General features: G+C 42.6%; 4 protein-coding genes across 6 annotated transcripts in view; all 4 read right to left on the bottom strand.

Moving 5' to 3' along the window:
* Positions 1-35,557: 35,557 nt before the first annotated feature.
* LOC106594578 (perforin-1) lies at positions 35,558-60,545 on the bottom strand. Its single transcript, XM_045710432.2, has 7 exons — positions 60,380-60,545; positions 54,057-54,410; positions 53,725-53,964; positions 46,061-46,277; positions 45,055-45,363; positions 39,392-39,585; positions 35,558-37,240 (listed from the first exon to the last, which is right to left on the bottom strand). The coding sequence occupies exons 2-7, from the start codon at positions 54,401-54,403 to the stop codon at positions 36,826-36,828; spliced, it is 1,722 nt and encodes a 573-aa protein (XP_045566388.2). The 5' UTR covers positions 54,404-54,410; positions 60,380-60,545; the 3' UTR covers positions 35,558-36,825.
* A 7,562-nt stretch (positions 60,546-68,107) lies between these two features.
* LOC106594078 (perforin-1) lies at positions 68,108-92,727 on the bottom strand. Of its 2 annotated transcripts, XM_082967423.1 has the most exons (8): positions 92,592-92,727; positions 86,989-87,342; positions 86,657-86,896; positions 79,594-79,810; positions 78,770-79,078; positions 73,168-73,361; positions 69,892-70,820; positions 68,108-68,453 (listed from the first exon to the last, which is right to left on the bottom strand). In XM_082967423.1, the coding sequence occupies exons 2-7, from the start codon at positions 87,333-87,335 to the stop codon at positions 70,382-70,384; spliced, it is 1,746 nt and encodes a 581-aa protein (XP_082823549.1). In that variant the 5' UTR covers positions 87,336-87,342; positions 92,592-92,727; the 3' UTR covers positions 68,108-68,453; positions 69,892-70,381. The 2 variants fall into 2 exon arrangements, with proteins under 2 accessions (XP_082823549.1, XP_082823550.1); XM_082967424.1 differs by lacking the exons at positions 68,108-68,453; positions 73,168-73,361 and having other exon boundaries at positions 70,604-70,820.
* Positions 92,728-99,147: 6,420 nt separating this feature from the next.
* On the bottom strand, positions 99,148-123,704 carry LOC106592781 (perforin-1). 2 transcript variants are annotated; one of them, XM_082967419.1, is made up of 8 exons: positions 123,569-123,704; positions 118,027-118,380; positions 117,695-117,934; positions 110,634-110,850; positions 109,810-110,118; positions 104,208-104,401; positions 100,932-101,860; positions 99,148-99,493 (listed from the first exon to the last, which is right to left on the bottom strand). In XM_082967419.1, the coding sequence occupies exons 2-7, from the start codon at positions 118,371-118,373 to the stop codon at positions 101,422-101,424; spliced, it is 1,746 nt and encodes a 581-aa protein (XP_082823545.1). In that variant the 5' UTR covers positions 118,374-118,380; positions 123,569-123,704; the 3' UTR covers positions 99,148-99,493; positions 100,932-101,421. The 2 variants fall into 2 exon arrangements, with proteins under 2 accessions (XP_082823545.1, XP_045566386.2); XM_045710430.2 differs by lacking the exons at positions 99,148-99,493; positions 104,208-104,401 and having other exon boundaries at positions 101,644-101,860.
* Positions 123,705-135,986: 12,282 nt separating this feature from the next.
* Positions 135,987-144,179, bottom strand: part of LOC106592681 (perforin-1) — a 22,760-nt gene continuing 14,567 nt past the window's right edge. Inside the window, exons 4-5 of the mRNA XM_045710424.2 lie at positions 139,023-139,216; positions 135,987-136,893 (exon numbers count right to left, since the gene is read on the bottom strand). Of these exons, the coding sequence (XP_045566380.1) occupies positions 136,455-136,893; positions 139,023-139,216 (633 nt within the window). The 3' untranslated portion in view covers positions 135,987-136,454. The remainder of the gene's footprint in view (positions 136,894-139,022; positions 139,217-144,179) is intronic.

The raw sequence follows: 144,179 nt of genomic DNA, 5'->3' as shown, positions 1-144,179 counted from the left end.
TCAGACCAGAGGACATTTCTCCAAAAAGTATGATCTTTGTCCCCATGTGCAGTTGCAAACCGTAGTCTGGCTTTTTTATGGCGGTTTTGGATCAGTGGCTTCTTCCTTGCTGAGCAGCCTTTCAGGTTATATCGATATAGGACTCGTTGTACTGTGGATATAGATACTTTTGTACCTATTTCCTCCAGCATCTTCACAAGGTCCTTTGCTGTTGTTCTGGGATTGATTTGCACTTTTTGCACTAAAGTCCGTTCATCTCTAGGAGACAGAATGTGTCTCCTTCCTGAGTGGTATGACGGCTGCGTGGTCCCATGATATTTATCCTTGCGTACTAATGTTTGTACAGATGAATGTCATACCTTCAGACATTTGGAAATTGCTCCCAAGGGTGAACCGAACTTGTGGAGGTCTACAATTTTTTTTCTGAGGTCTTGGCTGATTTCTTTTGATTTTCCCATGATGTCAAGCGAAGAGGCACTGAGTTTGAAGGTAGGCCTTGAACTACATCCACATGTAGTGTAGTAGTTGATGTCAATTAGCCTATCATAAGCTTCTAAAGCCATGACATCATCTTCTGGAATTTTCCAAGCTGTTTAAAGGCACAGTCAACTTAGTGTATGTAACTTCTGACCAACTGGAATTGTGAAACAGTGAATTATATGTGAAATAATCTGTCTGTAAACAATTGTTGGAAAAATGAATTGCGTCATGCACAAAGTAGATGTCCTAACCGGCTTGCCAAAACTATAGTTTGTTAACAATACATTTGTGGAGTGGTTGAAAAACCAGTTTTAATGACTCCAACCTAAGTGTATGTAAACTTCTGTAGTATGTATGTTGCCTCAGAGCTCAGGACATCCTCAAAGCATCAGACCCACGATGCACCTTTGGGGAGACGAGAGTGCAGGAAGAGACAGACTGTCAAGCTTTCTGTCAGGCTTCTGTCAAGCCATTTGGTAGTAAGACAGCGTATCAGAACCTCTGGGTGTGTCAGGGTCCATGATGACAGTGTGTGCGTCCTAAATGGCACACCTATTCCCTATATAGTGTGCTACTGTTGACCAGGGCCCTATTCAAAATATAGTGCACTACTTTATACCAGAGCCCTATTCCCTATATAGGACACTACCTTTGACCAGGGTCCTATTCACTATATAGAACACTACTATAGACCAGAGCCCTATTCCCTATAAAGCCCACTACCTTTGACCAGAGCCCTATTCCCTATATAGTACACTACCTTTGACCAGAGCCCTATTCCCTATATAGTACACTACCTTTGACCAGAGCCCTATTCCCTATATAGTACACTACCTTTGACCAGAGCCCTATTCCCTATAAAGCCCACTACCTTTGACCAGAGCCCTATTCCCTATATAGTACACTACCTTTGACCAGAGCTCTATGAGTCCTATATAGCCCTGATGTACGTGCTCTCAGAGTCTGTCTGTCTGTCTGTCTGTGGACAGCTTTCACTTCTTACAGCAGATGGCTTAACTGGGCACATGTGCAGGCACCGCTGGCACTGCTGAGAGAGAGAGAGAGAGAGAGAGAGAGAGAGAGAGAGAGAGAGAGAGGAGAGAGAGAGAGAGAGACTCAGAGTTCAGGACATCCCCAAAGCATCAGACCCACAATGCACCTCTGGGGAGACGAGAGTGCAGGTGGAAACAGACTGTCAAGCTTTCTGTCAGGCTTCTGTCAAGCTTCTGTCAAGCTTCTTGATGAAAGTGTGTGCGTTCCAAATGGCATTCTATTCCCTGTATAGGATTCATATGGGCCCTGGTGAAAAGTAGTGCACTATGCAGGGAATAGGGTGCCATTTGGTAGTCAGACAGCATATCAGAACCTCTGGGTGTGTCAGGCTCCATGATGACAGTGTTTGCGTCATAAATGGCACCCTATTCCCTATATAGTACACTACCTTTGACCAGAGCACTATTCCCTATATAGCCCACTACCTTTGAACAGAGCCCTATTCCCTATAAAGCCAACTACCTTTGACCAGAGCTCTATGAGTCCTATATAGCCCACTACCTTTGACCAGAGCTCTATGAGTCCTATATAGCCCACTACCTTTGACCAGAGCTCTATGAGTCCTATAAAGGGTTAATAGAGTGCCATTTGGGAATCAACCAGTGTATTAGAAATTCTAAGTCTGTCAAGCTTTTTGTTGACTGTGCCTGTGTCCCAACTGGCACCCTATTCCCTATGTACCCCGGTCAGAAGTAGTGGAATGGTTGTGTCATGACAGTGTGTCTGAGATGTCTGATGTACGTGCTCTCAGAGTCTGTCTGTCTGTCTGTGGACAGCTTTCACTTATTACAGCAGATGGCTTTGCTGGGCACATGTACAGGCACCGCTGGCACTGCTGAGAGAGAGGAAGAGAGAGGAAGAGAGAGGAAGAGAGAGGAAGAGAGAGGAAGTGAGAGGGGGAGAGAGAGAGAGAGAGAGAGAGAGAGAGAGAGAGAGAGACTCAGAGTTCAGGACATCCCCAAAGCATCAGACCCACGATGCACCTCTGGGGAGACGAGAGTGCAGGTGGAGACAGACAGACGGAAAGGAAGATAAAAAAAATGGGAGAGAAGGGGGGAGACAGAGACAAAGAATGGGGATTGAAGAGGAGAGGGGGAGGAGAGAGAGAAGAAAGGTGAGAAAGAGGAGAGGGGGAGAGAGACAATGGTAGACAGAGAGATAAAAATAGATGTGGATTCTGAGAGACAGAAAGAAAGAGGGGGGGACAGGATGAGAGAACACATTATTGTGACAGTGTTAAGGACGTTTTTGTTGTTTGACCTTTTCCAAAAAGCACCAGACCCCCCCCCCCCCCCCCCGTCCCACTCTCTCTAGGGTGAATAGGACAAATGTTTAGTATGAAGATGTGTATAGGCTTAACTGCTCGTAGATCTGTGGCTGATGGATGCCATACAGAAAGACGTATCGCTGTAGCAGTGCTGCCATCTACAGGACATACTGAGTTACTGCAGCAGTAGCAGTGCTGCCATCTGTAGGACAGACTGAGTTACTGCAGCTGCCGCAGTGCTGCCACCTATAGGACATACTGAGTTACTGCATCTGTAGCATTATGACAATGCCCCAGTGTACAAAACGAGGTCAATACAGAAGTGGTTTGTTGAGATCAGTGTGGAAGAACTTGACTGGCCTGCACAGATCACTGACCTTCACCCCATCGAACACCTTAGGGATGAAATGGAATGCCAACTGCAACATCAGTGCCCGACCTCACTAATGCTTGTGGCTGAATGGAAGCAAGTCCCCTCAGCAATGTTGTCGACATACTTTTGGTCATGCAGTGTATGTGGGTAGATGGAGTAGAGTTACTGGTTTACCAATGAACGACCGCAAGGGTTTGCATTGTGCTCATCTCAATATCTGTGGTGCTGCTCGTGGCAACATCTTAGCTAGCTAATAAGCACTCTCACCACCAATCTTCCCCTCTTGACTTTACGGTGGCTGCAGTTTGAGTTTAGAGTCGATACCACAGCAGAGTTGTCTGTACCTGACACCCAGATGACGACACGCATCTCTGCGTGCCTGGCAGATATCTCAACTTGGATGTCGGCCCACCACTTCAAGCTCAACCTCGACAAGACGGAGCTGCTCTTCCACCCGGGGAAGGCCTGCCCGTTCAAAGACCTCTCCGTTACAGTTGACAACTCCACAGGGTCGCCCTCCCAGAGTACAAAAAACCTTGGCGTGACCCTGGACAACCCACTGTCATTCTCTGCAAACATCAAAGCAGTGACCCGCTCCTGCAGGTTCATGCTCTACAACATCCGTAGAGTATGACATTACCTCAAAACAGGAAGCGGCGCATGTGCTAATCCAGGCACTTGTCTTCTCCAGTCTAGACTACTAGGGTTTCCGAGTGGCACAGCAGTCTAAAGCACTGCATCTCAGTGCAGGAGGTGGCAGTACAGTCCCTGGTTTGAATCCAGCGTCATCCAGGTTTGGCTGGAGTAGGCTGTCATTGTAAATAATAATTTGTTCTTAACTGACTTACCTAGTTAAATAAAGGTTCAATTAAAAAAATACTGCAACTCGCTGTTGGCTGGGCTGTCCACTTGTGCAATCAAACCCTTGCAACTTATCCAGAATTCTGCAGCCCGCCTGGTTTTCAACCTTCCCAAGTTCTCTCATGTCACACCGCTCCTCCACACACTCCACTGGCTTCCAGTCGAAGCTCGTATCCACTACAAGACTATGGTGCTTACGTACGACGAACTGACCATCCCTACCTTCAGGCTATCCTCAAACCCTACTCCCCAACCCGAGCACTCCGTTCTGCCACCTCAGGTCTCTTGGCCCTCCCACCTCTACAGAGCTCCTGCCCATCTTCCAAAAACATCTGAAACCCTACCTCTTCAAACAGTATCTTAAATAATCCTCCTCCTCACCTCGACCCCTCCCCCACCAAATAAATTATAATAACCAGCACAGGCACTTGACCGCCCCCCAGCCATTCTAGCTCTGACTCTACTGATGGCTACGTTATTGAAAAAAAAAGTTGTTTCTATACCTATGATGTGGTTGTCGCACCTATCTATCTTAAGATGAATGCACTAACTGTAAGTCACTCGGGATAAAAGCGTCTGTTAAATGACTAAAATGATAAAAGTAACTCTCTTGTTCAACCCACCCAATGAACACCAGAAATGTCTATAAGCTGTCAAAATGTAGATGTGTAATCACTTCGACACTGGAAACAATGGCTAACTCTAGTTAGCGATAGCCAAAGATACGTCGTTTACAATGAGAAAATGAAAGACAGTGGGCAAAACGAACAAGGTGGTGAGCAGAGCCAAGCACAAGCTAGCGAGATCCTATTGTCACGTTTTAGCCTGCATTTGTATATTTCCGTTAGGGAATGCCTACTCTGTGAAGTGTGCGTGTGCAATAACTACATTATCTCTTGCAAAACAACGCAATGTTTAGAAACTTTGGCAAACGGTCAAGTCTCCAAAACTTAGTGCACTCTGTTCGTGACATATTGTAGTGTTGGGAGCAGAAAACTGTATTGAGATTGAATGTTTCATCGATGAGAATTTGTAGAATGTCGGCCATATTTGGTGACTTCTACACTATCGGGTTTCCCCTATCCATTTGTGCTGTTGCCATGACAATGAAAAGCACTACTGCTATGAATAGTGATTATCACATCACTTCCGTCTGTAACTGGACTCCATCTAGCCACAACCTTTATGTAACCTGTGGAGAGAATCCCCAACAGATGAACCAATACATTAAAGATCTAATGAACAATATACATCAAGGACACATCAACATTATAAGTTTAATTATTTAGTTCAAACTCTTTGGAATCTCTGGCACATCAGAATAGAATAGCCATGATGTACATGATGTATATAAACAAGAAAACATCACCTTCACTCTCTCCCGGACCTTCTTGTCGGGTAGGAGCAGCTGCAGAGGCCTCAGAGAATAGGAGATGACGTCAGGGTGGTCCATCAGGGTGCACATCCAACTATGGAAGCCTGAGTCACTATGGTTGAGTGACAGCTCCCCCAGCCAACCAGAGCCTCCCACCACCTTGGTGTGGTGGCTGAGGAAACGAGAGTTGTCGGAGGTCCCAGATTCACAGTTGTCTAAAACTTTGACATAGTCTTGGTGTGAAGCAGGAACCAAAGCGACGGATCGGACAATGAGTTGACAGACAGAATGTTCTGGTGCTCTCCTCTACTAGAGGCTTTTATTTACAATATTAGCAGATGCAGGACTAATTGGCCAATAAAGGTTGTAAAGAAAGTAACAAACAGGACGATGACAAAGACTTGAATAAATCAAACATATTCTCAGTATAGACTATTCCGGCAACAAAACTCAGGTTTAACTCTACTGTAGCCAACCTGTTACCTACCCAGCCTGCTCTCCTCCAGGTATAACTCTACCCTAGCCAACCTGTTACCTGCCCAGCCTGCTCTCCTCCAGGTATAACTACTGTAGCCAACCTGTTACCTACCCAGCCTGCTCTCCTCCAGGTATAACTCTACTGTAGCCAACCTGTTACCTGCCCAGCCTGCTCTCCCCCAGGTATAACTCTACCCTAGCCAACCTGTTACCTGCCCAGCCTGCTCTCCTCCAGGAATAACTCTATCCTAGCCAACCTGTTACCTGCCCAGCCTGCTCTCCTCCAGGTATAACTCTACTGTAGCCAACCTGTTACCTGCCCAGCCTGCTCTCCTCCAGGTATAACTCTACTATAGCCAACCTGTTACCTGCCCAGCCTGCTGTCCTCCATGTATAACTCTACTGTAGCCAACCTGTTACCTGCCCAGCCTGCTCTCCTCCAGGTATAACTCTACTGTAGCCAACCTGTTACCTGCCCAGCCTGCTCTCTCTTGGTTTCAGGATTCTTGACTATACCTTGAAGAGATACATTCAAGTATTTCGTCATCCAATAATTAGCTTGTGTCATTGTTTTCAAGTCATGGACATGTGCTCCAAGACACTTGGCCACTACAATAGACTTTTGTTTTCCCCAGGCCCATCTCAAGACCCCCAGCTGGTGTGTTTATGGACATATTCAATCAATCCTTATCCCAGTCTGCTGTTCCCACATGCTTCAAGAGGGCCACCATTGTTCCTGTTCCCAAGAAAGCTAAGGTAACTGAGCTAAATGACCACCGCCCTGTAGCACTCACTTCCATCATCATGAAGTGCTTTGAGAGACTAGTCAAGGACCATATCACCTCCACCCTACCTGACACCCTAGACTCACTCCAATTTGCTTACCGACCCAATAGGTCCACAGACGACGCAACCGCCATCACACTGCACACTGCCCTAACCCATCTGGATAAGAGGAATACCTATGTAAGAATGCTGTTCATCGATTACAGCTCAGCATTTAACACCATAGTACCCTCCAAAATCGTCATTAAGCTCGAGACCCTGGGTCTCGACCCCGCCCTGTGCAACTGGGTCCTGGACTTCCTGACGGGCTGCCCCCAGGTGGTGAAGGTAGGTAACAACATCTCCACCCCGCTGATCCTCAACACTGGGTCCCCACAAGGGTGCGTTCTCAGTCCTCTCCTGTACTCCCTGTTCACCCACGACTGCGTGGCCATGCACGCCTCCAACTCAATCATCAAGTTTGCAGACGACACCACAGTGGTAGGCTTGATTACCAACAACGACGAGACGGCCTACAGGGAGGAGGTGAGGGCCCTCGGAGTGTGGTGTCAGGAAAATAACCTCACACTCAATGTCAACAAAACAAAGGAGATGATCCTGGACTTCAGGAAACAGCAGAGGGAGCAGCCCCCTATCTACATTGACGGGACAGTTGTGGAGAGGGTGGAGAGTTTTAAGTTCCTCGGCGTACACATCACAGACAAACTGAAGTGGTCCACCCACACAGACAGCGTGGTGAAGAAATTTGGCTTGTCACCAAAAACACTCACTAACTTTTACAGATGCACAATCGAGAGCATCCTGTCGGGCTGTATCACCGCCTGGTACGGCAGCTGCTCCGCCCATAACCGGAAGGCTCTCCGAGGGGAGTGAGGTCTGCACAACGCATCACCGGGTGCAAACTACCTGCCCTCCAGGACACCTACACCACCCGATGTCACAGGAAGGCCAAAAAGATCATCATGGACAACGACCACCCGAGCCACTGCCTGTTCACCCCGCTAACATCCAGAAGGCGAGGTCAGTACAGGTACATCAAAGCTGGGACCGAGAGACTGAAAAATGGCTTTTATCTCAAGGCCATCAGACTGTTAAACAGCCATCACTAACATTGAGTGGCTGCTGCCAACATACTGACTCAACTCCAGCCACTTTAATAATGAAAAAATTGATGTAATCAATTTATCACTAGCCACTTTATTACCCTTCATTACTCATCTCATATGTATATACTGTACGCTAATACCATCTACTGCATCTTGCCGTCTTGATGTAATTCAATGTATCACTAGCCACTTTAAACAATGCCACTTTATATCATGTTTTCCTACCCCACATTAGTCATCTCATATGTATATACTGTACTCTATACCATCTACTGCATCTTGCCTATGCCGTTCGGCCATCACTCATTTATATATTTTTATGTACATATTCGTATTCATTCCTTAACACTTGTGTGTATAAAGTAGTTGTTGTGAACTGTTAGGTTATATTACTTGTTAGATATTACTGCATGGTCGGAACTAGAAGCACAAGCATTTCGCTACACTTGCATTAACACCTGTTAACCATGTGTATGTGACAAATACATTTGATTTTTGATTTGATTTGATTTGACACGCATGATTCCAACTTAAAGGAGGGGAAGGGAGAAGTGGTGTACAGAGCCATATACTTATAGAGTTTGGTCATTGAGTTTTCAACCAAAAATACTATGATGCATTGACATGACATGGTATAATTCCATATGGCAGCCATGTTAGCTAACAATTACTACATGAGCAATATTAATAGCAGTTCATGGAATTTTCAGAATTTCAAACAATGCTTTAACTGAACGTCTCAAAATAGAATTTGAATAAATGGAATACAGCAGGAACATGGGGTCCTTTCTAAAAGTTGGCCATATACAATGCATTCAGAAAGTATTCAGACTCCTTGACTTTTTCAAATTGTTTATGTTACAGACTTATTCTAAATGTATTAAATAATTTTTTCACATACATTATCAAGCATTTCACACACATTATCCAGATACTGACTGTTAGCACTTGGTGGTCTATAGCAGCTTCCCACAAGAATGGGCTTTAGGTGAGGCAGATGAACCTGTAGCCGTATTACTTCAACAGTACTTAACATGAGATCGTCTCTAAGCTTTACAAGAATGTGGTTCTGAATATAGACCACAACACCGCCTCCGCTGGCATTTCTGTCTTTTCGGTAGATGTTATTTATTTATTTATTTTATTTATTTATTTCACCTTTATTTAACCAGGTAGGCAAGTTGAGAACAAGTTCTCATTTACAATTGCGACCTGGCCAAGATAAAGCAAAGCAGTTCGACAACATACAAAAACACAGAGTTACACATGGAGTAAAACAACATACAATCAATGATACAGTAGAAAAATAAGTCTATATACAATGTGAGCAAATTATGTGAGATAAGGGAGGTAAAGGCAAAAAGGCCATGGTGGCAAAGTAAATAAAGTATAGCAATTAAAACACTGGAATGGTATATTTGTAATTTGAAGAAAGTTCAAAGTAAAAATAGAAATAATATGGTGCAAAGGAGCAAAATAATAAATAAAATAAATAAATACAGTAGGGGAAGAGGTAGTAGTTTGGGCTAAATTATAGATGGGCTATGTACAGGTGCAGTGATCTGGGAGCTGCTCTGATAGCTGGTGCTTAAAGCTAGTGAGGGAGATAAGTGTTTCCAGTTTCAGAGATTTTTGTAGTTCGTTCCAGTCATTGGCAGCAGAGAACTGGAAGGAGAGACGACCAAAGGAGGAGTTGGCTTTAGGGGTGACCAGAGAGATATACCTGCTGGAGCACGTGCTACAGGTGGGTGCTGCTATGGTGACCAGTGAGCGGAGATAAGGGGGGACTTTACCTAGCAGGGTCTTGTAGATGACCTGGAGCCAATGTGTTTGGCGACGATTGTGAAGCGAAGGCCAGCCAACGAGAGCGTACAGGTCGCAGTGGTGGGTAGTATATGGGGCTTTGGTGACAAAACGGATGGCACAGTGATAGACTGCATCCAGCTTGTTGAGTAGGGTATTGGAGGCTATTTTGTAAATGACATCGCCGAAGTCGAGGATTGGTAGGATGGTCAGTTTACAGTCTGTGATAGACTGTATCCAGCTTGTTGAGTAGGGTATTGGAGGCTATTTTGTAAATGACATCGCCGAAGTCGAGGATTGGTAGGATGGAGAGTTTACAGTCTAACCAGACACCTAGGTATTTGTAGTTGTCCACAAATTCTAAGTCAGAACCGTCCAGAGAAGTGATGCTGGACAGGCGGGCAGGTGCAGGCAGCGATCGGTTGAAGAGCATGCATTTAGTTTTACTTGTATTTAGGAGCAGTTGGAGACCAGGGAAGGAGAGTTGTATGGCATTGAAGCTCGTCTGGAGGGTTGTTAACACAGTGTCCTTAGAACCATGTATTGCTACCACTGTATCATCCAAGGTTTTATCTAAGTGAGTTTCAGAGATAGTCAGAATATGAATGTCATCTGTTACAAGCAAGTTATTGACTTCATGGACCTTGTTTCTTAAGCTACATATGTTAATATGGGCTATTTTTTTTGCATTTTTCTGGGTTGCTTGATTGTTTTTAATGCTTTACAGGGAAGCTTATCAGAGGTAGACTTACTCATGTTATTTATATTTGAGCTGATAGTGCAGGGTGAGCTGCATAAAGTGGTCTTCCTACTATTGCACACCGCCTCAGTGCTAACAGTGTAACTCTGGTCTATAGGCTCATGATTACTGCTTACAATAACTGTAGGATACATAGATGTATTTGATGCAATTAGGGATACATAAATTAAATTACTTACACTGTGTTTGCCAATGCCCCTAAGATCATGTATATTTGATACAGCATTATGACGACTCATTGTCACAATGGTAGGGATTAACTGAGCTGGTCTTGGATCATTTATCAGTCATTGTTTCAACTCAGCCTTGAATTGCGTGGACAGACTCCAGGAGCCAAGATGATTTGGATGGACTCCCTCATTCCTGTAGAGTATCTTCTGTTTCCAGAAGGTGTCAAAGTTATCAATAAAAGTGACTCCAGCAGAGCTACAATAGTCTTTTAGCCAGATGTGTAATGCCAGCAGTCTGCTGAATCTTTCACACCCGCGGCCCAATGATGGTACTGGACCTGAAATTATTGGCCGTTTTTCGGAGTCTTTTAATGCTAAAATCAGTTATTTAAAATCCATTTTCAAATGTTCCGAGCTAGCCCTCCTGATGTTGTTTGACCCCACACGGACTACGACAGTGTCAGCTCCCGGCATCTGTGGTAGAACAGTCAGAAGCAGCCTTGTTATGTCCTGTAATCATTACTGGGAAACAATGAAGTACCTTACTGTAATAGATTTATATTAAATAGGGCAAAAATTGCTTTTTAACAAAAACCTTCTCAAGCAAGAATTTTGCTATGACTGTCTGGGAGTTGTCTGAGTGGAGAGGGGAAAACTGTTATTGGCAGAGAGGTTAGGAACTCTCTTTGATATTGGTTTATTAACCAATTTACCGCATGGTGATGTCACCATGGAAATTCGAATCTCCCACCCATGCAAACCTGTTGATTAGAAGCTCCTGTGTACATCGTATTTTCAACTAGAAACTAACAAATTTTTTCACACTTTTACAGTGTTAGTTTCATCAGCTGTTGTACAATATGATACAAAACACAGGACAATTACATTTTGACTACACCGGGCCTTTACACTAAATAAACCTAGAAATATATTTCACACCCATTGCAAAACAAAAATAAAGGACATATCAACTGATATTGTCATGGCCCAGTAACTTTATAACAAGCTCTCACAGACACACTGCAGAATCCGACGTTTGAAACAACGTAACGGGACAGTTGTAAATCATTCACTCGTTATGTCAAGATCGCAGATTTTAGAGAAACAACAAATGTCGGTACATAGAAGTGTCTGATATCGGCTGAAAGCTTACATTCTTGTTAATATAACTGCGCTGTCCAATTTACAGTAGCTATTACTGCAAAAAAATGACATGCTATTGTTTGAGGAGAGCTCCTAACAACAAAACAGTTTTTTCACCACTATAGGTTTCATAAATTCCCCTCTGAAGGTGAAATGTGTACTTACATTCTGAAATCTTGCTCTGATTTATCATCCAAAGGGTCCCAGAGATAACATGAAGTGTCGTTTTGTTAGATAAAATCCTTTTTCATGTTGTAAAAAAGTCCATATAGCATGCACGCTCGATGTTGTATTTCCACTCGTTCAATTTACAAAGAATCTGTGAAAATCTAACCCTAAACGATGTTTCTCAATGAGTCAAATCACGTTAGTATGTATTCCTCAGAGATCCTAGAAGGTAACAAGACTTCACTATTTCATTAGGGGTGTAGTATATCCTATAGGACACCATATTTGGTCAGAGAGCAACGACTTCATGGTACACAGATGACGAAGGGCGACCATCTCTTGAATGACTATATCTTTGTCAAATAAGCACCAATTGGGGTCAAACAAAGCTAGCTAGATAGCCAATGAGCTGGGCTTTACGGGAGTGACCGGAAACCATGTAAATGTCATAAAATGTAGCTTCTAACCTTGTACAACAGCATGCCTTTGCATTTTGGACAAATATTACAAGGATATTCAGAGTTATGAAGTTTTGAAAACTGGTTGTTTTGCAAATGTTGAACTTCTAAAATGGCTACTAATACTTGGAAAGCTAAATCAAAGTCCAAGTATACAGATTTGACGATATTCCTGCAGAAAAATGGAATATAAATGTGAATGTCTCCTTCACGATTTGCCCAAATGTACATTGGGACTTCATACTAAAAGTCTTGAGGATCAGTCATACTCCAAGTTATCCATCTGAAACTTTGCACATACACTGCTGCCATCTTGTGGACACTATCGGAGATACAACCAGAGTGATGGCTATAACAGAGACATTTCTCTTGCATTTCAAAGATGGTGGTAAAAAAACACTGGTTGGTTATTTCTTTGTATTTTCTTCTACCAGATCTAATGTGTTATATTCTCCTACATTTAATTCACATTTCCACAAACTTCAAAGTGTTTCCTATCAAATGGTACCAAGAATATGGCCATTTTAAATATGCCCATTTTAAATATTTATTGGAGGATTTATATTTTTGTATTGCTTGTAACTGTTTCGGGTAATGCAAGTTCTTGTGCTGTTAGGGGAATAACCTATGTGTAAATGTAATCTGTTGCTGTATTTTTTTGTGTTATCTGTGATCGTTTTGTTTGTCTTGTGTAGTTTTTTAATCATTGTACCTAAACTGTATGTGTAAACATGTATACGCAGGGCCCAGCTGTAAAAGAGACCTTGGTCTCAGTCTGTGTTTCTTGTTGAAATAAAGGTATAATAATAGTAATAATAGTAATAATATCCTTGCTTCAGGGCCTGAGCTACAGGCCGTTAGATTTGGGTATGTAATTTAGGCAAAAATTTAAAAAAAGGGGCCATCCCTTTTTAAACGTCACATTGAAGGTTAAGTTTAGGGTTAAATGAGATTGTTCAATATTTTACAACTTGATGTTATCAACTTGATGATTCATCCTGAAAATCGTCTATGGGCCAAGAGAAACTGTAATCCGTGACTACATTTTATTTTGACAACCTTTAGAAACGTCAGCTAACTTTAGCCATCACTAGCTAAAAATCTATGGAAGTGATGGGGACATGTGAGCATGTTTTAAAAAAATGATGTCCAAATGCCCTGAAATCAACTTTATGGGTTGATGCTACTTTAATCTTGATTTGGCCATTTAAAAAAAACATGCTCACATGCCGCCATCAGTTCCAGTGATTTTTAGCTAGTGTTGGCTAAAGTTTGTAATGGACAGTTTTTCCTGGTCCTTAGACTTTCAGGCTGAGGAACCATCTAACATCAAGTTGTAAAATAGTGAATGACTCCTTTAAGGTTTGGGATGGGGTTAAAACAAGAACAAAGGGTGCATAGCACATGGATTGAACACGCAACCCTTGGAGTCAGATCTCAGGCTTACTCACATCCACCATCCTCGTCCACAACCCCCTAGGAAAACCCAAGCCTACTTGATGGTAATGGTGCTCATGGTTGCTCCTAGTGGCAGATTTTGAAGGCATCTCTTGACGTTCTGGGGACCTGGATGGACTTAATTAAAACATTTATTTAAAAAAATGTTATGGAAAATGCTTACTTGAATGTAAGCTGAATATTACTTGAATTGAAGCTTTGTTTGATTTGTCTTAATCTCATAGCAATATCTCTTAATTGAACACACAGTAACATGTGTTTTGGCTTGTGCCTTAACAGCAGCAGGTAGCCTAGTGGTTAGAGCATTTGACTTGTGACCAAAAGGTTGCAAGACCAAATCCCCGAGCTGACAAGGTAAAAATCTGCCCTTGAACAAGACAGTTAACCCACTGTTCCTAGGCTGTCATTGAAAATAAGAAATTGTTCATAACTGACTTGCCTATTAAAATAAAATTAAAATAATGCCCTGCCAAACAGTGTTCATTTTGTCAACAATAACTATGACTAAAAAAATAGTAGTCGACGACCAATTGTTATCTGACGAAAACTATTAATGAGACAATTATAACAAACGAACCAAATGTCTCTAATCTTCATTTCCATAAAATATTCTGGGCTGTTCTACCAATTGGTCTGAGGAGGTCTCAGTCACCTGCACAAACCACAATATAGCGAGAGAGAACAAGAACAAGATGTACAATGCAAGGCTATCCTTTCAGACAACAACATTTCCCACCACACCTTCTCTTATCACCCTGTGATAACTATTGCAAAATATTAAGGTGAGCATTAGATTATGGCTTAAACTATCAAAGGAGGTTCTATCAAAATACTTCTATAAAAGTACTGAAATCAACTCATAAAATGACACTTTATCCTTTCAAACCCTTCATTCTGGGTTGTACAATCTAAATGACAACTTATCCGTATTCCATAAGTCTAACACTTGTAAAACCATGGCAGTAGAGTGGTTTAATACTATGACCAACAATGTTAAGGTATATAATCAACCCAATATATTCTGTTATGTGAGAACTGATAATGTCTCACTCCCACCCATTTCAGTGGCTGGGGTGATGACTGCCCCTTGGTGTATTAGAGGATATGGAGATCACTATTTGGGTGAATTCAAATGTAATTGTACAATGAATATTAATGGATCAAATGCTTGCAATTTGAAGGTGATACAGGAGAATGGTCAGGTTGATAAGGAACCGTTTACAATTTGGTTTGACATCATAGCACAACTCTGAGAGGAGCCCCTAATGGCACCTACTGGTTGTGTGGTAAGACTGCTTACTATAACCTTCCCCTGAACTGGGGAGGTACTTGTACTGTTGGGTTTGTGGTGACAGCAATGAGAACCGTTCCAAACGATGACAAGAATCTGAAGGCTCTCTTTAGAGACTACAGACCTCCTGGAATGAGGAGAGATAAGAGGTCTCTGGCTGACATCACTCACACTCAGGCACCTGCCTCCAGGTTCTTTGACGGGTTTTTCCCTGGGTATGGAGTTGCAGGTGCCCTAGACCAAATTCGTGATATCTCTAGACACATAGAGAAAACTGTCAATGGTACTCGAAATGCCCTGGAACAATAGAATGGGGGACTAAAAGAATTGGCTCAATTGACTCTTCAAAAGAGAGAGGCTCTTGACTATCTTTTGGCAGCTCAAGGGGGCACCTGTGCAATCATTGGTGATGAATGTTGTACTTTTGTCCCAGGTTGCTCTTCTAGTGTGACTGATCTTGCCGAATAAATTGCCACTGTTGCTAAAAATAATTCCCCACAACTAGAATGGACGCTTGCATCTTGGTTGGAATCCCTGTTTGGAAGTTGGGGATCTCAAATTGCCCAATGGGCTGCAGCGTGTGTTTTTTGCTTAGTCTGCATAATTGTATTATTAACATGCTGTAAGGCTATCTAACATGCTGTTAGGCTATCCTCCCTGGCTAATAAGGTCTCAGTAGCAATCATGTTTAATGCTCCTAAAGAGGATGGTGATGCTGGATGAGCTTCCCTTTCCCCCGTAGATATAGACAATGAGTAATAACTGAAGGTTGTTTTTGTTTGACTAGTTTATAAGGTTTAAATTTGAGTTAATCATCTATATTAACCTGTTAGGGCTAGGGGGCAGCATTGACACGGCTGGATAAAAAACATACCCGATTTAATCTGGTTACCACTCCTACTCAGTAACTAGAATATGCATATACTTATTACATATGGATAGAAAACACCCTAAATTTTCTAAAACTGTTTGAATGGTGTCTGTGAGTATAACAGAACTCAAATGGCAGGTCAAAACCTGAGAGATTCCTTTACAGGAAGTGGCCTGTCTGACCATTTCTGGAACTTCTTTGCCATCTCTATCATTTACTAAGGATCTCTGCTCTAACGTGACACTTCCCACGTCATCCATAGGCTCTCAGAGCCCGGGAAAAAAGAGAATGTCGTCATTCCAGCCCCAGGCTGAAACACATTATCGCCTTTCTCAAGTGGCCCATCAAGAGACACTAGCTTATGCGCGTGACCCCGACCGCCCCCGCCTTTGGGATTTTTTCCTCTGTTTGCCGAAAAGGAGATTCCCTGTCGGAATATTATCGCTTTTCTACGAGAAAAATGACGTAAAAATTGATTTTAAACAGCGGTTGACATGCTTCGACGTACGGCAATGGAATACTTTGAATTTTATTGTCAGGAATTGCGCCAAGCGCGCGACACTTCTTTACTATTTCGGATAGTGTCTGGAACGCACGAACAAAACGCCGCTATTCGGATATAACGATGGATTATTTTGGACCAAACCAACATTTGTTATTGAAGTAGACGTCCTGGGTGTGCATTCTGACGAAGACAACAAAAGGTAATGACATTTTTATAATAGTAAATATGATTATGGTGAGTGCTAAACTTGCCGGGTGTCTAAATAGCGAGCCCGTGATGCCTGGGCTATGTACTTAGAATATTGCAAAATGTGCTTTCACCAAAAAGCTATTTTAAAATCGGACATATCGAGTGCATAGAGGAGGTCTGTATCTATAATTCTTAAAATAATTGTTATGCTTTTTGTGAACGTTTATCGTGAGTAATTTAGTAAAATGTTAGCGAATTCCCCGTAAGTTTGCGGGGGGTATGCTAGTTCTGAACGTCACATGCTAATGTAAAAAGCTGGTTTTTGATATAAATATGAACTTGATTGAACAAAACATGCATGTATTGTATAACATAATGTCCTAGGGTTGTCATCTGATGAAGATCATCAAAGGTGAGTGCTGCATTTAGCTGTCTTCTGGGTTTTGGTGACATTATATGCTGGCTTGAAAAATGGGTGTCTGATTATTTCTGGCTTGGTACTCTGCTGACATAATCTAATGTTTTGCTTTCGTTGTAAAGCCTTTTTGAAATCGGACAGTGTGGTTAGATTAACGAGAGTCTTATCTTTAAATGGCTGTAAAATAGTCATATGTTTGAGAAATTGAAGTAATAGGATTTTGAAGATTTTGAAAATCGCGCCACAGGCTGGCAGTGGCTGTTACGTAGGTGGGACGAATTCGTCCCGCCGGTCCCATAGAGGTTTTAACACCATTGTGGTAAGGGCTATGGAAACAATGGTTAAACATTGAGCTGCAAATCCCTTCTGTATATGTGTGGATTTTATGATAGATTCACTTCCGTTGATAGAAGTATAACCTTGACTGTAGATTTTAGCTTTATTATGATGATTGTATTTCCATAAATGAACTTGTGTAATGAAGCATGTGTGTAACTGTATGAAGCGAAGGTCTTCATTTAACCTCTATGGGCTAGGTCCCGCAAGCGTCCCACCCGTGGTGCACTCCATCAACAGCAGGTGCATTTCAAGAGCGGCAATTTGAATCCAAATAAATGTCAAAATTCAAATTTTTCAAACATACAACTATTTTACACCCTTTGAAAGATAAACATCTCCTTAATCTAACCACGTTTTACGATTTCAAAAAGGTTTTACGGCGAAAGCATAAATTTAGAGTATGTTAGGACAGTACATTTACAAGAGTTGTGTGTAATGTTTTGTCAATTCAAAGACAGGGTCACCAAAACCATAAAACCAGCTAAAATGATGCACTAACCTTTTACAATCTCCATCAGATGACACTCCTAGGACATTATGTTAGACAATGCATGCATTTTTAGTTCTATCAAGTTCATATTTATATCCAAAAACAGCGTTTTACTATGGCATTGATGTTGAGGAAATCGTTTCCCTCCAATAACCGGCAGTCAAGTCAGCACCACAAATTAAATAATTAAAATTAGAAAACATTGGTAAAATATGATATTGTCATTTAAAGAATTATAGATTTACATCTCTTGAACGCAATCAACTTGCCAGATTTAAAAATAACCTTACTGGGAAATCACACTTTGCAATAATCTGAGCACTGCGCCCAGAAAAATACGCGTTGCGATACAGACCAGCCGTCATGTTGGGGAGATCTAAAATCGAAAATACTATGTAAATAATCCATTACCTTTGATTCTCTTCATCAGATGTCACTTCCAGGTATCACAGGTCCATAACGAATGTAGTTTTGTTCAAAAAAGCTCATCATTTATGTCCAAAAATCTCCGTCTTGTTAGCACATGATCTAAGCCAGCCGGACTTCTCGTCATGAACGAGGGGAAAAAATATATTTACGTTCGTTCAAACATGTCAAACGTTGTATAGCATAAATCATTAGGGCCTTTTTTAACCAGAACATGAATAATATTCAAGGTGGACGAATGCATTCTCTTTTATAACGTATTGGAACGAGGGTACCCAACATGAACTCGCGCGCCAGGTGTCTAATGGGCCATCATCGTTCCATGGCTCTTGTTCGGTCAGATCTCCCTCCAGAAGACTCAAAACACTTTGTAAAGGCTGGTGACATCTAGTGGAAGCAATAGGAAGTGCCAAAATATTCCTCAGCCCCTGTGTTTTTCAATGGCATAGGTTTAAAGGTAATACAACACATCAGGTATCCACTTCCTGTCAGAAAATGTCTCAGGGTTTTGCCTGCCAAATGAGTTCTGTTATACTCACAGACACCATTCAAACAGTTTTAGAAACTTTAGAGTGTTTTCTATCCATATATAATAAGTATATGCATATTCTAGTTACTGGGTAGGATTAGTAACCAGATTAAATCGGGTACATTTTTTTATCCAGCCGTGCAAATACTGCCCCCTAGCCCTAACAGGTTAAAAGGTATTTTTCCTGCCAATGCTATAGTAAAGTTCACCCCTATCGGGACTCCTACAACGGGGAAGCCTGTCCCTACCTTCACCGGAATCAACCCACACACCCAACAGTCCTTTCCTTTGGATGTCAGATTGGCAACCATTTGTGCTCTAGATAAGAACAAATTGTCCTCATGGTTGTGAGGGCCCAGCAGGGCTCTCCTTCTACGGTGACCATCTGCTTCTGGGCCACTACTCCAGGCCTGTGTTGGCCCCTTTGGCTCAGGACTCATCTGACCCTCTGTCAGGTTTCCTACAAGAAGACAGCCTACTGTTCCTATTAGCATTCTTGTGCTAATGCAGAGGAACTGGCAAGGCCTCATCTTTTCCTGGATCAGGAACTCGTCTGCAGTGCGACACATGGATCCAGGTATCTCTCTCAGCAACCTTCACCGCAGTGGGGTTGGTCTGAAGAACTTGATATCAACGGGGGTCCTTCCAACTCTTTCTCCTGAAGTCTTTGACCACCACGGAATCACCTGGGTTCAAACAGTGCTCAGCTCCACCTGCTAGGTTCGGCAAAGACACCTTCACCCGTGGGAAAAGAGTCTTAAGAACACTGTTAAGGGGGACACAATTCTCTAAAATGTCTTCCTCTATTCCTTGCAGGGACAACCTGTTCTGGGGAAAAGGTGTATTAGTCATTAGTCTAACGGGGTGTCTCTCAAGTCCAACCTAGGGCTACAGTCAACGTCAATGGCTAGGTCACAGTCATGGTCTTCACCGGCATCTGCTGTAGGGAGAAGTGTTGAAGGGTTAAGAATTGTACATTGTTTCAGAGTAACATGGGACATTGTCAACAATATGTTGTGATAGTCTAGGAGTCTCGCAGGTGTCAAATGAGATGTTTTTTGCCTGTGTAAGGTATTGTTAAAGGAGACATTGCCACAATATCAGAACATGCCAAAACAGCCTCAGTAGTAGCCACTACAAATCTCAAACAGGAAAACATTCCACCTGATCACAGTATCCAGTCTTTTCGAATAATAACCAACATTTCTATATTCCATAATACTGTGTCAAAACTGCTGACATGAAACCAACCCTCCTCTGATACAAAGGGTTTGAGCTGTTTAGTATAGTCTGGCAAGTGTCGTGGAAAATAGTCTTAAAAGATAACACTTTTACAAGAACTTGTAAATTCAATATAGACTTTAATACAGAGTAGCAAAGCCGAGCTGGTCCGTGGAAACAACTGACATCCCTAAGCCCGGCTCTGCTTTTTATACATACATTTCATATGGTAAGTCCTTTATGTAAATGAAGTAATTTCTCTTAGGTTTTCTGCCACCATTATCTTTCAACCCTATGCATAACGCCCAATTTTTAGGATAACGCCCACATCTGCTTTCGATTTATATTATAATGGTGGCTGAAACCTCCTTATGTTGATACAAAAAATACTGCATGCCTTGCATGCTCATCCTTTTCTCTGTGCCCCTTTGTCTGACTATCTTGAATGTATTTTCTGCATAACTCAAGTACAGTTGTCAGGTCGCTATGCCTCCCACCGTGGCCTGTTGCTCTATCAGAACCAGATGTCATCTTCTCCTCCTTGTCACGTCCTGACCAGTATAGAGGATTATTTGTTATTGTAGTTTGGTCAGGACGTGGCAGAGGTTAGTTAGTTTATGTATTCCGGGATTTTGGGTTTCTTTTCTATGTTTGTGTTTTTATGGGTTTTCTATCTGTTCTGTTTCTATGTTACTTAATTGGGGTATGGACTCTCAATTGTAGGCAGGTGTTTTCTAGTTGCCTTTGATTGGGAGTCCTATATATTAGGGTGTGTTTGGTCTTGTTGTTTGTGGGTAGTTGTTTTAGCACTGCTATACGTGTGTAGCCTGCTACACTGTTTCCTGTCGGTTGCTGTTTTCTTGTTTTGTTCGTGGTGTTCACATTATAATAAATTATGATGAGCACGCAATCCGTTGCATATTGGTCCACTTTGTCCGACAGCGATTTCAACATATCTTCCGACGAAGAGGAACGTGACAGAACTACCCACCTTAACCTGTTTAGGATAGGGGACAGTATTTTCACGGCCGGATAAAAAACGTACTTGATTTAATCTGGTTATTACTCCTGCCCAGAAACTAGAATATGCAAATAATTGTTTGATTTGGATAGAAAACACCCTAAAGTGTCTAAAACTGTTTGAATGGTGTCTGTGAGTATAACAGAATTCATATGGCAGGCCAAAACATGAGAAGATTCTATACAGGAAGTGCCCTCTCTGACCATTTCTTGGCCTTCTATAGCCTCTTTATTGAAAACAGAGGATCTCTGCCGTAACGTGACATTTTCTAAGGCTCCCATAGGCTCTCAGAAGGCGCCAGAATGGGGAATGATGACTCTGCAGTCCCTGGCTGAAAAACCGTAGCGCATTTGGAAAGTGGTCGATCTGAGAACAATGACATGGGTGCACGTGAATAGTCCATTTTACATTTTCAGTCTTTGAACGAAAACAACGTCTCCCGGTCGGAATATTATCGCTATTTTACGAGAAAAATCGCATAAAAATTGATTTTAAACAGCTTTTGACATGCTTCGAAGTACGGTAATGGAATATTTTGAATTTTTTTTGTCACGATACGCGCCGGCGCATCACCCTTCGGATAGTGTCTTGAACGCAAGAACAAAATGCCGCTATTTGGATATAACTATGGATTATTTGGAACCAAAACAACATTGGGTGTAAAGTAGAAGTCCTGGGAGTGCATTCTGACGAAGAACAGCAAAGGTAATCCAATTTTTCTTATAGTAAATCTGAGTTTGGTGAGTGCCAAACTTGGTGGGTGTCAAAATAGCTAGCCATGATGGCCGGGCTATCTACTCAGAATATTGCAAAATGTGCTTTCACCGAAAATCTATTTTAAAATCTGACAAAGCGATTGCATAAAGGAGTTCTGTATCTATAATTCTTAAAATAATTGTTATGTTTTTTGTGAACGTTTATCGTGAGTAATTTAGTAAATTCACTGGAAGTTTCGGTGGGTATGCTAGTTCTGAACGTCACATGCTAATGTAAAAAGCTGGTTTTTGATATAAATATGAACTTGATTGAACAAAACATGCATGTATTGTATAACATATTGTCCTAGGAGTGTCATCTGATGAAGATCATCAAAGGTTAGTGCTGCATTTAGCTGTGGTTTTGGTTTTTGTGACATTATATGCTAGCTTGAAAAATGTCTGTGTGATTATTTCTGGCTGGGTACTCTCCTGACATAATCTAATGTTTTGCTTTCTTTGTAAAGCCTTTTTGAAATCAGACAATGTGGTTAGATAAAGGAGAGTCTTGTCTTTAAAATGGTGTAAAATAGTCATATGTTTGAAAAATTGAAGTTTTGGGATTTTTGAGGAGTTTGTAATTCGCGCCACGCCCTATCATTGGATATTGGAGCGGTGTTCCGCTAGCGGAACATCTAGATGTAAGAGGTAAGAGAATGCAATCTTCCGCCTTGAATATTATTCATGTTCTGGTTAAAAAAGGCACTAATGATTTATGCTATACAACGTTTGACATGTTTGAACGAACGTAAATATTTTTTTTCCCCTCGTTCATGACGAGAAGTCCGGCTGGCATAGATCATGTGCTAACAACACAGAGCTTTTTGGACATAAATTATGAGCTTTTTTCGAACAAAACTACATTTGTTATGGACCTGGGATTCCTGGAGGTGACATCTGATGAAGAGAATCAAAGGTAATGGATTATTTACATAGTATTTTCGATTTTAGATCTCTCCAACATGGCGGTTAGTCTGTATCGCAAAGCGTATTTTTCTGGGCGCAGTGCTCAGATTATTGCAAAGTGTGATTTCCCAGTAAGGTTATTTTTAAATCTGGCAATCCGGTTGCGTTCAAGAGATGTAAATCTATAATTCTTTGAATGACAATATAATATTTTACCAATGTTTTCGAATAGTAATTATTTAATTTGTTGTGCTGCTTGACTGGCGGTTATTGGAGGGAAACGATTTCCTCAACATCAACGCCATATTAAAACGCTGTTTTTGGATATAAATATGAACTTGATAGAACAAAAATTGCATGCATTGTCTAACATAATGTCCTAGGAGTGTCATCTGATGGAGATTGTCAAAGGTTAGTGCATCATTTTAGCTGGTTTTCTGCTTTTGGTGACGCCTGTCTTTGAATTGACAAAACATTACACACAGCTATTGTCAATGTACTCTCCTAACATAATCTAACTTTATGCTTTTGCCGTAAAGCCTTTTTGAAATCGGACAACGTGGTTAGATTAAGGAGATGTTTATCTTTCAAAGGGTGTAAGATAGTTGTATGTTTGAGAAATTTGAATTATGACATTTAATTGTTTTCAAATTTGGCGCTCTTGATATTTCACCTGTTGTTGATAGGGTGTACCAGGGGTGGGACGCTTGCGTCCCACATAGCCCATAGCAGACCAAGCAGCGGAGGAAATCTGGTGAGGACCGGGGAACACGGCTGGTAAGGGAGCCCGAGAGGCAGCCCCAATATTTTTTTTGGGGGGGGGCACAAGGGTAGTTTGGCTGGGCGAGGATGGAGCCCAAGGCCAGCTCCCCGTACCCTTTTTGGGCAGAGACCTACTGGACAGGTCCCGTGCTTTGGGGTGATGGGTGCTGTGGCGAGGCCGGGTATTTTCAGGCCGGTACGTGCAGTACCAGCGCCCCGCATGTGCCAGGGGAAAGTGGGCATCCAGCCAGTAGGGGTGATGCCAGTCCCGCGCTCGAGACTGCCAGTGCGCCTTTACGGTCCAGTGTTTCCCGCTACACTCACTAGCCTTGAGGTGCATGTCTCCAGGCTGGCACGTCCAGTACCAGCCCCACGCATCAGGCTTCTAGTGCGTAAGCCCAGCCTCGCCAGTCTGGAGCCGCCAGAGCCGCCCGCCAGTCTGGAGCCGCCAGAGCCGCCTGTCAGTCTGGACCCGCCAGAGCCGCCCGCCAGTCTGAAGCCGCCAGAGCCGCCCGCCAGTCTGGAGCCGCCAGAGCCGCCCGCCAGTCTGGAGCCGCCAGAGCCGCCCGCCAGTCTGGAGCCGCCAGGGCCGCCCGCCAGCCGGGCGCAACCAGGGTCGCCCGCCAGCCGGGCGCAACCAGGGTCGCCCGCCAGCCGGGCGCAGCAGGAATCGCCCGCCAGCCGGGCGCAGTCAGGGTCGCCCACCAGTCCTCCGACGCGGCCAGGGGCGCCACCTAAGTGGGCCCCCTCCAATATAGATGGGTTGGGGAGGGGGGGTGTAGCACAGGTGCCGTCATTGACGGCAGCCACCCTCCCTTCCCTCCCTTTAGTTTAGGGGGATTTTCTGTTTGTTTTGGGGGATTACTGGGTTTTGTGTAAGGTGCATCCAGGGTCTGCACCTTTGGGGGGGGGGGGGGGGGGGGGGTACTGTCACGTCCTGACCAGTATAGAGGATTATTTGTTATTGTAGTTTGGTCAGGATGTGGCAGAGGTTAGTTAGTTTATGTATTCCGGGATTTTGGGTTTCTTTTCTATGTTTGTGTTTCTATGGGTTTTCTATCTGTTCTGTTCCTATGTTAGTTTATTGGGGTATGGACTCTCAATTGATGGCAGGTGTTTTGTAGTTGCCTTTGATTGGGAGTCCTATATATTAGGGTGTGTTTGGTCTTGTTGTTTGTGGGTAGTTGTTTTAGCACTGCTATACGTGTGTAGCCTGCTATACTGTTTCCTGTCGGTTGCTGTTTTCTTGTTTTGTTCGTGGTGTTCACATTATAATAAATTATGATGAGCACGCAATCCGTTGCATATTGGTCCACTTTGTCCGACAGCGATTTCAACATATCTTCTGACGAAGAGGAACGTGACACTCCTATAGCCAATGTATTTATGTTCTTTCTCCTTCAGCACAGCTGCTTATCTCCCACACAAGCCCAAGAAAGGGCTAGATATTAATGTTTGTTTCAATTTTATCAATGCCACCTCAGCCTCATCACTCCAGACCACAACTTCACTCGCCCCCATCTTTCCCCCATTAATACAATCCTGCAGTGGTTCAACTATCTCTGCATAGTCCTTCAACCACGGACAACAGTAAGCACACAGCCAACAAAGACATCATGTGCTGCTTGGTGACAGGTTTAGGCAAAGCTTTCATTGCCTCTAATCTGTCTTTGGAGAGGCTGTGTCCCTCAGAAGTAATTTCATGACCCAAATATTTAAAGGAGCTCCATCATAATTGTATCAAATGAAATATTATTGGTCACATACACATGGCTAGCAGATGTTAATGCGAGTGTAGTGCTTGCGCTTCTAGTTACTGCATTACAATGCAGTAATATCTAACAAGTAATAAAATTAATTCACAACAACTACCTTATACACACAAATGTAAAGGGATGAGTAAGAATATGTACATATAAATATATGGATGAGAGATGGCCGTGTGGCATAAGCAAGATGCAGTTGATGGTATAGAGCAGCATCTACATATGAGATGAGTAATGTAGGATATGTAAACATTATTAAAGTGGTGTTATTTAAAGTGACTAGTGATACCTTTTATTAAGTCCGTTTCTTAAAGTGGCCAAACTTTATGACAATTTTCTGCCCATAAAATCAACAATGCACAAGTATCCTCGTGACATATATTTTCTCACTGTGAGCAAACCAACAAATCATCAACATATTGAACCAAAATACTTCCACCAGGGGCAACAAAACCCTCAAGGTTTCGAGCCATTTCTTGGGCAAAGATGGCAGGTGATTCAACATCGCCTTGAGGTCCATGTCCATTTTATTTTACCAAGAAACGTAAACGAGAACAACTCCTGTGACTCTTCAGCCACAGGGATACTGAAGAAAGCATTCACCAAATCAATTACTGAAAAACAACAACTACCTGGAGGCAACTGGGATAAAATAAGCACCAGGGCTGCTCTAGCATGTACAGCATCATTTACAAGTCTAAGGTCTTGCACAAAACGATAATCACCAGATGGTTTTCCTAACAGATAAAATTGGTGTGTTAGAGGGCGAATTCGGAAAGGGAACCAGAGTGCTTCTTTCAACTAACACACTATTTATGGCAATGATACCCTTTTCGGCTTCTTTGCTAAGAGAGTACTAAACTTTGTGAGGTCTGTGGGTGCCTTTTGCAATAACGACAACAGGTGCAGCTCCTTTCATGCGTCCAATGTCGGTCTTTGATCGAGTATTACCTCTTCCTCTGCCTCTACCTTGGCCTCTTCCTCTGCCTCTTCCTCTGTCTCTTCCTCTTCCTCTGCCTCTACACTCTTCCTGAGTGTTGCAAGATTTTCTCCATTCTCTCCATTCTCTCCTAACCCCTAGATAACGTTAGAAATTCAAGTCTACAGAATTTTGTGTAGTTTACACAGAACTGGTTTGGGTATTAAACCACACACGCACCTCTTTCACACCGGGGCTAGTCCCCTGACAGCTCTCATTCACTCAGTACTTAATACAAATTATATCTAATATTATTCACATAAACGCCTATAGACAACGGTGCTTTTCCTGCCCTCGTCTTTAGCCTTCTCTCTCAGACTATGGTATCTTTCCATTTACTTCATTTGTAAGGTTTAATTTTAGTGGTTTCATTTTTTTATATATATATAAAGATTCATTTAAATTGACTTACTGAAAATTCAGTAGATGTGTCCCTCTATTGTTCAGTTATGATATGTCTCCTCCCGGGCAGTTCACAGTCAAGGTATGGTCTGGGCGGATACTAGTCATCTTTCCGTCAGATGAGAAATTTCCTCACGCCTTCCCATAGAATGCGGAAAATCAATCATCCTGTTTGTGATGGCAGAACTGTCATGGGAAATTACCACCAGGTAGTCAAACTTAAATGATTGTTCTTATTAATATACATCCAGAGAGGTTTCAACAAACTTAACGCACAACGTACAAGTCTGACAGGAGCTCTGAAGGGGCCATCCCTTCAGTTCTCTACCTCTACCGCCACACAAAAAAGCTACATAGGTATGGTTGCTAGGGTTGGTTCCTGCAGGTGACAGGCTGTTAGTGCACGGGCTGTTCTGCCAATTGGTCTGAGGAGGTCACAGTCACCTGCACAAAGCACAATAGAGTGAGAGAGAACAAGCACAAGATGTACAATGCAAGGCTATCTCTTCATCCAACAACATTTCCCACCACACTTCCTATATGGTTAATAATGACTTGCCATTGGTTACAATGTTGCCAGCTATGGTATATGAGGCGATAGTAGGCCTAGTTGGACAAGGCTATCTAAGTGTGCACATAATGCAAGTAAAAGGTCAACATTAATTATTTAATGAAAACAAAATGTAAACTAGACTAATTTTCTCCAGAGTTTTCGTCAACTGATTATAACTAACACTAATGAAGGATGAAATGACTAAAATGTGACTAAGATGAAGGTCTTTCGACCTTAATCTGTGGCTCAGTTGGTAGAGCATGATGTTTGCAACACCAGGGTTGTGGGTTCGATTCCCACAGGGGGCCAGTACAAAAACAAAATATTAAAAAAAGGAAAAAAAGCATAAAATGATATGTATGCATTCACTACTGTAAGTCGCTCTGGATAAGAGCATCTGCTAAATGACTAAAATGTAAAAAATCTCAAATAAATACTTACATTTGAAGTTTACATACACCTTAGCCAAATACATTTAAACTCAGTTTTTCACATTTTTTCACATTTAACCTCTTACATCTAGACGTTCAGCTAGCGGAACACCTGCTCCAATAGCCAATGATGGGCGTGGCGCGAATTACAAATTCCTCAAATATACAAAAACTTCCATTTTTCAAACATATAACTATTTTACACCATTTTAAAGACAAGACTCTCCTTTATCTAACCACACTGTCCGATTTCAAAAAGGCTTTACAACGAAAGCAAAAAATTAGATTATGTCAGCAGAGTACCCAGCCAGAAATAATCAGACACCCATTTTTCAAGCTAGCATATAATGTCACATAAATCCAAACCACAGCTAAATGCAGCACTAACCTTTGATGATCTTCATCAGATGACAACCCTAGGACATTATGTTATACAATGCATGCATGTTTTGTTCAATCAAGTTCATATTTATATCAAAAACCAGCTTTTTACATACATGTGACGTTCAGAACTAGCATACCCCCCGCAAACTTCCGGTGAATTTACTAAATTACTCACGATAAACGTTCACAAAAAACATAACAATTATTTTAAGAATTATAGATACAGAACTCCTCTATGCACTCGCTATGTCCGATTTTAAAATAGCTTTTCGGTGAAAGCACATTTTGCAATATTCTCAGTAGATAGCCCGGCATCACAGGGCTAGCTATTTAGACACCCAGCAAGTTTAGCACTCACCAAAGTCAGATTTACTATAAGACAAATGTTATTACCTTTGCTGTTCTTCGTCAGAATGCACTCCCAGGACTTCTACTTCAATAACAAATGTTGGTTTGGTCCCAAATAATCCATTGTTATATCCAAATAGCGGAGCTTTGTTCGTGCGTTCAAGACACTATCCGAATGGTAAAGAAGGGTGACGAGCACGACGCATTTCGTGACCAAAAAAATCTAAATATTCCATTACCGTACTTCGAAGCATGTCAACCGCTGTTTAAAATCAATTTTTATGCCATTTTTCTCGTAAAAAAAGCGATAATATTCCGACCGGGAATCTGCGTTTAGGTAAAAAGACGAAAGAAAATAAAGCATGGGGTCGACTCGTGCACGCGCCTAAGCCCATTGTCCTCTGATCGGCCACTTACCAAAGGCGATAATGTGTTTCAGCCAGAGGCTGCCTCGATATCATTCAGCTTTTTCCCGGGTTCTAAGAGCCTATGGGAGCCGTAGGAAGTGTCACGTTACAGCAAAGATCCTCAGTCTTCAATAAAAAGAGCCAAAATGAACAAGAACTTGTCAGACAGGTCACTTCCTGTATGGAATCTTCTCAGGTTTTTGCCTGCCATATGAGTTCTGTTATACTCACAGACACCATTCAAACAGTTTTAGAAACTTTAGGGTGTTTTCTATCCAAAGCCAATAATTAGATGCATATTCTAGTTTCTGGGCAGGAGTAATAATCAGATAAAATCGGGTACGTTTTTTATCTGGCCGTGAAAATACTGCCCCTAGCCATAACAGGTTAATCCTAGTAAAAAGTCCTTGTCTTAGGTCAGTTAGGATCAACACTTTATGTTAAGAATATGAAACGTCAGAATAATAGTAGAGAGAATGATTCATTTCAGCTTTTATTTCTTTCATCACATTCCCAGTGGGTCAGAAGTTTACATACACTCAATTAGTGTTTGGTAGCATTGCCTTTAAATTGTTTAACTTGGGTCAAATGTTTGGGGTAGCCTTCCACATGCTTCCCACAATAAGTTGGGTGAATTTTGGCCCATTCCTCCTGACATAGCTGGTGTAACTGAGTCAGGTTTGTAGGCCTCCTTGCTCGCACACGCTTTTTTAGTTCTGCCCACAAATGTTCTATAGGATTGAGGTCAGGGCTTTGTGATGGTCACTCCAATACCTTGACTTTGTTGTCATTAACCTCTCTAGGGTAGATGGCACCAAATCGTCCCACCTACGCAACAGCCAGTCTAATCCCGTGGCGCGATATTCAAATACCTTAAAAATGCTATTACTTCAATTTCTCAAACATATAACTATTTTACACCATTTTAAAGACAAGACTCTCCTTTATCTAACCACACTGTCCGATTTCAAAAAGGCTTTACAACGAAAGCAAAACATTACATTATGTCAGCAGAGTACCCAGCCAGAAATAATCAGACACCCATTTTTCAAGCTAGCATATAATGTCACAAAAACCCAGAAGACAGCTAAATGCAGCACTAACCTTTGATGATCTTCATCAGATGACAACCCTAGGACATTATGTTATACAATGCATGCATGTTTTGTTCAATCAAGTTCATATTTATATCAAAAAACAGCTTTTTTACATTAGCATGTGACGTTCAGAACTAGCATACCCCCCGCAAACCTCCGGTGAATTTACTAAATTACTCACGATAAACGTTCACAAAAAACATAACAATTATTTTAAGAATTATAGATACAGAACTCCTCTATGCACTCGATATGTCGGTGAAAGCACATTTTACAATATTCTCAGTAGATAGCCCGGCATTACGGGGGCTGAGTCACTGGCTTACTGGTGTTCTTCCATGCCGTCCCTGGGAGGGGTGCGTCACTTGAGTGGGTTGAGTCACTGACGTGGTCTTCCTGTCTGGGTTGGCGCCCCCCCTTGGGCTGTGCCGTGGCGGAGATCTTTGTGGGCTATACTCGGCCTTGTCCCGGGATGGTATGTTGGTGGTTGGAGATATCCCTCCAGTGGTGTGGAGGCTGTGCTTTGGCAAAGTGGGTGGGGTTATATCCTACCTGTTTAGCCCTGTCCGGGGGTTTCATCGGATGGGGCCACAGTGTGTCCCGACCCCTCCTGTCTCAGCCCGAGTATTTATTCTGCAGTAGTTTATGTGTCAGGGGGCTAGGGTCAGTCTGTTATATCTGGAGTATTTCTCCTGTCTTATCCGGTGTCCTGTGTGAATTTAAGTATGCTCTCTCTAATTCTCTCTCTCTTTTTCTCTCTTTTTCTCACTTTTCCTCTCTGTCTCTCTCTTTCTCTCTTTCTTTCTTTCTTTCTCTCTCGGAGGACCTGAGGCCTAGGACCATGCCTCAGGACTAACTGGCCTGATGACTCCTTGCTGTCCCCAGTCCACCTGGCCGTGCTGCTGCTACAGTTTCAACTGCTCTGCCTGCAGCTATGGAACCCTGACCTGTTCACCAGACGTGCTACCTGTCCCAGACCTGCTGTTTTCAACTCTCTAGAGACAGCAGGAGCAGTAGAGGTACTCTCAAAGATCGGCTATGAAAAGCCAACTGACATTTACTCCTGAGGTGCTGACCTGTTGCACCCTCGACAACCACTGTGATTATTATTGTTTGACCCTGCTGGTCATCTATGAACATCTTGGCCATGTACTGTTATAATCTCCACCCGGCACAGCCAGAAGAGGACTGGCCACCCCTCATAGCCTGGTTCCTCTCTAGGTTTCTTCCTAGGTTTTGGCCTTTCTAGGGAGTTTTTCCTAGCCACCGTGTTTCTACTCCTGCATTGCTTGCTGTTTGGGGTTTGAGGCTGGGTTTCTGTACAGCACTTTGTGACATCAGCTGATGTAAGAAGGGCTTTATAAATATATTTCATTGATTGATTGATTGATTGATTGGCTGATTTATTTTGATTTTCCCATGATGTCAAGCAAAGAGGCACTGAGTTTGAAGGTAGGCCTTGAAATACATCCACAGGTACAACTCCAATTGACTCAAATTATGTCAGTTAGCCTATCAGAAGCTTCTAAAGCCATGACATCATTTTCTGGAATTTTCCAAGCTGTTTAAAGGCACAGTGAACTTAGTGTATGTAAACTTCTGACTTACTGGAATTGTAATACAGTGAATTATAAGTGAAATAATATGTCTGTAAGCAATTGTTGGAAAAAATGACTTGTGTCATGCACAAAGTAGATGTCCTAACCGACTTGCCAAAACTATAGTTTGTTAACAAGAATTTTGTGGAGTGGTTGAAAAACGAGTTTTAATGACTACAACCTAAGTGTATGAAAACTTCCGACTTCAACTGTACGTCAAACAATCTCTGAAACGCGCACGAACACGGATGTGCACACACGGACTCTCTCTCTCTCACACACACCCACACACACAGACACACACACACACACACACACACACACACACACACACACACACACACACACACACACACACACACACACACACACACACCCCCCCCCCCCCCCTACACATACACACACACACACACACCGGGACACACACGCACACACAAACACAGGGCCACACACACACACACAGGGACACACACACACAGGGACACCCACACACAAACAGGGACACACACAGGGACACACACACACAAACAGGGACACACACAGGGACACACACACACACAGGGACACACACCCACACACACACATTGATATCATGATCCAAATGCCAGAAGTACAGTATGTGTGTGTGTGTTCGCCTGTGTTCATGTGTTACCTGTGCTGAACAGTCCCACATCTCCCCCATTGCGTGCAGAGTTGCAGGCACTGAACTGACAGGCCTCTCCAAACACAACAACACAAGAAAGGGGGTGGAGGGATATCATGGACAGACAGATGATGTAGATTGTGTAAAGGCTCCCTGCTCTGGATAAAGATCAACCAACCACCCAACCAAGTTAAACAAACCCACAGACACACTCTCAACCTGAGAGGGAAAAGGAGAGAAAAGGGGGGACAGATGGAGAGAGAGATAATGTTGACTGATCGTGTACAATTCCCCGCTGTTCTGGTTGCTACATCATTTACTATGTTCAGAGGTAAACTCCATATAAATGTGAATCGATTCTCGAATCAAAATGGTCTTGCTATCTCAAACGACAAGGTTTATTCCATCTAAATGTGAATCGATTCTCGAATCACGATACGGTTCTAGAAACATAAAGCCCTCTACTTTCATATCACATCAAAAATAATTTCCCAAATGCAAAATGGACACTTTCTGTAATACCACAGGAGGCTGGTGAGGGGAGGATGGGTCATAATAATGTCTGGAATGGAGAAATAGAAATGGTATCAAGCACATGGAAACCACGTGTAAGATACCACTCCATTCCTTCCTTTCCACCCATGACTATGAGGCCATCCTTCTTCCATTACAAATCAAATCAAATTTTATTGGTCACATGTGCCGAATATACCAGATGGAGACCTTACAGTGAAATGCTTACTTACAAGCCCTTAACCAATGATGCAGTTTAAAGAAAATACCTAAACAATAAAATTAAAAAAGTAAGAGGTAAGAAAACAAATAATTAAGAGCAACGGTAAATCACAATAGCGGGGCTATATACAGGGGTACCGGTACAGAGTCAATGTGGAAGCTATATACAGGAGATACCGGTACAGAGTCAATGTGGAGGCTATATACAGGGGATACCGGTACAGAGTCAATGTGGAGGCTATATACAGGAGATACCGGTTCAGAGTCAATGTGGAGGCTATATACAGGGGATACCGGTACAGAGTCAATGTGGAGGCTATATACAGGGGATACCGGTACAGAGTCAGTATGGAGGCTATATACAGGGGGTACAGGGTAGTAATGAGGCTATATACAGGGGATACCGGTATATAGCCTCACTACTGTATATAGCCTCACTATATATAGCCTCGCTACTGTTATAGCCTCGCTACTTTTATAGCCTCACTACTGTATATAGCCTCACTACTGTATATAGCCTCACTACTGTTATAGCCTCACTACTGTATATAGCCTCACTACTGTCTATAGCCTCACTACTGTATATAGCCTCGCAACCGTATATAGCCTCACTACTGTATATAGCCTCACTACTGTCTATAGCCTCACTACTGTATATAGCCTCGCAACCGTATATAGCCTCACTACTGTATATAGCCTCGCAACCGTATATAGCCTCACTACTGTATATAGCCTCGCAACCGTATATAGCCTCACTACTGTATATAGCCTCACTACTGTATATAGCCTCACTACTGTATATAGCCTCGCTACCGTATATAGCCTCGCTACTGTTACGTTTCACTGCCTTTTTTACTGTTGTTTTTATTTCTTTACTTATCTATTATTCACCTAATACCTATTTTTTACTTAAAAATTGCACTGTTGGTTAGGGCCTGTTAGTAAGTATTTCACTGTAAGGTCTACACCTGTTGTATTCGGCGCACGTGAGAAATAAACTTTGATTTGATATTTATGTATATATAAACATTCAGACAGAGGGGGATTCCATCAGAGGCAGAGAGAGGAAAGGGAGGACATCCAGGATTAGGGTCTCCCCTGTTTAAACATTTATAAAAGGGTGTGATAGCTTGCTAATGTTAGAGCAGCGTCCACATGACCTGCTGTAAGAAGAACTTCTGTTCCAGTGTTCTTTGAGTCTGTATATGCTCCACTGGGACTGCTATATGGTGTGCTAAGTTTTGCCATTTTAAATCAACCCACATTGATCAGGTCACACCTCACCACCCACATTGATCAGGTCACACTTCACCACCCATATTAACCAGGTCACACTCTACCACCCATATTGATCAGGTCACACCTCACCCCCCATATTGATCAGGTCACACCTCACCACCCATATTAATCAGGTCACACCTCACCCCCCATATTGATCAGGTCACACCTCACCACCCACATTGATCAGGTCACACTTCACCACCCATATTAACCAGGTCACACTCAACCACCCATATTGATCAGGTCACACCTCACCACCCATATTGATCAGGTCACACCTCACCACCCACATTGATCAGGTCACACCTCACCCCCCATATTGATCAGGTCACACATCACCACCCATATTGATCAGGTCACACCTCACCACCCATATTGATCAGGTCACACCTCACCACCCACATTAATCAGGTCACACCTCACCACCCATATTAACCAGGTCACACTCTACCACCCACATTGATCAGGTCACACCTCACCCCCCATGTTGATCAGGTCACACATCACCCCCCCATATTGATCAGGTCACACATCAACACCCATATTGATCAGGTCACACCTCACCACCCATATTGATCAGGTCACACCTCACCACCCATATTGATCAGGTCACACATCACCCCCCCATATTGATCAGGTCACACATCACCACCCATATTGATCAGGTCACACCTCACCACCCATATTGATCAGGTCACACCTCACCACCCATATTGATGATCAGGTCACACCTCACCACCCATATTGATCAGGTCAAACCTCACCTCACCCACACAAATGCAGCAAACATACTGTATCTCAAAGGCCATTAAAGGACGGTGCACAATGTTTAGGGGAAATGGGTCATTCAATACAAACTGTCATGCAACGTTTATTGAACTAAACACTCCCCACGTGTATCTGGAACCCACCCACAGCAAAAGCATCAGACCGACACCAAACAAAATAAAAGTCCAGAGCCAGGTTTATAAAATAAGAGTTCTCTTAATAGAGGGAGATGAACAGGTCAAATGAAGTGCCTCTTAGTAGATTCAAGCTGATGCACCAGCACTGGAACTGCTGGTGCATCTATCCTCCTTTCATCCTCCCTCTCTCTCTCTCTTCTTCCCCCTGTCTCCTTCTCTTCCTCCCTCTCTCTTCCTTCTGTTCCTCTCTCTTTCCCAACCTGTTTATCCTCCTCCCCTCTATCCTCTCTCTCTCTCTCTCTCTCTCTCTCTCTCTCTTCTTCCCCCTGTCTCCTGCTGTTCCTCCCTCTCTTCTTCCCCCTCTCTTCCTCCTGTTCCTCTCTCTTTCCCAACCTCTTTCTCCTCCCCCCTTCGTATTATGATGTGTATAGGTTAAACTGCTCCTAGATCTGTGGCTGATGTATGCCATAAAATATTATGTATCTCTAGCAGTGCTGCCATCTACAGGACAGACTGAGTTACTACAGCACAACCCTACAGTCAGAGTGTACAACACCACAACTAAAGTCCTTTGATTTATATATTTATTTAACAGGGACAATGCACATCAATGAACATTTCTGTAAAAATGCCAGATTGAGACAACTGGCTATCTGTAGTCCTTGGGCAGATATTATTTTTCACTTGCGGCATGTATATATAACAATATAAATTGCACATTATATATCAACACCGTGAGACATGAAGCATGTCCTTTATATATAAGCTAAAGTGTAAAGGCCCTAAAACGGATCCTTGTGGGACCCCATTATACAGTTGCCAGACAATTAGACTTTCTGGTTGATTATAACACTGTATTCTGTCAGATACACTAATCCATCCATTTTAAAGCATTGGGGGAGAAATTGAACTTTGCTAGTTTAGAGAGTAGTATTCTGTGATTTACACTATCAAGTGCTTTTAGCAAATATATAAAACACAGCTCCTACCACTTCCACTTTGGCAAATTTTTATTTAACCTTCTCCAAAAAATAACGTCTCTGAAGCCGAATTGCATGGGTTATAATGAGTAATCACTAGTATTCAAGTGATCAGTCAATTGCTCAGCAACTATCCTCTCTGCAGCCTTTGAAACAACTGATGAAATACTTCTAGGTCTATAATTATTGACCTTAAAACAATCTCCAGACTTGAACATGGTGGTAACAGCAGCTGACTTCCCTTGGGAAGATACCTTGGTTCATGGATAGATTCATCTGATGTGTTATTGGTGATGTTGAAATATCTTTATGTGTTTTAAAGAACACATTATCAAAACCATAGACATATTTGGCTTTAGAGGTTTTCAAACTTTCACCTCCAGTAGTTGGAATCATATCAAACATTTTGAGTGAGTCTTCGCATTGCGTGTTAAATAACTCGCTCACTGTCAACTATTGCCCCACATCTAGTACAGACTGAATAAAGAAATTGTCAAAAGCAGTGGCTATAGAGTAGCTCTATCAATCAGTTTTCTATAACACATAAAATATTTTAATCGTTTGACAGGCACCATGTAAATATAAGGTACAATGTAATTTGTTTAGGTCACAGACAAGCTTAGGTGTGAATAATCATTATATAGTCATCTGAATCCTATATACTCCCTGATTACACAGGACAGATAAAGAGTTGATTGATTGAAAGATTGAGGGGAGAAAGATGCACTGAGTACAACCTAGGGGATAACATATTCCAATGATTCCCCTTGTTTTCAATGTGGTTCCTGGTGAGCTGTACAGGCAACAGTCCCACTGCCTGTAATGAATTTACTACAGTGCGTTGTGAGGGGTACATTACACAGAGATGTAAAAGAACCACAGGTATAGGACTGCTGAACTCTGGACAGAAAAGGTAGAAAAGAGATGCACACTCTTACTGTAGAGTAGATTATAGGGTACTGTGGGGGTGGAAGGTTTGTATTTTTCACACTTGTCCTCGGTCAGGTGAGGGTCACAGGTGAGGGTGTACAGGAAATTAAAGCCCCCCCCGCTGTTGTTACACCAGCGTTCGTGTGTCCCCTGCTCGAGGTCGAAGGTACAGTCACTCAGGTTGTCATCTTTATCCACAGGATCGTAATCCCAGACCACGACATTTAGACTCAGGTCTTTGTCAAAGGGACCCATGTCAAAGGTAGCATTCCAGACAGGATTATTGGATGGAATCACATCGGTCTTATGGGACTTGGAACCGTAGGTGACCACAGCGTACCTGTAGCAGGTGGAGAAACAGGAAGTTGGAAACAAACTGGAAAGATTCAAATACTATGACATGCCACAAGAGGAGGATCAAACTCCATGGAGTGCCTAGTCTATACTGGTTTTAGTTTATGTTCCTTTCAATTAAGACTAAAGACAACCAGGTGAGGGGATTTCCTTACTAATTAGTGACCTTAATTTATCAATCAAATACAAGGGAGGAGCAAAAACCCACACACACTCAGCCCTCTGTGGAATGAGAGAGGAGGGCCTACTTCAGTTGGCACATATTGCTTGGGTGCATCCCAAATTGATCCCTATTCCCTACATAGTGTAGAAATCTTTTGAGTTCAATATAGAAGCCTTTACACAGAGGATTCTACATGAAACCAAAAAGGGTTCTACCTGGAACCAAAAAGGGTTCTCCTATGGGGTCAGCAGAGTAACCCTTTTGGAACCCTTTCTTCTAAGAGTGTAGTGCACTCTATAGAGAATAAAAGGCTTGTAACGGAAAATTATTACGCTTGTTTGAGCATCAAGAATAGTAAAGTTTGCTTTTTATCTTACATTTTCAGAGTGGTTAAACCCAAACCTTTGAGCAAAATATGTTGAAAATACATATTCTTTGTTCAAAATTCATATTTTTGGTTGTGCTCATTGGGAAGGGGTTCCAGATAGCTAACTGCACGTTCTGCTCGGTGCTCCAGCCTCCAGCACCTCTGTTGAAAAAGTTAGCTCCACCCAACCTTTCAAAAGCCATTCAAATTAATTCCGCCCCATGAGCAGATCTGCCTCGAAAACACTTTTGAGAAAGAAAAACCCAGATGTTCAACCGCCTAATACTGCCATGAACGCCTCACAAGGCAGAGTTGACAAACCAGACAGGGTTTGGGGTTTAGCAAGTCAATGGGAGAAGTGAAAGAAATCATCTTTAAGTTGTTAATTTTCTCGAACTCTAAAGGCAAAACCTAGATGTGAGACAATGTTCACGAGCCAAAAGTGGTCTCAGTTTTTTCTGTACTAAGTCATCAAATTGAGTTCTACGTCATCAAATTGTGTACTACGTCATCAAATTGTGTATTATGTCATCAAATTGTGTACTACGTCATCCATTTTGTATGATATGTTACGAATCCAATTGTACTACATTTTGCACATTTGTTGTACTTAAGGTCCTGGAGTGCATCTTTAAGTAGCTGAAACTGTCATTACTACAAACGTTACTTTCACCCAAAAACACGTTATATCAAAGGAGTAACTTTGATTTGACGGCCTGCACATTTACATTTTGGCGCAACGTGACCGTTAGAACTGATGACGTATTTCTGCGCAACAACTATGGTAACTAACGTCGCCATGACATCACCTGCAAGCATGGTCATGAGGCAGAACTGAGCAATTTCCACTAGATAGGCCTAAATTGGCTATATTGTAAAAATAGTTTTTTGATGTTAATTTACGGTTAGGGCTAGGCGTTAGGTTTAGCAGTTAGGGTTAGATTTGATGACTTTGTGGCGGTGGCAGCTAGTGACCAGTCTGCAGGGCTGTCTCCAGAACAAGATGAATGAACAAAAATTATAACCTGCATCAGGGATTTATATTGAAAACGCTGTTATAGGCCTCATTATTTAAATGATTTTTGTAAACGGCAATAAACTTTTTGCTCGATAGATGGGTTAAAAAACGGTGTTTACCACTACACCTCTGCAGAGAACTGAACAGTTTACCTGTGTTAAGCCTCGACTACACCTCTGCAGAGAACTGAACAGTTTACCTGTGTTAAGCCTCGACTACACCTCTGCAGAGAACTGAACAGTTTACCTGTGTTAAGCCTCGACTACACCTTTGCAGAGAACTGAACAGTTTACCTGTGTTAAGCCTCGACTACACCTCTGCAGAGAACTGAACAGTTTACCTGTGTCAAGCCTCGACTACACCTCTGCAGAGAACTGAACAGTTTACCTGTGTCAAGCCTCGACTACACCTTTGCAGAGAACTGAACAGTTTACCTGTGTCAAGCCTCGACTACACCTCTGCAGAGAACTGAACAGTTTACCTGTGTCAAGCCTCGACTATACCTCTGCAGAGAACTGAACAGTTTACCTGTGTTAAGCCTCGACTACACCTTTGCAGAGAACTGAAATTGTGCAGTAACATAACATACGCTTCAGTGTCTCCCGCTATCCATTGGTAGTCTCCCCACAGTCCCCAGGCTCTGACCACCGTCACCACCAGTCTTCCCTGTGAGACCTTCCTGAGGCAGCAGTTTGAGTCCCGTCTAGAGTAAGGATCCCCACAGGACAGTTCCCCGGTGCTCTTCGGGAGGGCATTCTCCTTCAGGTAATCCTGGACAGCCTCCTTTGTATTTTGAACCAAATGTTAGCATATTAATTGATATATAACATATAACCTAAGATCCCGATTTTAGGTTTTATTTATGCATCCTGTGACAAAAATATTCAATAAACAAACCCACCTGAGTTAACAGAACTATATAACAAACAATGTTCATCAGGTTATGTCAAACGTCTGTGTTTTCTTCTCCAAAGTTCAAACTCTTTGGAGTCTCTAGCCGATAACAATAGAAATTGATAGAATATAATAGCCTTGATATGTATCATGTATATGTACAAATCTTAACCTACCATGTTAGCTAGGTAGGTAAATTAGGCTAACCAGATATCATAAACCCTGTTTATACCTGGTTCTAACGTGTGTGCTTTGTCCTGGTCTTGTCCATATTCAAGTGCCCACATATTTAGAAAGATGCGTTGTGATCTGATTGTGATCTTCCTGACATCCTCTGGAGGTAGTCAGACACTCATTGTGCGTGGCAAGCTTACAAGTACAGACGAATCGTGACATCGAAATATGTACATCATTTGCATAAAAGGAAAGACCAGGATATCTGGTCACAATTCTTGTCAAGTGCTTCATTCTATAGCTAGAAGACTCCTGATATCTCCAGGAGGGAGAAGTAGAATTCTTTCCCTTATTAATCTGTTGTTGACTGGTACTGTCTTTTTCCTAGCAAGGGCCATCTAGCTAGGGCCATGCCTGTCTTCCCAATAGCCTACTTGGTGTGTGAACTGCTGACTGCTCATAACTTGCAGATAGTTGTTGACACATCAACCAGGATTAAGTGGGAGGCCAACTTGCGACTTGTTTTGGTAATCAGTGGCTGTATTGGAGGGGACTGGTTTCTCCTCTCCTTGGCATTCACCAATTAGTACTTCAGTCTCCCATGGTTTCTCAGCGGCAGCTGTAAGCGGTGAATGTGTCAGTGGTGGTCTCGTCGTTAAAACGAAGACTCGCCAAAATGAAGACGGTTCTGACAAATTGTTCTGCAGAGTTCTTCGAGGAAGGAAACAGAGGAAGGCTCTCTCACTTAAAATGGCACCGAAGGGGATGGCTGCCGTTTTACGGGCTCCTAAACAACTGTGCTATTTTTTTTTTTTTTTGCATTGTTTGTAACTCATTTTGTATATAACATTGCATCTACCATCTCTTATGACCAAAAAGAGCTTCTGGACATCAGAACAGCGATTACTCACCCCGAACTGGACAACGATATTATATTAAATGAGTCCGACGCTAAGGATATATTGCTTTGTCAAGAACAAACCCAAATTCTAGTCATCCGCGTGAAGAAAAGACGGAGAAAAACGGGGAGGAGTGCGGGGTGCATTATGAGAATTCGCCGGTGAGTAGGTAAACCACCACTACCCTTCGTATTATTGGCCAACGTACAAACATTGGAAAATAAACTAGACGATCTACGATTAAGACTATCCTACCATTAAAAACTGCAATATCTTATGTTTCACCAAGACGTGACTGAACGACGACATGGATAATATAAAGCTGGCTCAGTTTTTCGTGCATCAGCAGGACAGAGCAGCTACGTCTGGTAAGAGGAGGGGTGGGGTTGTGTGTCTATTTGTGAATAACTGCTGGTGCTATATGTTTAATGTTAAAGATGTCCAGGGTATTGCTCGCTTGAGGTAGAATACCTCATGATAAGCTGTAGACCAAACTATCTACCAAAAGAGTTCTCATCTATATTATTCGTAGCCGTCTATTTACCATCACAAACCGATGCTGGCACTAAGACTGCACTCAATGAGCTGTATAAGGCCATAAGCATACAAGAAAATGCTCATTCAGATGCGGCGCTCCTAGTGGCCGGGGACTTTAATGCTGGCAAACTAAAATCTGTTTTACCTCATTTCTACCAGCATGTCACATGTGCAACCAGAGGAAAAAAAACTCTAGACCACCTTTACTCCACACACAAAGATGCATACAAAGCTCTCCCTCGCCCTCCATTTGGCAAATCTGACAATAATTCTATCCTCCTGATTCCTGCTTACAAGCAAAAACTAAAGCAGGAAGTACCAGTGACTCGCTCAATACGGAAGTGGTCAGATGACACAGACGCTATGCTACAGGATTGTTTTGCTAGCACAGACTGGAATATGTTCCATGATTCATCCAATGGCATTGAGGATTATACCACCTCAGTCACCGGTTTCATCAATAAGTACATCGACAACGTCGTCCCCACAATGACCACGTATTTCAACCAGAATCCATGGATTACAGACAACATCCGCACCGAGATAAAGGCTAAAGCTGCCGCATTCAAGTCGCGGGACCCTGATCCGGACACTTGTAAGAAATCCCGCTATGCCCTCAGACAAACCATCCAACAGGCAAAGTGTCAATACAGAACTAAGATTCAGTCCTACTACGCCGGCTCTGATGCTCGTCTGATGTGGCAGGGCTTGCAAACTATTACAGACTACAAATGGGAACCCATCCACGAGCTGCCCAATGAACAAGCCTAACAGACACGCAAAATTCCTTTTATGCTTGCTTCGAGGGAAGCAACACTGAAGCATGCATGCTAGCACCAGCTGTTCGACTGTGTCATCACGCTGTGTGAACACACTCTCTCAACATTCACAAAGCCTCAGGGCCAGATGGATTACCAGGATGTGTACTCAAAGCATGCACACACCAACTGGCACATGTCTTCATTGGCATTTTCAACCTCACCCTGACTGAGACTGTAATACCTACATGTTTCAAACACCATACGGCCAGGTCTCAGGGCTACCACTGTTGTGTCATCGGCAAACTTAATGACGGTGTTGGTGTCGTGCCTGGACGTGCAGTCATGAGTGAACAGGGAGTACAGGAAGGGACTGAACACGCACCCCTGAGGGGCCCCCGTGTTGAGGTTCAATGTGGCGGATGTGTTGTTAGCTATCCTTACCACCTGGAGCCATTATGTCAGGAAGTCCAGGATCCAGTTGCAGAGGGAGGGGTTTAGTCCCAGGGTCCTTAGCTTATTGATGAGCTTTGAGGGCACAATGGTGCAATGATGAGCTGTAGTCAATGAATAGCATTCTCACATGTGTTCCTTTTGTTCAGGTGGGAAAGGGCCGTGTTGAGTGCAATAGAGATTGCATCATCTGTGGATCTGTTAGGGTGGTATGCAAATTGGAGTTGGTCTAGGGTTTCTGGGACAGTGGTGTTGATGTGAGCCATGACCAGCCTTTCAAAGCACTTCATGGCTACATACATGACTGCTACGGGTTGGTTGTCATTTAGGCAGGTTACCTTAGTGTTCTTGGGCACAAGGACTATGGTGGTCTGCTTAAAACATGTTGGTATTACAGACTCAGACAGGGAGAGGTTGAAAATGTCAGTGAAGACACTTGCCAGTTGGCAAGCGCACGCTCACAGTACACGTCCTGGTAATCCGTCTGGCCCTGCAGCCTTGTGAATGTTGACCTGTTTAAAGGTCTTACTCACATTGGCTGCGGAGAGCGTGATCACACAGTCTTCCGGAACAGCTGTTGCTCTCATGCATGTTTCAGTGTTATTTGCCAAGAAGCGAGCATAGAAGTAGTTTAGCTCATCTGGTAGACTCGTGTCACTGGGCAGCTCTCAGCTGTGCTTCCCTTTGTAGTCTGTAATGGTTTGCAAGCCCTACCACATCCGAGTAGCGTCAGCGCCGGTGTTGTACAATTATATCTTAGTCCTGTATTGATGCTTTGCCTGTTTGGTTTGTCGGATGGCACTGCGAGATTTGTTATAAGCTTCCGGGTTAGAGTTCTGCTCCTTGAAAGCAACAGCTCTAGCCTTTAGCTCAGTGCGGATGTTGCCTGTAATCCATGGCTTCTGGTTGGGGTATGTAGTACGATCACTGTGGGGACGACGTCATCGATGCACTTATTGATGAAGCCAGTGACTGATGTGGTGTACTCCTAAATACCATCGGATGAATCCCGGAACATATTCCAGTCTGTGCTAGCAAAACAGTACTGTAGATTAGCACCTGCTTCATCTGACCACTTTTTTATTGATCGAGTCACTGGTGCTTACTGCTTTCATTTTTGCTTGTAAGCAGGAATCAGGAGGATAGAATTGTGGTCAGATTTGCCAAATGGAGGGTGTGGGAGAGCTTTGTATGTGCTTTCTCTGTGTGTGGAGTAAAGGTGGTCTAGAGTTTTTTTCCCCTCTGGTTGCATATTTAATATGCTGATATCAATTTGGTAAGACGGGTTGAAGTTTTCCTACATTAAAGTCCCTGGCTACTAGGAGCGCCTCCTATGGGTTTGCATATGGCGGAATACAGCTCATTCAGTGCGCCTTAATGACAGCATCAGTCTGTGGTGGTATATAGACAGCTAAGAAAAATACAGATGAAAACTCTCTAGGTCGATAGTGTGGTCTACAGCTTATCATGAGATACTCTACCTCAGGCTAGCAAAACCTTGATACTTCCTTAGATATCGTGCACCAGCTGTTATTTACAAAAAATATAGCCCGCCGCCCTTTGTCTTACCAGATGCCGCTGTTCTATCCTGTCGATACAGCGTATAGCCTTCCAGCTGTATTTTGATAATGTAGTCATTCAGCCACAACTCCGTGAAGCATAAGATATTACAGTTCTGAATGTCCCGTTGGTAGTTTAATCTTCCGCGTAGGTTGTCTATTTTATTTTCCAAAGATTGCACGCTTGCTTTGCAGAATGGAAGGAAATGGGGGGTTTATTCGTCGCCTACGAATTCTCAGAAGGCAGCCTGCCCTCTGGCACCTTTTCCTCCGCCTTCTCTTCACACAAATGACGGGGATCTGGGACTGTTCCCGGGAGAGCAGTATATCATCCACGTCGGGATCATTGGACTCGTTAAAGGGAAAAAAAGGATTCTGTCAGTCCGTGATGAGTAATCGCAGTTCTGATGCTCAGAGGTTATTTTCGGTCATAAGAGACGGTAGCAGCAACATTATGTACAAAATAAGTTAAAGAATAAGTTAAAAACATCGCAAAGAAACGAACAAAAACACACAATTGGTTAGGAATACGTAAATCGTCAGCCTTCTTCTCCGGCGCCATCTTAGATCGGTGGGTATCGTTACTCATTGTGTATTTATGCCTCAACCACCAGGGGCCCCATTGATTTTGTTGAGTCACAGGTATGAGTTGAACACACATAAGACATGGCAAGATGCTTAGAATTGCAGGAAATTAGCTTGAAAAGTGCAAAATGTTCTCTCCACCAACAACAGGGGTGTGAGCAGTTTGGGGTTGCATGCCTGGGGGTTTGTTACTAAGCCGATAAAGGACAGATGTCCAGCCAGACCTTTGCCACCTAGAAAAATGTGTGTGTCTGGTACCTTATTATTTCACCCACCTGTGTCCCAGGTGTAAGTCAGGCCCTGATTTGAGGGCAAGAAATAAAAAAAGCTGTGGAACTGGCTTCAAGGTCCAGATATGAATTTGAGGAAAATATATCAACAACCAAAGGCTACCTTCACTCCTTGCTGGACAACTGTGTTGGGTATAAGCAGGTGCAGAGGACTCAGATAATAGTAGATGATGTCCGGGATGTTCTTCAAGGTTCTCATCCAACTATGGAACCCCACTGAGTCATTACGGTTGAGTGACAGCTCCCCCAGCCAACCGGAGCCTCCCACCACCTTGGTGTGGTGGCTGAGGAAGCTAGAGCTGTCGGAGGTCTTCGAGTCATGGTTTTCCAGAACTTTGGAGCAACTTTGGACAGTAGAGGAAACTGATAACCCAAGGCTCACCTTAAAACCTGCGGACAAGCAGGATTCCACCTGAGAGAAGGGAAAGATGGTATACAGACACATATATTCAGAGAGTTTGGTCTTTAACGTTTCTTCCATAAAAGACTGTGATGCATTTACTACATGGGAAATATTAGTCAATGGAATTTTCTGAATGTAACTGAAGGTCTAGAAATACATTTCTAATCTAGTGCACCTGATTCTAATAATTTGCTGGTTGATGAGCTGAATCAGGTTAGTTTCAACTGGGGTTGGAGCGAAAACCTACAGGAGGGTGCTCTCCAGGAACAGGGTTGGAGAGCCCTGGTCTAGATAGATGTAAACCTACAGGAGGGTGCTCTCCAGGAACAGGGTTGGAGAGCCCTGGTCTAGATAGATGTAAACCTACACGAGGGTGCTCTCCAGGAACAGGGTTGTAGAGCCCTGGTCTAGATAGATGTAAACCTACAGGAGGGTGCTCTCCAGGAACAGGGTTGGAGAGCCCTGATCTAGATAGACGTAAACCTACAGGAGGGTGCTCTCCAGGAACAGGGTTGGAGAGCCCTGGTCTAGATAGATGTAAACTTACAGGATGTTAGCTCTCCAGGAACAGTGTTAAAGAGCCCTGCTCAAACATTATACGTCTCTGGTTCTACGTAATGATTACAGATTGCTGTTTGAATTCCTGTAATTTCCTTTAATGGAAAATGTCCTCTATTACAACAGGCATTGAGACTAAGTAAGTCACCTTGTTTGTAGAGAAACTCTTAAGTGAAGCCTGACAGGTCTGTATTGCTGTGGTCATCGTCAGCCGGCCTCCCAGGTCAACCTGGCGGATGTAGTGAGTCCCATAGGTGTCTATGAGCCGGCGGTACTGGGCCTTGGAGGTCTCAGAGAATGAGCCCAGACGATCAATGTCCTTACGGAACTCTTCGCTGAGAACAGGGCTGTCTGACACGCGATAACTGGAACACAGGAATTTGCATATCAGATGTGAATTAAAATACGACACAGAGACGACCTTGATCTACAATTGGTTAACCCTTTCTCAGCCTATAGCATACAGAAGCAATGGTCCTTTAAACATTTTGGTGGGTGTCGCGGTAACACCAGGTCACATACAAAAAATCCACTTAAACTTGAATGTGTTACAAATCGGAACTCAAAAGATCAGAATCCATGTGCTTTTTTGTTGTTTTTGCTGTTCACACATTGGGGAAAAGATCAGATATGCCAATACATCGGAACTGAGGTGACTGTGTGAACAAAGCCTTTATGAAATGAAGACTCTTATGGAAAATTCACATGATTTCACATGGGAAAATTCCACATTTTGCGCAACTGTTTTTTTCAGATACAATTACACATGTGAAATCATGTGAAACCGTGTGTTTTTGGAACACTTCAATGTGGATTTTTACACGTGAGCACATAACCTTTCACATGTGGATTCACATTTTCATGAGATGCCCTGTTAGTCACTATGAAACACACATAGATCTTTTAACATAGTGTTTTCAACTTACATACAGTGCATTCGGAAAGTATTCAGACCCCTTGACTTTTTCCACATTTTGTTACATTACAACCTTATTCTAAAATTGATAAAATTGTTTTAAACACAATAGCCCATAATGACAAGGCAAAAACTGGTTTTTAGACATGTTTGCAAATGTATACAAAAAAACTGAAATATTACATTTGCATATATATTCAGACCCTTTACTCAATACTTTGTTGAATCACCTTTGGCAGTGATTACAGCCTCGAGGCTTCTTGGGTATGACGCTACAAGCTTGGAACACCTGTATTTGGGGAGTTTCTCCCATTCTTCTCTGCAGATCTTCTCAAGCTCCGTCAGGTTGGATGGGGAGTGTTGCTGCACAGCTATATTCAGGTCTTGCCAAAGATGTTTGATCGGGTTCAAGTCTGGGCTCTGGCTGGGCCACTCAAGGGCATTTAGAGACTTTTCCTGAAGCCACTCCTCAGTTGTCTTGGCTTTGTGCTTAGGGTCGTAGTCCTGTTGGAAGGTTAACCGTTGCCCAGTCTGAGGTCCTGAGTGCACAAGAGCAGGTTTTTATCAAGGATCGCTCTGTACTTTGCTCCGTTCATCTTTCCCTCGATCCTGACCAGTCTCCAAGTCCCTGCCGCTGAAAAACATCCCCACAGCATGATGCTGCCACCACCATGCTTCACCGTAGGGATGGTGCCAGGTTTCCTCCAGACAAGACACTTGTCATTCAGGCCAAAGAGTTCAATCTTGATTTCATCAGACCAGAGAATCTTGTTTCTCATGGTCTGAGAAACCTTAGGTTCCTTTTGTCAAACTCCAAACGGGCTGTCATGTGCCTTTTACTGTAGAGTGGCTTCGGTCTGGCCACTACCATAAAGGCCTGATTGGTGGAGTGCTGCAGAGATGGTTGTCCTTCTGGAAGTATCTTCCATCTCCGCAGAGGACCTCTGGAGCTCTGTCAGAGTGACCATCGGGTTCTTGATCACCTCCCTGACCAAGGCTCTTCTCCCTCGATAATCAGTTTAGCCAGGTGGCCACCTATAGGAAGAGTCTCGATGGTTCCAAACTTCTTCCATTTAAGAATGATGGAGGCCACTGTGTTCTTGGGGACCTTCAATGCTGCAGGAATTTTTTTGTTCCCTCCCCCAGATCTATGCCTCGACACAATCCTGTCTCAGAGCTCTACGGACAATTCGTTCAACATCATGGCTTAGTTTTTGCTCTGACATACACTGTCAACTGTGGGACCTTATATAGACAGGTGTGTGCCTTTACAAATCATGTCCAATCAATTGCATTTACCACAGGTGGACTCCAATCAAGTTGTAGAAACATCTCAAGGATGATCAATGGAAACAGGATGCACCTGAGCTCACTTTAGAGTATCATAGCAAAGGGTCTGAATACTTATGTAATTAAGGTCTTTATTTAATTGTTGATTTTATTTGCAAAAATATTGTAAAATCATGTTTTCACTTTGTCATTATGAGGTATTTTGTTTAAATAATTGAATCCAATTCAGCATAAGGATGTAACGTAAAAAAATATGGAAAAAGTCAAGGGGTCTGAATACTTTCCGAATGCACTGTATTTGACACACTTTGACCTCATTGTGCATGTTTATTTATATAGTAATTCTTATTTAGCATGTCCTCACCTGGGATTTGAACTCACAACCTCTTGGTTCACGGCATTATGATCTTCCTACTGATTTTACCAGTATTCCTACACTTCAAAGTACATCTCAGCTTTGTTAAAAAATACACTCAAGAAAAACTATTATATTCAACATATAAAATTCAAATAAAATAAAATGATTGGTCACATACACATGGTTAGCAGATGTTATTGCGAGTGTAGCGAAATGCTTGTGCATTTGTAATAAAGATAATCTAACGTTTTACCTAATGATATATAAGGAGGGCATTTGCACAACATGTTTCACAACAGCACACAACAAAATTCCAGAGACATATTGAGCAACCAACTGATACCAATCACGACCACACCCAGAGGACAGATGGCTGACTTAAGCACTCACACAAAAATGTCAAGACATGAAAGCGCCCTAGCCACACGAACTGACCACTGGTGTAAAAAACAACATTCCATGAATATCGCAACCACCCAGACACGAATTACCAGAAATACACACATACACACACACACACTTAGGTGTGTTGGACTCCGAGGACAAAGGACACTGCCAAGGGCCAATGGGAAGTCGACACCACCTGGAGAATGGACCGTCCCTCCACTCATCGACCAGTCAGGAGAGCGGACCTACTAGACTCAACCTACGTCAACACACTGTTATTTCATTGTATAAATTGGATGCACACTATGTTTCGGGGCTCTCTTCTGCTAGTTCCCTATGAGCTAAACGAAGGAGTCCGTGCACGCTTTGCCAAATATCTTTGTCTCATAATAAACTGCCTTACTATAAACTGAATCCACCCGGTCCAGCGTCTTGACTTGGTCTCCTTCTCAAGTAACTGATCATCAACACATCTAGTTCCGACAGTGCAGCAACATCTAACAAGTAATATCTAACAATTCCTTAATACACACAAATCTAAGTAAAGGAATGGAATAAGAATATATAAATATGAATATATGGATGACCGGCATAGGCTAAGATGCAATAGATAGTATAGAATACAGTATATACATATGAGATGTGTAATGCAAGATATGTAAACACCATTAAAGTGGCATTATTAAAGTGACTAGTGATCCATTTATTAAAGTGACCAATGATTTCAAGTCTGTATGTAGGCAGCAATCTCTCTGTGTTAGTGATGGCTGTTTAACAGTCTGATGACCTTGAGATAGAATCAATATTTCAGTCTCTTGGTCCCAGCTTTGATGCACCTGTACTGACCTCGCATTCAGGATTGTAGCGTGGTGAACAGGCAGTGGCTTGTGTCCTTGATGATCTTTTTGGCCTTCCAGTGACATCGGGTGCTATAGATGTCCTGGAGGGCAGGTAGTTTAACCCCGGTGATGTGTTGTGCAGACCGCCCCAACCTCTGGAGTGCCCTGTGGTTGTGGGCGGTGCAGTTGCCATACCAGGCGGTAATACAGCCCGACAGGATGCTCCCAATTGTGCATCTGTAAAAGTTTGTGAGGGTTTTAGGTGACAAGCCAAATTTCTTGAGCATCCTGAGTTTGAAGAGGTGCTGTTGCGCCTTCTTCACCACACTCTCTGTGTGGGTGGACCATTTCAGTTTGTCAGTGATATGTACTCCGAGGAACTTAAAACTTTCTACCATCTCAACTGCTGTCCCTGTCGATGTAGATGGGGGGTGCTCTCTCTGCTGATTCCTGAATTCCATGATCATCTCCTTTGTTTTGTTGACGTTGAGTGAGAGGTTATTTTTCTGACACCACACTCCGAGAGCCCTCACCTCCTCCCTGTAGGCTCGTCGTTGTCGGTAATCAAGCCTACTACTGTTGTGTCGTCTGCAAACTTGATGATTGAGCTGGAGACGTGCATGGCCACGCAGTCATGGGTGAATAGGGAGTACAGGAGGGGGCTGAGCACGCATCCTTGTGGGGCCCCAGTGTTGAGGATCAGGAAAGTGGAGATGTGTTCTACCTTCACCACCTGGGGGCGGCCTGTCAGGAAGTCCAGGACCCAATTTCACAGGGCGGGGTTGAGACCCAGGGCCTCAAGCTTAATGATGAGCTTGGAGGGTACTGTGAGTTTAAATGCTGAGCTATAATCAATGAACAGCATTCTTACATAGGTATTCCTCTTGTCCAGATGGGATAGGGCAGTCTGATGGCGATTGCATCGTCTGTGGACCTATTGGGGCGGTATGTAAATTAGAGTGGGTCTATGGTGACAGGTAAAGTGCAGGTGATATGATCCTTAACTAGTCTCTCAAAGCACTTCATGATGACAGAAGTGAGTGCTAAGAGGCTATAGTCTTTTAGTTCAGTTACCTTTGCCTTCTTGGATACAGGAACAATGGTGGCCATCTTGAAGCATGTGGAGACAGCAGACTTGGATTGGGAGAGATTTAATATCTCCGTAAACACAACAGCCAGCAGGTCTGTACATGCTTTGAGGATGCGGCTAGGGATGCCATCTGGGCCAGCAGCCTTGTGAGGGTTAACACGTTTAAATGTCTTACTTACGTCGGCCACGGAGAAGGAGAGAACCCACAGACCTTGGTAGTGGCACTCTAGTATCCTCAAAGTGGGCAAAGAAGGTGTTTTGTTTGTCTGGAAGCAAGACGTCGGTGTTCGCGACGTGGCTGGTTTTCCTTTTGTAGCCGGTGATTGTCTGTAGACCCTGCCACATACGTCTCATGTCTGAGCCGTTGAAATGCGACTCCACTTTGTCTTTATACTGACATTTTGCTTGTTTGATTGCCTTACAGAGGAAATAACTACAATGTTTGTATTCGGCCATATTCCCAGTCGCCTTGCCATGGTTTAATGTGGTGGTATGCGCTTTCAGTTTTGCGCAAATGCTGCCATCTATCCAAGGTTTCTGGTTAGGGTAGGTATTATTAGTCACAGTGGGTACAACATCTCCTAAACACTTCCTTATAAACTCACTCACCGAATCAGCGTATACGTCGATATTATTCTCTGATGCTACCCGGAACATATTCCAGTCCGCTTGATCAAACAATCTTGAAGTGTGGATTCCGATTGGTCAGACCAGCGTTGAATTGTCCTTAGCACGGGTACTTCCTGTTTGAGTTTCTGCCTATTGGAAGGTAGGCGCAAAATGGAGTCGTGGTCAGATTTGCCAAAAGGAGGGCCAGGGAGGACTTTGTATGCATTGCGGAAGTTAGAGTAACAGTGGTCCAGTGTTTTTCCAGCGCAAGTGCTACAGTGGATATGCTGAAATAATTTAGGTAGCATTGTTCTCAAATTTGCTTTGTTAATATCCCCAGCTACAGTAAATGCAGCCTCAGGATATATGGTTCCCAGTTTGCATAAAGTCCAGTGAAGTTCCTTGAGGGTCGTCGTGGTATCGGCTTGAGGCGGGGATATACATGTCTGAGACAATAACCGAAGATAATTATCTTGGGATATAATACGGTGGACATTTGATTGTGAGGAATTCTTGGTCAGGTGAACAACAGGACTTGAGTTCATGTATATTGTTACAATTACACCATGAGTCGTTAATCATGAAACATACACCGCCGCCCTTCTTCTTCCCGGAGAGATGTTTATTCCTGTCGGCACGATGCACTGAAAATCCAGGTGGCTGTACCGACTCCGACAACATGTCCCGAGAGAGCCATGTTGTCGTGAAACAGAGTATGTTACAATCCCTGATGTCTCTTTGGAAAGCAACCCTTGACCTGATTTTGTCGACTTTGTTATCTAGGGACTGGACATTAGCGAATAATATACTCGGAAGCGGTGGTTGTTGTGTGCGCCCCCTGAAGTCTCAACAGAAGACCGCTCCTCCGGCGACTTTGTTTAGGGTTGACGTCTGAAATCAATTCAAATGGTTGTGCAGACAAAGGATCCGCTTCTGGAAAGTCGTGTTCCCGGTCGTAATGCTGGTAAATGATTCAGGAGTAACATTAAAGTAACATTAAAGTAACATTAAAACAAATTATACAACTATACAGAAAATGCTCAAATTGCTGAATTAAATCAACGATGACAGAGAGAATAGTCAGATTAACTGATAACTAGAATAGCAGTGCAGATCTTTTACTAAGTGCAGAGATGTATTATAGATACTGAATGTGTAGTTATCCTTTTCTGTAATACACATGATTTCCAGTATTCTGTGTTATATATGAAACTCATACATGTGTATGACCTTTTTAAGTGCCAGTGTTGAATGTTATGGTTAAAGTTTGACAGCATTCTGGGCCGGGGACACACTGACAATGTATCTGTGACACTGTGGCTGCGTTTAAACAGGCACACCAACTATGATCTTTTGCCCAATTATTGAAAATCTGATCTGATTAGTCAAAATACCAAAAAAGATTGTTGGTTTAAAAGTAGAGAATGTCATCCCTGCCCAGTCCTGCATAATTATTTGACTATCAGTTACAGAAAGATGAGATTCTTGCAGAAAGTGTATGGTTTTCAATAGATATATTCTTAATTTTTAAACAAGGTGATAGATGCAATTGACAGAAAAATCGGATTTAAAGCTTTAAATCAGAAATACTTTAGTTTTTCCAGCAAGCCAACCCTGGAATGAGCTCCCTACAACACAACAGTCCAAAGACTTCCTTATGCGTGGAATGGAAATAACTAATTGGATGAGCTCTCAGAGTTTAAATTGACCCACTTGCTGTGCTTTTTGATACTTTCTAGCTGGGTTATCACTGCACTTAGACCTGTATGGGCTAAGAGAGATTCATGCCTGGGGTTAAGCAGCTATTAAAACATGCACAACTAAGCCCAGGGCTAGCTGGTCCTGTCCATAGGAGGGTTAGCACTGCCTTTTCAGAGCAAGCCAATCACTTCCTCCAACCTAAAACAATCGTTAAAGAATGTTCTGTAAAATTATGTTATATTCTCAGCACAGTAAAAAATTCTCAGTTTTTTTCAGGGAAGCAATGATGTTTTTGGGGATATTCTCAGAACGTTTTGTCATGGTACCCTGGAGGTTTTGTCTAGTTCCCGGTTTGTTCCATGGATGTCCCCGAATACGTTTTTATGACGTTCTTGGGATGCAGTTGAATGGTCCCCTGGAGGTTTTTGTCTAGCTAAAATGTTGTCATTTTTACATTTTGCATCCCCATTTTGTAAAAAAATCACATGAGATCATGTTGATTTCACATTTTGTTTCATTTTCTTTGTGTCACATGTTATCACATAAGATCAGATGTGAAATGTTGTATCTGTTTGGGAAGCGCTATAAAAGTTTAACAAATCATCATTATTGTTATTATTACCTGTAGTGACGGCAGCAGAGATTCTGTGAGAAGAAAGAGTGGTGGTCCTCTTCGGTCTTGGTTGTGGCAAAGATGGCTACATCAGACTGGGACCCTCCCATCTCTATGCTAGCACCCACATCCTTCTCCACACTCACACTCACCAGTCCTACAGGTACGCTTACAGACACCTTTGCCTCATTACTCAAACCCCCCTTCCATTTTGTAGAGATCTTGTTGGTAGTGGACTGTGCCAGGTTACTGGAGGAGAGGAGAGCAGAGGAGAGGAGAGATGTTTACTGTCAAAAAAGAAAACTTCCATCAAGTAAACAGACAGAAACTATCCTACTCACCTGACAGAGGCATGAGAGTGGCTGGAGATATCCTCAATACAGTGGCTGTAGGGCCTCCAGTCTACAACAGACAGGGGTATTTTCTGCAGCTCGTTCCCCTGTAGGGGGTTACTACACAGTGTACAGGTTTTACTGGGGGACAGGTAGGTCTTCAAGTCGATCAGGTAGGCCCCTTTACGTTTCAGGGTCACCACATCGAAACCCTCCCCTGCCAGGTTGTGACCGGGGTCAAAGGGTGCGGAGTCACACTGGGATTGGCTGGCAGTACGACAGGTGAGGGCGGAGTCCAGTTGAGAAAGGAGAAGGAGGAGAGGAAGGGAGAAGAGGGGAGGGGCTGGAACGGACATTACTGAACTAAAGGGAGGGTGGCGAGGCAGAAGAGAGAGAGAAAAAGGAGGTGAGCGATTATGAGAGGAGTGGGGAAGAAAATGGCAGAGACAGAAGGGATGAGAGAAAGTGAGAGGTGTGGGGGAGAGAGAAGGAGAAAGAGAATGTTTAAACTCCATGATGTGAAGGTCTTTGTTACGTGAAATGAAAGCGCTATATACAGTGCATTCGGAAAGTAATCAGACCCCTTGACTTTTTCCACATGTTGTTACGTTACAGCCTGATTCCAAAATTGATTAAATAAAAAATGCTCGTCAATACCCTGTAATGACAAAGCAGCCCTTACTCCTACAGCTCTGGCATCGGTGTACAAAGCAAATGGACGACGGAAATCCGGAGCAGCTAGCACCGGTTCAGAGACAAAAAGGGTTCCAGCATTATGTAACCCGAAAGGGAGATGAAGGATGTCCCAGAGGACAAGGTAGAGGTAGGAAATGTCATCAGGAGTGACAAATTCAGGCAATTATTTGGCACGCACGGAGAGACCTACAAATATCCCTTCTGCATATTGAACTTGCTAGCTTACTTAGCAGCACCAAGACAGTCAACACAATCATCGACCCTGGGCAAAGGGTACGAGTCCAACTTAGTAATGGTATTGACTTTCCCAAAATCGAAACAAAACCAGAGACCCATCCTCCTTAGGTGCCAATATAACGCTAAGGTGCTGCAAAAGATTTGATTTCGTGTTCAAGGTACTAATATGCAGGTTGAACTCCACGGAATGTTGCCATATTGTAGAATTCTGTGCTCAAGCATGAACTCATCCTCACTGCAGAGTTTCTCTCTCTTTTCAGTATTCACTCAATAAGCATGTTGTTTGGTTTAGGCAGAGTCCCCAACGCCAATGTTTGAGTTGGCACATCTGAGAATGAACCCTGATATTCTAAAAGCAGTGCAACAATGTTGCCTTTTTCCTCTGCTGGTAGGTGTGCCAAAAATACATCAAGGTTTTCCAGAATCTCTGAGTTGCTCAGCTGTCCAACAGGTACAGGGTCTATTGGGCTTTCCTTATGCTCTGAATGAGTACTGGGCTTTTCTCGTGTTCTCAAGGAAGACTATAGTCAATAGTGACGGGAGTGGCCACAGGCAGAAGATCACTACCGGTTTCCACCGACTTCTCCGCAGTTAGTGAGGGATATATAAGATTTTTGCAATTCGTTCCAGTCATTGGCAGCAGAGAACTGGAAGGAAAGGCGGCAAAGGAGGTGTTGGCTTTACTCTGTTCAGAAATCAGCTCCTTCCTAGACATTGAAGTATCAACTGTTGGGACCCTCACTTCTTTCAGTGGTCCTACAAACTCACTCACCTTTGGTGTTTTGAAAGGAGAGGTCAACTCAGGGGGTTGACTGAAACAGGATCACACATAAATGTCTCAGACATTTAGAGATCGCTGACATCCTCCTCAACACTAGACTTTCTCCCTGCAAATTTCTTAGACATAGCATGTGTAACGGCACACGCTGGGAACACTCTAGGGTACATTTATGATAACCCATCAGTTTCCTCTACTCAGGATTCTATACAAATGACAGGATTTGTAACAACCTTCCCTCCAGCCAAATCATTTCCCAAAATGAATGACACCCCCTTCACTGGTAGGCTAGGGGGTGTAGTTAACTACTGGGTTCTTTGTTTGATAAGGTCGTTTTAGGTAACAACCCCTTAATGAAGGCAATTCTTGAACTGCTCGAGTGTCTTTAAATCCTCAAGGTCTTTAATACCTCTCCACTAAAAAATACATGGTTGTTCCCTTATGAATTCAACACGGCTTTGCGATTGTCTTTTGTCATTGTAACGGCTGTCTTCAGAAATGGACCAAGGCGCAGCAGGTATGTGAATACTCATATTTAATTTCAAATAAGGAGTAAAGCATCCACTTAACAAAACAATAAAGGTGACAACAACAACAGTTCTGCAGGCTATAAACGCAGTGCAAAAACAACCACCCACAACCCCAAAGAAAAACACACACACCTATATAGGACTTCCAATCAAAGGCAACTCAACACACCTGCCTTCAATTGGAAGTCCCAATCAACAACACAATCATTCACACACACAAAAACTGCCACGTCCTGACCCCAAAACTAATACAATAGCTCCATCTGCTGGTCAGGACGTGACAGTCATTTATGAAACTTTTGTCTGTATGCTTCTGGGACAAACTCGTAAGCCTGAAGGATATCAGCTTTACAGCTTTACTGTCATAATCTGAACTCTGGTCAAGAGATAAAGCGATGTACATTTTCTGAGCTTTTCCCACAAGAACACTTTGGAGGAGCAGTGACCAAATATCTCGTGGCCATTTTAGGGATGTGGCAATCCACTCAAACAGAGTAAAATATACGCCCACCTCCTTTTCGTTGAAAGGCGGTACATGTCGGCTGTTCCAACCAAGATCAAACTCTGTTGAGGGTGCAGGATGGCCTGACTTGATTCGGAGTACTTCCAGATCTATCTCCTTTCGTCGCACTTCCAGCTCCATCTCTTTTAATCAAATGACATGCACACATTCTTCTTGTTCTAGTCTGGTTGCACGTTCTCTTTCCCTTTCCTGGTGCTCAAGTCTGAATTTCTGTTGCTCCAATCTCTCTTCACGTTCTCTTTCCCTTTCCTGGTGCTCAAGCTCTAATTTCAGTTTGTTCCCATTTTACCTTTAGTTCTACCTCAGTTGCATGTCTACGGGGTGTACTCTACCACCCGTTGGATCCTTTCCGTCATCCTCCCTCTCCGGAAGGATTTCCTCCTCAACCAAAGCAGTTGGACTACTGCTTTTGAATTGGCATGTGCAACTTTGATGTCATTATGCTTTGCAATGATGAGCAGAATCGCCTTTGTACATTTATCTAGAATCTCCCATGTAGAGTTTTCCACAAATGCTTCTAGTTTAAAGTCCATTATTTTATTTTATTATTAGCCTGTGTGTTTATGCAACTTTCAAAATGATTCCTTTTATCTTATAACCCCTCTGGGCAGTTGGGTGTCAGTGACAGAAACTCTACCAATTATTTTTTTGAACACTAAAATATCTGGGCACGGTAGGGCTTCAACTAGGTGATTAGAGGAAACAGTATCCCGGACGAGCCTCCATTTTGTTACGTTCCCCCGCAAGAAACCAAAACTTGTTGCTCAAACAGAAGGGGAAACTAACAAAGATTCACTAACAACAACCAAAACAAAACAGGTGGGGTTCTAGGAGGGGTTCTGAAAGACACTCATGGAGGTGTCCACTGAAAGTTGACTATCAACAACAACTGGGACCAAAAAAACACCCACTATGAGCACCCACTAAATTTGCCAAAGAAGAGGTAAACAAAATAAAAACCAACACTTAACTTAAAAAGGAAGCAAACCAAAAAGTGGAGCAAAACAAAAACAGGGAAGAAATAGGGAGAGCCAACTAAAGGTTAACCCTCCACATCTCTCAAGCCGCTCTTCAATATCACCTGTGCCAGCACAGTTGAAAAACCTTCTGACTAACGAGATGACAGCCAGCACAGGTCTAACACATACTTAATAACAAGGTTACACCAATTGGTGCGCCCAGCGTGCCAACGTCCAACCTCTAAATATACATGGAAAACCGAAGCCTGTAAATGCTAGCAAGCTAGTTTCATCATATTACCTCAAGAACACAATACACTAATGACATGAAATCCTGACACCACAAAACATAATTTACACAGTATGTGACTAATATTTATACAAGTAAGGTACAAGGTTTTCAGAGGTTACAATCTCCTTTTAGTGAATTTTGTACATTTAAAGGGGAAATCCACTCCACTTTTTTCGTTTAGCCCAATGTGGTAAAATTACCCCACTGTTGTAAAATATAAGGACAACAACCACAGAGCCACTGCCTGTTCACCCCGCTATCATCCAAAAGGCGAGGTCAGTACTGGTGCATTAAACCTGGGACCGAGAGACTGAAAAACAGCTTATATCTCAAGGCCATCAGACTGTTAAACAGCCATCAGTAGCACCTTAGAGGCGGCTGCTCTATATACATAGACTTGAAATCACAGACCACTTTAATAATGGAACACTGGTTACTTTAATAATGTTTACATATCTCATATACTGTATTCTATTCTACTGTATCTTAGTTTGCCGCTCTGACATTGCTCTTCTTAATTCCATTCCTTTACTTGGGTTGTTGTGAAATTGTTAGATATTACTTGTTAGATATTACTGCACTGTTGGAGCTAGAAGCACAAGCATTTCTCTACACCTGCAATAACATCTGTTTAAACACGTATATTTGTGACCAATAACATTTGATTTGATCTGTCAGCTCCATTTGCACAGAATGTGTAGACCCCTTTATCTGACTCAAGAGCTTCCACAGTAAACGCTGTAAGGATAATCTCTCAGTGAAAGCTCCCCGGTCCTGTACCCATCGAACAAAAATATTATTTTCTACCAAAATTATTTCCTACTTTACTTTTGGTCATTCATGTATTGTTTTGAGCTTACAGCGGTGGTCTCCCATCCAAGTACTAACCAGGCCCGACGCTGCTCAGCCAACGAGATCAGACGAGATCAAGCATGTGAGATCACTGCACCTGTACATAGCCCATCTATAATTTAGCCCAAACTACTACCTCTTCCCCTACTGTATTTATTTATTTTATTTATTTTGCTCCTTTGCACCATATTATTTATATTTTATCTCTGAACTTTCTTCAAACTACAAATCTACCATTCCAGTGTTTTTCTTGCTATACTTTATTTACTTTGCCACCATGGCATTTTTTTGCCTTTACCTCCCTTATCTCACATCATTTGATCACATTGTATATAGTCTTATTTTTTTTTTCTACTGCATCATTGATTGTATGTTGTTTTACTCCATGTGTAACTCTGTGTTTTTGTATGTTGTCGAACTGCTTTTCTTTATCTTGGCCAGGTCGCAATTGTAAATGAGAACTTGTTCTCAACTTGCCTACCTGGTTAAATAAAGGTGAAATAAATAAAATAAATAAATAAATAAAAAATGTACATGGTGATATGGCCACAAGTGTATTTTCTACCCCATTTGCTCCCTGATTTACGACCTTGGCTCATCGCTGGGGGGGGGGGGTTCAGTTTTGTGTGAGTATTTAATCTCTCATTCATGTATTGAATCACTCATTCATGTATTGAATCACTCATTCACGTATTTAATCACTCAATCACTTGTTCATCAACCCTTCAGTATTCTGTAAGTGTATGTTCTTTTGTGATAGGTGTGTGTCAGAGTGTGTGTATTTAGTATAAGGGCTTTCCAGAACCTATGTTTTCCCCTGAGATGCCGTTTGTCTGTCGACATACAACCATTGTACGTGCTTGTAAATGTGCATGTAATTCTATGTGTTTATATATACTGCGTGGGTGTGTGGCCATTAGCCTGTGTGGGCGTTGTACAAGTTGTGACCTTGAGTTTGTGTGTCCTTGTGGATTTCAACAGTCCTGCTAGAGTTCATTGGCAACAAAATCTTATCTCCTTACTCTTGGCAGAAGTCCAAAAAACAGACTTTCTGCTGGTTTTATAACTTCTCCACAGAAAGTCTCCGGAATTACAGAATAGCAATTAGATTATTATTATTATTACTTATTATTAAAATTACAGAATCTCATTATTATGAATTATCATTGGGATTACATAGTCTTCTCAACAACAAACACATACACCGGAGTTGTTGAACCAAAAGATAATGATTAGGTGAAATATTTAGCGTTTTACCATTATTCTGACAATTGCCAGTGCCAAACCTTTGTTTGGTTAATAGGCTAGTGACAATTTAAAAGTCACGCCACTCTAATGATTTTGGATTGAATTGAAATACACAACTATGATATGAAAAAACACAATTGAAATCTGTGAAGTCGGAAATCTGACAAAGATTCCTCTGAATCTAAACCTTGTCATTAAAGGCTTTAAATCCACTCACCTGTTTGAATTGGTGTCAGTGGTTCTTCAGCTGAGTTCGTCCTCAGATCTGGAGTCAGTGACGAAGTCTGTTACTCCCTCCTCCATCTGTCTGTTTTTCTCTACAGCCAGGGATGGTCTTTTACACAGAACAGCTGACTTTCTGACTATGACAAACTTTTCCTGTCACGTCCTGACCAGTTTAAAGGTTATTTGTTATGGTAGTTTGGTCAGGACGTGGCAGAGGGTATTTGTTTTATGTGGTTCGGGGTGGTGGTTTTGTAGAAGGGTATTTGATTTATGTATTCCGGGGTTTTTGGGCACTGTTCTATGTTAATGTATTTCTGTTTAGTCTAGTTAGTTGTATTTCTATGTTTAGGTTAATGGGGGTTGGACTCTCAATTGGAGGCAGGTGTTTCTCGTTGCCTCTGATTGGGAGTCCTATATATGGGTAATTGTTTGGTGTAGTGTTTGTGGGAGATTGTTTTTTGTTTTGCCTGTGTGAGCCTTACAAGACTGTTTTGTTGATCGTTCGTTCTTATTTTGTTATTTTGGTGTTCACTTTAGTTTAAAATAAATATCAAGATGAGCATCCACATTCCTGCTGCGTTTTGGTCCTCCATTCCCGACGACAACCGTGACATTTCCAGAAAACTTTCCTAACGCTAGAGTCCTTAACCGTTTACACTATTGGAAATTGGCCTATATTAATAGAGCTACATTGGGGGAAAAAAGTATTTGATCCCCTGCTGATTTTGTACGTTTGCCCACTTACAAAGAAATGATCAGTCTATAATTTTAATGGTAGGTTTATTTGAACAGTGAGAGACAGAATAACAACAAAAAAATCCAGAAAAACACATGTAAAAAATGTTATAAAATGATTTGCATTGTAATGAGGGAAATAAGTATTTGACCCCTCTGCAAAACATGACTTAGTACTTGGTGGCAAAACCCTTGTTGGCAATCAGAGGTCAGACGTTTATTGTAGTTGGCCACCAGGTTTGCACACATCTCAGGAGGGATTTTGTTCCACTCCTCTTTGCAGATCTTCTCCAAGTCATTAAGGTTTCGAGGCTGACGTTTGGCAACTCGAACCTTCAGCTCCCTCCACAGATTTTCTATGGGATTAAGGTCTGGAGACTGGCTAGGCCACTCCGGGACCTTAATGTGCTTCTTCTTGAGCCACTCCTTTGTTGCCTTGGCCATGTATTTTGGGTCATTTTCATGCTGGAATACCCATCCACGACATATTTTCAATGCCCTGGCTGAGGGAAGGAGGTTCTCATCCAAGATTTGACGGTACATGGCCCCGTCTATCGTCCCTTTGATGCGGTGAAGTTGTCCTGTCCCCATAGCAGAAAAACACCCCCAAACATAATGTTTCCACCTCCATGTTTGACGATGGAGATGGTGTTCTTGGGGTCATAGGCAGCATTCCTCCTCCTCCAAAAGAGTTGAGTTGATGCCAAAGAGCTCCATTTTGGTCTCATCTGACCACAACACTTTCACCAGTTGTCCTCTGAATCATTCAGATGTTCATTGGCAAACTTCAGATGGGCCTGTATATGTGCTTTCTTGAGCAGGGGGACCTTGCGGGCGCTGCAGGACTTCAGTCCTTCACGTCGTAGTGTGTTACCAATTGATTTATTGGTGACTATGGTCCCAGCTGCCTTGAGATCATTGACAAGACCCTCCCGTGTAGTTCTGGGCTGATTCCTCACTGTTCACATGATCATTGCAACTCCACGAGGTGAGATCTTGCATGGAGCCTGTTGGGTCGCGTCAATTCGAATCTGGTATCAGAACAAAATAGTCAGCACAGAGTAACTTCTGATTTCTTTGTACTTTAATTAATGCAAACACTTGAATGGTAAATATGAAGTTCGTATATACGGGCTCACTGTGACACCACGCAGGGCAGACAGAGAACTGGAATGACATCACAAGTTTTTCTTGAAATACTTCTTGACAGACTTAGTTCCCTCTCCCTGAGGGCCTGTCATAGTAGAGGCTTGGGTGTGCTTTAGACTTACTCCAGCCTATTGTTGGCGTGCAGGCTGGTCCCAGCCTCTAGACGCATCTTTGTTGCCAAGCATAGTTGTCTTCTAGCTTATCTTCGTGTGTGTACCCGAGAGTCAGACACTCAAGGACAGTGCCTGTTCTTATGCCACAGCCATTCTCCCCTCTATCAGTTCCTCACATACACCTGTCCTTGAGCGGCCCCACAACCAGGCATTGTGTGTGTGTCACGAGTCTACTTAGCCTACACTACCAGCCAGCAACCCTCCAGTTAGTCATGTCTATTATATGTTGCTCATTCTATGTTAATACAATATAAACCTCTTATGTTTAGCATTAGTATTCATAAGTTATGCACCACAACTAGTTTAAGAAAATATAACCCAACAAGCCCCAGGCTGAGGGATATTGACAGTTCTTTTGTGTTTCTTCCATTTGCGAATAATCGCACCAAATGTTGTCACCTTCTCACCAAGCTGCTTGGTGATGGTCTTGTAGCCCATTCCAGCCTTGTGTAGGTCTACAATCTTGTCCCTGACATCCTTGGAGAGCTCTTTGGCCTTGGCCATGGTGGAGAGTTTGGAATCTGATTGATTGATTGCTTCTGTGGACAGGTGTCTTTTATACAGGTAACAAGCTGTGGTTAGGAGCACTCACTTTAAGAGTGTACTCCTAATCTCAGCTCGTTACCTGTATAAAAGACACCTGGGAGCCAAAAATCTTTCTGATTGAGAGGGGGTCAAATACTTATTTCCCTCATTAAAATGCAAATCAATTTATAACATTTTCAACATACGTTTTTCTGGATATTTTTGTTGTTATTCTGTCTCTCACTGTTCAAATAAACCTACCATTAAAATTATAGACTGATCATTTTTTTGTAAGTGGGCAAACAAACAAAATCAGCAGGGGATCAAATACTTTTTTCCCCCACTGTACATTTAAATGTTTTTACAGAATAATAATGAATGTATATGCATAACCATGGTAGCAATCAAAAGGGAACAGTTGGAGATTAAGGGAAAATGATTAGACTAAAGGTGAGGACAAAACAGTTAAGACTGAATCCAAACATACTGTTGATTTTATGTGCATTTTACATTTACATTTACTTTTCACCACATTTTTTGATAACTAAATATGAAAATACTCTGGATACATTCAGTAACATGATAAGAATTTTAATGGAAAACATCATCAATTATTTGAAAGCGTGTTCTATGACAACATGGCTAGCTAAGTTACAAAATACGATCTTACAGTGTTAGTTTTTCACAAGGAAATTCAGAGAAGCTGATCGTAATTTCTGTGTACATACAGTATGAAAAAAGGTGCTATCTAGAACCTAAAAGGGTTCTTTGGCTGTCCCCATTGGAGAACCCTTTGAAGAACCTTTTTTTAGTTCCAGGTAGAACCCTATCGGGTTCCATATATAACTCTTTCCCCAGAGGGTTCTACATGGAACCCAAGAGAGTTCAAATCAAAATCAAATCAAATTGTATTGGTCACATACACATGTTATTGCGGGTGTAGCGAAATGCTTGTGTTCCTAGCTCCAACAGTGCAGTAGGAACTAACAATTCACAACAATACACACAAATCTTAAAGTAAAATAATGGAATTAAGAAATATATCAATATTAGATTGAGCAATGTCGGAGTGGCATTGGCTAAAATATCGTAGAATAGAATACAGTTTATACATATGAGACGAGAAAAGCAGTATGTAAACATTATTAAAGTGAATAGTGTTCCATTATTAAAGTGACCAGTGATTCCATCTAGGTAAATGGGGCAGCAGCCTCTAAGGTGCAGGGTTGAGTAACCGGGTGGTTGCCGGCTAGTGATGGCTATTTAACATTCTGATGGCCTTGAGATAGAAGATGTTTTTAGGTCTCTCGGTCTCAGCTTTGATGCACCTGTACTGACCTCGCCTTTTGGATGGTAGCGGGGTGAACAGGCCGTGGCTCGGGTGGTTGATGTCCTTGATGATACTTTTGGCCTTCCTGTGACATCGGGTGCTATAGATGTCCTGGAGAGCAGATAGTGTGCCCCCGGTGATGCGTTGGGCAGACCGTACTACACTCTGGAGAGCCCTGGGGTTGCGGGCGGTGCAGTTGCCGCACCAGGTGGTGATACAGCCTGACAGGATGCTCTCAATTGTGCATCTGTAAAAGTGTGAGGGTTTTAGGGGCCAGGCCAAATTTATTCAGCCTCCTGAGGTTGAAGAGGCACCCGTGCGCCTTCTTCACCACACTGTCTGTTTGGGTAGTGGGTAGTTTTCACATTCTCCACTGTGGTCCATCGATGTGGATAGGGGTGTGCTCCCTCTACTGTTTCCTGAAGTCCACGATCAGCTCCTTTGTTTTGTTGACATTGAGTGCGAGGTGTTTTCCTGGCACCACTCTCCCTGATGAACTCAGTCACCGTATCTAAGAGTGTAGAATACAGTGTAGAATACAGTGTAGAGTAGAGTGTGGAATGGAGTGTGGAATAGAGTGTGGAATAGAGTGTGGATTAGAGTGTGGAATACAGTGTGGAATAGAGTGTGGTGAATGGAGTGTGCGAAATGGAGTGTGGAATGGAGTGTGGAATAGAGTGTAGGATAGAGTATAGGATAGAGTATAGGATAGAGTGCGGAATAGTGTGTGGAATAGAGTGTAGAATGGAGTGTGGAATAGAGTGTGGAATAGAGTGTAGGACAGAGTGTGGAATAGTGTGTGGAATGGAGTGTGGAATAGAGTGTGGAATGGAGTGTGGAATAGTGTGTAGAATGGAGTGTGGAATGGAGTGGGGAATAGAGTCACGAATGCATTCAGATGCGTGATCACCACCAGATTTCTTCACAAGAGGACATACATAGGCTCATTCTGTTCAGAACAACCCAGGGTATGATGTCATGTCATCTTGTAACTGTACATCAGACAAAGTGATCCTGAACGTTGACACTGACTGTATATGACATTAGTTTTATCACATGAAATGTGAAGTGCACATTTGGACTAACGGATGTTTGGCTTGCTTGTATGACATCAAGTCAGTATATAATATAATCCTCAACATCCTCTTCATTATCAGCTCCTTTGTTTTGTTGACATTGAGTGAGAGGTTATTTTCCTGGCACCACTCTCCCTGATGAACTCAGTTTTTCTCAAAAGCTACCCGGAACTGGATTATGTTCCGTGAAACATTTATAAGAAATAGAAACAGAAACTGTTAGTAGCTTAGAAGAAACAGCAGACACTTAAAAGAAACAGTAGACACTTAGAAGAAACAGTAGACACTTAGAAGAAACAGTAGACACTTAGAAGAAACAGTAGACACTTAGAAGAAACAGTAGACACTTAGAAGAAACAGCAGACACTTAAAAGAAACAGTAGACACTTAGAAGAAACAGTAGACACTTAAAAGAAACAGTAGACACTTAAAAGAAACAGCAGACACTTAGAAGAAACAGTAGACACTTAGAAGAAACAGCAGACACTTAGAAGAAACAGTAGACACTTAGAAGAAACAGTAGACACTTAACCTGTTGGGGGTAGGGGGCAGTATTTACACGGCCGGATAAAAAACGTACCCTATTTAATCTGGTTATTACTACTGCCCAGAAACTAGAATATGCATATAATTATTGGCTTTGGATAGAAAACACCCTAAAGTTTCTAAAACTGTTTGAATGGTGTCTGTGAGTATAACAGAACTCAAATGGCAGGTCAAAACCTGAGAGATTCCTTTACAGAAAGTGGCCTGTCTGACCATTTCTTGAACTTCTTTGCCATCTTTTTCTATTACAAAGGATCTCTGCTCTAACGTGACACTTCCTACGTATTCCATAGGCTCTCAGAGCCCGGGAAAAACCTGAATGTCGTCATTCCAGCCCCAGGCTGAAACACATTATCGCCTTTCTCAAGTGGCCGATCAAGGGACTGTGGGCTTAGGCGCGTGCACTGGCCGCCCCCGTCTTTGTGATTTTTCCTCTGTTTGCCGAAAAGGAGATTCCCGGTCTGAATATTATCGCTTTTTTATGAGATAAATTGCATAAAAATTGATTTTAAACAGCGGTTGACATGCTTCGAAGTACGGTAATGGAATAGTTAGAATTTTTTTGTCACAAATTGCGCCATGCGCACGACCCTGATTTACCATTTCGGATAGTTTCTGGAACGCACGAACAAAACGTCGCTATTCGGATATAACGATGGATTATTTGGGACCAAACCAACATTTGTTATTGAAGTAGCAGTCCTGGGAGTGCATTCTGACGAAGACAACAAAGGTAATAACATTTTTGTTATAGTAAATCTGATTTTGGTGAAGGCTAAACTTGCCGGGTGTCTAAATGGCTAGCCCGTCATGGCTGGGCTATGTACTTAGAATATTGCAAAATGTGCTTTCACCAAAAAGCTATTTTAAAATCGGACATATCGAGTGCATAGAGGAGTTCTGTATCTATAATTCTTAAAATAATTGTTATGCTTTTTGTGAACGTTTATCGTGAGTAATTTAGTAAATTGTTAGTAAATTCCCCGGAAGTTTGCGGGGGATATGCTAGTTCTGAACGTCACATGCTAATGTAAAAAGCTGTTTTTTGATATAAATATGAACTTGATTGAACAAAACATGCATGTATTGTATAACATAATGTCCTAGGTGTGTCATCTGATGAAGATCATCAAAGGTTAGTGCTGCATTTATATACTTTCAGAATACACTGTATAGAGGTCACTCTCACTCGAACCATAACAAAGAACAAAAATAAGGAGGCAGATGCTAAAATGTACTTCATTTAATTCTCAGAAAGAAGAAGAAAAAGCTACAAAGTGGTAAACTGAAAAAAGAGCCTATAGACCAATGTTTTGCCTTCATCAGTGCTGTAGACATGTTTATATTTAACTAGGCAAGTCAGTTAAGAACAAATTCTTATTTACAATGACGGCCTACCCCGGCCAACGCTGGGACAATTGTGCGCCACCCTATGGGACTCCCAATCACGGCCGGATGGGATGCAGTCTGGATTCAAACCAGGTACTGCAGTGACGCCTCTTGTACTGAGATGCCTTAGACCACTGCGCCACTTGGGAGTGGAGACATGTATATACGTTACTGGTGAACGGGGAGTCATCACGGCATATATTACACACAGAGTGTGTCACATAATAATTGAAAATAAGACACAAGTGGTCTGGGCTAGATGGCGATATCATAAGCAATAAGTACTATTCTCAAATCCAATGCAAAAAGGCGGTCAGGGGAACTGCTGGTGCATCTATCCCCCTTTTATCCCCCTCTCTCTATCTCTTCTTCCCCCTGTCTCCTGTTGTTCCTCCCTCTCTTCTTCCCCCTCTCTTCCTTCTGTTCCTCTCTTTCCCAACCTCTTTCTCATTCCGCCTCTATTCGCTCTCCCTCTCTCTCTCTAGGGTGAGTAGGCCCAATGGTTCGTGTTATGATGTGTATAGGTTAAATTGCTCCTAGATCTGTGGCTGATGGATGCCGTAAAAGACGATGTATCTCTCTAGCAGTGCTGCCATCTACAGGACAGACTGAGTTACTGCAGCTGTAGCAGTGCTGCCATCTATAGGACAGACTAAGTTACTGCAGCTGTTGCAGTGCTGCAACCTATAGGACATACTGAGTTACTCTAGCTGTAGCAGTGCTGCCATATACAGGACAGACTGAGTTACTACAGCACAACCCTACAGTCAGAGAGTACAACACCACCAACAACTATAGTCATTTGATTGACATATTTATTTAACAGGGACAATGCACATCAATTAACATTTCTGTAAATATGCCAGATTGAGACAACTGGCTATCTGTAGTCCCTGGTGCAGATATTATTTTTCACTTGCGGCATGTGTATACAACAATATCATCTGCATATTATATATCAACACCGTGACACATGAAGCATGTCCTTTATATATAAACAAAAGTGTAAAGGCCCTAAAACGGATCCTTGTGGGACCCCATTGTGCAGTTGCCAGACAATTAGACTTTCAGGTTGATTCTAACACTGTATTCTGTCAGATAAACTAATCCATCCATTTTAAAGCGTTGGGTGAGAAATTTAACCTCTTGGGGCTAGGTGGGACGCTAGCGTGCCACCCGTGGTGCACTCCATCAACAGCAGGTGCATTTCAAGAGCGGCAAATTTGAATCCAAATAAATGTCAAAATTCAAATTTTTCAAAAATACAACTATTTTACACCATTTGAAAGATAAACATCTCCTTAATCTAACCACGTTTTACGATTTCAAAAAGGTTTTACGGCGAAAGCATAAATTTAGAGTATGTTAGGACAGTACATTTACAAGAGTTGTGTGTAATGTTTTGTCAAGTCAAAGACAGGGTCACCAAAACCATAAAACCAGCTAAAATGATGCACTAACCTTTTACAATCTCCATCAGATGACACTCCTAGGACATTATGTTAGACAATGCATGCATTTTTAGTTCTATCAAGTTCACATTTATATCCAAAAACAGCGTTTTACTATGGCATTGATGTTGAGGAAATCGTTTCCCTCCAATAACCGGCAGTCAAGTCAGCACCACAAATTAAATAATTAAAATTAGAAAACATTGGTAAAATATTATATTGTCATTTAAAGAATTATAGATTTACATCTCTTGAACTCAATCAACTTGCCAGATTTAAAAATAACCTTACTGGGAAATCACACTTTGCAATAATCTGAGCACTGCGCCCAGAAAAATACGCGTTGCGATACAGACTAGACGTCATGTTGGGGAGATCTAAAATCGAAAATACTATGTAAATAATCCATTACCTTTGATTCTCTTCATCAGATGTCACTTCCAGGTATCACAGGTCCATAACGAATGAAGTTTTGTTCAAAAAAGCTCATCATTTATGTCCAAAAATCTCCGTCTCGTTAGCACATGATGTAAGCCAGCCGGACTTCTCGTCATGAACGAGGGGAAAAAATATATTTCCGTTCGTTCAAACATGTCAAACGTTGTATAGCATAAATCATTAGGGCCTTTTTTAACCAGAACATGAATAATATTCAAGGTGGACGAATGCATACTCTTTTATAACGTATTGGAACGAGGGTACCCAACATGAACTCGCGCGCCAGGTGTCTAATGGGACATCATCGTTCCATGGCTCTTGTTCGGTCAGATCTCCCTCCAGAAGACTCAAAACACTTTGTAAAGGCTGGTGACATCTAGTGGAAGCAATAGGAAGTGCCAAAATATTCCTAAGGCCCTGTGTTTTTCAATGGGATAGGTTTAAAGTCAATACAACACATCAGGTATCCACTTCCTGTCAGAAAATGTCTCAGGGTTTTGCCTGCCAAATGAGTTCTGTTATACTCACAGACACCATTCAAACAGTTTTAGAAACTTTAGAGTGTTTTCTATCCATATATAATAAGTATATGCATATTCTAGTTACTGGGTAGGATTAGTAACCAGATTAAATCGGGTACATTTTTTTTATCCAGACGTGCAAATGCTGCCCCCTAGACCCAACAGGTTAACTTTGCTAGATTAGAGAGTAGTATTCTGTGATTTACAGTACCAAATGCTTTTAGCAAATATATAAAACACAGCTCCTACCACTTCCCCTTTGTCAAATTTTTAAATATATCAAGAACACTTTATCAAAACCATAGACATCTTTGGCTTTAGAGGTTTTAGAGTTTTTTTTATATAACACATACAGTATTTTAATTGTTTGACAGCCGCCGTTTAAATATAAGGTAACCTTTTATTTGTTTAGGTCACAGACAGGCTTTGGTGTGAATAATCATTATATAGTCAGCTAAATCCTATATACTCCCTGATTACACAGGACAGATAAAGACATGATTGATTGAAAGATTGAGGGGAGAAAGATGCACTGAGTACAACCTAGGGGATAACATATTCCAATGATTCCCCTTGTTTTCAACGTGGTTCCTGGTGAGCTGTACAGACAACAGTCCCACTGCCTGTAATGAATTTACTACAGTGCGTTGTGAGGGGTACATTATAAAGAGATGTAAAAGAACCATAGGTATAGGACTGCTGAACTCTGGACAGAAAAGGTAGAAAAGAGATGCACACTCTGACTGTAGAGTGGATTAGAGTGCACTGTGGGCGTGGAAGGTTTGTGTGTTGTGGCTTTGAAAGGTTTGTATTTTTCACACTTGTCCCCGGTCAGGTGAGGGTCACAGGTGAGGGTGTACAGGAAATAAAAGACCTCCCCACTGTTGTTACACCAGCGTTCGTGTTTCCCCTGCTCGAGGTCGAAGGTACAGTCACTCAGGTTGTCATCTTTATCCACAGGATCGTAATCCCAGACCACCACATTTAGACTCAGGTCTTTGTCAAAGGGACCCATGTCAAAGGTAGCATTCCAGACAGGATTATTGGATGGAATCACATCGGTCTGATGGGTCTTGGAACCGTAGGTGACCACAGCGTACCTGTAGCAGGTGGAGAAACAGGACGTTGGAAAGATTCAAATACTATGACATGCCACAAGAGGAGGATCAAACTCATTCCATGGAGGACCTAGTCTATACTGGTTTTAGTTTATGTTCCTTTCAATTAAGACTAAAGACAACCAGGTGAGGGGATTTCCTTACTAATTAGTGACCTTAATTCATCAATCAAGTACAAGGGAGGAGAGAAAACCCGTAGACACTCAGCCCTCCGTGGAATGAGAGAGGAGGGCCTACTCCAGTTGGCACATATTGCTTGGGTGCATCCCAAATTGATCCCTATTCCCTATTCCCTATTCCATAGAAATATTTTGAGTTCAATATAGAAGCCTTTACACAGAGGATTCTACATGAAACCAAAAAGGGTTCTACCTGGAACCAAAAAGGGTTCTCCTATGGGGTCAGCAGAGTAACCCTTTTGGAACCCTTTCTTCTAAGAGTGTAGTGCACTCTATAGAGAATAAAAGGCTTGTAACGGAAAATTATTACGCTTGTTTGAGCATCAAGATTAGTAAAGTTTGCTTTTTATCTTACATTTTCAGAGTGGTTAAACCCAAACCCAAATTCATATTTTTCGTTGTGCTCATTGGGAAGGGGTTCCAGATAGCTATCTGCACGTTCTGCTCAGTGCTCCAGCCTCCAGCACTTCTGTTGAAAAAAGTTAGCTCCACCCAACCTTTCAAAAGCCATTCAAATGAATTCCGCCCCTTGAGCAGATCTGCCTCGAAAACACTATTGAGAAAGCAAAACACAGATGTTCAGCCGGCTAATACTGCCGTGAACGCCTCACAAGGCAGAGTTGACAAACCAGACAGGGTTTGGGGTTTAGCAAGTCAATGGGAGAAGTGAAAAAAATCATTCTTAAGTTGTTCATTTTCTCGAACTCTAAAGGCAAAACCTAGATGTGAGACAATGTCTTAAAAATGCGCTTTCAATCTTTTGTATAATTTCAGCCGGTAGTTTTCAAAGTGGAGCTCACGAGCCAAAAGTGGTCTCAGTTTTTTCTGTACTAAGTCATCAAATGGTGTACTACGTCATCAAATTGTGTATTATGTCATCAAATTGTGTACTACGTCATCCATTTTGTATGATATGTTACGAATCCAGTTGTACTACATTTTGCAGATTTGTTGTGCTCAAGGTCCTGGAGTGCATATTTAAGTAGCTGAAACTGTCATTACTACAAACGTTACTTTCACCCAAAAACACGTTATATCAAAGGAGTAACTTTGCTTTGACGGCCTTTACATTTACATTTTGGAGCAACGTGACCGTTAGTACTGACGACGTATTTCTGAGCAACAATTATGGTAACTAACGTCGCCATGACATCGCCTGCAAGCATGGTCAGGGATGCAGGTTGATTGTTGGGATGATTCATGTCCTTGAGGTAGAACTGAGCAATTTCCACTACAATTTCCACCAAAATTGGCTATATTGTAAAAAAAAAAAAAAAATGTTAATTTAAGGTTAGGGCTAGGCGTTAGGTTTAGCAGTGTGGTTAAGGTTAGGTTTAAAATCAGATTTGATGACTTTGTGGCGGTGGCAGCTAGTGACCAGTCTGCAGGGCTGTCTCCAGAACAAGATGAATGAACAAAAATGATAACCTGCATCAGGGATTTATATTGAAAAAGCTGTTATAGGCCTCATTATTTAAATTATTTTTGTAAACGGCAATAAACTTTTTGCTCGACAGATGGGTAAAAAACTGTGTTTACCACTACACCTCTGCAGAGAACTGAACAGTTTACCTGTGTTAAGCCTCGACTACACCTCTGCAGAGAACTGAACAGTTTACCTGTGTCAAGCCTCGACTACACCTCTGCAGAGAACTGAACAGTTTACCTGTGTTAAGCCTCGACTACACCTCTGCAGAGAACTGAACAGTTTACCTGTGTTAAGCCTCGACTATACCTCTGCAGAGAACTGAACAGTTTACCTGTGTCAAGCCTCGACTACACCTCTGCAGAGAACTGAACAGTTTACCTGTGTTAAGCCTCGACTACACCTCTGCAGAGAACTGAACAGTTTACCTGTGTTAAGCCTCGACTACACCTCTGCAGAGAACTGAACAGTTTACCTGTGTTAAGCCTCGACTACACCTTTGCAGAGAACTGAACAGTTTACCTGTGTCAAGCCTCGACTACACCTCTGCAGAGAACTGAACAGTTTACCTGTGTCAAGCCTCGACTACACCTCTGCAGAGAACTGAACAGTTTACCTGTGTTAAGCCTCGACTACACCTTTGCAGAGAACTGAACAGTTTACCTGTGTTAAGCCTCGACTACACCTTTGCAGAGAACTGAAATTGTGCAGTAACATAACATACGCTTCAGTGTCTCCCGCTATCCATTGGTAGTCTCCCCACAGTCCCCAGGCTCTGACCACCGTCACCACCAGTCTTCCCTGTGAGACCTTCCTGAGGCAGCAGTTTGAGTCCCGTCTAGAGTAAGGATCCCCACAGGACAGTTCCCCGGTGAACTTCGGGAGGGCATTCTCCTTCAGGTAATCCTGGACAGCCTCCTTTGTATTTTGAACCAAATGTTAGCATATTAATTGATATATAACATATAACCTAAGATCCCGATTTTAGGTTTTATTTATGCATCCTGTGACAAGAATATTCAATAAACAAACCCACCTGAGGTAACAGAACTATATAACAAACAACGTTCATCAGGTTACGTCAAACTTCTGGGTTTTCTTCTCCAAAGTTCAAACTCTTTGGAATCTCTGGCCGATAACAATAGAAATTGATAGAATATTATAGCCTTGATATGTATCATGTATATGTACAAATCTTAACCTACCATGTTAGCTAGGTAGGTAAATTAGGCTAACCAGATATCATAAACCCTGTTTATACCTAGTTCTAACATGTGTGCTTTGTCCTGGTCTTGTCCACATTCAAGTGCCCACATATTTAGAAAGATGCGTTGTGATCTGATTGTGATCTTCCTGACCACCTCTGGAGGTAGTCAGACACTCATTGTGCATGGTAAGCTTACAAGTACAGACGAATCTGGACATCGAAATATGTACATAATTTGCATAAAAGGAAAGACCAGGAAATCTGGTCACAATTCTTGTCAAGTGCTTCATTCTATAGCTAGAGGACTCCTGATATCTCCAGGAGGGAGAAGTAGAATTCTTTCCCTTATTAATCTGTTGTTGACTGGTACTGTCTTTGTCCTAGCTAGGGCCATCTAGCTAGGGCCATGCCTGTCTTCCCAAGAGCCTACTTGGTGTGTGAACTGCTGACTGCTCATAACTTGCAGATAGTTGTTGAAACGTCAACCAGGATTAAGTGGGAGGGCAACTTGCGACTTGTTTTGGTAATCAGTGGCTGTATTGGAGGGGACTGGTTTCTCCTCTCCTTGGCATTCATCAATTAGTACTTCAGTCTCCCATGGTTTCTCAGCGGCAGCTGTAAGCGGTGAATGTGTCAGTGGTGGTCTCGTCGGTAAAACGAAGACTGTCGCCAAAATGAAGACGGTTCTGACAAATTGTTCTGCAGAGTTCTTCGAGGAAGGAAACAGAGGAAGGCTCTCTCACTTAAAATGGCACCGAAGGGGATGGCTGCCGTTTTACGGGCTCCTAACCAACTGTGCTATTTTGTTTGTTTTTTTGCATTGTTTGTAACTCATTTTGTATATAACATTGCATCTACCATCTCTTATGACCAAAAAGAGCTTCTGGACATCAGAACAGCGATTACTCACCCCGAACTGGACAACGATATTATATTTAATGAGTCCGACGCTAAGGATATATTGCTTTGTCAAGAACAGACCCAAATTCCAGTCATCCGCGTGAAGAAAAGACGGAGAAAAACGGGGAGGAGTGCGGGGTGCATTATGAGAATTCGCCGGGGTTTAGGTAAACCACCACTACCCTCCGTATTAAATAAACTAGATGGTCTACGATTAAGACTATCCTACCATTAAAAACTGCAATATCTTATGTTTCACCAAGTCGTGACTGAACGACGACATGGATAATATAAAGCTGGCTCAGTTTTTCGTGCATCAGCAGGACAGAGCAGCTACGTCTGGTAAGAGGAGGGGTGGGGGGTGTGTGTCTATTTGTCAATAACTGCTGGTGCTATATGTTTAATGTTAAAGAAGTCTGAGGTATTGCTCGCTTGAGGTAGAATACCTCATCTATATTATTCGTAGCCGTCTATTTACCATCACAAACCGATGCTGGCACTAAGACTGTACTCAATGAGCTGTATAAGGCCATAAGCAAACAAGAAAATGCTCATCCAAAAGCGGCGCTCCTAGTGTCCGGGGACTTTAATGCAGGGAAACTAAAATCTGTTTTATCTCATTTCTACCAGCATGTCACATGTGCAACCAGAGGAAAAAAAACTCTAGACCACCTTTACTCCACACACAAAGATGCATACAAAGCTCTCCCTCGCCCTCCATTTGGCAAATCTGACAATAATTCTATCCTCCTGATTCCTGCTTACAAGCAAAAACTAAAGCAGGAAGTACCAGTGACTCGCTCAATACGGAAGTGGTCAGATGACACAGACGCTACGCTACAGGATTGTTTTGCTAGCACAGACTGGAATATGTTCCATGATTCATCCAATGGCATTGAGGATTATACCACCTCAGTCACCGGTTTCATCAATGAGTGCATCGACGACGTCGTCCCCACAATGACCACGTATTTCAACCAGAATCCATGGATTACAGACAACATCCGCACCGAGATAAAGGCTAAAGCTGCGGCATTCAAGGCGCGGGACCCTGATCCGGACGCTTGTAAGAAATCCCGCTATGCCCTCAGACAAACCATCCAACAGGCAAAGTGTCAATACAGAACTAAGATTCAGTCCTACTACGCCGGCTCTGATGCTCGTCTGATGTGGCAGGGCTTGCAAACTATTACAGACTACAAATGGGAACCCAGCCACGAGCTGCCCAATGAACAAGCCTAACAGACACGCAAAATTCCTTTTATGCTTGCTTCGAGGGAAGCAACACTGAAGCATGCATGCTAGCACCAGCTGTTCGACTGTGTCATCACGCTGTGTGAACACACTCTCTCAACATTCACAAAGCCTCAGGGCCAGATGGATTACCAGGATGTGTACTCAAAGCATGCACAGACCAACTGGCACATGTCTTCATTGACATTTTCAACCTCACCCTGACTGAGACTGTAATTCCTACATGTTTCAAACACCATACGGCCAGGTCTCAGGCCTACCACTGTTGTGTTATCGGCAAACTTAATGACGGTGTTGGTGTCGTGCCTGGACGTGCAGTCATTAGTGAACAGGGAGTACAGGAGAGGACTGAACATGCACCCCTGAGGGGCCCTTCGTGTTGAGGTTCAATGTGGCGGATATGTTGTTAGCTACCCTTACCACCTGGAGCCGTTACGTCAGGAAGTCCAGGATCCAGTTGCAGAGGGAGGTGTTTAGTCCCAGGGTCCTTAGCTTATTGATGAGCTTTGAGGGCACAATAGTGCAATGATGAGCTGTAGTCAATGAATAGCATTCTCACATAGGTGTTCCTTTTGTTCAGGTGGGAATGGGCCGTGTTGAGTGCAATAGAGATTGCATCATCTGTGGATCTGTTAGGGCGGTATGCAAATTGGAGTTGGTCTAGGGTTTCTGGGACAGTGGTGTTGATGTGAGCCATGACCAGCCTTTCAAAGCACTTCATGGCTACATAAATGACTGCTACGGGTTGGTTGTCATTTAAGCAGGTTACCTTAGTGTTCTTGGGCACAAGGACTATGGTGGTCTGCTTAAAACATGTTGGTATTACAGACTCAGACAGGGAGAGGTTGAAAATGTCAGTGAAGACACTTGCCAGTTGGCAAGCGCACGCTCACAGTACACGTCCTGGTAATCCGTCTGGCCCTGCAGCCTTGTGAATGTTGACCTGTTTAAAGGTCTTACTCACATTGGCTGCGGAGAGTATGATCACACAGTCTTCCGGAACAGCTGTTGCTCTCATGCATGTTTCAGTGTTATTTGCCAAGAAGCGAGCATAGAAGTAGTTTAGCTCGTCTGGTAGGCTCGTGTCACTGGGCAGCTCTCAGCTGTGCTTCCCTTTGGAGTCTGTAATGGTTTGCAAGCCCTGCCACATCCGACTAGCGTCAGCACCGGTGTTGTACGATTATATCTTAGTCCTGTATTGATGCTTTGCCTGTTTGGTTTGTCGGATGGCACTGCGAGATTTGTTATAAGCTTCCGGGTTAGATTTCTGCTCCTTGAAAGCAACAGTTCTAGCCTTTAGCTCAGTGCGGATGTTGCCTGTAATCCATGGCTTCTGGTTGGGGTATGTACGTATGGTCACTGTGGGGACGACGTCATCGATGCACTTATTGATGAAGCCAGTGACTGATGTGGTGTACTCCTCAATACCATCGGATGAATCCCGGAACATATTCCAGTCTGTGCTTGCAAAACAGTCCTGTAGATTAGCACCTGCTTCATCTGACCACTTTTTTATTGATCGAGTCACTGGTGCTTACTGCTTTCATTTTTGCTTGTAAGCAGGAATCAGGAGGATAGAATTGTGGTCAGATTTGCCAAATGGAGGGCGTGGGAGAGCTTTGTATGTGCTTTCTCTGTTTGTGGAGTAAAGGTGGTCTAGAGTTTTTTTCCCCTCTGGTTGCATATTTAATATGCTGATATCAATTTGGTAAGACGGGTTGAAGTTTTCCTACATTAAAGTCCCCGGCTACTAGGAGCGCCTCCTCTGGGTTTGCTTATGGCGGAATACAGCTCATTCAGTGCGTCTTAATGACAGCATCAGTCTGTGGTGGTATATAGACAGCTACGAAAAATACAGATGAAAACTCTCTAGGTCGATAGTGTGGTCTACAGCTCATCATGAGATACTCTACCTCAGGCTAGCAAAACCTTGATACTTCCTTAGATATCGTGCACCAGCTGTTATTTACAAAAAACATAGCCCGCCGCCCCTTGTCTTACCAGACGCCGCTGTTCTATCATGTCGATACAGCGTATAGCCATCCAGCTGTATGTTGATAATTTAGTCATTCAGCCACAACTCCGTGAAGCATAAGATATTACAGTTCTGAATGTCCCGTTGGTAGTTTAATCTTCCGCGTAGGTTGTCTATTTTATGTTCCAAAGATTGTACGCTTGCTAGCAGAATGGAAGGAAATGGGGGGTTTATTCATCGCCTACGAATTCTCAGAAGGCAGCCTGCCCTCTGGCCCCTTTTACTCCGCCTTCTCTTCACACAAAAAACAGGGATCCGGGCCTGTTCCCGGGAGAGCAGTATATCATTCACATCGGGATCATTGGACTTGTTAAAGGAAAAAAAGGATTCTGCCAGTCCGTGGTGAGTAATCGCAGTTCTGATGCCAATAAGTTATTTTCGGTCATAAGAGACGGTAGAAGCAACATTATGTACAAAATAAGTTAAAGAATACGTTTCAAACATCGCAAAGAAACGCACAAAAAAACAAAATCGGTTAGGAATACGTAAATCGTCAGCCTTCTTCTCCAGCACCATCTTAGATCGGTGGGTATCGTTACTCATTGTGTATTTATGCCTCAACCACCAGGGGCCCCATTGATTTTGTTGAGTCACAGGTATGAGTTGAACACACATAAGACATGGCAAGATGCTTAGAATTGCAGGAAATTAGCTTGAAAAGTGCAAAATGTTCTCTCCACCAACAACAGGGGTGTGAGCAGTTTGGGGTTGCATGCCTGGGGGTTTGTTACTAAGCCGATAAATGACAATGTCCAGCCAGACCTTTGTCACCTAGAAAAATGTGTGTGTCTGGTACCTTATTATTTCACCCACCTGTGTCCCAGGTGTAAGTCAGGCCCTGATTTGAGGGCAAGAAAGAAAAAAGCTGTGGAACTGGCTTCAAGGTCCAGATATGAATTTGAGGGAAATATATCAACAACCAAAGCCTACCTTTACTCCCTGCTGGACAACTGTGTTGGGTATAAGCAGGTGCAGAGGCCTCAGAGAATAGTAGATGATGTCCGGGATGTTCTTCAAGGTTCTCATCCAACTATGGAACCCCACTGAGTCATTACGGTTGAGTGACAGCTTCCCCGGCCAACCGGAGCCTCCCACCACCTTGGTGTGGTGGCTGAGGAAGCTAGAGCTGTCGGAGGTCTTCGAGTCATGGTTGTCCAGAACTTTGGAGCAACTTTGGACGGTAGAGGAAACTGATAACCCAAGGCTCCCCTTAAAACCTGCGGACAAGCAGGATTCCACCTGAGAGAAGGGAAAGATGGTATACAGACACATATTCAGAGAGATTGGTCTTTAACGTTTCTTCCATAAAAGACTGTGATGCATTTACTACATGGGAAATATTAGTCAATGGAATTTTCTGAATGTAACTGAACGTCTAGAAATACATTTCTAATCTAGTGCACCTGATTCTAATAATTTGCTGTTTGATGAGCTGAATCAGGTTAGTTTCAACTGGGGTTGGAGCGAAAACCTACAGGAGGGTGCTCTCCAGTAACAGGGTTGGAGAGCCCTGGTCTAGATAGATGTAAACCTACAGGAGGGTGCTCTCCAGGAACAGGGTTGGAGAGCCCTGGTCTAGATAGATGTAAACTTACAGGATGTTAGCTCTCCAGGAACAGTGTTAAAGAGCCCTGCTCAAACATTATACGTCTCTGGTTCTACGTAATGATTACAGATTGCTGTTTGAATTCCTGTAATTTCCTTTCATGGAAAATGTCCTCTATTACAACAGGCATTGAGACTAAGTAAGTCACCTGGTTTGTAGAGAGACTCTTAAGTGAAGCCTGACAGGTGTGTATTGCTGTGGTCATCGTCAACCGGCCTCCCAGGTCAACCTGGCGGATGTAGTGAGTCCCATAGGTGTCTATGAGCCGGCGGTACTGGGCCTTGGAGGTCTCAGAGAATGAGCCCAGACGATCAATGTCCTTACGGAACTCTTCGCTGAGAACAGGGCTGTCTGACACGCGATAACTGGAACACAGGAATTTGCATATCAGATGTGAATTAAAATACGACACAGAGACAACCTTGATCTACAATTGCTTAACCCTTTCTCAGCCTATAGCATACAGAAGCAATGGTCCTTTAAACATTTTGGTGGGTGTCGCGGTAACACCAGGTCACATACAAAAAATCCACTTAAACTTGAATGTGTTACAAATCGGAACTCAAAAGATCAGATTCCATGTGTTTTTTTGTTGTTGTTACAGTTCACACAAGGGGAAAAAGGTCAGATATGTATCAGATATGCCAATACATCGGAACTGAAGTGACTGTGTGAACAAAGCCTTTATGAAATGAAGACCCTTATGGAAAATTCACATGATTTCACATGGGAAAATTCCACAATTTGCGCAACGTTTTTTTTTCAGATACAATTTCACATGTGAAACCGTGTGTTTTTGGAACACTTCAATGTGGATTTTTACACGTGATCACATAACCTTTCACATGTGGATTCACATTTTCATGCGATGCCCTGTTAGTCACTATGAAACACACATAGATCTTTTAACATAGTGTTTTCAACTTACATACAGTGTATTCGGAAAGTATTCAGACCCCTTGACTTTTCCACATTTTGTTACGTTACAACCTTATTCTAAAATTGATAAAATTGTTTTAAACACAATAGCCCATAATGACAAAGCAAAAACTGGTTTTTAGACATGTTTGCAAATGTAAACAAAAAACTAAAATATAACATTTGCATATATATTCAGACCCTTTACTCAGTACTTTGTTGAAACACCTTTGGCAGTGATTACAGCCTCGAGTCTTCTTGGGTATGACGCTACAAGCTTGGCACACCTGTATTTGGGGAGTTTCTCCCATTCTTCTCTGCAGATCTTCTCAAGCTCTGTCAGGTTGGATGGGGAGTGTCGCTGCACAGCTATATTCAGGTCTTGCCAAAGATGTTTGATCGGGTTCAAGTCTGGGCTCTGGCTGGGCCACTCAAGGGCATTTAGACACTTTTCCTGAAGCCACTCCTCAGTTGTCTTGGCTTTGTGCTTAGGGTCGTAGTCCTGTTGGAAGGTGAACCGTCGCCCCAGTCTGAGGTCCTGAGCGTGCTAGAGCAGATTTTCATCAAGGATCGCTCTGTACTTTGCTCCGTTCATCTTTCCCTCAATCCTGACCAGTCTCCAAGTCCCTGCCGCTGAAAAACATCCCCACAGCATGATGCTGCCAACACCATGCTTCACCGTAGGGATGGTGCCAGGTTTCCTCCAGACATGACACTTGTCATTCAGGCCAAAGAGTTCAATCTTGATTTCATCAGACCAGAGAATCTTGTTTCTCATGGTCTGAGAAACCTTAGGTTCCTTTTGTCAAACTCCAAACGGGCTGTCATGTGCCTTTTACTGTAGAGTGGCTTCGGTCTGGCCACTACCATAAAGGCCTGATTGGCGGAGTGCTGCAGAGATAGTTGTCCTTCTGGAAGTATCTTCCATCTCCGCAGAGGACCTCTGGAGCTCTGTCAGAGTGACCATCGGGTTCTTGATCACCTCCCTGACCAAGGCTCTTCTCCCTCGATTGATCAGTTTAGCCGGGTGGCCACCTATAGGAAGAGTCTCGATGGTTCCAAACTTCTTCCATTTAAGAATGATGGAGGCCACTGTGTTCTTGGGGACCTTCAATGCTGCAGGAATTTTTTTGTTCCCTCCCCCAGATCTACACCGCCTCGACACAATCCTGTCTCAGAGCTCTACGGACAATTCGTTCAACCTCATGGCTTAGTTTTTGCTCTGACATACACTGTCAACTGTGGGACCTTATATAGACAGGTGTGTGCCTTTACAAATCATGTCCAATCAATTGCATTTACCACAGGTGGACTCCAATCAAGTTGAAGAAACATCTCAAGGATGATCAATGGAAACAGGATGCACCTGAGCTCAATTTAGAGCATCATAGCAAAGGGTCTGAATACTTATGTAATTAAGGTCTTTATTTAAATGTTGATTTTATTTGCAAAAATATTCTAAAATCATGTTTTCACTTTGTCATTATGAGGTATTATGTTTAAATAATTGAATCCAATTTAGCATAAGGATGTAACGTAAAAAAATATGGAAAAAGTCAAGGGTTCTGAATACTTTCCGAATGCACTGTATTTGACACACTTTGACCTCATTGTGCATGTTTATTTATATAGTAATTCTTATTCAACATGTCCTCACCTGGGATTTGAACTCACAACCTCTTGGTTCACGGCATTATGATCTTCCTACTGATTTTACCAGAATTCCTACACTTCAAAGTACATCTCAGCTTTGTTAAAAATACACTCAAGAAAAACTATTATATTCAACAAATAAAATTCAAATAAAATAAAAAATGATTGGTCACATACACATGGTTAGCAGATGTTATTGCGAGTGTAGCGAAATGCTTGTGCATCTAGTTCCGACAGTGCAGCAACATCTAACAAGTAATGTCTAACAATCCCTAACAATTACCTAATACACACAAATCTAAGTAAAGGAATGGAATAAGAATATATAAATATGAATATATGGATGACCGGCATAGGCTAAGATGCAATAGATAGTATAGAATACAGTATATACATATGAGATGTGTAATGCAAGATATGTAAACACCATTAAAGTGGCATTATTAAAGTGACTAGTGATCCATTTATTAAAGTGACCAATGATTTCAAGTCTGTATGTAGGCAGCAGTCTCTCTGTGTTAGTGATGGCTGTTTAACAGTCTGATGGCCTTGAGATAGAATCAATATTTCAGTCTCTTGGTCCCAGCTTTGATGCACCTGTACTGACCTCGCATTCAGGATTGTAGCGTGGTGAACAGGCAGTGGCTTGTGTCCTTGATGATCTTTTTGGCCTTCCTGTGACATCGGGTGCTATAGATGTCCTGGAGGGCAGGTAGTTTAACCCCGGTGATGCGTTGTGCAGACCGCCCCACCCTCTGGAGTGCCCTGCGGTTGTGGGCGGTGCAGTTGCCGTACCAGGCGGTGATACAGCCCAACAGGATGCTCCCAATTGTGCATCTGTAAAAATTTGTGAGGGTTTTCGGTGACAAGCCAAATTTCTTGAGCCTCTTGAGTTTGAAGAGGTGCTGTTGCACCTTCTTCACCACACTGTCTGTGTGGGTGGACCATTTCAGTTTGTCAGTGATATGTACTCCGAGGAACTTAAAACTTTCTACCATCTCAACTGCTGTCCCTGTCGATGTAGATGGGGGGTGCTCTCTCTGCTGATTCCTGAATTCCACGATCATCTCCTTTGTTTTGTTGACGTTGAGTGAGAGGTTATTTTTCTGATACTACAGTCCAAGAGCCCTCACCTCCTCCCTGTAGGCTCGTCGTTGTTGGTAATCAAGTCTACTACTGATGTGTCGTCTGCAAACTTGATGATTGAGTTGGAGACGTGCATGGCCACGCAGTCATGGGTGAATAGGGAGTACAGGAGGGGGCTGAGCACGCATCCTTGTGGGGCCCCAGTGTTGACGATCAGCGAAGTGGAGATGTGTTCTACCTTCACTACCTGGGGGCGGCCTGTCAGGAAGTCCAGGACCCAATTTCACAGGGCGGGGTTGAGACCAGGGCCTCAAGCTTAGTGATGAGCTTGGAGGGTACTGTGAGTTTAAATGCTGAGCTATAATCAATGAACAGCATTCTTACATAGGTATTCCTCTTGTCCAGATGGGATAGGACAGTCTGATGGCGATTGCATCGTCTGTGGACCTATTGGGGCGGTATGCAAATTGAAGTTGGTCTATGGTGACAGGTAAAGTGGAGGTGATATGATCCTTGACTAGTCTCTCAAAGCACTTCATGATGACAGAAGTGAGTGCTAAGGGGCTATAGTCTTTTAGGTCAGTTACCTTTGCCTTCTTGGATACAGGAACAATGGTGGCCATCTTGAAGCATGTGGAGACAGCAGACTTGGATTGGGAGAGATTTAATATCTCCGTAAACACAACAGCCAGCAGGTCTGTACATGCTTTGAGGATGCGGCTAGGGATGCCATCTGGGCCAGCAGCCTTGTGAGGGTTAACACGTTTAAATGTCTTACTTACGTCGGCCACGGAGAAGGAGAGAACCCACAGACCTTGGTAGTGGGCCGCGTCGGTGGCACTGTAGTATCCTCAAAGTGGGCAAAGAAGGTGTTTCGTTTGTCTGGAAGCAAGACGTCGGTGTTCGCAACGTGGCTGGTTTTCCTTTTGTAGCCGGTGATTGTCTGTAGACCCTGCCACATACGTCTCATGTCTGAGCCGTTGAAATGCGACTCCACTTTGTCTCTATACTGACCTTTTGCTTGTTTGATTGCCTTACAGAGGAAATAACTACAATATTTGTATTCGGCCATATTCCCAGTCGCCTTGCCATGGTTTAATGTGGTGGTATGCGCTTTCAGTTTTGTGCAAATGCTGCCATCTATCCACGGTTTCTGGTTAGGGTAGGTATTATTAGTCACAGTGGGTACAACATCTCCTAAACACTCCTTATAAACTCACTCACCGAATCAGCATATACGTCGATATTATTCTCTGATGCTACCCGGAACATATTCCAGTCCGCTTGATCAAACAATCTTGAAGTGTGGATTCCGATTGGTCAGACCAGCGTTGAATTGTCCTTAGCATGGGTACTTCCTGTTTGAGTTTCTGCCTATAGGAAGGTAGGAGCAAAATGGAGTCGTGGTCAGATTTGCCAAAAGGAGGGCCAGGGAGGACTTTGTATGCATTGCGGAAGTTAGAGTAACAGTGGTCCAGTGTTTTTCCAGCGCAAGTGCTACAGTGGATATGCTGAAAGAATTTAGGTAGCATTGTTCTCAAATTTGATTTGTTAATATCCCCAGCTACAGTAAACGCAGCCTCAGGATATATGGTTCCCAGTTTGCATAAAGTCCAGTGAAGTTCCTTGAGGGTCGTCGTGGTATCGGCTTGAGGCGGGGAAATACACGTCTGAGACAATAACCGAAGATAATTCTCTTGGGAGATAATTTTGTGGACATTTGATTGTGAGGAATTCTTGGTCAGGTGAACAACAGGACTTGAGTTCCTGTATATTGTTACAATTACACCATGAGTCGTTAATCATGAAACATACACTGCCGCCCTTCTTCTTCCCGGAGAGATGTTTATTCCTGTCGGCGCGATGCACTGAAAATCCAGGTGGTTTTACCGACTCCGACAACATGTCCCGAGAGAGCCATGTTGTCGTGAAACAGAGTATGTTACAATCCCTGATGTCTCTTTGGAAAGCAACCCTTGACCTGATTTCGTCGACTTTGTTATCTAGGGACTGGACATTAGCGAATAATATACTCGGAAGCGGTGGGTAGTGTGCGCGCCCCCTGAAGTCTCAATAGAAGACCGCTCCTCCGGCGACTTTGTTTAGGGTTGACGTCTGAAATCAATTCAAATGGTTGTGCAGACAAAGGATCCGCTTCTGGAAAGTCGTGTTCCCGATCGTAATGCTGGTAAATGATTCAGGAGTAACATTAAAGTAACATTAAAGTAACATTAAAACAAATTATACAACTATACAGAAAACTCTCAAACTGCAAAATAAGTAAATTAAATCAACGATGACAGAGAGAATAGTCAGATTAACTGATAACTAGAATAGCAGTGCAGATCTTTTACTAAGTGCAGAGATGTATTATAGATACTGAATGTGTAGTTATCCTTTTCTGTAATACACATGATTTCCAGTATTCTGTGTTATGTATGAAACTCATACATGTGTATGACCTTTTTAAGTGCCAGTGTTGAATGTTATGGTTAAAGTTTGACAGCATTCTGTGCCGGGGACACACTGACAATGTATCTGTGACACTGTGGCTGCGTTTACACAGGCACACCAATTATGATCTTTTGCCCAATTTTTGAAAATCTGATCTGATTACTCAAAATACCAAAAAAGATTGCTGGTTTAAAAGTAGAGAATGTCATCCCTGCCCAGTCCTGCACAATTATTTTACTATCAGTTACAGAAAGATGCGATTCTTGCAGAAAGTGTATGGTTTTCAATAGATATATTCTTAATCTTTAAACAAGGTGATAAATGCAATTGACAGAAAAATCGGATTTAAAGCTTTAAATCAGAAATACTTTAGTTTTTCCAGCAAGCCAACCCTGGAATGAGCTCCCTACAACACAACAGTCCAAAGACTTCCTTCTGCGTGGAATGGAAAGAACTATTTGGATGAGCTCTAAGAGTTTAAATTGACCCACTTGCTGTGCTTTTTGATACTTTCTAGCTGGGTTATCACTGCACTTAGACCTGTATGGGCTAAGAGATATCAAGCCTGGGGTTAAGCAGCTATTAAAACATGCACAACTAAGCCCAGGGCTAGCTGGTCCTGTCCATAGGAGGATTAGCACTGCCTTATCAGAGCAAGCCAATCACCTCCTCCAACCTAAAACAATCGTTCCAGAATGTTCTGTAAAATTATGTTATATTCTCAGCACAGTAAAAAATTATCCGTTTTTTTTCCAGAGAAGCAAGGATGTTTTTGGGGATATTCTCAGAACGTTTTGTCATGGTACCCTGGAGGTTTTGTCTAGTTCCCGGTTTGTTCCATGGATGTCCCCGAATACGTTTTTATGACGTTCTTGGGATGCAGTTGAATGGTCCCCTGGAGGTTTTTGTCTAGCTAAAATGTTGTCATTTTTACATTTTGCATCCCCATGTTGTAAAAAAAATCACATGAGATTTTGTTTTCACATTTTGTTTCATTTTTTTTGTGTCACATGTTATCACATAAGATCAGATGTGAAATGTTGTATCTGTTAGGGAAGCGCTATAAAAATGTAACAAATCATCATTATTGTTATTATTACCTGTAGTGACGGCAGCGGAGATTCTGTGAGAAGAAAGAGTGGCGGTCCTCTTTGGTCTTGGTTGTGGCAAAGATGGCTACATCAGATTGGGACCCTCCCATCTCTATGCTAGCACCCACATCCTTCTGCACACTCACAATCCCCGGTCCCACAAGTACGCTACCAGACACCTTCGCCTCATTACTCAAACCCCCCTTCCATTTTGAAGAGATCTCATTGGTAGTGGACTGTGCCAGGTTACTGGAGGAGAGGAGAGCAGAGGAGAGGAGAGATGTTTACTGTCAAAAAAGAAAACTTCCATCAAGTAAACAGACAGAAACTATCCTACTCACCTGACAGAGGCATGAGAGTGGCTGGAGATATCCTCAATACAGTGGCTGTAGGGCCTCCAGTCTACAACAGACAGGGGTATTTTCTGCAGCTCGTTCCCCTGTAGGGGGTTACTACACAGTGTACAGGTTTTAATGGGGGACAGGTAGGTCTTCAGGTCGATCAGGTAGGCCCCTTTACGTTTCAGGGTCACCACATCGAAACCCTCCCCTGCCAGGTTGTGACCGGGGACAAAGGGTGCGGAGTCACACTGGGATTGGCTGGCAGTACGACAGGTGAGGGCGGAGTCCAGTTGAGAAAGGAGAAGGAGGAGAGGAAGGGAGAAGAGGGGAGGGGCTGGAACGGACATTACTGAACTAAAGGGAGGGTGGCGAGGCAGAAGAGAGAGAGAAAAAGGAGGAGAGCGATTATGAGAGGAGTGGGGAAGAAAATGGCAGAGACAGAAGGGATGAGAGAAAGTGAGAGGTGTGGGGGAGAGAGAAGGAGAGAGAGACTGTTTAAACTCCATGATGTGAAGGTCTTTGTTACTTGAAATGAAAGCGCTATATACAGTGCATTCGGAAAGTAATCAGACCCCTTGACTTTTTCCACATTTTGTTACGTTACAGCCTGAATCCAAAATTGATTAAATAAGAAAATGCTCGTCAATACCCTGTAATGACAAAGCAGCCCTTACTCCTACATCTCTGGCATCGGTGTACAAAGCAAATGGACGATGGAAATCCGGAGCAGCTAGCACCGGTTCAGAGACAAAAAGGGTTCCAGCATTATGTAACCCGAAAGGGAGATGAAGGATGTCCCAGAGGACAAGGTAGAGGTAGGAAATGTCATCAGGAGTGACAAATTCAGGCAATTATTTGGCACGCATGGAGAGACCTGCAAATATCCCTTCTGCATATTGAACTTGCTAGCGTACTTAGCAGCACCAACACAGTCAACACAATCATCGACCCTGGGCAAAGGGTACGAGTCCAACTTAGTAATGGTATTGAGTTTCCCAAAATCGAAACAAAACCAGAGACCCATCCTCCTTAGGTGCCAATATAACGCTAAGGTGCTGCAAAAGATTTGATTTCGTGTTCAAGGTACTAATATGCAGGGTGAACTCCACAGAATGTTGCCATGTTGTACAATTCTGTGCTCAAGCATGAACTCATCCTCACTGCAGAGTTTCTCTCTCTTTTCAGGATTCACTCAATAAGCATGTTGTTTGGTTTGGGCAGAGTCCCCAATGCCAATGTTTTAGTTGGCACATCTGAGAATGAACCCTGATATTCTAAAAGCAGTGCAACAATGTTGCCTTTTTCCTCTGAAGGTAGGTGTGCCAAAAATACATCAAGGTTTTCCAGAATCTCTGAGTTGCTCAGCTGTCCAACAGGTACAGGGTCTATTGGGCTTTCCTTATGCTCTGAATGAGTACTGGGCTTTTCTCGTGTTCTCAAGGAAGACTATAGTCAATGGTGACGGTAGTGGCCACAGGCAGAAGATCACTACCGGTTTCCACCGACTTCTCCGCAGTTAGTGAGGGAGATATAAGATTTTTGCAATTTGTTCCGGGTCATTGGCAGCAGAGAACTAGAAGGAAAGGCGGCCAAGGAGGTGTTGGCTTTACTCTGTTCAGAAATCAGCTCCTTCCTAGACATTGAAGTATCAACTGTTGGGACCCTCACTTCTTTCAGTGGTCCTACAAACTCACTCACCTTTGGTGTTTTGAAAGGAGAGGTCAACTCAGGGGGTTGACTGAAACAGGATCACACATAAATGTCTCAGACATTTAGAGATCGCTGACATCCTCCTCAACACTAGACTTTCTCCCTGCAAATTTCTTAGACATAGCATGTGTAACGGCACACGCTGGGAACACTCTAGGGTACATTTATGATAACCCATCAGTTTCCTCTACTCAGGATTCTATACAAATGACAGGATTTGTAATGACCTTCCCTCCAGCCAAATCATTTCCCAAAATGAATGACACCCCCTTCACTGGTAGGCTAGGGGTTGTGGATAACTACTGGGTTCTTTGTTTGAGAAGGTCGTTTTAGGTAGCAACCCCTTCATGAAGGCAATTCTTGAACTGCTCGAGTGTCTTTAAATCCTCAAGGTCTTTAATACCTCTCCACTAAAAAATACATGGTTGTTCCCTTATGAATTCAACATGGCTTTGCGATTGTCTTTTGTCATTTATGAAACTGTTGTCTGTATGCTTCTGGGACAAACTCGTAAGCCTGAAGGATATCAGCTTTACAGCTTTACTGTCATAATCTGAACTCTGGTCAAGAGATAAAGCGATGTACATTTTCTGAGCTTTTCCCACAAGAACACTTTGGAGGAGCAGTGACCAAATATCTCGTGGCCATTTTAGGGATGTGGCCATCCACTCAAACAGAGTAAAATATACGCCCACCTCCTTTTCGTTGAAAGGCGGTACAAGTCGGCTGTTCCAACCAAGATCAAACTCTGTTGAGGGTGCAGGATGGCCTGACTTGATTCGGAGTACTTCCAGATCTATCTCCTTTCGTCGCGCTTCCAGCTCCATCTCTTTTAATCAAATGACATGCACACATTCTTCTTGTTCTAGTCTGGTTGCACGTTCTCTTTCCCTTTCCTGGTGCTCAAGTCTGAATTTCTGTTGCTCCAATCTTTCTTCACGTTCTCTTTCCCTTTCCTGGTGCTCAAGTCTGAATTTCTGTTGCTCCAATCTCTCTTCACGTTCTCTTTCCCTTTCCTGGTGCTCAAGCTCTAATTTCAGTTTGTTCCCATTTTACCTTTAGTTCAACCTCAGTTGCATGTCTACGGGGTGTACTCTACCACCCGTTGGACCCTTTCCGTCATCCTCCCTCTCCGGAAGGATTTCCTCCTCAACCAAAGCAGTTGGACTACTGCTTTTGAATTGGCATGTGCAACTTTGATATCATTATGCTTTGCAATGACGAGCAGAATCGCCTTTGTACATTTATCTAGAATCTCCCATGTAGAGTTTTCCACAAATGCTTCTAATTCAAAGTCCATTATTTTATTTTATTATTAGCCTGTGTGTTTATGCAACTTCCAAATGATTCCTTTTATCTTATAACCCCTCTGGGCAGTTGGATGTCAGTGACAGAAACTCTACCAATTATTTTTTTGAACACTAAAATATCTGGGCACGGTAGAGCTTCAACTAGGTGATTAGAGGAAACAGTATCCCGGACGAGCCTCCATTTTGTTACGTTCCCCCGCAAGAAACCAAAACTTGTCGCTCAAACAGAAGGGGAAACTAACAAAGATTCACTAACAACAACCAAAACAAAACAGGTGGGGTTCTAGGAGGGGTTCTGAAAGACACTCATGGAGGTGTCCACTGAAAGTTGACTATCAACAACAACTGGGACCAAAAAGACACCCACTATGAGCACCCACAAAATTTGCCAAAGAAGAGGTAAACAAAATAAAAACCCACACTTAACTTAAAAGGGAAGCAAACCAAAAAGTGGAGCAAAACAAAAACAGGGAAGAAATAGGGAAAGCCAACTAAAGGTTAACCCTCCACATCTCTCAAGCCGCTCGTCAATATCACCTGTGCCAGCACAGTTGAAAAACCTTCTCACTAAGGAGATGACAGCCAGCACAGGTGTAACACATACTTAATAACAAGGTGACACCAATTGGTGCGCCCAGCGTGCCAACGTCCAACCTCTAAATATACATGGAAAACCGAAGCCTGTAAATGCTAGCAAGCTAGTTTCATCATATTACCTCAAGAACACAATACACTAATAACATGAAATCCTGACACCACAAAACATAATTTACACAGTATGTGACTAATATTTATACAAGTAAGGTACAAGGTTTTCAGAGGTTACAATCTCCTTTTAGTGAGTTTTATACATTTAATTGGGAACTTCACTCCACTTTTTTCATTAGCCCAATGTTGTAAAATTAGCCCACTGTTGTAAAATATAAGGACAACAACCACAGAGCCACTGCCTGTTCACCCCGCTATCATCCAGAAGGCGAGGTCAGTACTGGTGCATTAAACCTTGGACCGAGAGACTGAAAAACAGCTTCTATCTCAAGGCCATCAGACTGTTAAATAGCCATCAGTAGCACCTTAGAGGCGGCTGCTCTATATACATAGACTTGAAATCACAGGCCACTTTAATAATGGAACACTGGTTACTTTAATAATGTTTACATATCTCATATACTGTATTCTATTCTACTGTATCTTAGTTTGCCGCTCTGACATTGCTCTTCTTAATTCCATTCCTTTACTTGGGTTGTTGTGAAATTGTTAGATATTACTTGTTAGATATTACTGCACTGTTGGAGCTAGAAACACAAGCATTTCTCTACACCTGCAATAACATCTGTTAAACACGTATATTTGTGACCAATAACATTTGATTTGATCTGTCAGCTCCATTTGCACAGAATGCGTAGACCCCTTTATCTGACTCATGAGCTTCCACAGTAAACGCTGTAAGGATAATCTCTCAGTGAAAGCTCCCCGGTGCTGTACCCATCGAACAAAAATATTATTTTCTACAAAAATTATTTCCTACTTTACTTTTGGTCATTCATGTATTTTATAAATGTATTGTTTTGAGCTTACAGCGGTGGTCTCCCATCCAAGTACTAACCAGGCCCGACGCTGCTCAGCCATCGAGATCAGACGAGATCAAGCATGTACAGTGTGATATGGCCACAAGTGTATTTTCTACCCCATTTGCTCCCTGATTTACAACCTTGGCTCATCGCTGGGGGGGGGGGGTTCAGTGTTGTGTGAGTATTTAATCTCTCATTCATGTATTGAATCACTCATTCATGTATTGAATCACTCATTCACGTATTTAATCACTCAATCACTTGTTCATCAACCCTTCGGTGTTCTGTAAGTGTATATTATTTTGTGATAGGTGTGTGTCAGAGTGTGTGTATTTAGTATAAGGGCTTTCCAGAACCTATGTTTTCCCCTGAGATGCCGTTTGTCTGTCGACATACAACCATTGTACGTGCTTGTAAATGTGCATGTAATTCTATGTGTTTATATATACTGCGTGAGTGTGTGGCCATTAGCCTGTGTGGGTTGTACAAGCTGTGACCTTGAGTTTGTGTGTCCTTGTGGATTTCAACAGTCCCGCTAGAGTTCATTGGCAAGAAAATCTTACTTCCTTTCTCTTGGCAGAAGTCCAAAAAACAGACTTTCTGCTGGTTTTATAACTTCTCCACAGAAAGTCTCCGGAATTACAGAATAGCAATTAGATTATTATTATTATTACTTATTATTAAAATTACAGAATCTCATTATTATGAATTATCATTGGGATTACATAGTCTTCTCAACAACAAACACATACACCGGAGTTGTTGAACCAAAAGATAATGATTAGGTGAAATATTTAGCGTTTTACCATTATTCTGACAATTGCCAGTGCCAAACCTTTGTTTGGTTAATAGGCTAGTGACAATTTAAAAGTCACGCCACTAATGATTTTGGATTGAATTGAAATACACAACTATGATATGAAAAAACACAATTGAAATCTGTGAAATCGGAAATCTGACAAAGATTCCTCTGAATCTAAACCTTGTTATTAAAGGCTTTAAATCCACTCACCTGTTTGAATTGGTGTGAGTGGTTCTTCAGCTGAGTTCGTCCTCAGATCTGGAGTCAGTGACGAAGTGTGTCTCTCCCTCCTCTGTCTGTCTGTTTTTCTCTACAGCCAGGGATGGTCTTTTACACAGAACAGCTGACTTTCTGACTATGAGAAACCTTTCCAGAAAACTTTCCTAAAGCTCCTTAACCCTTTACACTATTGGAAATCGGCCTATATTGATAGAGCTATTGTGGGGAGCTACAGTGGGGGAAAATGTATTTGATCCCCTGCTGATTTTGTACGTTTGCCCACTTACAAAGAAAGGATCAGTCTATAATTTTTATGGTAGGTTTATTTGAACAGTGAGAGACAGAATAACAACAAAAAAATCCAGAAAAACACATGTCAAAAATGTTACAAAATGATTTGCATTGTAATGAGGGAAATAAGAATTTGACCCCTCTGCAAAACATGACTTAGTACTTGGTGGCAAAACCCTTGTTGGCAATCACAGAGGTCAAACGTTTATTGTAGTTGGCCACCAGGTTTGCACACATCTCAGGAGGGATTTTGTCCCACTCCTCTTTGCAGATCTTCTCCAAGTCATTAAGGTTTTGAGGCTGACGTTTGGCAACTCAAACCTTCAGCTCCCTCCACAGATTTTCTATGGGATTAAGGTCTGGAGACTGGCTAGGCCACTCCGGGACCTTAATGTGCTTCTTCTTGAGCCACTCCTTTGTTGCCTTGGCCGTGTATTTTGGGTCATTGTCATGCTGGAATAGCCATCCACGACACATTTTCAATGCTCTGGCTGAGGGAAGGAGGTTCTCACCCAAGATTTGATGGTACATGGCCCCGTCTATCGTCCCTTTGATGCGGTGAAGTTGTCCTGTCCCCATAGCAGAAAAACACCCCCAAAGATAATGTTTCCACCTCCATGTTTGACGGTGGAGATGGTGTTCTTGGGGTCATAGGCAGCATTCCTCCTCCTCCAAACACGGCGAGTTGAGTTGATGCCAAAGAGCTCCATTTTGGTCTCATCTGACCACAACACTTTCACCAGTTGTCCTCTGAATCATTCAGATGTTCATTGGCAAACATCAGACGGGCATGTATATGTGCTTTCTTGAGCAGGGGGACCTTGTGGGTGCTGCAGGATTTCAGTCCTTCACGGCGTAGTGTGTTACCAATTGATTTCTTGGTGACTATGGTCCCAGCTGCCTTGAGATCATTGACAAGATCCTCCCGTGTAGTTCTGGGCTGATTCCTCACCGTTCTCATGATCATTGCAACTCCATGAGGTGAGATCTTGCATGGAGCCCCAGGCTGAGGGATATTGACAGTTCTTTTGTGTTTCTTCCATTTGCGAATAATCTCACCAAATGTTGTCACCTTCTCACCAAGCTGCTTGGTGATGGTCTTGTAGCCCATTCCAGCCTTGTGTAGGTCTACAATCTTGTACCTGACATCCTTGGAGAGCTCTTTGGCCTTGGCCATGGTGGAGAGTTTGGAATCTGATTGATTGATTGCTTCTGTGGACAGGTGTCTTTTATACAGGTAACAAGCTGTGGTTAGGAGCACTCACTTTAAGAGTGTACTCCTAATCTCAGCTCGTTACCTGTATAAAATACACCTGGGAGCCAAAAATCTTTCTGATTGAGACGGGGTCAAATACTTATTTCCCTCATTAAAATACAAATCAATTTATAACATTTTCGACATGGGTTTTTCTGGATATTTTTGTTGTTATTCTGTCTCTCACTGTTCAAATAAACCTACCATAAAAATTATAGACTGATCATTTTTTTTGTAAGTGGGCAAACAAACAAAATCAGCAAGGGATCAAATACTTTTTTCCCCCACTGTACATTTAAATGTTTTTACAGAATAATAATGAATGTATATGCATAACCATGGTAGCAATCAAAAGGGAACAGTTGGAGATGAAGGGAAAATGATTAGACTAAAGGTGAGGACAAAACAGTTAAGACTGAATCCAAACATACTGTTGATTTTATGTGCATTTTACATTTACATTTACTTTTCACCACATTTTTTGATAACTAAATATGAAAATACTCTGGATACATTCAGTAACATGATAAGAATTTTAATGGAAAACATCATCAATTATTTGAAAGCGTGTTCTATGACAACATGGCTAGCTAAGTTACAAAATACGATCTTACAGTGTTAGTTTTTCACAAGGAAATTCAGAGAAGCTGATCGTAATTTCTGTGTACATACAGTATGAAAAAAGGTGCTATCTAGAACCTAAAAGGGTTCTTTGGCTGTCCCCATTGGAGAACCCTTTGAAGAACCTTTTTTTAGTTCCAGGTAGAACCCTATCGGGTTCCATATATAACTCTTTCCCCAGAGGGTTCTACATGGAACCCAAGAGAGTTCAAATCAAAATCAAATCAAATTGTATTGGTCACATACACATGTTATTGCGGGTGTAGCGAAATGCTTGTGTTCCTAGCTCCAACAGTGCAGTAGGAACTAACAATTCACAACAATACACACAAATCTTAAAGTAAAATAATGGAATTAAGAAATATATCAATATTAGATTGAGCAATGTCGGAGTGGCATTGGCTAAAATATCGTAGAATAGAATACAGTTTATACATATGAGACGAGAAAAGCAGTATGTAAACATTATTAAAGTGAATAGTGTTCCATTATTAAAGTGACCAGTGATTCCATCTAGGTAAATGGGGCAGCAGCCTCTAAGGTGCAGGGTTGAGTAACCGGGTGGTTGCCGGCTAGTGATGGCTATTTAACATTCTGATGGCCTTGAGATAGAAGATGTTTTTAGGTCTCTCGGTCTCAGCTTTGATGCACCTGTACTGACCTCGCCTTTTGGATGGTAGCGGGGTGAACAGGCCGTGGCTCGGGTGGTTGATGTCCTTGATGATACTTTTGGCCTTCCTGTGACATCGGGTGCTATAGATGTCCTGGAGAGCAGATAGTGTGCCCCCGGTGATGCGTTGGGCAGACCGTACTACACTCTGGAGAGCCCTGGGGTTGCGGGCGGTGCAGTTGCCGCACCAGGTGGTGATACAGCCTGACAGGATGCTCTCAATTGTGCATCTGTAAAAGTGTGAGGGTTTTAGGGGCCAGGCCAAATTTATTCAGCCTCCTGAGGTTGAAGAGGCACCCGTGCGCCTTCTTCACCACACTGTCTGTTTGGGTAGTGGGTAGTTTTCACATTCTCCACTGTGGTCCATCGATGTGGATAGGGGTGTGCTCCCTCTACTGTTTCCTGAAGTCCACGATCAGCTCCTTTGTTTTGTTGACATTGAGTGCGAGGTGTTTTCCTGGCACCACTCTCCCTGATGAACTCAGTCACCGTATCTAAGAGTGTAGAATACAGTGTAGAATACAGTGTAGAGTAGAGTGTGGAATGGAGTGTGGAATAGAGTGTGGAATAGAGTGTGGATTAGAGTGTGGAATACAGTGTGGAATAGAGTGTGGTGAATGGAGTGTGCGAAATGGAGTGTGGAATGGAGTGTGGAATAGAGTGTAGGATAGAGTATAGGATAGAGTATAGGATAGAGTGCGGAATAGTGTGTGGAATAGAGTGTAGAATGGAGTGTGGAATAGAGTGTGGAATAGAGTGTAGGACAGAGTGTGGAATAGTGTGTGGAATGGAGTGTGGAATAGAGTGTGGAATGGAGTGTGGAATAGTGTGTAGAATGGAGTGTGGAATGGAGTGGGGAATAGAGTCACGAATGCATTCAGATGCGTGATCACCACCAGATTTCTTCACAAGAGGACATACATAGGCTCATTCTGTTCAGAACAACCCAGGGTATGATGTCATGTCATCTTGTAACTGTACATCAGACAAAGTGATCCTGAACGTTGACACTGACTGTATATGACATTAGTTTTATCACATGAAATGTGAAGTGCACATTTGGACTAACGGATGTTTGGCTTGCTTGTATGACATCAAGTCAGTATATAATATAATCCTCAACATCCTCTTCATTATCAGCTCCTTTGTTTTGTTGACATTGAGTGAGAGGTTATTTTCCTGGCACCACTCTCCCTGATGAACTCAGTTTTTCTCAAAAGCTACCCGGAACTGGATTATGTTCCGTGAAACATTTATAAGAAATAGAAACAGAAACTGTTAGTAGCTTAGAAGAAACAGCAGACACTTAAAAGAAACAGTAGACACTTAGAAGAAACAGTAGACACTTAGAAGAAACAGTAGACACTTAGAAGAAACAGTAGACACTTAGAAGAAACAGTAGACACTTAGAAGAAACAGCAGACACTTAAAAGAAACAGTAGACACTTAGAAGAAACAGTAGACACTTAAAAGAAACAGTAGACACTTAAAAGAAACAGCAGACACTTAGAAGAAACAGTAGACACTTAGAAGAAACAGCAGACACTTAGAAGAAACAGTAGACACTTAGAAGAAACAGTAGACACTTAACCTGTTGGGGGTAGGGGGCAGTATTTACACGGCCGGATAAAAAACGTACCCTATTTAATCTGGTTATTACTACTGCCCAGAAACTAGAATATGCATATAATTATTGGCTTTGGATAGAAAACACCCTAAAGTTTCTAAAACTGTTTGAATGGTGTCTGTGAGTATAACAGAACTCAAATGGCAGGTCAAAACCTGAGAGATTCCTTTACAGAAAGTGGCCTGTCTGACCATTTCTTGAACTTCTTTGCCATCTTTTTCTATTACAAAGGATCTCTGCTCTAACGTGACACTTCCTACGTATTCCATAGGCTCTCAGAGCCCGGGAAAAACCTGAATGTCGTCATTCCAGCCCCAGGCTGAAACACATTATCGCCTTTCTCAAGTGGCCGATCAAGGGACTGTGGGCTTAGGCGCGTGCACTGGCCGCCCCCGTCTTTGTGATTTTTCCTCTGTTTGCCGAAAAGGAGATTCCCGGTCTGAATATTATCGCTTTTTTATGAGATAAATTGCATAAAAATTGATTTTAAACAGCGGTTGACATGCTTCGAAGTACGGTAATGGAATAGTTAGAATTTTTTTGTCACAAATTGCGCCATGCGCACGACCCTGATTTACCATTTCGGATAGTTTCTGGAACGCACGAACAAAACGTCGCTATTCGGATATAACGATGGATTATTTGGGACCAAACCAACATTTGTTATTGAAGTAGCAGTCCTGGGAGTGCATTCTGACGAAGACAACAAAGGTAATAACATTTTTGTTATAGTAAATCTGATTTTGGTGAAGGCTAAACTTGCCGGGTGTCTAAATGGCTAGCCCGTCATGGCTGGGCTATGTACTTAGAATATTGCAAAATGTGCTTTCACCAAAAAGCTATTTTAAAATCGGACATATCGAGTGCATAGAGGAGTTCTGTATCTATAATTCTTAAAATAATTGTTATGCTTTTTGTGAACGTTTATCGTGAGTAATTTAGTAAATTGTTAGTAAATTCCCCGGAAGTTTGCGGGGGATATGCTAGTTCTGAACGTCACATGCTAATGTAAAAAGCTGTTTTTTGATATAAATATGAACTTGATTGAACAAAACATGCATGTATTGTATAACATAATGTCCTAGGTGTGTCATCTGATGAAGATCATCAAAGGTTAGTGCTGCATTTATATACTTTCAGAATACACTGTATAGAGGTCACTCTCACTCGAACCATAACAAAGAACAAAAATAAGGAGGCAGATGCTAAAATGTACTTCATTTAATTCTCAGAAAGAAGAAGAAAAAGCTACAAAGTGGTAAACCGAAAAAAGAGCCTATAGACCAATGTTTTGCCTTCATCAGTGCTGTAGACATGTTTATATTTAACTAGGCAAGTCAGTTAAGAACAAATTCTTATTTACAATGACGGCCTACCCCGGCCAACGCTGGGACAATTGTGCGCCACCCTATGGGACTCCCAATCACGGCCGGATGGGATGCAGTCTGGATTCAAACCAGGTACTGCAGTGACGCCTCTTGTACTGAGATGCCTTAGACCACTGCGCCACTTGGGAGTGGAGACATGTATATACGTTACTGGTGAACGGGGAGTCATCACGGCATATATTACACACAGAATGAGAGAAGAAGAAAATCAAAAAATGGACTGCTGGTGCATCTATCCCCCTTTTATCCCCCTCTCTCTATCTCTTCTTCCCCCTGTCTCCTGTTGTTCCTCCCTCTCTTCTTCCCCCTCTCTTCCTTCTGTTCCTCTCTTTCCCAACCTCTTTCTCATTCCGCCTCTATTCGCTCTCCCTCTCTCTCTCTAGGGTGAGTAGGCCCAATGGTTCGTGTTATGATGTGTATAGGTTAAATTGCTCCTAGATCTGTGGCTGATGGATGCCGTAAAAGACGATGTATCTCTCTAGCAGTGCTGCCATCTACAGGACAGACTGAGTTACTGCAGCTGTAGCAGTGCTGCCATCTATAGGACAGACTAAGTTACTGCAGCTGTTGCAGTGCTGCAACCTATAGGACATACTGAGTTACTCTAGCTGTAGCAGTGCTGCCATATACAGGACAGACTGAGTTACTACAGCACAACCCTACAGTCAGAGAGTACAACACCACCAACAACTATAGTCATTTGATTGACATATTTATTTAACAGGGACAATGCACATCAATTAACATTTCTGTAAATATGCCAGATTGAGACAACTGGCTATCTGTAGTCCCTGGTGCAGATATTATTTTTCACTTGCGGCATGTGTATACAACAATATCATCTGCATATTATATATCAACACCGTGACACATGAAGCATGTCCTTTATATATAAACAAAAGTGTAAAGGCCCTAAAACGGATCCTTGTGGGACCCCATTGTGCAGTTGCCAGACAATTAGACTTTCAGGTTGATTCTAACACTGTATTCTGTCAGATAAACTAATCCATCCATTTTAAAGCGTTGGGTGAGAAATTTAACCTCTTGGGGCTAGGTGGGACGCTAGCGTGCCACCCGTGGTGCACTCCATCAACAGCAGGTGCATTTCAAGAGCGGCAAATTTGAATCCAAATAAATGTCAAAATTCAAATTTTTCAAAAATACAACTATTTTACACCATTTGAAAGATAAACATCTCCTTAATCTAACCACGTTTTACGATTTCAAAAAGGTTTTACGGCGAAAGCATAAATTTAGAGTATGTTAGGACAGTACATTTACAAGAGTTGTGTGTAATGTTTTGTCAAGTCAAAGACAGGGTCACCAAAACCATAAAACCAGCTAAAATGATGCACTAACCTTTTACAATCTCCATCAGATGACACTCCTAGGACATTATGTTAGACAATGCATGCATTTTTAGTTCTATCAAGTTCACATTTATATCCAAAAACAGCGTTTTACTATGGCATTGATGTTGAGGAAATCGTTTCCCTCCAATAACCGGCAGTCAAGTCAGCACCACAAATTAAATAATTAAAATTAGAAAACATTGGTAAAATATTATATTGTCATTTAAAGAATTATAGATTTACATCTCTTGAACTCAATCAACTTGCCAGATTTAAAAATAACCTTACTGGGAAATCACACTTTGCAATAATCTGAGCACTGCGCCCAGAAAAATACGCGTTGCGATACAGACTAGACGTCATGTTGGGGAGATCTAAAATCGAAAATACTATGTAAATAATCCATTACCTTTGATTCTCTTCATCAGATGTCACTTCCAGGTATCACAGGTCCATAACGAATGAAGTTTTGTTCAAAAAAGCTCATCATTTATGTCCAAAAATCTCCGTCTCGTTAGCACATGATGTAAGCCAGCCGGACTTCTCGTCATGAACGAGGGGAAAAAATATATTTCCGTTCATTCAAACATGTCAAACGTTGTATAGCATAAATCATTAGGGCCTTTTTTAACCAGAACATGAATAATATTCAAGGTGGACGAATGCATACTCTTTTATAACGTATTGGAACGAGGGTACCCAACATGAACTCGCGCGCCAGGTGTCTAATGGGACATCATCGTTCCATGGCTCTTGTTCGGTCAGATCTCCCTCCAGAAGACTCAAAACACTTTGTAAAGGCTGGTGACATCTAGTGGAAGCAATAGGAAGTGCCAAAATATTCCTAAGCCCCTGTGTTTTTCAATGGGATAGGTTTAAAGTCAATACAACACATCAGGTATCCACTTCCTGTCAGAAAATGTCTCAGGGTTTTGCCTGCCAAATGAGTTCTGTTATACTCACAGACACCATTCAAACAGTTTTAGAAACTTTAGAGTGTTTTCTATCCATATATAATAAGTATATGCATATTCTAGTTACTGGGTAGGATTAGTAACCAGATTAAATCGGGTACATTTTTTTTATCCAGACGTGCAAATGCTGCCCCCTAGACCCAACAGGTTAACTTTGCTAGATTAGAGAGTAGTATTCTGTGATTTACAGTACCAAATGCTTTTAGCAAATATATAAAACACAGCTCCTACCACTTCCCCTTTGTCAAATTTTTAAATATATCAAGAACACTTTATCAAAACCATAGACATCTTTGGCTTTAGAGGTTTTAGAGTTTTTTTTATATAACACATACAGTATTTTAATTGTTTGACAGCCGCCGTTTAAATATAAGGTAACCTTTTATTTGTTTAGGTCACAGACAGGCTTTGGTGTGAATAATCATTATATAGTCAGCTAAATCCTATATACTCCCTGATTACACAGGACAGATAAAGACATGATTGATTGAAAGATTGAGGGGAGAAAGATGCACTGAGTACAACCTAGGGGATAACATATTCCAATGATTCCCCTTGTTTTCAACGTGGTTCCTGGTGAGCTGTACAGACAACAGTCCCACTGCCTGTAATGAATTTACTACAGTGCGTTGTGAGGGGTACATTATAAAGAGATGTAAAAGAACCATAGGTATAGGACTGCTGAACTCTGGACAGAAAAGGTAGAAAAGAGATGCACACTCTGACTGTAGAGTGGATTAGAGTGCACTGTGGGCGTGGAAGGTTTGTGTGTTGTGGCTTTGAAAGGTTTGTATTTTTCACACTTGTCCCCGGTCAGGTGAGGGTCACAGGTGAGGGTGTACAGGAAATAAAAGACCTCCCCACTGTTGTTACACCAGCGTTCGTGTTTCCCCTGCTCGAGGTCGAAGGTACAGTCACTCAGGTTGTCATCTTTATCCACAGGATCGTAATCCCAGACCACCACATTTAGACTCAGGTCTTTGTCAAAGGGACCCATGTCAAAGGTAGCATTCCAGACAGGATTATTGGATGGAATCACATCGGTCTGATGGGTCTTGGAACCGTAGGTGACCACAGCGTACCTGTAGCAGGTGGAGAAACAGGACGTTGGAAAGATTCAAATACTATGACATGCCACAAGAGGAGGATCAAACTCATTCCATGGAGGACCTAGTCTATACTGGTTTTAGTTTATGTTCCTTTCAATTAAGACTAAAGACAACCAGGTGAGGGGATTTCCTTACTAATTAGTGACCTTAATTCATCAATCAAGTACAAGGGAGGAGAGAAAACCCGTAGACACTCAGCCCTCCGTGGAATGAGAGAGGAGGGCCTACTCCAGTTGGCACATATTGCTTGGGTGCATCCCAAATTGATCCCTATTCCCTATTCCCTATTCCATAGAAATATTTTGAGTTCAATATAGAAGCCTTTACACAGAGGATTCTACATGAAACCAAAAAGGGTTCTACCTGGAACCAAAAAGGGTTCTCCTATGGGGTCAGCAGAGTAACCCTTTTGGAACCCTTTCTTCTAAGAGTGTAGTGCACTCTATAGAGAATAAAAGGCTTGTAACGGAAAATTATTACGCTTGTTTGAGCATCAAGATTAGTAAAGTTTGCTTTTTATCTTACATTTTCAGAGTGGTTAAACCCAAACCCAAATTCATATTTTTCGTTGTGCTCATTGGGAAGGGGTTCCAGATAGCTATCTGCACGTTCTGCTCAGTGCTCCAGCCTCCAGCACTTCTGTTGAAAAAAGTTAGCTCCACCCAACCTTTCAAAAGCCATTCAAATGAATTCCGCCCCTTGAGCAGATCTGCCTCGAAAACACTATTGAGAAAGCAAAACACAGATGTTCAGCCGGCTAATACTGCCGTGAACGCCTCACAAGGCAGAGTTGACAAACCAGACAGGGTTTGGGGTTTAGCAAGTCAATGGGAGAAGTGAAAAAAATCATTCTTAAGTTGTTCATTTTCTCGAACTCTAAAGGCAAAACCTAGATGTGAGACAATGTCTTAAAAATGCGCTTTCAATCTTTTGTATAATTTCAGCCGGTAGTTTTCAAAGTGGAGCTCACGAGCCAAAAGTGGTCTCAGTTTTTTCTGTACTAAGTCATCAAATGGTGTACTACGTCATCAAATTGTGTATTATGTCATCAAATTGTGTACTACGTCATCCATTTTGTATGATATGTTACGAATCCAGTTGTACTACATTTTGCAGATTTGTTGTGCTCAAGGTCCTGGAGTGCATATTTAAGTAGCTGAAACTGTCATTACTACAAACGTTACTTTCACCCAAAAACACGTTATATCAAAGGAGTAACTTTGCTTTGACGGCCTTTACATTTACATTTTGGAGCAACGTGACCGTTAGTACTGACGACGTATTTCTGAGCAACAATTATGGTAACTAACGTCGCCATGACATCGCCTGCAAGCATGGTCAGGGATGCAGGTTGATTGTTGGGATGATTCATGTCCTTGAGGTAGAACTGAGCAATTTCCACTACAATTTCCACCAAAATTGGCTATATTGTAAAAAAAAAAAAAAAAGGTTAATTTAAGGTTAGGGCTAGGCGTTAGGTTTAGCAGTGTGGTTAAGGTTAGGTTTAAAATCAGATTTGATGACTTTGTGGCGGTGGCAGCTAGTGACCAGTCTGCAGGGCTGTCTCCAGAACAAGATGAATGAACAAAAATGATAACCTGCATCAGGGATTTATATTGAAAAAGCTGTTATAGGCCTCATTATTTAAATTATTTTTGTAAACGGCAATAAACTTTTTGCTCGACAGATGGGTAAAAAACTGTGTTTACCACTACACCTCTGCAGAGAACTGAACAGTTTACCTGTGTTAAGCCTCGACTACACCTCTGCAGAGAACTGAACAGTTTACCTGTGTCAAGCCTCGACTACACCTCTGCAGAGAACTGAACAGTTTACCTGTGTTAAGCCTCGACTACACCTCTGCAGAGAACTGAACAGTTTACCTGTGTTAAGCCTCGACTATACCTCTGCAGAGAACTGAACAGTTTACCTGTGTCAAGCCTCGACTACACCTCTGCAGAGAACTGAACAGTTTACCTGTGTTAAGCCTCGACTACACCTCTGCAGAGAACTGAACAGTTTACCTGTGTTAAGCCTCGACTACACCTCTGCAGAGAACTGAACAGTTTACCTGTGTTAAGCCTCGACTACACCTTTGCAGAGAACTGAACAGTTTACCTGTGTCAAGCCTCGACTACACCTCTGCAGAGAACTGAACAGTTTACCTGTGTCAAGCCTCGACTACACCTCTGCAGAGAACTGAACAGTTTACCTGTGTTAAGCCTCGACTACACCTTTGCAGAGAACTGAACAGTTTACCTGTGTTAAGCCTCGACTACACCTTTGCAGAGAACTGAAATTGTGCAGTAACATAACATACGCTTCAGTGTCTCCCGCTATCCATTGGTAGTCTCCCCACAGTCCCCAGGCTCTGACCACCGTCACCACCAGTCTTCCCTGTGAGACCTTCCTGAGGCAGCAGTTTGAGTCCCGTCTAGAGTAAGGATCCCCACAGGACAGTTCCCCGGTGAACTTCGGGAGGGCATTCTCCTTCAGGTAATCCTGGACAGCCTCCTTTGTATTTTGAACCAAATGTTAGCATATTAATTGATATATAACATATAACCTAAGATCCCGATTTTAGGTTTTATTTATGCATCCTGTGACAAGAATATTCAATAAACAAACCCACCTGAGGTAACAGAACTATATAACAAACAACGTTCATCAGGTTACGTCAAACTTCTGGGTTTTCTTCTCCAAAGTTCAAACTCTTTGGAATCTCTGGCCGATAACAATAGAAATTGATAGAATATTATAGCCTTGATATGTATCATGTATATGTACAAATCTTAACCTACCATGTTAGCTAGGTAGGTAAATTAGGCTAACCAGATATCATAAACCCTGTTTATACCTAGTTCTAACATGTGTGCTTTGTCCTGGTCTTGTCCACATTCAAGTGCCCACATATTTAGAAAGATGCGTTGTGATCTGATTGTGATCTTCCTGACCACCTCTGGAGGTAGTCAGACACTCATTGTGCATGGTAAGCTTACAAGTACAGACGAATCTGGACATCGAAATATGTACATAATTTGCATAAAAGGAAAGACCAGGAAATCTGGTCACAATTCTTGTCAAGTGCTTCATTCTATAGCTAGAGGACTCCTGATATCTCCAGGAGGGAGAAGTAGAATTCTTTCCCTTATTAATCTGTTGTTGACTGGTACTGTCTTTGTCCTAGCTAGGGCCATCTAGCTAGGGCCATGCCTGTCTTCCCAAGAGCCTACTTGGTGTGTGAACTGCTGACTGCTCATAACTTGCAGATAGTTGTTGAAACGTCAACCAGGATTAAGTGGGAGGGCAACTTGCGACTTGTTTTGGTAATCAGTGGCTGTATTGGAGGGGACTGGTTTCTCCTCTCCTTGGCATTCATCAATTAGTACTTCAGTCTCCCATGGTTTCTCAGCGGCAGCTGTAAGCGGTGAATGTGTCAGTGGTGGTCTCGTCGGTAAAACGAAGACTGTCGCCAAAATGAAGACGGTTCTGACAAATTGTTCTGCAGAGTTCTTCGAGGAAGGAAACAGAGGAAGGCTCTCTCACTTAAAATGGCACCGAAGGGGATGGCTGCCGTTTTACGGGCTCCTAACCAACTGTGCTATTTTGTTTGTTTTTTTGCATTGTTTGTAACTCATTTTGTATATAACATTGCATCTACCATCTCTTATGACCAAAAAGAGCTTCTGGACATCAGAACAGCGATTACTCACCCCGAACTGGACAACGATATTATATTTAATGAGTCCGACGCTAAGGATATATTGCTTTGTCAAGAACAGACCCAAATTCCAGTCATCCGCGTGAAGAAAAGACGGAGAAAAACGGGGAGGAGTGCGGGGTGCATTATGAGAATTCGCCGGGGTTTAGGTAAACCACCACTACCCTCCGTATTAAATAAACTAGATGGTCTACGATTAAGACTATCCTACCATTAAAAACTGCAATATCTTATGTTTCACCAAGTCGTGACTGAACGACGACATGGATAATATAAAGCTGGCTCAGTTTTTCGTGCATCAGCAGGACAGAGCAGCTACGTCTGGTAAGAGGAGGGGTGGGGGGTGTGTGTCTATTTGTCAATAACTGCTGGTGCTATATGTTTAATGTTAAAGAAGTCTGAGGTATTGCTCGCTTGAGGTAGAATACCTCATCTATATTATTCGTAGCCGTCTATTTACCATCACAAACCGATGCTGGCACTAAGACTGTACTCAATGAGCTGTATAAGGCCATAAGCAAACAAGAAAATGCTCATCCAAAAGCGGCGCTCCTAGTGTCCGGGGACTTTAATGCAGGGAAACTAAAATCTGTTTTATCTCATTTCTACCAGCATGTCACATGTGCAACCAGAGGAAAAAAAACTCTAGACCACCTTTACTCCACACACAAAGATGCATACAAAGCTCTCCCTCGCCCTCCATTTGGCAAATCTGACAATAATTCTATCCTCCTGATTCCTGCTTACAAGCAAAAACTAAAGCAGGAAGTACCAGTGACTCGCTCAATACGGAAGTGGTCAGATGACACAGACGCTACGCTACAGGATTGTTTTGCTAGCACAGACTGGAATATGTTCCATGATTCATCCAATGGCATTGAGGATTATACCACCTCAGTCACCGGTTTCATCAATGAGTGCATCGACGACGTCGTCCCCACAATGACCACGTATTTCAACCAGAATCCATGGATTACAGACAACATCCGCACCGAGATAAAGGCTAAAGCTGCGGCATTCAAGGCGCGGGACCCTGATCCGGACGCTTGTAAGAAATCCCGCTATGCCCTCAGACAAACCATCCAACAGGCAAAGTGTCAATACAGAACTAAGATTCAGTCCTACTACGCCGGCTCTGATGCTCGTCTGATGTGGCAGGGCTTGCAAACTATTACAGACTACAAATGGGAACCCAGCCACGAGCTGCCCAATGAACAAGCCTAACAGACACGCAAAATTCCTTTTATGCTTGCTTCGAGGGAAGCAACACTGAAGCATGCATGCTAGCACCAGCTGTTCGACTGTGTCATCACGCTGTGTGAACACACTCTCTCAACATTCACAAAGCCTCAGGGCCAGATGGATTACCAGGATGTGTACTCAAAGCATGCACAGACCAACTGGCACATGTCTTCATTGACATTTTCAACCTCACCCTGACTGAGACTGTAATTCCTACATGTTTCAAACACCATACGGCCAGGTCTCAGGCCTACCACTGTTGTGTTATCGGCAAACTTAATGACGGTGTTGGTGTCGTGCCTGGACGTGCAGTCATTAGTGAACAGGGAGTACAGGAGAGGACTGAACATGCACCCCTGAGGGGCCCTTCGTGTTGAGGTTCAATGTGGCGGATATGTTGTTAGCTACCCTTACGACCTGGAGCCGTTACGTCAGGAAGTCCAGGATCCAGTTGCAGAGGGAGGTGTTTAGTCCCAGGGTCCTTAGCTTATTGATGAGCTTTGAGGGCACAATAGTGCAATGATGAGCTGTAGTCAATGAATAGCATTCTCACATAGGTGTTCCTTTTGTTCAGGTGGGAATGGGCCGTGTTGAGTGCAATAGAGATTGCATCATCTGTGGATCTGTTAGGGCGGTATGCAAATTGGAGTTGGTCTAGGGTTTCTGGGACAGTGGTGTTGATGTGAGCCATGACCAGCCTTTCAAAGCACTTCATGGCTACATAAATGACTGCTACGGGTTGGTTGTCATTTAAGCAGGTTACCTTAGTGTTCTTGGGCACAAGGACTATGGTGGTCTGCTTAAAACATGTTGGTATTACAGACTCAGACAGGGAGAGGTTGAAAATGTCAGTGAAGACACTTGCCAGTTGGCAAGCGCACGCTCACAGTACACGTCCTGGTAATCCGTCTGGCCCTGCAGCCTTGTGAATGTTGACCTGTTTAAAGGTCTTACTCACATTGGCTGCGGAGAGTATGATCACACAGTCTTCCGGAACAGCTGTTGCTCTCATGCATGTTTCAGTGTTATTTGCCAAGAAGCGAGCATAGAAGTAGTTTAGCTCGTCTGGTAGGCTCGTGTCACTGGGCAGCTCTCAGCTGTGCTTCCCTTTGGAGTCTGTAATGGTTTGCAAGCCCTGCCACATCCGACTAGCGTCAGCACCGGTGTTGTACGATTATATCTTAGTCCTGTATTGATGCTTTGCCTGTTTGGTTTGTCGGATGGCACTGCGAGATTTGTTATAAGCTTCCGGGTTAGATTTCTGCTCCTTGAAAGCAACAGTTCTAGCCTTTAGCTCAGTGCGGATGTTGCCTGTAATCCATGGCTTCTGGTTGGGGTATGTACGTATGGTCACTGTGGGGACGACGTCATCGATGCACTTATTGATGAAGCCAGTGACTGATGTGGTGTACTCCTCAATACCATCGGATGAATCCCGGAACATATTCCAGTCTGTGCTTGCAAAACAGTCCTGTAGATTAGCACCTGCTTCATCTGACCACTTTTTTATTGATCGAGTCACTGGTGCTTACTGCTTTCATTTTTGCTTGTAAGCAGGAATCAGGAGGATAGAATTGTGGTCAGATTTGCCAAATGGAGGGCGTGGGAGAGCTTTGTATGTGCTTTCTCTGTTTGTGGAGTAAAGGTGGTCTAGAGTTTTTTTCCCCTCTGGTTGCATATTTAATATGCTGATATCAATTTGGTAAAACGGGTTGAAGTTTTCCTACATTAAAGTCCCCGGCTACTAGGAGCGCCTCCTCTGGGTTTGCTTATGGCGGAATACAGCTCATTCAGTGCGTCTTAATGACAGCATCAGTCTGTGGTGGTATATAGACAGCTACGAAAAATACAGATGAAAACTCTCTAGGTCGATAGTGTGGTCTACAGCTCATCATGAGATACTCTACCTCAGGCTAGCAAAACCTTGATACTTCCTTAGATATCGTGCACCAGCTGTTATTTACAAAAAACATAGCCCGCCGCCCCTTGTCTTACCAGACGCCGCTGTTCTATCATGTCGATACAGCGTATAGCCATCCAGCTGTATGTTGATAATTTAGTCATTCAGCCACAACTCCGTGAAGCATAAGATATTACAGTTCTGAATGTCCCGTTGGTAGTTTAATCTTCCGCGTAGGTTGTCTATTTTATGTTCCAAAGATTGTACGCTTGCTAGCAGAATGGAAGGAAATGGGGGGTTTATTCATCGCCTACGAATTCTCAGAAGGCAGCCTGCCCTCTGGCCCCTTTTACTCCGCCTTCTCTTCACACAAAAAACAGGGATCCGGGCCTGTTCCCGGGAGAGCAGTATATCATTCACATCGGGATCATTGGACTTGTTAAAGGAAAAAAAGGATTCTGCCAGTCCGTGGTGAGTAATCGCAGTTCTGATGCCAATAAGTTATTTTCGGTCATAAGAGACGGTAGAAGCAACATTATGTACAAAATAAGTTAAAGAATACGTTTCAAACATCGCAAAGAAACGCACAAAAAAACAAAATCGGTTAGGAATACGTAAATCGTCAGCCTTCTTCTCCAGCACCATCTTAGATCGGTGGGTATCGTTACTCATTGTGTATTTATGCCTCAACCACCAGGGGCCCCATTGATTTTGTTGAGTCACAGGTATGAGTTGAACACACATAAGACATGGCAAGATGCTTAGAATTGCAGGAAATTAGCTTGAAAAGTGCAAAATGTTCTCTCCACCAACAACAGGGGTGTGAGCAGTTTGGGGTTGCATGCCTGGGGGTTTGTTACTAAGCCGATAAATGACAATGTCCAGCCAGACCTTTGTCACCTAGAAAAATGTGTGTGTCTGGTACCTTATTATTTCACCCACCTGTGTCCCAGGTGTAAGTCAGGCCCTGATTTGAGGGCAAGAAAGAAAAAAGCTGTGGAACTGGCTTCAAGGTCCAGATATGAATTTGAGGGAAATATATCAACAACCAAAGCCTACCTTTACTCCCTGCTGGACAACTGTGTTGGGTATAAGCAGGTGCAGAGGCCTCAGAGAATAGTAGATGATGTCCGGGATGTTCTTCAAGGTTCTCATCCAACTATGGAACCCCACTGAGTCATTACGGTTGAGTGACAGCTTCCCCGGCCAACCGGAGCCTCCCACCACCTTGGTGTGGTGGCTGAGGAAGCTAGAGCTGTCGGAGGTCTTCGAGTCATGGTTGTCCAGAACTTTGGAGCAACTTTGGACGGTAGAGGAAACTGATAACCCAAGGCTCCCCTTAAAACCTGCGGACAAGCAGGATTCCACCTGAGAGAAGGGAAAGATGGTATACAGACACATATTCAGAGAGATTGGTCTTTAACGTTTCTTCCATAAAAGACTGTGATGCATTTACTACATGGGAAATATTAGTCAATGGAATTTTCTGAATGTAACTGAACGTCTAGAAATACATTTCTAATCTAGTGCACCTGATTCTAATAATTTGCTGTTTGATGAGCTGAATCAGGTTAGTTTCAACTGGGGTTGGAGCGAAAACCTACAGGAGGGTGCTCTCCAGTAACAGGGTTGGAGAGCCCTGGTCTAGATAGATGTAAACCTACAGGAGGGTGCTCTCCAGGAACAGGGTTGGAGAGCCCTGGTCTAGATAGATGTAAACTTACAGGATGTTAGCTCTCCAGGAACAGTGTTAAAGAGCCCTGCTCAAACATTATACGTCTCTGGTTCTACGTAATGATTACAGATTGCTGTTTGAATTCCTGTAATTTCCTTTCATGGAAAATGTCCTCTATTACAACAGGCATTGAGACTAAGTAAGTCACCTGGTTTGTAGAGAGACTCTTAAGTGAAGCCTGACAGGTGTGTATTGCTGTGGTCATCGTCAACCGGCCTCCCAGGTCAACCTGGCGGATGTAGTGAGTCCCATAGGTGTCTATGAGCCGGCGGTACTGGGCCTTGGAGGTCTCAGAGAATGAGCCCAGACGATCAATGTCCTTACGGAACTCTTCGCTGAGAACAGGGCTGTCTGACACGCGATAACTGGAACACAGGAATTTGCATATCAGATGTGAATTAAAATACGACACAGAGACAACCTTGATCTACAATTGCTTAACCCTTTCTCAGCCTATAGCATACAGAAGCAATGGTCCTTTAAACATTTTGGTGGGTGTCGCGGTAACACCAGGTCACATACAAAAAATCCACTTAAACTTGAATGTGTTACAAATCGGAACTCAAAAGATCAGATTCCATGTGTTTTTTTGTTGTTGTTACAGTTCACACAAGGGGAAAAAGGTCAGATATGTATCAGATATGCCAATACATCGGAACTGAAGTGACTGTGTGAACAAAGCCTTTATGAAATGAAGACCCTTATGGAAAATTCACATGATTTCACATGGGAAAATTCCACAATTTGCGCAACGTTTTTTTTTCAGATACAATTTCACATGTGAAACCGTGTGTTTTTGGAACACTTCAATGTGGATTTTTACACGTGATCACATAACCTTTCACATGTGGATTCACATTTTCATGCGATGCCCTGTTAGTCACTATGAAACACACATAGATCTTTTAACATAGTGTTTTCAACTTACATACAGTGTATTCGGAAAGTATTCAGACCCCTTGACTTTTCCACATTTTGTTACGTTACAACCTTATTCTAAAATTGATAAAATTGTTTTAAACACAATAGCCCATAATGACAAAGCAAAAACTGGTTTTTAGACATGTTTGCAAATGTAAACAAAAAACTAAAATATAACATTTGCATATATATTCAGACCCTTTACTCAGTACTTTGTTGAAACACCTTTGGCAGTGATTACAGCCTCGAGTCTTCTTGGGTATGACGCTACAAGCTTGGCACACCTGTATTTGGGGAGTTTCTCCCATTCTTCTCTGCAGATCTTCTCAAGCTCTGTCAGGTTGGATGGGGAGTGTCGCTGCACAGCTATATTCAGGTCTTGCCAAAGATGTTTGATCGGGTTCAAGTCTGGGCTCTGGCTGGGCCACTCAAGGGCATTTAGACACTTTTCCTGAAGCCACTCCTCAGTTGTCTTGGCTTTGTGCTTAGGGTCGTAGTCCTGTTGGAAGGTGAACCGTCGCCCCAGTCTGAGGTCCTGAGCGTGCTAGAGCAGATTTTCATCAAGGATCGCTCTGTACTTTGCTCCGTTCATCTTTCCCTCAATCCTGACCAGTCTCCAAGTCCCTGCCGCTGAAAAACATCCCCACAGCATGATGCTGCCAACACCATGCTTCACCGTAGGGATGGTGCCAGGTTTCCTCCAGACATGACACTTGTCATTCAGGCCAAAGAGTTCAATCTTGATTTCATCAGACCAGAGAATCTTGTTTCTCATGGTCTGAGAAACCTTAGGTTCCTTTTGTCAAACTCCAAACGGGCTGTCATGTGCCTTTTACTGTAGAGTGGCTTCGGTCTGGCCACTACCATAAAGGCCTGATTGGCGGAGTGCTGCAGAGATGGTTGTCCTTCTGGAAGTATCTTCCATCTCCGCAGAGGACCTCTGGAGCTCTGTCAGAGTGACCATCGGGTTCTTGATCACCTCCCTGACCAAGGCTCTTCTCCCTCGATTGATCAGTTTAGCCGGGTGGCCACCTATAGGAAGAGTCTCGATGGTTCCAAACTTCTTCCATTTAAGAATGATGGAGGCCACTGTGTTCTTGGGGACCTTCAATGCTGCAGGAATTTTTTTGTTCCCTCCCCCAGATCTACACCGCCTCGACACAATCCTGTCTCAGAGCTCTACGGACAATTCGTTCAACCTCATGGCTTAGTTTTTGCTCTGACATACACTGTCAACTGTGGGACCTTATATAGACAGGTGTGTGCCTTTACAAATCATGTCCAATCAATTGCATTTACCACAGGTGGACTCCAATCAAGTTGAAGAAACATCTCAAGGATGATCAATGGAAACAGGATGCACCTGAGCTCAATTTAGAGCATCATAGCAAAGGGTCTGAATACTTATGTAATTAAGGTCTTTATTTAAATGTTGATTTTATTTGCAAAAATATTCTAAAATCATGTTTTCACTTTGTCATTATGAGGTATTATGTTTAAATAATTGAATCCAATTTAGCATAAGGATGTAACGTAAAAAAATATGGAAAAAGTCAAGGGTTCTGAATACTTTCCGAATGCACTGTATTTGACACACTTTGACCTCATTGTGCATGTTTATTTATATAGTAATTCTTATTCAACATGTCCTCACCTGGGATTTGAACTCACAACCTCTTGGTTCACGGCATTATGATCTTCCTACTGATTTTACCAGAATTCCTACACTTCAAAGTACATCTCAGCTTTGTTAAAAATACACTCAAGAAAAACTATTATATTCAACAAATAAAATTCAAATAAAATAAAAAATGATTGGTCACATACACATGGTTAGCAGATGTTATTGCGAGTGTAGCGAAATGCTTGTGCATCTAGTTCCGACAGTGCAGCAACATCTAACAAGTAATGTCTAACAATCCCTAACAATTACCTAATACACACAAATCTAAGTAAAGGAATGGAATAAGAATATATAAATATGAATATATGGATGACCGGCATAGGCTAAGATGCAATAGATAGTATAGAATACAGTATATACATATGAGATGTGTAATGCAAGATATGTAAACACCATTAAAGTGGCATTATTAAAGTGACTAGTGATCCATTTATTAAAGTGACCAATGATTTCAAGTCTGTATGTAGGCAGCAGTCTCTCTGTGTTAGTGATGGCTGTTTAACAGTCTGATGGCCTTGAGATAGAATCAATATTTCAGTCTCTTGGTCCCAGCTTTGATGCACCTGTACTGACCTCGCATTCAGGATTGTAGCGTGGTGAACAGGCAGTGGCTTGTGTCCTTGATGATCTTTTTGGCCTTCCTGTGACATCGGGTGCTATAGATGTCCTGGAGGGCAGGTAGTTTAACCCCGGTGATGCGTTGTGCAGACCGCCCCACCCTCTGGAGTGCCCTGCGGTTGTGGGCGGTGCAGTTGCCGTACCAGGCGGTGATACAGCCCAACAGGATGCTCCCAATTGTGCATCTGTAAAAATTTGTGAGGGTTTTCGGTGACAAGCCAAATTTCTTGAGCCTCTTGAGTTTGAAGAGGTGCTGTTGCACCTTCTTCACCACACTGTCTGTGTGGGTGGACCATTTCAGTTTGTCAGTGATATGTACTCCGAGGAACTTAAAACTTTCTACCATCTCAACTGCTGTCCCTGTCGATGTAGATGGGGGGTGCTCTCTCTGCTGATTCCTGAATTCCACGATCATCTCCTTTGTTTTGTTGACGTTGAGTGAGAGGTTATTTTTCTGATACTACAGTCCAAGAGCCCTCACCTCCTCCCTGTAGGCTCGTCGTTGTTGGTAATCAAGTCTACTACTGATGTGTCGTCTGCAAACTTGATGATTGAGTTGGAGACGTGCATGGCCACGCAGTCATGGGTGAATAGGGAGTACAGGAGGGGGCTGAGCACGCATCCTTGTGGGGCCCCAGTGTTGACGATCAGCGAAGTGGAGATGTGTTCTACCTTCACTACCTGGGGGCGGCCTGTCAGGAAGTCCAGGACCCAATTTCACAGGGCGGGGTTGAGACCAGGGCCTCAAGCTTAGTGATGAGCTTGGAGGGTACTGTGAGTTTAAATGCTGAGCTATAATCAATGAACAGCATTCTTACATAGGTATTCCTCTTGTCCAGATGGGATAGGACAGTCTGATGGCGATTGCATCGTCTGTGGACCTATTGGGGCGGTATGCAAATTGAAGTTGGTCTATGGTGACAGGTAAAGTGGAGGTGATATGATCCTTGACTAGTCTCTCAAAGCACTTCATGATGACAGAAGTGAGTGCTAAGGGGCTATAGTCTTTTAGGTCAGTTACCTTTGCCTTCTTGGATACAGGAACAATGGTGGCCATCTTGAAGCATGTGGAGACAGCAGACTTGGATTGGGAGAGATTTAATATCTCCGTAAACACAACAGCCAGCAGGTCTGTACATGCTTTGAGGATGCGGCTAGGGATGCCATCTGGGCCAGCAGCCTTGTGAGGGTTAACACGTTTAAATGTCTTACTTACGTCGGCCACGGAGAAGGAGAGAACCCACAGACCTTGGTAGTGGGCCGCGTCGGTGGCACTGTAGTATCCTCAAAGTGGGCAAAGAAGGTGTTTCGTTTGTCTGGAAGCAAGACGTCGGTGTTCGCAACGTGGCTGGTTTTCCTTTTGTAGCCGGTGATTGTCTGTAGACCCTGCCACATACGTCTCATGTCTGAGCCGTTGAAATGCGACTCCACTTTGTCTCTATACTGACCTTTTGCTTGTTTGATTGCCTTACAGAGGAAATAACTACAATATTTGTATTCGGCCATATTCCCAGTCGCCTTGCCATGGTTTAATGTGGTGGTATGCGCTTTCAGTTTTGTGCAAATGCTGCCATCTATCCACGGTTTCTGGTTAGGGTAGGTATTATTAGTCACAGTGGGTACAACATCTCCTAAACACTTCCTTATAAACTCACTCACCGAATCAGCGTATACGTCGATATTATTCTCTGATGCTACCCGGAACATATTCCAGTCCGCTTGATCAAACAATCTTGAAGTGTGGATTCCGATTGGTCAGACCAGCGTTGAATTGTCCTTAGCATGGGTACTTCCTGTTTGAGTTTCTGCCTATAGGAAGGTAGGAGCAAAATGGAGTCGTGGTCAGATTTGCCAAAAGGAGGGCCAGGGAGGACTTTGTATGCATTGCGGAAGTTAGAGTAACAGTGGTCCAGTGTTTTTCCAGCGCAAGTGCTACAGTGGATATGCTGAAAGAATTTAGGTAGCATTGTTCTCAAATTTGATTTGTTAATATCCCCAGCTACAGTAAACGCAGCCTCAGGATATATGGTTCCCAGTTTGCATAAAGTCCAGTGAAGTTCCTTGAGGGTCGTCGTGGTATCGGCTTGAGGCGGGGAAATACACGTCTGAGACAATAACCGAAGATAATTCTCTTGGGAGATAATTTTGTGGACATTTGATTGTGAGGAATTCTTGGTCAGGTGAACAACAGGACTTGAGTTCCTGTATATTGTTACAATTACACCATGAGTCGTTAATCATGAAACATACACTGCCGCCCTTCTTCTTCCCGGAGAGATGTTTATTCCTGTCGGCGCGATGCACTGAAAATCCAGGTGGTTTTACCGACTCCGACAACATGTCCCGAGAGAGCCATGTTGTCGTGAAACAGAGTATGTTACAATCCCTGATGTCTCTTTGGAAAGCAACCCTTGACCTGATTTCGTCGACTTTGTTATCTAGGGACTGGACATTAGCGAATAATATACTCGGAAGCGGTGGGTAGTGTGCGCGCCCCCTGAAGTCTCAATAGAAGACTTCGGCGACTTTGTTTAGGGTTGACGTCTGAAATCAATTCAAATGGTTGTGCAGACAAAGGATCCGCTTCTGGAAAGTCGTGTTCCCGATCGTAATGCTGGTAAATGATTCAGGAGTAACATTAAAGTAACATTAAAGTAACATTAAAACAAATTATACAACTATACAGAAAACTCTCAAACTGCAAAATAAGTAAATTAAATCAACGATGACAGAGAGAATAGTCAGATTAACTGATAACTAGAATAGCAGTGCAGATCTTTTACTAAGTGCAGAGATGTATTATAGATACTGAATGTGTAGTTATCCTTTTCTGTAATACACATGATTTCCAGTATTCTGTGTTATGTATGAAACTCATACATGTGTATGACCTTTTTAAGTGCCAGTGTTGAATGTTATGGTTAAAGTTTGACAGCATTCTGTGCCGGGGACACACTGACAATGTATCTGTGACACTGTGGCTGCGTTTACACAGGCACACCAATTATGATCTTTTGCCCAATTTTTGAAAATCTGATCTGATTACTCAAAATACCAAAAAAGATTGCTGGTTTAAAAGTAGAGAATGTCATCCCTGCCCAGTCCTGCACAATTATTTTACTATCAGTTACAGAAAGATGCGATTCTTGCAGAAAGTGTATGGTTTTCAATAGATATATTCTTAATCTTTAAACAAGGTGATAAATGCAATTGACAGAAAAATCGGATTTAAAGCTTTAAATCAGAAATACTTTAGTTTTTCCAGCAAGCCAACCCTGGAATGAGCTCCCTACAACACAACAGTCCAAAGACTTCCTTCTGCGTGGAATGGAAAGAACTATTTGGATGAGCTCTAAGAGTTTAAATTGACCCACTTGCTGTGCTTTTTGATACTTTCTAGCTGGGTTATCACTGCACTTAGACCTGTATGGGCTAAGAGATATCAAGCCTGGGGTTAAGCAGCTATTAAAACATGCACAACTAAGCCCAGGGCTAGCTGGTCCTGTCCATAGGAGGATTAGCACTGCCTTATCAGAGCAAGCCAATCACCTCCTCCAACCTAAAACAATCGTTCCAGAATGTTCTGTAAAATTATGTTATATTCTCAGCACAGTAAAAAATTATCCGTTTTTTTTCCAGAGAAGCAAGGATGTTTTTGGGGATATTCTCAGAACGTTTTGTCATGGTACCCTGGAGGTTTTGTCTAGTTCCCGGTTTGTTCCATGGATGTCCCCGAATACGTTTTTATGACGTTCTTGGGATGCAGTTGAATGGTCCCCTGGAGGTTTTTGTCTAGCTAAAATGTTGTCATTTTTACATTTTGCATCCCCATGTTGTAAAAAAAATCACATGAGATTTTGTTGTTTTCACATTTTGTTTCATTTTTTTTGTGTCACATGTTATCACATAAGATCAGATGTGAAATGTTGTATCTGTTAGGGAAGCGCTATAAAAATGTAACAAATCATCATTATTGTTATTATTACCTGTAGTGACGGCAGCGGAGATTCTGTGAGAAGAAAGAGTGGCGGTCCTCTTTGGTCTTGGTTGTGGCAAAGATGGCTACATCAGATTGGGACCCTCCCATCTCTATGCTAGCACCCACATCCTTCTGCACACTCACAATCCCCGGTCCCACAAGTACGCTACCAGACACCTTCGCCTCATTACTCAAACCCCCCTTCCATTTTGAAGAGATCTCATTGGTAGTGGACTGTGCCAGGTTACTGGAGGAGAGGAGAGCAGAGGAGAGGAGAGATGTTTACTGTCAAAAAAGAAAACTTCCATCAAGTAAACAGACAGAAACTATCCTACTCACCTGACAGAGGCATGAGAGTGGCTGGAGATATCCTCAATACAGTGGCTGTAGGGCCTCCAGTCTACAACAGACAGGGGTATTTTCTGCAGCTCGTTCCCCTGTAGGGGGTTACTACACAGTGTACAGGTTTTAATGGGGGACAGGTAGGTCTTCAGGTCGATCAGGTAGGCCCCTTTACGTTTCAGGGTCACCACATCGAAACCCTCCCCTGCCAGGTTGTGACCGGGGACAAAGGGTGCGGAGTCACACTGGGATTGGCTGGCAGTACGACAGGTGAGGGCGGAGTCCAGTTGAGAAAGGAGAAGGAGGAGAGGAAGGGAGAAGAGGGGAGGGGCTGGAACGGACATTACTGAACTAAAGGGAGGGTGGCGAGGCAGAAGAGAGAGAGAAAAAGGAGGAGAGCGATTATGAGAGGAGTGGGGAAGAAAATGGCAGAGACAGAAGGGATGAGAGAAAGTGAGAGGTGTGGGGGAGAGAGAAGGAGAGAGAGACTGTTTAAACTCCATGATGTGAAGGTCTTTGTTACTTGAAATGAAAGCGCTATATACAGTGCATTCGGAAAGTAATCAGACCCCTTGACTTTTTCCACATTTTGTTACGTTACAGCCTGAATCCAAAATTGATTAAATAAGAAAATGCTCGTCAATACCCTGTAATGACAAAGCAGCCCTTACTCCTACATCTCTGGCATCGGTGTACAAAGCAAATGGACGATGGAAATCCGGAGCAGCTAGCACCGGTTCAGAGACAAAAAGGGTTCCAGCATTATGTAACCCGAAAGGGAGATGAAGGATGTCCCAGAGGACAAGGTAGAGGTAGGAAATGTCATCAGGAGTGACAAATTCAGGCAATTATTTGGCACGCATGGAGAGACCTGCAAATATCCCTTCTGCATATTGAACTTGCTAGCGTACTTAGCAGCACCAACACAGTCAACACAATCATCGACCCTGGGCAAAGGGTACGAGTCCAACTTAGTAATGGTATTGAGTTTCCCAAAATCGAAACAAAACCAGAGACCCATCCTCCTTAGGTGCCAATATAACGCTAAGGTGCTGCAAAAGATTTGATTTCGTGTTCAAGGTACTAATATGCAGGGTGAACTCCACAGAATGTTGCCATGTTGTACAATTCTGTGCTCAAGCATGAACTCATCCTCACTGCAGAGTTTCTCTCTCTTTTCAGGATTCACTCAATAAGCATGTTGTTTGGTTTGGGCAGAGTCCCCAATGCCAATGTTTTAGTTGGCACATCTGAGAATGAACCCTGATATTCTAAAAGCAGTGCAACAATGTTGCCTTTTTCCTCTGAAGGTAGGTGTGCCAAAAATACATCAAGGTTTTCCAGAATCTCTGAGTTGCTCAGCTGTCCAACAGGTACAGGGTCTATTGGGCTTTCCTTATGCTCTGAATGAGTACTGGGCTTTTCTCGTGTTCTCAAGGAAGACTATAGTCAATGGTGACGGTAGTGGCCACAGGCAGAAGATCACTACCGGTTTCCACCGACTTCTCCGCAGTTAGTGAGGGAGATATAAGATTTTTGCAATTTGTTCCGGGTCATTGGCAGCAGAGAACTAGAAGGAAAGGCGGCCAAGGAGGTGTTGGCTTTACTCTGTTCAGAAATCAGCTCCTTCCTAGACATTGAAGTATCAACTGTTGGGACCCTCACTTCTTTCAGTGGTCCTACAAACTCACTCACCTTTGGTGTTTTGAAAGGAGAGGTCAACTCAGGGGGTTGACTGAAACAGGATCACACATAAATGTCTCAGACATTTAGAGATCGCTGACATCCTCCTCAACACTAGACTTTCTCCCTGCAAATTTCTTAGACATAGCATGTGTAACGGCACACGCTGGGAACACTCTAGGGTACATTTATGATAACCCATCAGTTTCCTCTACTCAGGATTCTATACAAATGACAGGATTTGTAATGACCTTCCCTCCAGCCAAATCATTTCCCAAAATGAATGACACCCCCTTCACTGGTAGGCTAGGGGTTGTGGATAACTACTGGGTTCTTTGTTTGAGAAGGTCGTTTTAGGTAGCAACCCCTTCATGAAGGCAATTCTTGAACTGCTTGAGTGTCTTTAAATCCTCAAGGTCTTTAATACCTCTCCACTAAAAAATACATGGTTGTTCCCTTATGAATTCAACATGGCTTTGCGATTGTCTTTTGTCATTTATGAAACTGTTGTCTGTATGCTTCTGGGACAAACTCGTAAGCCTGAAGGATATCAGCTTTACAGCTTTACTGTCATAATCTGAACTCTGGTCAAGAGATAAAGCGATGTACATTTTCTGAGCTTTTCCCACAAGAACACTTTGGAGGAGCAGTGACCAAATATCTCGTGGCCATTTTAGGGATGTGGCCATCCACTCAAACAGAGTAAAATATACGCCCACCTCCTTTTCGTTGAAAGGCGGTACAAGTCGGCTGTTCCAACCAAGATCAAACTCTGTTGAGGGTGCAGGATGGCCTGACTTGATTCGGAGTACTTCCAGATCTATCTCCTTTCGTCGCGCTTCCAGCTCCATCTCTTTTAATCAAATGACATGCACACATTCTTCTTGTTCTAGTCTGGTTGCACGTTCTCTTTCCCTTTCCTGGTGCTCAAGTCTGAATTTCTGTTGCTCCAATCTCTCTTCACGTTCTCTTTCCCTTTCCTGGTGCTCAAGCTCTAATTTCAGTTTGTTCCCATTTTACCTTTAGTTCAACCTCAGTTGCATGTCTACGGGGTGTACTCTACCACCCGTTGGACCCTTTCCGTCATCCTCCCTCTCCGGAAGGATTTCCTCCTCAACCAAAGCAGTTGGACTACTGCTTTTGAATTGGCATGTGCAACTTTGATATCATTATGCTTTGCAATGACGAGCAGAATCGCCTTTGTACATTTATCTAGAATCTCCCATGTAGAGTTTTCCACAAATGCTTCTAATTCAAAGTCCATTATTTTATTTTATTATTAGCCTGTGTGTTTATGCAACTTCCAAATGATTCCTTTTATCTTATAACCCCTCTGGGCAGTTGGATGTCAGTGACAGAAACTCTACCAATTATTTTTTTGAACACTAAAATATCTGGGCACGGTAGAGCTTCAACTAGGTGATTAGAGGAAACAGTATCCCGGACGAGCCTCCATTTTGTTACGTTCCCCCGCAAGAAACCAAAACTTGTCGCTCAAACAGAAGGGGAAACTAACAAAGATTCACTAACAACAACCAAAACAAAACAGGTGGGGTTCTAGGAGGGGTTCTGAAAGACACTCATGGAGGTGTCCACTGAAAGTTGACTATCAACAACAACTGGGACCAAAAAGACACCCACTATGAGCACCCACAAAATTTGCCAAAGAAGAGGTAAACAAAATAAAAACCCACACTTAACTTAAAAGGGAAGCAAACCAAAAAGTGGAGCAAAACAAAAACAGGGAAGAAATAGGGAAAGCCAACTAAAGGTTAACCCTCCACATCTCTCAAGCCGCTCGTCAATATCACCTGTGCCAGCACAGTTGAAAAACCTTCTCACTAAGGAGATGACAGCCAGCACAGGTGTAACACATACTTAATAACAAGGTGACACCAATTGGTGCGCCCAGCGTGCCAACGTCCAACCTCTAAATATACATGGAAAACCGAAGCCTGTAAATGCTAGTAAGCTAGTTTCATCATATTACCTCAAGAACACAATACACTAATAACATGAAATCCTGACACCACAAAACATAATTTACACAGTATGTGACTAATATTTATACAAGTAAGGTACAAGGTTTTCAGAGGTTACAATCTCCTTTTAGTGAGTTTTATACATTTAATTGGGAACTTCACTCCACTTTTTTCATTAGCCCAATGTTGTAAAATTAGCCCACTGTTGTAAAATATAAGGACAACAACCACAGAGCCACTGCCTGTTCACCCCGCTATCATCCAGAAGGCGAGGTCAGTACTGGTGCATTAAACCTTGGACCGAGAGACTGAAAAACAGCTTCTATCTCAAGGCCATCAGACTGTTAAATAGCCATCAGTAGCACCTTAGAGGCGGCTGCTCTATATACATAGACTTGAAATCACAGGCCACTTTAATAATTGAACACTGGTTACTTTAATAATGTTTACATATCTCATATACTGTATTCTATTCTACTGTATCTTAGTTTGCCGCTCTGACATTGCTCTTCTTAATTCCATTCCTTTACTTGGGTTGTTGTGAAATTGTTAGATATTACTTGTTAGATATTACTGCACTGTTGGAGCTAGAAACACAAGCATTTCTCTACACCTGCAATAACATCTGTTAAACACGTATATTTGTGACCAATAACATTTGATTTGATCTGTCAGCTCCATTTGCACAGAATGCGTAGACCCCTTTATCTGACTCATGAGCTTCCACAGTAAACGCTGTAAGGATAATCTCTCAGTGAAAGCTCCCCGGTGCTGTACCCATCGAACAAAAATATTATTTTCTACAAAAATTATTTCCTACTTTACTTTTGGTCATTCATGTATTTTATAAATGTATTGTTTTGAGCTTACAGCGGTGGTCTCCCATCCAAGTACTAACCAGGCCCGACGCTGCTCAGCCATCGAGATCAGACGAGATCAAGCATGTACAGTGTGATATGGCCACAAGTGTATTTTCTACCCCATTTGCTCCCTGATTTACAACCTTGGCTCATCGCTGGGGGGGGGGGTTCAGTGTTGTGTGAGTATTTAATCTCTCATTCATGTATTGAATCACTCATTCATGTATTGAATCACTCATTCACGTATTTAATCACTCAATCACTTGTTCATCAACCCTTCGGTGTTCTGTAAGTGTATATTATTTTGTGATAGGTGTGTGTCAGAGTGTGTGTATTTAGTATAAGGGCTTTCCAGAACCTATGTTTTCCCCTGAGATGCCGTTTGTCTGTCGACATACAACCATTGTACGTGCTTGTAAATGTGCATGTAATTCTATGTGTTTATATATACTGCGTGAGTGTGTGGCCATTAGCCTGTGTGGGTTGTACAAGCTGTGACCTTGAGTTTGTGTGTCCTTGTGGATTTCAACAGTCCCGCTAGAGTTCATTGGCAAGAAAATCTTACTTCCTTTCTCTTGGCAGAAGTCCAAAAAACAGACTTTCTGCTGGTTTTATAACTTCTCCACAGAAAGTCTCCGGAATTACAGAATAGCAATTAGATTATTATTATTATTACTTATTATTAAAATTACAGAATCTCATTATTATGAATTATCATTGGGATTACATAGTCTTCTCAACAACAAACACATACACCGGAGTTGTTGAACCAAAAGATAATGATTAGGTGAAATATTTAGCGTTTTACCATTATTCTGACAATTGCCAGTGCCAAACCTTTGTTTGGTTAATAGGCTAGTGACAATTTAAAAGTCACGCCACTAATGATTTTGGATTGAATTGAAATACACAACTATGATATGAAAAAACACAATTGAAATCTGTGAAATCGGAAATCTGACAAAGATTCCTCTGAATCTAAACCTTGTTATTAAAGGCTTTAAATCCACTCACCTGTTTGAATTGGTGTGAGTGGTTCTTCAGCTGAGTTCGTCCTCAGATCTGGAGTCAGTGACGAAGTGTGTCTCTCCCTCCTCTGTCTGTCTGTTTTTCTCTACAGCCAGGGATGGTCTTTTACACAGAACAGCTGACTTTCTGACTATGAGAAACCTTTCCAGAAAACTTTCCTAAAGCTCCTTAACCCTTTACACTATTGGAAATCGGCCTATATTGATAGAGCTATTGTGGGGAGCTACAGTGGGGGAAAATGTATTTGATCCCCTGCTGATTTTGTACGTTTGCCCACTTACAAAGAAAGGATCAGTCTATAATTTTTATGGTAGGTTTATTTGAACAGTGAGAGACAGAATAACAACAAAAAAATCCAGAAAAACACATGTCAAAAATGTTACAAAATGATTTGCATTGTAATGAGGGAAATAAGAATTTGACCCCTCTGCAAAACATGACTTAGTACTTGGTGGCAAAACCCTTGTTGGCAATCACAGAGGTCAAACGTTTATTGTAGTTGGCCACCAGGTTTGCACACATCTCAGGAGGGATTTTGTCCCACTCCTCTTTGCAGATCTTCTCCAAGTCATTAAGGTTTTGAGGCTGACGTTTGGCAACTCAAACCTTCAGCTCCCTCCACAGATTTTCTATGGGATTAAGGTCTGGAGACTGGCTAGGCCACTCCGGGACCTTAATGTGCTTCTTCTTGAGCCACTCCTTTGTTGCCTTGGCCGTGTATTTTGGGTCATTGTCATGCTGGAATAGCCATCCACGACACATTTTCAATGCTCTGGCTGAGGGAAGGAGGTTCTCACCCAAGATTTGATGGTACATGGCCCCGTCTATCGTCCCTTTGATGCGGTGAAGTTGTCCTGTCCCCATAGCAGAAAAACACCCCCAAAGATAATGTTTCCACCTCCATGTTTGACGGTGGAGATGGTGTTCTTGGGGTCATAGGCAGCATTCCTCCTCCTCCAAACACGGCGAGTTGAGTTGATGCCAAAGAGCTCCATTTTGGTCTCATCTGACCACAACACTTTCACCAGTTGTCCTCTGAATCATTCAGATGTTCATTGGCAAACATCAGACGGGCATGTATATGTGCTTTCTTGAGCAGGGGGACCTTGTGGGTGCTGCAGGATTTCAGTCCTTCACGGCGTAGTGTGTTACCAATTGATTTCTTGGTGACTATGGTCCCAGCTGCCTTGAGATCATTGACAAGATCCTCCCGTGTAGTTCTGGGCTGATTCCTCAACGTTCTCATGATCATTGCAACTCCATGAGGTGAGATCTTGCATGGAGCCCCAGGCTGAGGGATATTGACAGTTCTTTTGTGTTTCTTCCATTTGCGAATAATCTCACCAAATGTTGTCACCTTCTCACCAAGCTGCTTGGTGATGGTCTTGTAGCCCATTCCAGCCTTGTGTAGGTCTACAATCTTGTACCTGACATCCTTGGAGAGCTCTTTGGCCTTGGCCATGGTGGAGAGTTTGGAATCTGATTGATTGATTGCTTCTGTGGACAGGTGTCTTTTATACAGGTAACAAGCTGTGGTTAGGAGCACTCACTTTAAGAGTGTACTCCTAATCTCAGCTCGTTACCTGTATAAAATACACCTGGGAGCCAAAAATCTTTCTGATTGAGACGGGGTCAAATACTTATTTCCCTCATTAAAATACAAATCAATTTATAACATTTTCGACATGGGTTTTTCTGGATATTTTTGTTGTTATTCTGTCTCTCACTGTTCAAATAAACCTACCATAAAAATTATAGACTGATCATTTTTTTTGTAAGTGGGCAAACAAACAAAATCAGCAAGGGATCAAATACTTTTTTCCCCCACTGTACATTTAAATGTTTTTACAGAATAATAATGAATGTATATGCATAACCATGGTAGCAATCAAAAGGGAACAGTTGGAGATGAAGGGAAAATGATTAGACTAAAGGTGAGGACAAAACAGTTACAACTGAATCCAAACATACTGTTGATTTTATGTGCATTTTACATTTACATTTACTTTTCACCACATTTTTTGATAACTAAATCTGAAAATACTCTGGATACATTCAGTAACATGATAAGAATATTAATGGAAAACGTCATCAATTATTTGAAAGCGTGTTCTATGACAACATGGCTAGCTAAGTTACAAAATACAATCTTACAGTGTTAGTATTTGACAAGGAAATTCAGAGAAGCTGATCGTAATTTCTGTGTACATACAGTCTTAGAAAAAAAGGTGCTATCTAGAACCTAAAAGGGTTCTTTGGCTGTCCCCATTGGAGAACCCTTTGAAGAACCTTTTTTTAGTTCCAGGTAGAACCCTATCGGGTTCCATGTAGAACTCTTTCCCCAGAGGGTTCTACATGGAATCCAAGAGAGTTCAAATCAAAATCAAATCAAATTGTATTGGTCACATACACATGTTATTGCTTGTGTTCCTTGCTCCAACAGTGCAGTAGGAACTAACAATTCACAACAATACACACAAATCTTAAAGTAAAATAATGGAATTAAGAAATATATCAATATTAGATTGAGCAATGTCGGAGTGGCATTGACTAAAATACCGTAGAATAGAATACAGTTTATACATATGAGACGAGAAAAGCAGTATGTAAACATTATTAAAGTGACTAGTGTTCCATTATTAAAGTGACCAGTGATTCCATCTAGGTAAATGGGGCAGCAGCCTCTAAGGTGCAGGGTTGAGTAACCGGGTGGTTGCCGGCTAGTGATGGCTATTTAACATTCTGATGGCCTTGAGATAGAAGGTGTTTTTCAGTCTCTCGGTCCCAGCTTTGATACACCTGTACCGACCTCGCCTTCTGGATGGTAGCGGGGTGAACAGGCCGTGGCTCGGGTGGTTGATGTCCTTGATGATACTTTTGGCCTTCCTGTGACATCGGGTGCTATAGGTGTCCTGGAGAGCAGTTAGTGTGCCCTCGGTGATGCGTTGGGCAGACCGTACCACCCTCTGGAGAGCCCTGGGGTTGCGGGCGGTGCAGTTGCCGTACCAGGTGGTGATACAGCCTGACAGGATGCTCTCAATTGTGCATCTGTAAAAGTGTGAGGGTTTTAGGGGCCAGGCCAAATTTATTCAGCCTCCTGAGGTTGAAGAGGCACTGTTGCGCCTTCTTCACCACACTGTCTGTTTGGGTAGTGGGTAGTTTTCACATTCTCCACTGTGGTCCATCGATGTGGATAGGGGCGTGCTCCCTCTACTGTTTCCTGAAGTCCACGATCAGCTCCTTTGTTTTGTTGACATTGAGTGCGAGGTGTTTTCCTGGCACCACTCTCCCTGATGAACTCAGTCACCGTATCTAAGAGTGTAGAATACAGTGAAGAATACAGTGTAGAGTAGAGTGTGGAATAGAGTGTAGATTAGAGTGTGGAATACAGTGTGGAATAGAGTGTGGTGAATGGAGTGTGGGAAATGGAGTGTGGAATGGAGTGTGGAATAGAGTGTAGGACAGAGTATAGGATAGAGTGTAGGATAGAGTGCGGAATAGAGTGTAGGACAGAGTATAGGATAGAGTGTAGGATAGAGTGCGGAATAGTGTGGGGAATAGAGTGTAGAATGGAGTGTGGAATAGTGTGGGGAATAGAGTGTAGAATGGAGTGTGGAATAGAGTGTGGAATTAAGTGTAGGACAGAGTGTGGAATAGTGTAGCGGGGTGAACAGCTGATTGGCTGTTTTTTAGGCAATTGAGAAATAAATGTACTGCAGCTGTCAAAAAGGCAAAATCAAATTACTTCCTTAATGCTATAACAGATTCTGCAGGAGATCCTGCAAAATTCTGGAAAAACGTTAATTCACTGAAACGGGGGAATTCTGCTGTTTCTCTTCCTAAGCAAATTACCTCAGATTCCTGTATCCTAAGAAAAAAATGATATTTGTGATGCTTTTAATAAGCATTTCATCTCTGCTGGTTTTTTATTTGAAAGGAAAAATGGCCATTGTGGTACTGGCCAGTTAGTTGATTTTTTGTCTTGCTTTTTAACCGTTACTCTGAAAAATGGTAACCCTGTTTTTAGTTTCCAGAAAATAACCGAAGCAGAGGTTCTAGCTGCCCTGCGTGCCATTGATACTAAGAAATCCTTAGGCGCTGACAATTTAGACCCGTTCTTACTTAAGTGTGCTGCACCTATCATTGCTGGTTCAGTGACACACATTTTTTATCTAACATTAAGCACAGGAAATATCCCTAAGGTGTGGAAAGCAGCTTTTGTTCTGCCATTACATAAGGGAGGTGACGGTAGTGATTTGGATAACTATCGACCCATCTCTAGGCTCCCTTGTCTGGCAAAGATCCTAGAATCTATAGTCAACAAACAGTTACAGTCTTTTCTTTCTGCTAACAGTATTCTTAGCACCAATCAATCTGGTTTTAGATCTAAACACAGTACCACATCGGCCACTATGCTTGTTGTAAATGATATTGCAAATGCCTTAGATGATAGAAAGCACTGTGCTGCGTTGTTTGTAGATTTGTCAAAAGCTTTTGACACTGTAGACCATGCTATCCTTTTGAGTAAGCTGTCATCTATAGGAGTGGGCACTGATGCCTGCCGATGGTTTTATGACTATCTTAAAGATAGAACTCAGGCCGTTATGGTCGACGGGGTCAAGTCTGACCCCTTACAGTTACTTAAAGGGGTCCCTCAGGGTTCAATAATTGGCCCACTATTGTTCTCACTTTATATAAACAACATTGGTGATGATGTCAGATATTGTAAATTCAATTTATATGCAGATGACACAGTGATGTACTCTATTGCTCCAACAGCGGACCAAGCTTTAATGCAGTTGGAGTCTGATTTTAGGATACTACAGGGGTCTCTTTTACAGCTTAAACTTGTTTTAAACGCTAAGAAAACAAATGTCATGTTTTTTTCTAGGTCTAAACTCTCAGTTAGAAACACTTTTGTAATCACTAGCTTGGATGGTACTCAAATCAAACAGGTCTCTGCATATAAATATTTAGGGGTATGGTTAGATGATAGGCTTTCTTTTAAAAAACATGTTACTGAATTGGGAAAAAAGCTCAAATTCAAGATAGGGTTCCTTTACAGAAACAGGGCTTGTCTGTCCTCCGTAAATAGAAAACAAATTGTGGAGGCTACTTTTATGTCAGTTTTAGATTATGGTGATATTATCTATATGCATGCATCGGCAAACACATTAAAACCACTGGATGCTATTTACCATTGTGCACTCAGGTTTATCACGGGTGATAGTTACAAAACTCATCACTGTATCCTATATCAACATGTGGGTTGGGCCTCTCTATCTGTGAGGCGAGAGCAACATGCTCTCTTGTTTATTTATAAAGCACTTTTTTTTTAAACTACCTCCATATATATCATCATTAATTTCCACTAGATATACAAATTTTAAAACCAGATCACAGATGTGGATTACATTAGAGACTCCTGAAGTCTCCACAGAGTTGGGTAGGACTGCCTTTAGTTCCTTTGCACCTTATTTATGGAACAAACTGCAGATCCAACTTAAGTTAGACACTCTGGTGTCCCTTGCCCATTTCAAAATGTTATGGAGGATCAATATGATGTTGTCTGTGATTGTTTCTGTTGAATTGTGTCTTTGTTTTGTATGTTTGAAATGTTCTTGTCTGTATGCCTAAAACTGTCAACATGTTTACACAGGGCACAGCCGTAAAAGAGATCCAGGTCTCCATCTGTTTTCCCTGTTAAAATAAAGATTAAAAAAAACAAACAAAAAAAAAGTTTGTGGAATGGAGTGTGGAATGGAGTGTGGAAAGGAGTGTGGAATGGAGTGTGGAATGGAGTGTGGAAAGGAGTGTGGAATGGAGTGTGGAATGGAGTGTGGAAAGGAGTGTGGAATGGAGTGTGGAAAGGAGTGTGGAATGGAGTGTGGAAAGGAGTGTGGAATGGAGTGTAGAATGGATTGTGGAATGGAGTGCAGAATAGATTCACTCATTCTGTTCAGAACAACCCAGGGTATGATGTCATGTCATCTTGTAACTGTACATCAGACAAAGTGATCCTGAACGTTGACACTGACTGTATATGACATTAGTTTTATCACATGAAATGTGAAGTGCACATTTGGACTAACGGATGTTTGGCTTGCTTGTATGACATCAAGTCAGTATATAATATAATCCTCAACATCCTCTTCATTATCAGCTCCTTTGTTTTGTTGACATTGAGTGGGAGGTTATTTTCCTGGCACCACTCTCCCTGATGAACTCAGTTTTTCTCAAAAGCTACCCGGAACTGGATTATGTTCCGTGAAACATTTATAAGAAATAGAAACAGAAACTGTTAGTAGCTTAGAAGAAACAGTAGACACTTAGAAGAAACAGAAACTGTTAGTAGCTTAGAAGAAACAGTAGACACTTAGAAGAAACAGAAACTGTTAGTAGCTTAGAAGAAACAGTAGACACTTAGAAGAAACAGAAACTGTCTACCATTACCTCTGTTCTGTGAGTGTGCTTGAGTGAGTGGTGGGTTGTGTGTGTGTGAGTGAGTGAGGGGGTGTGTCTGTGTGTGTGAGTGAGTGGAGGGTTGTGTGTGTGTGAGTGAGGGGGGTTGTGTGTGTGTGAGTGAGGGGGGTTGTGTGTGTGTGAGTGAGAGGGTGTTGTGTATGTGAGTGAGGGGGGTTGAGTGAGTGAGTGAGTGAGTGAGTGAGTGAGTGAGTGAGTGAGTGAGTGAGTGTGTGAGTGTGTGAGTGAGTGAGTGAGTGAGTGAGTGAGTGAGTGAGTGAGTGAGTGAGTGAGTGAGTGAGTGAGTGAGTGAGTGAGTGAGTGAGTGAGTGAGTGAGTGAGTGAGTGAGTGAGTGAGTGAGTGAGTGAGTGAGTGGAGTGAGTGAGTGGAAGGGGTTGTATGAGTGAGAGGGGGGTTGAGTTGTGTGAGTGAGGGGAGGTTGTGTTTGTGAGGGGGGGTTGTGTGTGTTTGTGAGGGGGGGTTGTTTGTCTGTTGCCAGTTTGTCTTGTCTTGTCAAGCCTACAAGCGTGTTTTTTCCTGTACTCCTGTATTCTTTTTCCCCTGTTTCTCAGGTTTTGACCACTCTGCCTACCCTGAGCCTGCCGTTCTGTACCTTTCTGACTCTGCCCTGGATCACCGACCTCTACCTGCCCTTGACCTGTCGTCTGCCTACCCCCTGTTTTGTTAATAAACAGAGACAGAAGAGGAAGCAAGACACCCCCAAGCTGTTTTTTGCTGTTGGTTCAATTAAAGTCAATGAAATAAGTAGACCACACCCAGCTGCTATTGTATTGGTGTCTATGGGAGAGCCACCCAGTTTTTTTTTTTTTATTACATTTTCACCTAAAATGACATACCCAAATCTAATTGCCTGTAGCTCAGGACCTGAAGCAAGGATATGCATATTCTTGATATCATTTGAAAGTAAATACTTTGAAGTTTGTGAAAAATGCATGTATTGTATAACATAATGTCCTAAGATTGTCATCTGATGAAGATCATCAAAGGTTAGTGCTGCATTTAGCTGTGGTTTGGGTTTATGTGACATTATATGCTAGCTTGAAAAATGGGTGTCTGATTATTTCTGGCTGGGTACTCTGCTGACATAATCTAATGTTTTGCTTTCGTTGTAAAGCCTTTTTGAAATCGGACAGTGTGGTTAGATTAACGAGAGTCTTGTCTTTAAAATGGTGTAAAATAGTCATATGTTTGAGAAATTGAAGTAATAGCATTTCTAAGGTATTTGAATAACGCGCCACGGGATTCCACTGGCTGTTACGTAGGTGGGATGAAATCGTCCCACTGGCCCTAGAGAAGTTAATGTCTGTTTTTAAACTGTAGCGCTTTGTGTATAATGTGTTAATGTCTGTGTTTAAACTGTAGCGCTTTGTGTATAATGTGTTGGAAATGTTTGAAACTTTGTGTGCTTCTAGTTTGGCTGTGTCGCTGTTGTACAATATATGTTGTATCTCAATGAGACTAACCTGGTCAAATAAAGGTACAATATATCTTTTTTAAATAGGGCTGGGGGAACAAAGCGCTGGGGGAACAAAGCGCTGGGGGAACATAGGGCTGGGGGAACATAGGGCTGAGGGAACATAGGGCTGAGGGAACACAGGACTGGGGGAACAAAGCGCTGGGGGAACATAGGGCTGAGGGAACATAGGGCTGAGGGAACACAGGGCTGGGAGAACACAGGGCTGAGGGAACATAGGGCTGAGGGAACATAGGGCTGAGGGAACACAGGGCTTGGGGAACACAGGGCTGAGGGAACATAGGGCTGAGGGAACACAGGGCTGGGGGAACACAGAGCTGAGGGAACATAGGGCTGAGGGAACACAGGGCTGGGGTAACAAAGGGCTGGGGGACCATAGAGCTGAGGGAACATAGGGCTGGGGAACATAGGGCTGGGGGACCATAGGGCTGAGGGAACATAGGGCAGGGGGAACACAGGGCTGGGGGAAACATAAACATGGTCCCCTTTGAACATACAGGATATTTACATTTTAAATTTATATTATCCTGTGGAAATAGCAGACTACTCAGGATCGAGGGAAAGATGAACGGAGCAAAGTACAAAGAGATCCTTGATGAAAACCTGCTCCAGAGTGCTCAGGACCTCAGACCGGGGTGAAGGTTCACCTTACAACAGGACAACGACCCTAAGCTCACAGCCAAGACAATGCAGGAGTGGCTTCGGGACAAGTCTCTGAATGTCCTTGAGTGGCCCAGCCAGATCCCAGACTTGAACCCAATCAAACATCTTTGGAGAGACCTGAAATGACCTGTGCAGTGACGCTCCCCATCCAACCTGACAGAGCTTGAGAGGATCTGCAGAGAAGAATGGAAGAAACTCCCCAAATACAGGTGTGCCAAGCTTGTAGCGTCCTACCCAAGAACACTCAAAGTTGTAATCACTGCCAAAGGTGCTTCACCAACGTACTGAGTAAATGGTCTGAATACTTATGTAAATGTCATATGTTTTTAAAGGCTGTAATCACTGCCAAAGGTGCTTCAACAAAGTGCTGACTAAACGGTGTGAATATATGCAGTTGAAGTCGGAAGTTTACATACACCTTAGCCAAATACATTTAAACTCAGTTTTTCACAATTCCTGACATTTAATCCTAGTAAAAATTCCTTGTCTTAGGTCAGTTTGGATCACCACTTCATTTTAAGAATGTTAAATGTCTGAATAATAGTAGAGAGAATGATTTATTTCAGCTTTTATTTCTTTCATCACATTCCCAGTGGGTCAGAAGTTTACGTACACTCAATTAGTATTTGATAGCGTTTAAATTGTTTAACTTGGGTCAAACATTTCGGGTAACTTTCCACAAGCTTCCCACAATAAGTTGGGTGAATTTTGGCCCATTCCTCCTGACAAAGCTGGTGTAACTGAGTCAGGTTTGTAGGCTTCCTTGCTCACACACACTTTTTTAGTTCTGCCCACAAATGTTCTATATGGTTGAGGTCAGGGCTTTGTGATGGCCACTCCAATACCTTGACTTTGATGCCCTTAAACCATTTTGCCACAACTTTGGAAGTATGCTTGGGGTCATTGTCCATTTGGAAGACCCATTTGCGACCAAGCTTTAACTTCCTGACTGATGTCTTGAGATGTTGTTTCAATATATTCACATAATTTTCCTTTCTCATGATGTCATCTATTTTGTGAAGTGCACCAGTCCCTCCTGCAACAAAGCACCCCCACAACATGATGCTGCCACCCCCGTGCTTCACGGTTGGGATGGTGTTCTTCGGCTTGCAAGCCTCCTCCTTTTTCCTCCAAACATAACGATGGTGATTATGGCCAAACAGTTCTATTTTTGTTTCATCAGACCAGAGGTCATTTCTCCAAAAACTACGATCTTTGTCCCCATGTGCAGTTGCAAACCATAGTCTGGCTTTTTTATGGTGGTTTTGGAGCAGTGGCTTCTTCCTTGCTGAGAGGCCATTCATGTTATGTCGATATAGGACTCATTTGACTGTGGATATAGATACTTTTGTACCTGTTTCCTCCAGCATCTTCACAAGGTCCTTTGCTGTTGTTCTGGGATTGATTTGCAGTTTTCACACCAAAGTATGTTCATCTCTAGGAGGCAAAAAGCGTCTCCTTCCTGAGCGGTATGACGGCTGCGTGGTCCCATGGTGTTTATACTTGCGTACTATTGTTCATACAGGTGAACGTGGTACCTTCTGGCACTTGGAAATTGCTCCCAAGGATGAACCAGACTTGTGGAGGTCTTCAATTTTTCTTCTGAGGTCTTGGCTGATTTCTTTTGATTTTACCATGATGTCAAGCAAAGAGGCACTGAGTTCGAAAGTAGGCCTTGAAATACATCCACAGATACACCGCCAATTGACTCAAATGATGTCAATTAACCTATCAGAAGCTTCTAAAGCCATGACATAATTTTCTGGAATTTTCCAAGCTGTTTAAAGGCACAGTCAACTTAGTGTATGTAAACTTCTGACACACTGGAATTGTGATACAGTGAATTATAAGTGAAATAATCTGTCTGTAAACAATTGCTGGAAAAATTACTTGTGTCATGCACACAATAGATGTCCTAACCGACTTGCCAAAACTATAGTTTGTTCACAATAAATTTGTTTTAATGACTCCAACCTAAGTGTATGTAAACTTCCGACTTCAACTATATGTAAATGTGATTTCTCAGTTCTATTTCTTTTATACATTTGCTAAAATATCAAAATACCTTTTTCTTTGTCGTTATGGGCTGTTGTGTCTAGATTGATGAGGGGTAAAAAAAAAGATTTTATCAATTTTAGAATAAGGCTGTAACATAACAAAGTGTGGAAATACTTTCAGAATACACTGTATAGAGGTCACTCTCACTCAAACCATAACAAAGAACAAAAATAAGGAGGCAGATGCTAAAATGTACTTCATTTAATTCTCAGAAAGAAGAAGAAAAAGCTACAAAGTGGTAAACCGAAAAAAGAGCCTATAGACCAATGTTTTGCCTTCATCAGTGCTGTAGACATGTTTATATTTAACTAGGCAAGTCAGTTAAGAACAAATTCTTATTCACAATGACGGCCTACCCCGGCCAACGCTGGGCCAATTGTGCGCCACCCTATGGGACTCCCAATCACGGCCGGATGGGATGCAGTCTGGATTCAAACCAGGTACTGCAGTGACGCCTCTTGTACTGAGATGCCTTAGACCGCTGCGCAACTTGGGAGTGGAGACATGTATATACGTTACTGGTGAACGGGGAGTCATCACGGCATATATTACACACAGAATGAGAGAAGAAGAAAATCAAAAAATGGACAAGTGTCACATAATAATTGAAAATAAGACACAAGTGGTCTGGGCTAGATGGCGATATCATAAGCAATAAGTACTATTCTCAAATCCAATGCAAAAAGGCGGTCAGGGGAACTGCTGGTGCATCTATCCCCCTTTTATCCCCCTCTCTCTATCTCTTCTTCTCCCTGTCTCCTGTTGTTCCTCCCTCTCTTCTTCCCCCTCTCTTCCTTCTGTTCCTCTCTTTCCCAACCGCTTTCTCCTCTGTTGTGGAAAATTGTCTTAAGAACATAATACTCTTACAAGAACTTGTGAATTCAATATAGACTTTAATACAGAGTAGCAAAGCCGACTCCTTCCATGGAAGGACCCTACCACACACTCAACAGAGCCAAGCCCTTCCATGAAAAATACTAAATTCTCATATTACAGAGTCCTTCTTTTATATGATTCTGTCTTTGCATAACGTATAGAGTCCCCTCCCTCTATATGAAAATAGCTTCCCTTGACCGTTCTTTACCATTATCTCTCCATATCAGTTGTTGCTTGTTAACGCCCACATCTGACAGCTGTATAGGTTATAATGCTAGCAGGGCCTCCTCATGTGGTACAAAAAGAATGCCTGCAGTGTATGCTCATCCTCTCCTCTGTACTTTTTTGTCTGGCTATCTTGAGTATTTGGGGCCCTTTCTGCATAACTCAAGTCTGGTTGTCAGGTCGCTATGCCTCCCACTGTGTCCTGTTGCTCTATCAGAACCAGATGTCTTCTTCTCCTCCTATAGCCAAAATATTTATGTTCTTTCCCCTTCAGCACAGCTGCTTATCTCCCACACCTCCTGCCTCTATTCTCTCTCCCTCTCTCTCTCTAGGGTGAGTAGGCCCAATGGTTCGTGTTATGATGTGTATAGGTTAAATTGCTCCTAGATCTGTGGCTGATGGATGCCGTAAAAGATGATGAATCTCTCTAGCAGTGCTGCCATCTACAGGACAGACGGAGTTACTGCAGCTGTAGCAGTGCTGCCATCTATAGGACAGACTGAGTTACTGCAGCTGTAGCAGTGCTTCTATCTACAGGACAGACTGAGTTACTGCAGCACAACCCTACAGTCAGAGAGTACAACACCACCAACAACTATAGTCATTTGATTGATATATTTATTTAACAGGGACAATGCACATCAATTAACATTTCTGTAAATATGCCAGATTGAGACAACTGGCTATCTGTAGTCCCTGGTGCAGATATTATTTTTCACTTGCGGCATGTGTATACAACAATATCATCTGCATATTATATATCAACACCGTGACACATGAAGCATGTCCTTTATATATAAACAAAAGTGTAAAGGCCCTAAAACGGATCCTTGTGGGACCCCATTGTGCAGTTGCCAGACAATTACACTTTCTGGTTGATTCTAACACTGTATTCTGTCTCCCTGATTACACAGGACAGATAAAGACATGATTGATTGAAAGATTGAGGGGAGAAAGATGCACTGAGTACAACCTAGGGGATAACATATTCTAATGATTCCCCTTGTTTTCAATGTGGTTCCTGGTGAGCTGTACAGGCAACAGTCCCACTGCCTGTAATGAATTCACTCCAGTGCGTTGAGAGGGGTACATTATACAGAGATGTAAAAGAACCACAGGTATAGGACTGCTGAACTCTGGACAGAAAATGTAGAAAAGAGATGCACACTCTTACTGTAGAGTGGATTAGAGTGTACTGTGGGCGTGGAAGGTTTGTGTGTTGTGGCTTTGAAAGGTTTGTATTTTTCACACTTGTCCCCGGTCAGGTAAGGGTCACAGGTGAGGTTGTACAGGAAATTAAAGCCCCCCCCGCTGTTGTTACACCGGTGTTCGTGTGTCCCCTGCTCGAGGTCGAAGGTACAGTCACTCAGGTTGTCATCTTTAGCCACAGGATCGTAATCCCAGACGGCCACATTTAGACTCAGGTCTTTGTCAAAGGGACCCATGTCAAAGGTAGCATTCCAGACAGGATTATTGGATAGAATCACATCGGTCTGATGGGACTTGGAACCGTAGGTGACCACAGCGTACCTGTAGCAGGTGGAGAAACAGGAAGTTGGAAACAAACTGGAAAGATTCAAATACTATGACATGCCACAAGAGGAGGATCAAACTCCATGGAGTGCCTAGTCTATACTGGTTTTAGTTTATGTTCCTTTCAATTAAGACTAAAGACAACCAGGTGAGGGGATTTCCTTACTAATTAGTGACCTTAATTCATCAATCAAGTACAAGGGAGGAGAGAAAACCCATAGACACTCAGCCCTCCGTGGAATGAGAGAGGAGGGCCTACTCCAGTTGGCACATATTGCTTGGGTGCATCCCAAATTGATCCCTATTCCCTACATAGTGTAGAAATCTTTTGAGTTCAATATAGAAGCCTTTACACAGAGGATTCTACATGAAACCAAAAAGGGTTCTACCTGGAACCAAAAAGGGTTCTCCTATGGGGTCAGCAGAGTAACCCTTTTGGAACCCTTTCTTCTAAGAGTGTAGTGCACTCTATAGAGAATAAAAGGCTTGTAACGGAAAATTATTACGCTTGTTTGAGCATCAAGATTAGTAAAGTTTGCTTTTTATCTTACATTTTCAGAGTGGTTAAACCCAAACCTTTGAGCAAAATATGTTGAAAATACATATTTTTTGTTCAAAATTCATATTTTTGGTTGTGCTCATTGGGAAGGGGTTCCAGATAGCTAACTGCACGTTCTGCTCGGTGCTCCAGCCTCCAGCACTTCTGTTGAAAAAAGTTAGCTCCACCCAACCTTTCAAAAGCCATTCAAATGAATTCCGCCCAATGAGCAGATCTGCCTCGAAAACACTATTGAGAAAGCAAAACCCAGATGTTCAACCGGCTAATACTGCCGTGAACGCCTCACAAGGCAGAGTTGACAAACCAGACAGGGTTTCGGGTTTAGCAAGTCAATGGGAGAAGTGAAAAAAAATCATCCTTAAGTTGTTCATTTTCTCGAACTCTAAAGGCAAAACCTAGATGTGAGACAATGTCTTAAAAATGCGCTTTCAATCTTTTGTATAATTTCAGCCGGTAGTTTTCAAAGTGGAGCTCACGAGCCAAAAGTGGTCTCAGTTTTTTCTGTACTAAGTCATCAAATTGTGTACTACATCATCAAGTTGTGTATTATGACATCCATTTTGTATGATATGTTACGAATCCAATTGTACTACATTTTGCACATTTGTTGTACTTAAGGTCCTGGAGTGCATCTTTAAGTAGCTGAAACTGTCATTACTACAAACGTTACTTTCACCCAAAAACACGTTATATCAAAGGAGTAACTTTGATTTGACGGCCTGCACATTTACATTTTGGCGCAACGTGACTGTTAGAACTGATGACGTATTTCTAAGCAACAACTATGGTAGCTAACGTCGCCATGACATCACCTGCAAGCATGGTCAGGGATGCGGGTTGATTATTGGGATGATTCATGTCATTGAGGCAGAACTGAGCAATTTCCACGAGATAAGCCAAAATTGGCTATATTGTAAAAAAAAAAAAATATGTTAATTTAAGGTTAGGGCTAGGCGTTAGGTTTAGCAGTGTGGTTAAGGTTAGGTTTAAAATCAGATTTGATGACTTTGTGGCGGTGGCAGCTAGTGACCAATCTGCAGGGCTGTCTCCAGAACAAGATGAATGAACAAAAATGATAACCTGCATCAGGGATTTATATTGAAAAAGCTGTTATAGGACTCATTATTTAAATGATTTTTGTAAACGGCAATAAACTTTTTGCTCGATAGATGGGTAAAAAACGGTGTTTACCACTACACCTCTGCAGAGAACTGAACAGTTTACCTGTGTTAAGCCTCGACTACACCTCTGCAGAGAACTGAACAGTTTACCTGTGTTAAGCCTCGACTACACCTCTGCAGAGAACTGAACAGTTTACCTGTGTTAAGCCTCGACTACACCTTTGCAGAGAACTGAACAGTTTACCTGTGTTAAGCCTCGACTACACCTCTGCAGAGAACTGAACAGTTTACCTGTGTCAAGCCTCGACTACACCTTTGCAGAGAACTGAACAGTTTACCTGTGTCAAGCCTCGACTACACCTTTGCAGAGAACTGAACAGTTTACCTGTGTTAAGCCTCGACTACACCTTTGCAGAGAACTGAAATTGTGCAGTAACATAACATACGCTTCAGTGTCTCCCGCTATCCATTGGTAGTCTCCCCACAGTCCCCAGGCTCTGACCACCGTCACCACCAGTCTTCCCTGTGAGACCTTCCTGAGGCAGCAGTTTGAGTCCCGTCTAGAGTAAGGATCCCCACAGGACAGTTCCCCGGTGCTCTTCGGGAGGGCATTCTCCTTCAGGTAATCCTGGACAGCCTCCTTTTATTTTGAAACACATGTTAGCAAATTAATTGATATATAACATATAACCTAAGATCCCGATTTTAGGTTTTATTTATGCATCCTGTGACAAGAATATTCAATAAACAAACCCACCTGAGGTAACAGAACTATATAACAAACAACGTTCATCAGGTTACGTCAAACTTCTGGGTTTTCTTCTCCAAAGTTCAAACTCTTTGGAATCTCTGGCCGATAACAATAGAAATTGATAGAATATTATAGAATATTATAGCCTTGATATGTATCATGTATATGTACAAATCTTAACCTACCATGTTAGCTAGGTAGGTAAATTAGGCTAACCAGATATCATAAACCCTGTTTATACCTGGTTCTAACATGTGTGCTTTGTCCTGGTCTTGTCCTTATTCAAGTGCCCACATATTTAGAAAGATGCGTTGTGATCTGATTGTGATCTTCCTGACCACCTCTGGAGGTAGTCAGACACTCATTGTGCATGGTAAGTTTACAAGTACAGACGAATCTGGATATCGACACCATTTAAATAATCCTTATCCCGCACTCTAAATTACTGACAGGTGTCACTACTGATTTAAGGCATCAATGTGTCTTAAAATATGTACATAATTTGCATAAAAGGAAAGACCAGGAAATCTGGTCACAATTCTTGACAAGTGCTTCATTCTATAGCTAGAGGACTCCTGATATCTCCAGGAGGGAGAAGTAGAATTCTTTCCCTTATTAATCTGTTGTTGACTGGTACTGTCTTTTTCCTAGCAAGGGCCATCTAGCTAGGGCCATGCCTGTCTTCCCAATAGCCTACTTGGTGTGTGAACTGCTGACTGCTCATAACTTGCAGATAGTTGTTGACACATCAACCAGGATTAAGTGGGAGGGCAACTTGTTACGACTTGTTTTGGTAATCAGTGGCTGTATTGGAGGGGACTGGTTTCTCCTCTCCTTGGCATTCACCAATTAGTACTTCAGTCTCCCATGGTTTCTCAGCGGCAGCTGTAAGCGGTGGTTGTGTCAGTGGTGGTCTCGTCGGTAAAACGAAGACTGTCGCCAAAATGAAGACGGTTCTGACAAATTGTTCTGCAGAGTTCTTCGAGGAAGGAAACAGAGGAAGGCTCTCTCACTTAAAATGGCGCCGAAGGGGATGGCTGCCGTTTTACGGGCTCCTAACTAACTGTGCTATTTTGTTTGTTTTTTTGCATTGTTTGTAACTCATTTTCTATATAACATTGCATCTACCATCTCTTATGACCGAAAAGAGCTTCTGGATATCAGAACAGCGATTACTCACCCCGAACTGGACAAAGATATTATATTTAATGAGTCCGACGCTAAGGATATATTGCTTTGTCAAGAACAGACCCAAATTTCAGTCATCCGCGTGAAGAAAAAACGGAGAAAAACTGGGAGGAGTGCGGGGTGCATTATGAGAATTCGCCGGTGAGTAGGTAAACCACCACTTCCCTCCGTATTGTTGGCCATCGTGCAAACATTGGAAAATAAACTAGATGGTCTACGATTAAGACTATCCTACCATTAAAAACGGCAAAATCTTATGTTTCACCAAGACGTGACTGAAAGACGACATGGATAATATAAAGCCGGCTCAGTTTTTCGTGCATCAGCAGGACAGAGCAGCCACGTCTGGTAAGAGGAGGGGTGGGGTTGTGTGTCTATTTGTCAATAACTGCTGGTGCTATATGTTTAATGTTAAAGAAGTCCGAGGTATTGCTCGCTTGAGGTAGAATACCTCATGATAAGCTGTAGACCAAACTATCTACCAAAAGAGTTCTCATTTATATTATTCGTAGCCGTCTATTTATCATCACAAACCGATGCTGGCACTAAGACTGCACTCAATGAGCTGTATAAGGCCAAAAGCAAACAAGAAAATGCTCATCCAGAAGCGGCGCTCCTAATGGAGCCTTCCTCTGACCACTTTAATGTTGGCAAACTAAAATCTGTTTTACCTCATTTCTACCAGCATATCACATGTGCAACCAGAGGAAAAAAAATCTCTAGACCACCTTTACTCCACACACAGAGATGCATACAAAGCTCTCCCACGCCCTCCATTTGGCAAATCTGACAATAATTCTATCCTCCTGATTCCTGCTTACAAGCAAAAACTAAAGCAGGAAGTACCAGTGACTCGCTCAACACGGAAGTGGTCAGATGACACAGACGCTACGCTACAGGATTGTTTTGCTAGCACAGACTGGAATATGTTCCATGATTCATCCAATGGCATTGAGGATTATACCACCTCTGTCACCGGTTTCATCAATAAGTGCATCGACGACGTCGTCCCCACAATGACCACGTATTTCAACCAGACAACATCTGCACCGAGATAAAGGCTAAAGCTGCCGCATTCAAGGTGCGGGACCCTGATCCGGACGCTTGTAAGAAATCCCGCTATGCCCTCAGACAAACCATCCAACAGTCAAAGTGTCAATACAGAACTAAGATTCAGTCTTACTACATTGGCTCTGATGCTCGTCTGATGTGGCAGGGCTTGCAAACTATTACAGACTACAAATGGGAACCCAGCCACGAGCTGCCCAATGAAGCGAGCCTAACAGACACGCAAAATTCCTTTTATGCTTGCTTCAAAGGAAGCAACACTGAAGCATGCATGCTAGCACCAGCTGTTCGACTGTGTCATCACGCTGTGTGAACACATTCTCTCAACATTCACAAAGCCTCAGGGCCAGATGGATTACCAGGATGTGTACTCAAAGCATGCACAGACCAACTGGCACATGTCAGACCAACTGGCACATGACATTTTCAACCTCACCCTGACCGAGACTGTAATACCTACATGTTTCAAACACCATACGGCCAGGTCTCAGGCCTACCACTGTTGTGTTATCGGCAAACTTAATGACGGTGTTGGTGTCGTGCCTGAACGTGCAGACATGAGTGAACAGGGAGTACAGGAGGGGACTGAACACGCACCCCTGAGGGGCCCCCGTGTTGAGGTTCAATGTGGCGGATGTGTTGTTAGCTATCCTTACCACCTGGAGCCATTATGTCAGGAAGTCCAGGATCCAGTTGCAGAGGGAGGGGTTTAGTCCCAGGGTGCTTATTGATGAGCTTTGAGGGCACAATGGTGCAATGATGAGCTGTAGTCAATGAATAGCATTCTCACATAGGTGTTCCATTTGTTCAGGTGGGAAAGGGCAGTGTTGAGTGCAATAGAGATTGCATCATCTGTGGATCTGTTAGGGCGGTATGCAAATTGGAGTTGGTCTAGGGTTTCTGGGACAGTGGTGTTGATGTGAGCCATGACCAGCCTTTCAAAGCACTTCATGGCTACATACATGACTGCTACGGGTTGGTTGTCATTTAGGCAGGTTACCTTAGTGTTCTTGGGCACAAGGACTATGGTGGTCTGCTTAAAACATGTTGGTATTACAGACTCAGACAGGGAGAGGTTGAAAATGTCAATGAAGACACTTGCCAGTTGGAAAGCGCACGCTCACTGTACACGTCCTGGTAATCCGTCTGGCCCTGCGGCCTTGTGAATGTTGACCTGTTTAAAGTTCTTACTCACATTGGCTGCGGAGAGCGTGATCACACAGTCTTCCGGAACAGCTGTTGCTCTAATGCATGTTTCAGTGTTATTTGCCAAGAAGCGAGCATAGAAGTAGTTTAGCTCGTCTGGTAGGCTCGTGTCACTGGGCCGCTCTCAGCTGTGCTTCCCTTTGTAGTCTGTAATGGTTTGCAAGCCCTGCCACATCCGACTAGCGTCAGCGCCGGTGTTGTACGATTATACCTTAGTCCTGTATTGATGCTTTGCCTGTTTGATGGTTTGTCGGATGGCACTGCGGGATTTGTTATAAGCTTCCGGGTTAGAGTTCTGCTCCTTGAAAGCAACAGCTCTAGTCTTTAGCTCAGTGCGGATGTTACCTGTAATCCATGGCTTCTGGTTGGGGTATGTACGTATGGTCACTGTTGGGACGACGTCATCGATGCACTTATTGATGAAGCCAGTGACTGATGTGGTGTACTCCTCAATACCATTGGATGAATCCCAGAACATATTCCAGTCTGTGCTAGCAAAACAGTCCTGTAGCTTAGCACCTGATTCATCTGACCACTTTTTTAATGATCGAGTCACTGGTGCTTCCTGCTTTCATTTTTGCTTGTAAGCAGGAATCAGGAGGATAGAATTGTGGTCAGATTTGCCAAATGGAGGGCGTGGGAGAGCTTTGTATGCATCTCTGTGTGTGGAGTAAAGGTGGTCTAGAGTTTTTTTCCCTCTGGTTGCATATTTAATATGCTGATATAAATTCGGTAAGACGGAATGAAGTTTTCCTCCATTAAAGTCCACGGCTACTAGGAGCGCCTTCTCTGGGTTTGCTTATGGCGGAATACAGCTCATTCAGTGGGTCTTAACTGTTAGGGACAGACGTTCCGCTAGCGGAACGCCTCACCAATATCCAATGGTATAGAGTGGAGCGAATTACAAATACCTCAAAAATACAAAAACTTCCATTTTTAAATAATATGAATATTTTACACCATTTTAAAGACAAGACTCTCCTTTATCTAACCACATTGTCCGATTTCAAAAAGGCTTTACAACGAAAGCAAAACATTAGATTATGTCAGGAGAGTACCCAGCCAGAAATAATCACACCCATTTTTCAAGGTAGCATATATGTCACATAAACCAAAACCACAGCTAAATGCAGCACTAACCTTTGATGATCTTCATCAGATGACACTCCTAGGACATTATGTTATACAATAGATGCATGTTTTGTTCAATCAAGTTCATATTTATATCAAAAAACAGCTTTTTACATTAGCATGTTTTGTTCAGAACTAGCATTCCCACCGAACACTTCCGGTGAATTTACTAAATTACTCACGATAAACGTTGACAAAAAACATAACAATTATTTTAAGAATTATAGATACAGAACTCCTTTATGCAATCGTGGTGTCC

The sequence above is a fragment of the Salmo salar genome, chromosome 02 (genome assembly GCF_965601325.2).
Source record: "Salmo salar chromosome 02, fSalSal1, whole genome shotgun sequence".
Lineage (NCBI taxonomy): Eukaryota > Metazoa > Chordata > Actinopteri > Salmoniformes > Salmonidae > Salmo > Salmo salar.
The sequence above is the reverse complement of the archived record's forward strand: the minus strand, read 5'-3'. Positions and strand labels throughout refer to the sequence as shown.

Excerpts from the sequence above, each read along its gene's own strand:
- LOC106594578 (XM_045710432.2), bottom strand. The coding sequence starts at position 54,403 with ATGTCCGTTCCAGCCCCTCCCCTCTTCTCCCTTCCTCTCCTCCTTCTC. Across the intron at positions 53,965-54,056 it reads CACTCTCATGCCTCTGTCAG|TAACCTGGCACAGTCCACTA; the intron begins GTGAGTAGGATA and ends CCTCTCCTCCAG. Across the intron at positions 37,241-39,391 it reads ATAGCGGGAGACACTGAAGC|GTACGCTGTGGTCACCTACG; the intron begins GTATGTTATGTT and ends CACCTGCTACAG.
- LOC106594078 (XM_082967423.1), bottom strand. The coding sequence starts at position 87,335 with ATGTCCGTTCCAGCCCCTCCCCTCTTCTCCCTTCCTCTCCTCCTTCTC. Across the intron at positions 86,897-86,988 it reads CACTCTCATGCCTCTGTCAG|TAACCTGGCACAGTCCACTA; the intron begins GTGAGTAGGATA and ends CCTCTCCTCCAG. Across the intron at positions 70,821-73,167 it reads ATAGCGGGAGACACTGAAGC|GTACGCTGTGGTCACCTACG; the intron begins GTATGTTATGTT and ends CACCTGCTACAG.
- LOC106592781 (XM_082967419.1), bottom strand. The coding sequence starts at position 118,373 with ATGTCCGTTCCAGCCCCTCCCCTCTTCTCCCTTCCTCTCCTCCTTCTC. Across the intron at positions 104,402-109,809 it reads TTGTCCAGCAGGGAGTAAAG|GAGGCTGTCCAGGATTACCT; the intron begins GTAGGCTTTGGT and ends CAAAATACAAAG. Across the intron at positions 101,861-104,207 it reads ATAGCGGGAGACACTGAAGC|GTACGCTGTGGTCACCTACG; the intron begins GTATGTTATGTT and ends CACCTGCTACAG.